General features: G+C 37.5%; 8 protein-coding genes and 1 long non-coding RNA gene across 18 annotated transcripts; 3 read left to right on the plus strand and 6 right to left on the minus strand.

Annotated features, from left to right (window-relative positions):
* The first annotated feature begins 16488 nt into the window (after positions 1-16488).
* LOC113658368 lies at positions 16489-23517 on the plus strand. Of its 3 annotated transcripts, none has more exons than XR_003444373.2 (3): positions 16502-17275; positions 20923-21048; positions 21917-23517. It is a non-coding gene; the product is annotated as an uncharacterized LOC113658368 (long non-coding RNA). The 3 variants fall into 3 exon arrangements; XR_003444372.2 differs by having other exon boundaries at positions 16505-17275; positions 20923-21058; XR_003444374.2 differs by lacking the exon at positions 20923-21048 and having other exon boundaries at positions 16489-17275.
* Positions 23518-27824: 4307 nt separating this feature from the next.
* Positions 27825-37256, plus strand: ttll10 (tubulin tyrosine ligase-like family, member 10). 2 transcript variants are annotated; one of them, XM_027170381.2, is made up of 12 exons: positions 27825-27978; positions 28785-29158; positions 29869-30043; positions 30472-30590; positions 30690-30810; positions 32233-32318; positions 32551-32737; positions 32823-32994; positions 33108-33248; positions 33470-33586; positions 35102-35195; positions 35295-37256. In XM_027170381.2, exons 2-12 carry the CDS (start codon positions 28873-28875, stop codon positions 35462-35464), a joined length of 1668 nt encoding a protein of 555 aa, XP_027026182.2. In that variant the 5' UTR covers positions 27825-27978; positions 28785-28872; the 3' UTR covers positions 35465-37256. The 2 variants fall into 2 exon arrangements, with proteins under 2 accessions (XP_027026182.2, XP_047663127.1); XM_047807171.1 differs by having other exon boundaries at positions 32236-32318.
* A 325-nt stretch (positions 37257-37581) lies between these two features.
* On the plus strand, positions 37582-53172 carry LOC113658156. Its single transcript, XM_027170382.2, has 12 exons — positions 37582-38001; positions 42673-42787; positions 42876-42926; positions 43494-43637; positions 43841-43927; positions 48146-48227; positions 48337-48473; positions 49995-50141; positions 50231-50317; positions 50707-50782; positions 52258-52334; positions 52419-53172. Exons 1-12 carry the CDS (start codon positions 37913-37915, stop codon positions 52485-52487), a joined length of 1161 nt encoding a protein of 386 aa, XP_027026183.1. The 5' UTR covers positions 37582-37912; the 3' UTR covers positions 52488-53172.
* A 536-nt stretch (positions 53173-53708) lies between these two features.
* Positions 53709-71911, minus strand: arhgef19 (Rho guanine nucleotide exchange factor (GEF) 19). 3 transcript variants are annotated; one of them, XM_047807169.1, is made up of 16 exons: positions 71322-71911; positions 59872-60431; positions 59103-59651; positions 58780-58912; positions 58602-58708; positions 58274-58515; positions 58027-58187; positions 57722-57874; positions 57325-57454; positions 57104-57178; positions 56879-56968; positions 56622-56785; positions 56194-56352; positions 55308-55381; positions 55110-55214; positions 53709-55002 (listed from the first exon to the last, which is right to left on the minus strand). In XM_047807169.1, the coding sequence occupies exons 2-16, from the start codon at positions 60413-60415 to the stop codon at positions 54845-54847; spliced, it is 2844 nt and encodes a 947-aa protein (XP_047663125.1). In that variant the 5' UTR covers positions 60416-60431; positions 71322-71911; the 3' UTR covers positions 53709-54844. The 3 variants fall into 3 exon arrangements, with proteins under 3 accessions (XP_047663125.1, XP_047663124.1, XP_027026180.2); XM_047807168.1 differs by having other exon boundaries at positions 59872-60520; positions 71322-71910; XM_027170379.2 differs by having other exon boundaries at positions 58602-58681; positions 59872-60520; positions 71322-71908.
* Positions 71912-73800: 1889 nt separating this feature from the next.
* On the minus strand, positions 73801-93984 carry ano11 (anoctamin 11). Its single transcript, XM_027170328.2, has 23 exons — positions 93578-93984; positions 92965-93079; positions 89578-89771; positions 89383-89490; positions 89103-89239; positions 88947-89004; positions 86619-86729; positions 85652-85817; positions 85445-85535; positions 84059-84155; positions 83829-83972; positions 83538-83675; positions 83338-83436; positions 83116-83218; positions 82723-82834; positions 81414-81468; positions 81188-81285; positions 79691-79827; positions 79296-79501; positions 79067-79203; positions 78799-78889; positions 78532-78663; positions 73801-73919 (listed from the first exon to the last, which is right to left on the minus strand). The coding sequence occupies exons 1-23, from the start codon at positions 93707-93709 to the stop codon at positions 73896-73898; spliced, it is 2685 nt and encodes an 894-aa protein (XP_027026129.1). The 5' UTR covers positions 93710-93984; the 3' UTR covers positions 73801-73895.
* A 1768-nt stretch (positions 93985-95752) lies between these two features.
* plekhm2 (pleckstrin homology domain containing, family M (with RUN domain) member 2) lies at positions 95753-109692 on the minus strand. 3 transcript variants are annotated; one of them, XM_047807238.1, is made up of 20 exons: positions 108941-109692; positions 107341-107447; positions 107141-107250; positions 106905-107004; positions 105709-105796; positions 104931-105096; positions 104520-104579; positions 102661-102925; positions 101062-101838; positions 100879-100948; positions 100405-100495; positions 100238-100302; positions 100045-100133; positions 99623-99755; positions 99296-99486; positions 99137-99202; positions 98875-99034; positions 98313-98492; positions 98073-98189; positions 95753-97436 (listed from the first exon to the last, which is right to left on the minus strand). In XM_047807238.1, exons 1-20 carry the CDS (start codon positions 108998-109000, stop codon positions 97299-97301), a joined length of 3033 nt encoding a protein of 1010 aa, XP_047663194.1. In that variant the 5' UTR covers positions 109001-109692; the 3' UTR covers positions 95753-97298. The 3 variants fall into 3 exon arrangements, with proteins under 3 accessions (XP_047663194.1, XP_027026377.1, XP_047663195.1); XM_027170576.2 differs by having other exon boundaries at positions 102661-102928; positions 108941-109691; XM_047807239.1 differs by lacking the exon at positions 104520-104579 and having other exon boundaries at positions 102661-102928; positions 108941-109691.
* A 2211-nt stretch (positions 109693-111903) lies between these two features.
* ddost (dolichyl-diphosphooligosaccharide--protein glycosyltransferase subunit (non-catalytic)) lies at positions 111904-118658 on the minus strand. Its single transcript, XM_027170741.2, has 11 exons — positions 118396-118658; positions 117506-117616; positions 117324-117410; positions 117116-117219; positions 116530-116624; positions 115866-115959; positions 113889-114037; positions 113295-113442; positions 112713-112833; positions 112519-112625; positions 111904-112433 (listed from the first exon to the last, which is right to left on the minus strand). Exons 1-11 carry the CDS (start codon positions 118628-118630, stop codon positions 112284-112286), a joined length of 1401 nt encoding a protein of 466 aa, XP_027026542.1. The 5' UTR covers positions 118631-118658; the 3' UTR covers positions 111904-112283.
* A 5019-nt stretch (positions 118659-123677) lies between these two features.
* On the minus strand, positions 123678-133419 carry zbtb17 (zinc finger and BTB domain containing 17). 3 transcript variants are annotated; one of them, XM_047806866.1, is made up of 16 exons: positions 133008-133419; positions 131761-131784; positions 131212-131457; positions 130842-131003; positions 130417-130740; positions 130229-130318; positions 129897-130144; positions 127929-128071; positions 127382-127682; positions 127210-127297; positions 126757-126873; positions 126546-126666; positions 126195-126325; positions 125738-126010; positions 125529-125618; positions 123678-124574 (listed from the first exon to the last, which is right to left on the minus strand). In XM_047806866.1, exons 3-16 carry the CDS (start codon positions 131414-131416, stop codon positions 124225-124227), a joined length of 2643 nt encoding a protein of 880 aa, XP_047662822.1. In that variant the 5' UTR covers positions 131417-131457; positions 131761-131784; positions 133008-133419; the 3' UTR covers positions 123678-124224. The 3 variants fall into 3 exon arrangements, with proteins under 3 accessions (XP_047662822.1, XP_027026375.2, XP_047662823.1); XM_027170574.2 differs by lacking the exon at positions 131761-131784 and having other exon boundaries at positions 133007-133419; XM_047806867.1 differs by lacking the exons at positions 131761-131784; positions 133008-133419 and adding an exon at positions 131721-131739.
* Positions 133420-135095: 1676 nt separating this feature from the next.
* hspb7 (heat shock protein family, member 7 (cardiovascular)) lies at positions 135096-137383 on the minus strand. The gene is made up of 3 exons (XM_027170314.2): positions 136967-137383; positions 136168-136301; positions 135096-135719 (listed from the first exon to the last, which is right to left on the minus strand). Exons 1-3 carry the CDS (start codon positions 137130-137132, stop codon positions 135540-135542), a joined length of 480 nt encoding a protein of 159 aa, XP_027026115.2. The 5' UTR covers positions 137133-137383; the 3' UTR covers positions 135096-135539.
* Between the last annotated feature and the right edge of the window lie 2617 nt (positions 137384-140000).

Consider the following 140000-nt stretch of genomic DNA (forward strand, 5'->3'; position numbering starts at 1 on the left):
GGCTTGATGATGCATTATTACAGTTTATAAAATGCTTACACATACTGTAGTCTGTACTAACTAAGCATACTGTATGTGCTTGGTGTTACAGGTTGTTCTTGTTTACAGAAAATGCTTGTTTAGATAGATAGATAGATAGATAGATAGATAGATAGATAGATAGATAGATAGATAGATAGATAGATAGATAGATAGATAGATAGATAGATTTTTATTATTAAGGGAAAACAAATTCCAAACCCACATAGCCCTGTGTGAAAAAGTGTTTGCCCCCTAAAACTAATAACTGGTTGGGCCGCCCTTAGCAGCAAGAAATGTAATCAAGAGTTTGCGATAACTTGCAATGAGCCTGTTACAGCGCTGTGGAGGAATTTTTGTCCAATCATTTTTGCAGAATTGTTGTAATTCAGCTACATTGGAGGGTTTTCGAGCATGAAATGCCTTTTTAAGGTTATGCCACAGCATCTCAATAGGATTCAGGTCAGGCCACTCCAAAGTCTTTATTTTGTTTTTCTTCAGCCATTCAGAGGTGGACTTGCTGGTGTGTTTGGATCATTGTCCTGCTGTGGAACCCAAGTTCGCTTCAGCTTGAGGTCACAAACAGCATAATTCATGGTTCAATTTATCACAGCAGGTCTTCCAGGTCCTGAAGAAGCAAAACAGCCCCTGACCATCACACTACCACCACCATACTGTATTTTACTTTTGGTATGATGTGCTTTTTCTGAAATGCAGTGTTACTTTTATGCCAGCTGTAATGGGACACTCACCTTCCAATAAGTTCAACTTTTGTCTCATCAGTCCACAGAGTATTTTCCCAAAAGTCCCAAAAGGGATCATCAAGATTTCTGGCAAATCTGAGACGAGCCTTTATGTTCGTTTTGCTCAGCTGCGGTTTTTGTCTTGGAACTCTGCCATGCAGGCCTTTTTTGCCCCGTCTCTTTCTTATGGTGGAGTCATAAACACTGACCTTAACTGAGGCAAGTGAGGCCTGCAGTTCTTTGGATGTCTTTTCTGACATCTTGGATGAGTTGACACTGCGCTATTGGTGTAATTTTGGTCAGCCAGCCACTCCTGGGAAGGTTCATCACTGTACCATGTTTTGGCCATTCGTGGATAATAACTCTCATTGTGGTTTGCTGAGACCCAAAGCTTTAGAAATGACTTTATAACCTTTTCCAGACTGATAGATCTCAATTACTTTCTTTTTCATTTGTTCCTGAATTTCTTTCTGTGTAGATTTTGAGGATCTTTTGGTCTACTTCACTTTGTCAGTCAGGTCTTATTTACTGTAAGTGAAAATAAACCTTCATTTAAAAACTGCATGTTGTGTTTACTTGCAAAAAAAATAAAAAATCAGGAAGGCAGCCAACACTTATTCACACCACTGTAGATAGATAGATAGATACTTTATTGATTCCAGAAGAAATTCAAGCTGTTTTTTTTTTTTTGATACAGTATTAACTGATTAATTACATGTTAAATATCACTGAGAGGAATGTGAATGGAATGCTACAAAAGTAAAACCATTTATAAATTCATAAATGTATGAATGAAGATGTGACTTGGTATAAAATGGCACCAGGGTGAAGATGAAGACCTTTAACATCGTGTTTAAACAAAAATCAGACCAAATCAATCTGATATTTGAACATAAATAATCAGGTAAGTTTTACTTTCTGCCTCAATTTTAAGTGTGAACTGCGTGCAAATAATAAAAGCATATAGACTCCACGTGATAGTACACTGACTTTTGGACCCAGCTGTATGCATTAAGGTAAAGCCAGTATGAGGTGTGTCTTATACCTGTGTGCACACCTTTAATTGAGGTGATCTTGTAAGGGCCATCTGTCCTCCTGTGCTGTTGCAGATGGGTCTTGTTAACTCAGTCCACTAATAACAGCCCTGTAAATGAGCTGGAGCAGAGAGAGCCATTGGGGGAAACACACAAGCTCAGTGCAATCTGTGGTGGGCTTAAGCTTTCCGTTCCTTTGTTAACTGAACAAAGTACTAAAACATTTAATTATAAAATTTAGCCTTATTACTGATCTAGAAAGATAGATAGATAGATAGATAGATAGATAGATAGATAGATAGATAGATAGATAGATAGATAGATAGATAGATAGATAGATAGATAGACACATACAGTACAAGCAAACAAGTCTACATACATAGACAAATGTTCTTACATGAAATTTTAGCTCAACTGTAATAAATTTATAGAAAATATAAAATAAATTACCAAAGATTTCACTCATAAATTGTGAATATTCCAAGTATGAAAAATAGGCATAAATATGCAATTCATGAGAAAACTAATTATGTGAACATGAAAGAATCATGTGAAAAATAAGGTAGTAAAACACACACACACACACACACACACACACACACACACACACACACACACACACACACACACACACACACACACACACACACACACACACACACACACACACACATGCATGCACACACACATACACACACACACATAGTAAATTTTATAAATGGCAGAAAACATATGTGATATGTCTAAAAAATTATAAATACATCAGCAACGTTAATTTAACAACATGAACAGCTTCTTGCTTTATTTAGAGTTCTCAAGCTTTTACCTTTTACCTGCGTCTAATTAGTATTGTAAATGCATGTGAAATGTATATGACCCTTAATTTAATAAGCAGAGTTACTAATATTTGTATTTTATATTTAAAGGAACACTTATAAGTCAATATACGTATATGTGGAAATCTACCTGGCACACAAACAGAAAATGGCTCAGTATTTAAGAACAATACTTTCTCATCATTAAGGAGGAAGTGATGGCAAAAATGGCAGTTATTAAGGAGTAAGAAGTGACAAAATATGAAATAGGGAAGTGTTTTAAATTCTAGATTTTGTTGTTGTTGAGATGTTTTGCTGTTAGCCTCAGACTTTTGGACTACGGACTACTGTATACACCTTGTCTTTATTGGGGGATGTTTTTATCCAAGCCTCACTTTGCATGTTGGTTTGGTTTCACATGGAGAGTTAAAGCAGCAGCAGATGGGCACAGAGCGTCCTTGTCTCACGCCTCATGGGGCCAATGCAAATCTATTTGAATAGAAAAATGAAAATGAGAACTCTCTCATTCTGCTTTCAACAATTTTTCCATTTTTTTCTTTTTTAAAACTCAATGGTTATATTACATTTACACACATTATTGTAGTAGATACTTTAAAACTGGGTATTTATATTATAACCTCCCATTTCCTGTTTAACAATGCTGTTCAGTAATTCATTTATTTTCTGCATTGAGGTGAGTCAATAAGCTGTGCTTTGCTAGTATTTGGCATTGGAAATATAGTTGAGCCTTTCCCTTTCATCTCAAGAATCACACAGTAGTGATTTGCTTGTGATGCAAATATTAACCGAAACATATGATGAGACTAATGAGCTAGGAAGCATGACATAGACGTGGCCTGAGGCCTATTTGAATTTTAGCAAGCGAGAGGGCAACACACCCATGTTACCTCCAGTTTAGGGGGATGAGACCTGGACAAGGACGTCACCTGCTGATATCCGACTTTTCGGTTTGCTTTGTTTGCGATGTTTTTGGAAGGCGGGCTGTGAGCAGGCCATCTTTGCAATGCTAATTGTTATTTTCAAAGAGCTTTGGATATCAAATGCACACTGGTGGCCAGTTGGCTGGCTGGTTAAGTCACTACTGGTTTAGTCTGTAGTTGTGGAAATGGTGAAAAATGAAGCTTGTTTGATCTTATGGGTTTTCTTTGTCAGGCCAAAATTAACGGACAGATTTTGAAAAGCAGTTGTTTGATACTAATTACAAAAGGGCCTTAGAGGCTACTTCTAAGGAGACAAATCCTGTTTATGAAACTAATGACAGAGTTATAGAGTGGAGTCTACCACAGCATGTCTCTCTATCCTTTGAAGTGTGTACGCATATGTGTGTGTGTCTACGATCATATCTGTGTGTACATTTGCTCCAGTTTTTCTGTGCCTCGGGATAACCATTGTGTCTCGGCCCCAGATGAATAGGCCCTAAGCCTTGTGCAGTCAGCAGCTGTTTCCTTTGAACATGCAGAGACAAAAAAGACCCTAAATCTGCAGCCTTCTTTCATCTGTGCATTTGATACCAGTCTTCCTCATTTTCCTCTTCTTTCGAGTGTTTCTATTGACACCTGAAATCTACAGACCCACAGGACTATTCTGCGTCACAGGATTTCCGTTTGACATAATAAGCCTTTGATAAGTTTTCAGTTTAAGGATTTTGTTAGAACCTGTTAGATAAATGGGCTTATTTGGCACTAGTATATTTCACAAATCCACAAAATAGGTCATAATAGCTATTATTCACAAAAAAAAAAAAAAAAACACAAAAAACACAAAAAACCTCAAGAGCTGTGATTGCAAAAATATTCCCCACTGCTGGTGTTAAACCCCCAATTTAATACGGCTGCAATCTGTTGTCATCATAAGTCACATAATTAGCTGAATGGAGCCCAACTGTGTGCAATTAAAGTGTCACATGCTCTCGTAATATATGAGACTTAATAACAAACTGAGATTCTGGAAAATATAAATCAGGGTTTATTTGTTATTTATTAAGCAATTGTGTTGAAATAAATTTGAAATCTGAACATACTGCACCATTAAAAAAATGACTAAAATCGGAAAATAATATGGTCTAGAGAAGGCTGTCCACCAAAATCACTGAATGGATAAAAAGTGCATTAATTATTGAGGTCAAGGGTAACTCTCAATATGATGCTACCACTACCATGTTTCACTCAGGGGCTGCTCTATGTAATGAAAAGAATTGTATTAGCATGTCAGAAAGTTACATTTGGATTTTTATCAGGCAAGAAAACACTTTTCTTACTGTTTGCTATGTTAATTCCCCAATGAGCTCATTTTTATAGCCTTGTGTCACTCTTCCATAAAGCCCAGATTTACGGAGTGTACTGACCATGGTTGTCATGAGAACATGGTTCTCATCAGAGGTACAGTATAAGACAAAAGAACAAAAAGTGTGTGTGTGTGTGTGTGTGTGTGTGTGTGTGTGTGTGTGTGTGTGTGTGTGTGTGTGTGTGTGTGTGTGTGTGTGTGTGTGTGTGTGTGTGTGAACACCTGGCACATTCCCAGTCAGTGAATGCAGTAGGATTTTGAATTGGAATCTTCCTGAGAATATAGAAATATCATTCCAAACAAAACCCGAGGTCAATAATGTTTCTTAGAGATCTATAGTGTAGCGCTAAGGCTAGTGCTAGTCTTTCACTTGTGTTTTGCACTCAATTATGAATGATCAATCAAAAATTCTTTCTCTAAGGTTATAAATTATTCATGTACTCTGAATATGCTTAAACAAATGCTAGCTAGCATCCAGGTCACTGGCTTTCGAAAAAGCATGATGATTAAAAATGTATTAAATATCCAATAAGAACAACATCTCATATGATAAACTATTAGCTTTTTTCTACATCTTATCTCACAAACAACGGAATGATAACTGATGAGAAAAAAATGATCCTTCTTTCTTTCCACAGTTGAACCAATGATCTTGTAGGTGTATGAAAAATGAGTTTCAAAACTAAAAATAGTAAATAGTAATAAAAAAGAAAAAGAAAAAAACACTTGTGGAGTTAATACGATAACCAGCAGAACACCCAGCAGCAGTCTGACACACACTCCCACTCAGCTAGGGCAATTAGATGAATTTTTTAGGGCAGGATTTCTTGGCCGCATACATCCAGGGGCCCAGTACAGTACCAGGCAAAGGTTTCCACCAAGCTATTCTTGCATAACCCTTGTTGATAACACTTGTGCATTTTTCAAACCAGCCTCCCCAGAAGGCCGACATCTTTTCCCGCCCGTTCTGACTTCACTCATACACAGAAAAACGTCTTTCATAGACTCCAAACTCAGCTTAGGTTTGGAAGGCATTTATCTCAAATGTGGCGAGTGGGCAAACCTATTTTAATATCAATCCTTTGGATTTTTATTCATTTGAACTCTGGTGAAGTTGGTCCAGTTGGGCTGGGCCTGTTCCTCCTGAGGTAGGTCACCTGAGGTTACACTTTGTAACATGTTGCATCACAATTTCCTTTATTTTTTAATCTTTTATTTCTATACCCTTTGACATTGTACTAAACTTTTGCTTTTTTAGTCAGACTGTCATATTAATCTAAAACCTTATCCTGTGATGAGACAATAGCAAAACATGTTTTAAATGGCTGCATTTCCAGTGCACTTATATTCCTGCTCCATAAAATAAGCAGTAAAGCATTAATGAGACTAATGGCAGTAAGCCATGCACAGTGGATGGTGCTTCATTACAAAGAGCTTTGTATGCTCTGAATTTCATGCTATATTGCTCGTTAGCTCAGGGCCTCTTTATTGGAGAGTTGATCTCTGTACAATGTTTACAGAGCAATAAAAGTCAGACTGCACTACGATGGCGCCTTTTTATTAACATCGTCATGTGTGTTAATGTGTAGCTCTCTCTCTGAAAGAAAGAAAAGGAGTGTGACCAACATACATCTCGGAGTGTCGAGGGTATTTGATTTCAGGCTGTTTGAATTTAGGGAAAAGGAATGAAATGTGCATATTATTTGCATATAGTAAAAATGGGGGTGCACACGAGAATTTGACTTTGGCAGTGTGTTGTATTTATGACATGGAAGATACTCAAAACAGTGTGTAGTGTATGACAAGGTTGGAGACCTTTGACCACTTATAGACTAGTAAATCTTAATTATCTGTTTTTTTATGCCACAAGTTCTCAGTGTATTTTATATGCACATGATACGCACGTTGAACTTAAGCCGCTCTGCAAATTCTTCTGAAATCTCGGTGTATCTATGGTCTCTTTCTGATACTGTAAATCACTTTTAATTGGGGTCTTTTTTTTCTTCTGTTATGAGAAACATGAATCTTCTGCGCTTAAATTCAAGGACGCTGATTTTTTTTATTTAAAAAAGACGAGAACATGAATTTGAACTATTTTTTAAGATGAAAAATCAAACTATCATTCAAGAAATAATACAAAGCAACAAATGAAACTATTATTATAGAAAATAATTTAAAGCGTTTTTTAAACAGAATACACGAAATAGGTTGAAAAGATAAAAAATAAATACAAAATATGTTTTTATATATACAATAAAAGGTCAAGGTGAAGATATAATATAGCACTGTGTATTTTTTTAAATATGTGTTTACTGTAGTTTTTATCACACCAGTTGATTAAGGTGATGTTAGTACTTTGTTGGATCACTAAAACCTTCAGTTACCACTGGGGTTTTGAACGAAATTATGAAGCTGAAATCAGTTATTCTGTCTCTTCAGTTTATGAGCTATTTTCTATATTATGCTTACAAGCTTATCGCAGTGTTGGCTATTAGCTATCATCCAGTTTTTTAGCTTTGGAAGTATGTTGAATTATAACAGTCTGACACTGTGTCACTGATGCACTGAATTCTTGCACAAAAAATGCACAAAAAATCAGTACACTGATGCACTGAATTTCTTTCTTTCTGTCTTTCTTTCTGTCTTTCTTTCTTTCTTTCTTTCTTTCTTTCTTTCTTTCTTTCTTTCTTTCTTTCTTTCTTTCTTTTTTTATAAATACTCTCACAAGTAGAAAATATTGTTTTAAGAAGTAGAAGTAGAAGTTTTAAAAAGACTTAGCTTTATCCTTAAATCCAGCAGACTCCCACTAGCCTTAATTTCCATACTGCCAGCATGCAAATTATTTTCTTCAACGCTTTGCTTAAAGGCACATTTTTAAGGGCTACAAGAATCCTTCATAAGTCCTTCATCAACCTACATAAAGATTTATGTATATGCAAGATTTATGTATATGTACGATAGTACATCGGACAAACCTATCATGCCATCGACTGGGCTTTAATAAAACAAAAATGAAATGTATGACTTTATATACATAAAAAGAGAAAGTTAAAAATAAAAATGATGCATGACAACAATTGCAATCAATCACATAAAATAAAATCACCAAAAAAAGAATTTCGTTTAATCAAGTTTAATTCCCCTGAATTTTTAGAGCTTAAATATATTGTAAGAAGATGCTGAAGTTCATCAACTTGATGTAGCTGAGGCCAGAGTTTGAAACACAGCTATGCTGACATTCAAGCTAACTCCAAACATTTTATTCAATTAGCATATCTAATTGATTTACACCTAGATGTAATTTAGATGTAAGCAAAATGTAGCCAATAATATTAGCTGACAGCAATTAATCAGCTTTTATTTACATCATATTTTTATTATGTTATTAACTGTTTATTGACTGAACTTAAAACTAATTCTTGGTTAGTTTTCCACAAACTTTTCAAAATACTGACATTTGTTCATTCCTCCTGTCAGAACTGGTGTAATCCAGTCAGATTTATGGTCCTCCTCACTTATACTGTACATGCAGTCCAACAATTTTCTCCAGGATTCAGCCCAAGGCTTTATAAAGATCTCTCTACTAATTTTACTTTGTTGCCTTGGTTTTAACTTTCTAGTTATGTTGTGATATTTTGCATTAGGATCTCTAAGTAATCCGTGTTCCTAATGAATGCCATCGATTGTGTTGTCTAAAAGTCACTGCACAGTATGTTGCTGCCACCCCCGTGCTTCACATCCAGGATGGTGTTTTTGCAATTAATTGCCTTACCCACTGATCATTATGGGCAAACTGGAAAACCTTTGTTTAATCTAACCAGAGAACACTCATCCTAAGCACTAGCATCACCTGTAAACGCCAGTTTTCTGACTGACTGAGACGGACATTGTTAATTCACAACACTCTTTCAGACATGCAGCAATGCCAGTTGTTATGATAGACTTATGTATGGTCCTTAAAGAAAAATGTTATATCCATCCATCAATACCACACACACACACACACACACACACACACACACACACACACACACACACACACACACACACACACACACACACACACACACACACACACACACACACACAATGCTCTCATAAACTGAATTACACTGACCTGCTCTGTAAGAAATGAAGAGATCTCACATACACCACTAGCTTTAACACGTTTCCAGAGCTTACCACCAGCACAGCAGTTTGGCCTCCTGAGACGTTTTCTTGTGCTTGCTGAAAACACAAGTCATGACAGGATTAAGGCAATTTGTGATTTCTTACCTTGCTCTAATTAGCACAGGTGCCAGTCAATGTCCATGTAATGTACTAGCATTTTGACAGTGTGGCTGAAATGGAAACAGATTAGAGATTGGTGTCTGTTAAGAAGAAATTTTGGAACAATAACAAAAAAAAAAAGACTTGTTTAGTAGCTGGTGGTGTACTGATTAAATGTAATACAATTTTAAATGCAACAGTGAGACATCCAAAACAACCATGTGCATCCCATGTGTTTGTTGTGTATCTATGGCAATGAATACTTAGATTATAATAGATTCTAATGACTAATAAAGTGAAAAAAATATATATTTACTGTAGAGTAATGAATAGCCCACTTTTGTTATGTTAAAATATCCCTGCCCAGAAATACACTTTGGCCATCATTTGTAAATATCTTTACATTTCGTATTAGATTCTCAGTTCAGAATAAGGTGACTTACTACTCAGTGAACAAGTGCTTTGGTATCAGTTCCATAGTAACTGCTCCAGAGGGATCTGAGGATCAGTCTCTCTCCCTGTGATCGCAGTTCCCTGTGGGAAAGTTGCATCACACACATCTTGCATCATTATCTGGACTTGCTTCTGTTCCTCCATCTGTGTCCTCTGTGTGTAAGCTCATGGTCTGAATAGGTGAAGAATAATACGCTATTTTGTCGGAATGAATACTGAAGCACAGACTCACTTTTGTTATATAAAAGATGAAACAGATTAATAGATTAGGATAGTATAATTCTGTAACTTGCAAAACTTCATGTGGATTATAAACTGCAGGGTACAAATTACTGACAGTCTTAAAACTGTGCAACAGATTCTCAGATTTGGACACTGGCTTGATGCCACTGTAGAACGTTCATCTTTTTGTTCTAAAAACATTTGTATTGTTTTTTTCTTGTGTTTAAGAAATCTGGCTTGCATAAAAGGTGTAGTGAAGCATGTAGGAGTGGAGATGAGTGAGGTATTTGCACCACACATAGAGCTTTGAAATGTGCCCAAATAAAAATACACACACACACTCACTCACTCACACACTCACTTGCACACACACACACACACACACACACACACACACACACACACACACACACACACACACACACACACACACACACATGACAGTTAAAATTAGGTGGTTTTTGTTTAGAATATAGGAGCTGCTTTAATCATTTCAAATCAAGGCTTATTAAAAGTGATTTATGTCATCTTTAAGACAATATCCTTTATTCTTTTAGTATTTTTTTTTAGTTTTTCACTGTAAGATGCATTAGTTATTTATCATTTGTTATATAGTCAAATTTGTCTGAATCAATTCCTGGGGGATGAATACTTTTGCAAGACATTGTATATCTAGCATAGTATAGTATAGTATAGAATATGGTATAGTATATAATCATTGGTTTATGCTGTAAGACAACTATGCTAATGATGTGATGAATGCTTTTGTTAATTGATAAAGACAGCAGGTGTGTTTATGCAATATAAGATTATGATGTGTTGTCCTCTGAAAAATACACATAGCTTAACAATGCCACACATGCCCTGAAACCCAACCATGCAGACATGCCAAATAGCAGAGAACAATAATAGGAGAGAACTCTGGGTCAACAACTTGTTTTCTAAATAAACTCTTTAGTCCTTGATTTCGCTTTCTATATTGTGTGTCTAACAGAGCCAGCCCAGGTGTGTTTGATAGTGAGCAGCTTGAGATTAAGGGTTGCTTTATTTCACAATGCATTACACTGAGTCAACAACCGAGTAATGGACTGTCTGTTAATTTGAATGGAATCACCTACATTTTCAATTTACTGGTGGCCATCATGGCTGTACAGTATGAGCTGCTTAGCTGTATAGTGATTGCGATCAGCTTAACAGAGGATGCATTATTGCATGTGTTATTGTTGTCCGAATATAATTAGGGTCACAATGATCTCACGAACCAGACGGCACAGCTGATGTCCAGATGTCTGACATTTCAAACATTTCATTTTATTCTAGTGAACAATCGTGTATCTATGCAATTATGCACAAAATAGTTTCTTAAACATGTGCTAAAAGTTAATGCCTGACAGCTGATATAAAGTATAAGTATATTATTTTGAGATAAGTATAAGTATATTATTTTATTCTTTTTTTGTCGTGTCAGTGGCTCCTGTCAGATGAAACTTTGGTGTAAACAAACTTTTAGTATTAAACAAAATGCAAAAGTTTCCTTTCCCTCTACAAATGAAATATTATATATTCAGATTATAAGATATACACCAACTTCTAAAATACACATTATATCCTGTATTATTATTATTATTATTATTATTATTATTATTATTATTATTATTATTATTATTATTATTATTATTATTATTCTTTTCTGCTACAAGTATAGAATATAGTAAAAGGTTGGGATGCAGTGCTGATGCTAGTTAAAATAAATTAATATTATGTTTCAGAGACCCCAAAAGAGAGGCACTGCCCTGTGCATACATGGCCATCTACTGCCAGTTTGAATAGAATTTAGATATAGATATATAGTTTTATTTAGAGGCTTCTTTTTAATTATTTCCAAGAATTTTGCCCAATCTGCAGTATGGTCTATATATCACACCTTTGACTGCAGCACACTACATCCTCAACCAGCACGCGCACGCACGCACGCACGCACGCACGCACGCACGCACGCACGCACGCACGCACGCACGCACGCACGCACACACACACACACACACACACACACACACACACACACACACACACACACACACACACACACACACACACACACACACACACATTCTCCATAGATTTGCCTACTGCAGTTTGTATCTACGCATTTTTCAAAATTTTCTTAATGGAATTCATGTGTTTTCTTGTCCCTGTTTGAGACGATGTATTATTGTGATCCATGAAAATTAAAAAAATAAAATAAAATAAAATACAAACATTCATACAAGCATGCACAACCTCAACCTTCTACATACATGGGAAAATGAAACCAAAACCAAAACATAAAAACATAAAAAACCTTTAAAAAAAATCTTAGTGCAGCAATAACGCTAAAAAAAAGTAATATAATAAAATATTTAACTTTGTACTCATGAATAAATCTGTGTTTAATTTGTTAGGTAACCTGTTGTGGAGAAAAGGAACTTCAGTAATTGCTATGTCTGACTCCTCTCTCTTCTATGGCAACTACGTTCCAGTGGGACCTTTGGACTCACTAACACACACCCATGCACAGACAGAAACACACACTACCCTGACAGACTCTGGGGGCCAATTACTTGATGATGGTGAGAGGTGGTAATTTGGAGCTGAGCTGTGATTGCAGGTACACTTATGCAGCACCAAAGCAGTTACATGACAAAGGCAAAGTGTAGCAATTATATTATTGGGAGAAAAGCTATAAAATATGTTTTAAAAAGACATGGATTTTAAACACATGAGCCTTTAAGAAATTAGATGCTACACTAAGGCACTGATTAGAGATCTTTGGTACTGTATATCATCAGAACATGTGTGTGTTTTATATATATATATATATATATATATATATATATATATATATATATATATATATATATATATATATATATATATATAACACATATATATATTAATGCAGACCTAAGCATGTGTGAAAATGTTCGTCTTACAGTACGACAAGCTCTTTTCTCATCCTATCAGTGCTAAGCTCTGAATTTCTGCAAGGACAATGCAGATCTCTGTAATTAGCCAGGATACACCTCAACTCAAGAAACAAAAGCAAAGCAGGTGGAATGACAGACACCTGTGAAGGCTAAAAAAACAGATGTAGGTGAACATATGTGAAGATCTTACAGACCTTACTCCTGGTCCTTTTTAAAAGGTGTTAGTAGGTCAAGAGGTTATCTTATCTAAATGTTAATGACAATACTGCAGTCAACTCAATGTTTTTTCCACCGTAGTGTGAAGTATATAGTACATCTCACAAACCTATCATGACATCCACTGGGTTTTAATAAAAATTTTATTAAAGATTTAATAAAAAATGTTTTTTGAGCCCATAACTTTGATTAAGACAGAAATAAAGAGCTTGGGTTAAGGCAAAATTTTACACTGTGTAATGAAATGAATGAAACTTTATATACATGTAAAGAGAAAGTTTAAAATAAAATCTATGCATAACAACAATAGCCATCTATCACATAAAGCAAAATCACCAAGAAAAGAAAACTAGATGTTTAATCATGACCTTTTCAGACATGTATGGCATCAGATATAGTTATAACAAATTAAATTCAAAATTAAGCATGGAAATGGCTTTCAGGTAGGAAAATATTACAACACGAATGATCCATAAGCCGTTTCAAGGACATTAATACTATAGTGAATAATGAACATCTGTAAAACCTAAAACACTAATGGAATGAAATCTTTTGCAATGTTCTAATGGAATGAAATCTTTTGCAATGGACATATACACACTCACTTTATTAGGAACACATACACCTCCACACATCCAATCAGCCAATCATGGGGCAGCAGATACAAACTCAGGTAATAAGCTTCACTTAACATACATATTAAACATCACAATAAGGGAAACTGTGATCTCAGTGAGTTTGATCATGGTATTGTTAATGGCATCATATAGGCTGGTTTAAATATTTAGAAAAAGTACAGATTCTGCAGATACAGAAGTCTCTAGACAGACTGGGGGAAAATACACAGGGTGGGTGAGCAGATGTACTGTGGGTGGAAGTGATTTGATGAGGGAGGCCAGAGTTCAAGTTGACAGCAAGGCTATGGTTAAAAAGAAACAATAAAAAACTAGTTATCACTTTTGTGAACAGAAAAATGTCTTAGAAGCATAATATTTTGAATGTCAAGAACAAGAATTTGTGGTTACATTGAGTACATGCTCAGCAAATTCTGCACAGAAAATCTCACTTAGTCTATTGAATCTTAATCTTTGCTGCAACATGCAGATGAAAGACACACAATATAGTCTCTTGGACCCACGCTTCCTTGTATCAAAAGTCGGTGGTGGTATAATCAGGTGGGGAATGTTTTCTTGGGCTCTTTAGTACAATCAAGCATCATCTGAATGACATGGTACTGTATAGCTGACCATGTACATTCAATTATGGCCACAATATTTGTCTTTTAATAGGTTATAATACTCAGGATTATAATGTCCCATGTCATAAAATAAAATACAAATAATTTCCTGCTGGTTCGATGAACATGACAGTGTATTACAATGGGCTCTTCAGTCACCATGTCTGTATCCAATAGAATCAGAATCAGAATCAGAATCTTACAAGAACGTTTCTAACAACTATGTAAGATTGAAATTAAGGGGGGTTTTAATAATTTAATAATTTAAATATATTGGTATGATTTTCCTGTTAAAGTGGCTGGTGAGTGTATGTAACAAAAAAAACATGAATTTTGTGAAAAGCTATATTTAAGACATGCAAATAATGAGATAAATGCTTTCCTGCACAACATGTGTGTATTTAATGAAAATAATATGAAACACAGCGTACCAGAATGCATTTATATTGTTCATATTCATTCATTTGAATCCTCTTTCAAAGAGGATCATTGTCTCTGCCTTTCGCTGCATGTAATTATGATGGTGTGTATTGAAAGCTTGGACAGTGAGTAGAATGTAGGTGCTGTCTGAGAGGATTACAGAGCTCTGATTGCAGCATTCTTGGTCAACGTCGGCATCTTCACTCCGAGGCCTTGACCTATTGGAAATGCAATGGGCTGGTGATGAATGTCCTTTTGCGCTGGGCTTGCGTGACAGCCATGGCTGATACCTATCTCTACCCAAATGAGGTTTGGTTGTGCTCCACCGCTTCACTCCAAACCCTCATTTGGAATGCAAATAAGCAAATGCTAAACAAAGCACACCTTTCAGCAAGGCCAATTTCCTGGCCTCTTTCAGTGGCAGTAAAAGTAGGGGCCTCCACTCCTGGACAGCGAAGGAGAAGAGTTTCATCCAGTTGCCCAGCTAATGGAAACGACTCTTTGTCTGCTGTAGTGCCTCTGATGAACATTTTCCTGCTTCAGTGATCAGGATGCACAGCATGCTAGGCCTCATGATTCCCCAGAGTGAATGGCTAACTAGAGGGCAAATTATGTAGACCCCCGAATCAGTACTCCAGACTCCATTTTTCTTGAACACACAATTTTGCTGTGTATTTATGGGGCAAATTGAACCAGTCTAAGGGCGATCTTCCCCTAATTAACCTCAGTAACTTTCTTCATAATCTACAGGTAAGGGAATAAATGAAAAGATGTGCCTCAACAGTATTCTAAACACAAAATTTTAATACTTTGTTCATTTAATTTCTTCGCATCAATTCTTTTTTGTTTTCATATAATCAATCAATTCTCAGTCATAAAAGTTATAACCCACAATATATTAGTCAATTCCTGTGACAATTCTGTGCTGGTAAAGGCTTATAGTTAAGTAGGATGAGTTGCATAGATGCACTTTGTGTCATCGCATGAGGCCATTGTGCCTTACAACTCTGAGTATCAGGTAGTCATGGGAAAAACCTCAACCTACAGTATTGTTCTTGCATAATATTCATTCACAATCGGAGATGGCTGAGAAGTCACCTAGCCGTTAACTTCTTTATGTTCATTAAATGGTAAGGCCAAAAGCCATACAGGCCACTCTCTGGCATTGCCATTATAAGAGGCTAATCATTTGGCCATAATTTCAAAATCAATAAATTTTAAAAAGGACAATTTCAAAAAGTGTGGCATGATATTTCCAGGTTTTATAAAGCATAAAATTCTTTCACATAGTTTTTGCCTAAATTAGTCTAAATTATAGTTTAATATGTATAAACTATTCACTTACAGAATGTGTTCAAGAAATAAATCAAAGTTCTGATTACCCATTGTTTTTGAACAGGTAAAAAGGGTAATGCTGCTTTATGCGACGAGACAGCAATATAAAATATAAGGCAAAATCGAAAGAAAATGACTTTTGAAAAGCCACATCCGAGTCAACTATCTGTTAATGTAATGAGCAAATGCCACTGTCCATTGCTAAGCACAAAAAAATGCAACTCACTTGTTGCTCGCTGGTTCTGACAGTGTACAGGTTCTTCTGCTCTCTTTGAACTGATTATAACTCTTAAACATAAGATCAATATGAAAGCCTTAACCACATTGCTTAAACTACTCCAGACAATTACAGCAAGAATTGCAGCCCAGTTTGGCAGCCTGAAGCAGACAGGGATTAAAGGGGATGCCTTCAGGCTCTCCTACACCCAAAAGATAATAAGTCCTGTTTCCTGACTAGACTTGTGTTACCCGCTTTTCAGTTTACCTGCTGTCAGTATTATGGTATAGATTACGTACAGTAATAGATGAGTTGGGTGTAAGTATACTTAGACAAAAAGGGGTTAAGGGCATTTTGTTCAATATCTCTCAATGAGTCAGGTGAAAGACAGGCCAGTGTCTGCAAACATTTACAACGGCAGTCTATTTGGCATAAGGTTTGTGCTTCATTTAGTATGCAATAGTTTCGTTGGACCACAGAAGTCAGTTTCTAAATCCCATCTGAGCCACACACGCAAAGTTGAGCTGACGTCATAAACGTTTGCAAAGCACCTTGGGCTGAGGCAGGTGGAGGCCATCCTCCTCAAGGGTAGGATTGGCTAATAGCAGGGCCAGAGACACACCTGTGAGTGTTACTGCTAAAGGGGATTGGCTATAGCCCGAAAATTACACCTGTGGGGGTGGGGGAAGCTACTATATGTAAACCAAGCCGTTTACAAATTCAGTCTCTCCGACCATGAGCTTAAACAGGTCACAACGCCTCCTGTAACTTTGACATCTTCAAGAGACATAGGCTTCAGCATTGACGTTAACTTTGCTCTAGTTGCATCTACCTTCTAGATGGGATGCAGTCGGTTCCCAAATTAAGATGGTCTCCTTCCACCTGAAAGTGAGGCATTCTGCAGCGAACAGGGCGTCGAACGTCGAGAAGAGGGAAGAGGAAGACGAGTCTCCAAGGCGGCACTACTGACTTACCGACAACGGTATCTGGTTTCGAGTTCACGGGACCACTCTAAGGAAGAAACGGGTAACTTTTTTTAACTTCAAATAAGTAATTTCCTTGTTCCTGGTGCTATCCTTAGATCTCGCTTTGTGCTTTGTAGTAAACTTAATAACTTTCGTTCTCTAGACGTTGAGCGCATTAATAGGTTGGTTTTCAGACAAAGAGTCTACAGAAGAATTGTTGTTAGCTTGTTAAGGGAGGACTTTTTAGGTTGAATAGGGTCATATCATAATCTGTATCAGATTCCAGCCTATTTAAATTGAAAGAAAAAGAGAACACAATAGACACAAACACTCATTCCTTGACTGGATAGACCAGTTTGGGCAGGTAGAGGCAAACCGCCAGACTTGTCAATGGGGATAAAACGAGGGCTTTAGCTGCTTTCTTCTGCCTGATAGCATGCCTTTAGAAGAAAACACTGAGATGACTGTAAAACATGGGAACGTATCTGAAATTGCCTTTTGGAATCATTAACCATTATATAATAGGTTCAATGATTTACACAGAGCCTTTGGAAATGATTTGCTGTGTTAAAGAGAATGAATTAAAACTATCATTTTAATTCATTACTTACTTTAAGACTATTAAAAACTCAAAATCGTTGTATTTAGATTTGGTAGATGTTGAACGTGAACATCCGAGCTTTGCTTTTGCTTCGGCTTTTCTATCCAGACTCTAATGGCTGGGAGTTAGGCTTGCCTTTACATGTCTCTTTGGCATATTTTAGATGAGACACAACAAAAATTTCTTTTCTTTTTCAACTTCTAGTCTACAGTAATAAATCATTAATGAAAGTTGGGATCTGGTTGCTGTAGTGATTCTCTTTTAAACTCTGTTTTAGTTTAATTTTGTATTTCTGAGTTGTTTATCATCTTGCTGAAGAACCAGGCGGAATATTACAGATATCTTTGTTTTTCGGAGGGAACTGCATATCGGAGAGGTGGTCTGGAGCAATGAGAAAATGTCGGCCAGGCAACACAATGGATGCATAGTGAGGTGGAGGATTTTGATTGGTGGGAGGAGGAATATGACTCGGTTTCATTCTTTCATCTGAATGAGTCATTTGTCACAGTTTTATAACATAGGAAATGCTTTAGCAGAATCCTGTTTCCTACAGAGGAATAAAGCTGGGCAACACAAGCTCTCAGTGGTGATAAAACATAATGATTGTTTTGGTTAAGATCATACTAGATGCTGAGTCCAAAGAAAATGCAGGAGCTGGGCAGTGACTGGGCTGTGTGTGTTTGTTTCTTCATGAGGGTAGGGAGAGGAAAATGGAGTGTTAATTACTATGTACAGGTGAGAGGTCAGAGAGGTTCGGCACACTGGCTTTGTTTGCTTAAGGACAGCCATTTTAATGTGTGTGACTAAGCAGTCTGCTTCAGTTCATTTTAAGTTCATGTGTGGAATGTATTATCGTGATGAAGATTCAGTCAGCCATTTTGGATTCTTCTGGATAGACGTTTGCTTTTCGCATCGTTTAGCTTTTGTCTTCTTTCTTTGCTCGTTTAAAATCGTAAAACCTATGAACGTACCACGGTCACATATATTTTGAGATTTTGTTGACTTCCTCTTTTGAACTACATTCCTCATTTAGTGCAACATGTCCTGATAAACAGGTTTTTTTCATGCAAATGCTTTACCCTTTTCTTCCTGCCAGCCAGAAAGTGAGATGATGGAAGATTCCTATGAAAATGTGAATGGTTCAGAGAGATTCAAAACAAACCATCACAATGGTTGAGTCATTTTAAAAATTAAACACTATAGAGAAAGCAAGACTGTGGTAGCATAATAGAGTTAAAGGTTAATTCACTAGTGTTTCATTGCTGGGTATCACAATGCTCGGAATGAAGTGAAAAAAAATAAATAAATAAATAAAAACGACACCAGTCATTAAAACTTGAAAAACAATTAGAGCTGGCACTGTTAGACCGGTCTTTAAATACGCATCTGGGTTTCCCTTCTACACACAGACAACAAATTATTGATTAAGTTCAGCCTGGTTTACTCTTCAGCTTGTTCGTTTCACTACGGAGTCACATTCCAGTCAGGAGATACCCGATTACACTTCATTCGTGTAGGCAGTGGGAAAAAGTTCAAGCTGCACCTGACTGCAACTCAACCACCTGCCCTGAGTCGAGGAAAACACATTGCTAAAGGTTAAGGGTAAAGATAAGTGTAAAGATGTCTTGTTGTGTTTACCTCACTCTGCTGACTTTAATGCTTATTCTCATTCAGTTTCTCACTCTTTCTCTCACTCTATCTCTCTCTCTCTCTCTCTCTCTCTCTCTCTCTCTCTCTCTCGCCCTCTTTTTTCTTTCTCAGAAGGCCTGCAGCACTGGTTTATAATGCTGATGATTAACTAAATAGAGGCTGCAGTCTGGGAGAGCAGGTCTGCTTGGGGTTTTCATTTCATGGGTCCTGACTGAGCGAGAGGAAGCCGAAGCCTTCTCAGGCGCTTAGTAGAAATTTGAGATTTTTTTTTCTTTCTGTCCCCCCTACTCCCTTTTTTGTCACATTCTTTACCTGAGTCTCTTTCATGACGGTAAGGTTACAAGTTCTCTCCCCCTCTCTCTTGCTCTCTTTCTCTCCTTTTCTCTTCTCTCCCTTGTGTACATGATTTTTTCTCTTCAATTCGCCTCTTTCAGCTTTCACTCCTACTCTCTCTCCTCATTTTAATTCTTGCATTTTATTCCCCTTGCACCTTTTTTTTTTTCACATGTAATGTCGACTTGATGAAAACTGTTAGTTGATTGGTAAAGTTATTTATATACTTATGAACATATTTGAGGTCTACTTTACTTATGTGTAAAGCCTTATGGAGCAAAAAAAAACAACAAATTTTCATATTATTGAACATAGTAAATGTAGTGTGTTTTTGTATATATTCTGAAAAGCTGTAAAATTACTAAAAGGGAAAGACTTTAGAGATCAGATATACACTGCATGGCTGTAAAGTTCAGACGTTATTCAGTAAACAAAAGGTGTATGTGAAATGACCTTCCACACACAGAACTTGGCCACAGGTCTGTCGGGTACAGCATTCCTCCACGCTGTTGTCACAGCCCACAGTGAAACAGAAAGCCTAGCCTAGCCTAGGGTTAGCCTTAGCCTTTCCAACAGTCAGCAGCCCTTGTGAAGGAAGTGCCTTTGTCTCCCACAGACGATGAAGCAACACCCAGTGAGGCCTTTGTCAGAGTATAGTGTAGTGTGATGCTGTCTTTGCTCCATGTAAGCTCACACAGCGTCCACACTTTGTCGAATCAGACCCGTTGGAACAGGTTTGGACAATTATTAACTGTCTCAGTGGCCCACTCTCTGCTTCAGCTGTGTGGCTTTAGCACCAAGAACAAAGTAGTCTTCTGCCTGTCCTATTCTAGCTTTACCTGTTTTCATAGGCAGCCGTTCTGTTGGCATATATCCCCCTCAATGCCTCTGCAGTGCCTCAGGGCAACAGGTTTACTGTGTGTGTGTTATCAGGCTCAGCTCATCAGAGCTAGAGTTTTACTCATTTATGATGGCTACTATCAGATCTGATGCAACACCAGGGTAACAAATGCAGAACAGCAGGCTCCTAACAGCAACGGTTATGAATGCCATCAGAAACCTTTTTTTGGCTTTTTCACTTACTGCCTTTTAACGCCTGCACTTCTCCTCATTCTTATTCCAAGCATTATTTGGACAGTCTTCGCCATCTTACGAGGCAGCATTGGATATCATCACTCTCTCTAATACTGCCTGGTAATGATGATGATGGCTCTCCGCTGACTCCAGAAGAAACCACAGCTCACACCAAGGTGGTTATCAGTGAGTTTGATGTGTTTTATCCTCCAATCCAAAGCCACTTGATGTTGACCAATGGCACTTAGCACCCATCTTACCTGACAGTGCTGGACTGTGTATCTATTTTCTAACACTGTCTGGTAACGATGTTTGTTGGGTGACCCAATGACTGCCAAGGATTCTCTCACCACTTTATTATAGGTAAAGCACTTATCATGTCAAGTAAACAGTATTCATTTTTTTATTTAATTTTATCTAACAAAAATTTCAAGGTCTCTTCTCAGGAACTTAGCATGTTGTGTCAGGTTGGTTTGTTGCCATTGCTAGTCAGGCACCCAAAACAAAAGAGAGAGAAAACAAACACCTGGCACTGTTCTGTCCATACGATGCCCGCTGTGTTTCATAGCACGCTTTAATTCCAGTTTAGAGCAGGTGAGGGTTTTTTATTATGTTGCCAACACACACACACACAGGTTTTTCAGGAATCTTAGCCTTTATGATTCCGTGTAACATTTATACGATAATAATTCTTGGAAGATTTTCAGACATGTTTCAGAACTTTTTCAACATGTTGCCTTTGGGATAATGTAAGAAATACTAGATGAGGATTTATAGCATGGATTGTATATTGGATATTTTGGAGTGAAATATTATTACTATTCATTAAATCATTAAAGGTTAAACCTACAAGGTCAGACCAGGAAAAGGTCTTAATACTTCACATGGCTGGATGAGTGGCATTGTTTAATGTTCAGTTGGGAAGATATAATCAGCAGAGAGAGAACTTAGGGGTGGGGATGGGAAGGGATGGCTGAGGGGGAGTCCACGCTGCATGACTTTGTTTTATTCACTTCCCCGTCCTTCTTTTTTCCGTCTGCTCAGCCCCACCCAGCTTTAGTTAAAGAATACTGGTCCGTTGGCTGTTAAACCAGACGTGCTGAAAGCTGTTTCCTCATCCCCTCCCCCTGGGTTCTGGGTGCCTTTTGTGATGGCAGCTAAGCTCTGATTGGACAAGCTCGTTTTACCTGCGTGGCACATCCTGCAACTGACATATGAGCTCACCTGTACATGATAAAAATAGAGTTAGCGACAACCTACACTCTGCTGCTCCTCTTCCCATTGCCAGGTTCTGCTTATATATCTTTCTAAATACTGTAGATCACATCTATCCTGACAGTATACGACATTTAAAGACATTTATTACATTGCCTGAGCAGAGCAAACACATCATACTAAAGAGATCAGACCTTGGGAAAGTACCACTGTAAAACTGACATCTATAGCCTATATTAACTATTTAAATGTCTATGCTTTATATCAGGAAACAACACATACACAATGTCCAACTTTTTTTACAACATACTATTTGGTTAAGGTGGAAGACTCAAATATTAAACCACGCCCATGGGGGACGTTTTCATTTATGTGAGTCATGTTTGTTATTCATGGCCTTTTTTTTTTATAAGTGCGTGTTACAAAGTCATGTCATTTACCTACATAAAGCGGCAGTACTTCAGGCTTTTCATCTCTCCTTTTGTTCTCCTGTTTTCACCTCTGTTCTTTCAGACTTCATTGTAAATATAATTTTGGATGACTACAGCAGATGGCTTTATTGCTCTTCAGTCACAGGATCCAACTTTTCTTTCATTTCTGTTTTATATCTATTTAAAGCCTGCTGATTGGCGTCTTACCAGACATGGTTAGATCTGATTATTTGTGTCTAATACTGTCTGGTAATGCCGTCGATTACATGGCATCAGCATCCAAATGACAGAAGAAAGGAAAGATGCTCCTAGGAGGTTATTTTCATTCCTTCTGTTTATGCCATACGATGTCTTGGTGTTCTTTTTTTTTTAAATTAACAATATTATTATTAAGGAAGTGATAAGAATGAATCACTTATAGAACGGTCTGAATCATTTTGCCAGATTAGTCAGGACTTTCAATTACGACAGACTGAGATGTTGGTTTAATCTGTACGAGGAACTATGAACCTAACACTGGAAGACTGCTGCCATTTAAAATTCTCTTCCATGTGTCATGAGTCAGAGTTTCTCTCCTCCGCTTCATGAGAGCTGTGAGTCATGTTTGTCTTCCATCATCCCGTCTTCATATATGTGTCGAGAGTTGCGTACCTTTCAAAATATAATTACATAAAGTGTATAGCCTTCATATTATGCAACATTTGGATAAATATGAACGTTGTGGTTGTTGCGGCATAGAAGAAGCATGTTCTCATTGTGTTGCCATGGTAACTGAATTCCACATAGTACACTGAGTACCAACCCTCCCCACCCACAAAAAAAAGACAGCTCAATATGATGACTACATGATGATATATTGTATGATGATATACAACGCAAATGACTGTCTTCTCTGCGATTACTGGATTCATTGGTTTAATTTTGGATGCATGGATTTGTATTGTGCAAAAAAATAAATAAATAAATAAACAAATAAATATAATAGATGTAAAATCAAAATGTCTGTAGCATTTCTTTAATTCCACTCAAGTCACTCGAGTCAACATTACGTGTGGGCAGGTAAGCTATATGTTAAAAGGTGTGAGCAAATCTTGGCCTGTTCACCTGCTCATTGTGTACAGAGCAGAATGCCTGGCTCTAATGGAGAACAGATCTGGTTACATGTGAACAGAGCTCCCTTTTTAAGAACCTCAATTAACCCGCGAGCTCTCCCGCTCTGCCAAAAGCTCATTGTGTTTAAACCCAACCACACAGCCAACCGTGCATCTACCTGACACAGACACAAGGGCATCCAGAGCTGTATAGAAAACTGCAGATGCACCTGCTTAAGCATTTACATGACACGACATGATGTGTTTATACATGTTTATATTATTTTCAGTGACATACAGTAGAAAGTGTTTTTAGTTATCTGTTCACACATACTGTACTGTATTGTAATTCAGACCAAAGTGTATTTAAATGCTTGTTGAAGTAAAAATAAAATATAAAAAGTCAAATAAAACAAAAATAAAATGATTTTGGTGTTTTTCTTTTGTGTGTGAGATCCATTAAATAAAGCTTAATAACAAAAAATACAATTTGAAATACATTTTAAGGGTTATTTTTTCTAGCTATTGATAAGATTTCTAAATTCAAAATGTTCAATTTCCCGGTTGTTTTTTTTAAACCATATATCAAGCCAAGGATTTTGTTCTCTTGTGCATAAAACTATCATAGTAATGACTTAATAATCAAGGATTAAATTGACTCTTTTTAATCATACATGACTGATATTTTAATGAACAAATAAAGACTCATTTTAAATTTTAAACTATTGATATTTTTATATATATCTATTTAATATCTATATATAAACATAAAAAAATCTATATTTTTTTAAATTTGTTTTAAGAGAATATAATAAGGAATAAACTGTGATTGTTGTATTCATTTCATGCAAACCTGATCAAAAACTCAAACAGGCTTGTGTTAAGTGAGGGCAGTACAGTAGCCTAACATTTTGTGACATCACAGTAGAAAGCCATGGAGTAATCCAACATTGGTCTGTGCACACTTACTGCAGTCCTACTAAATTCCTCACTCTACTGGGTGAGGTCAAACTAGGTTTGTAAATGAAATGGAAAAGTCAAGATTATCATGTGGGCTGTGTTTGGTAAGACGGTTGTGACATACCTGTTTGAAGATTATGTACTTACACACACAGGGAACTCCCTGGATTGTTTAAAAGCGTTTAAAAAGTGTGCAGTATATTAATTCAAGTGTCACGGTACAATCTTTAGCAGAGAAGTATATTCTTCATAACAGGTTATGGCTAATCGGGTTAGTGATCCTGTCCTAGGAAGTCATACAAAATGGAACTTTTTAAGAAGAAACAATAACAAGGGCCTAAATAGTCAATCCTCCAATTCAGCAATACTCCAAGTAGTTGTTCACTACATGTACGGGCTTAGTGTTTACTTAGTGTTTACTAGTATATGAGAATCAGAAGTATAATTTTCACCTTCATCTAGGTCATCTCTCTCTCTCTCTCTCTCTCTCTCTCTCTCTCTCTCTCTCTCTCTCTCTCTCTCTCTCTCTCTCTCTCTCTCTCTCTCTGACACACACAAACAGATGGTGGGCCAGGATACATGGCTGTAAAACAAGCCCGTTCTCTATGTACACCTCCATTGGCAAGGTTGTTAAAAAAATAGAAAGAAAAGACGAAAGAAAACACACACACACACACACACACACACACACACACACACACACACACACACACACACACACACACACACACACACACACACACACACACACACACACACACACACACACACACACACACACACACACACACACACACACACACAAACACAAAAATTCATCACCCTGTCTTGGTTAAGAAATAAAAGAGATTTGAATTTTGATCTGGTCAGAGTATTCACGTTCCGATTAATGAATAATGTAAGAAATGAAGTAAACAAATCAATCTCCTCTTATTCCTTTCTCTGAAAACTAAACCAGTAACATTTAATTATTTTTATTTTTATTTTGGAATAATCTCTTTAGAAAGCACCAGAAATCCTATAGTAACTCCAGCAAAATAAAATGTACTAAAGAATATACTACACATGCTAGATAAACTTGTTCTATAGAACTATGTCATCATTAACAACACCAAAACAGGTTAGGGTGTGTGTGTTGTGTGTGTGTGTGTGTGTGTGTGTGTGTGTGTGTGTAGGCTGACAAGGAGAATGGGATTACAGTAACCGTCAGTTGGTTCTGGGTGTGTTCTTTTGACTCGACTGTTACACTGAGCAGTAATTACTGAATTCTACAGTGACAGATGACATATGATTGAATCGTTTATTAGATTCCTGAAACATGCTGAGAATGTTTCAGATTTGGTGCATATAGAAAACTAAGTATTTGTTAAAACAAAGCCATAGAAACATGTACAGCATTTGCCCTTCTCTAAAGCGACTTACATTTTATACACCTGAGCAATTGAGGGTTAATGTTTATCCTTTATTATTATTATTATTATTATTATTATTATTATTATTATTATTATTATTATTATTATTATTATTATTATGCACTTCCTTTAATGCGTTAATCCCTGGCTTATTATTCAGTTATTCCTATACCTTTTATGGGGGTATAAATGGGAATCAGGGCCTGTATTCATAAAGATTATAAGAATGATCTTAGAGAGCTCCTAAACGATCTTACAAATCTCTAATATAGATTAGAATAATCTATATTATTTTAGATTATATTCTATTACATTCAATCATCTATAGCACTGTACATAAAAGCACTGTAAAATGTTTTTATTTTTCAATTTATTTACATTTTTTTTTGCCTATTTGTATTTACATGTGTATTTTTTTATTCTTATCTTTTTTTTATTGTCTGTGTGTTGTTGTCTCTGTGTACTGGAAGCATATGACAAACAAATTTCTTGTAAGCGCAAGCACAGTTGTCAATAAACCTCTTTCTGATTCTGATTATAGAATAATCTAGAATAATATAGAATTATAAAATAAAAATAATAATAAGATTTTATAGGATTCTTAGTTTAAGAGTGATTTAGGGCCAATCTTAAAGCAACTCTGAGCAAGTAATATATGGCATTTCCGTGCTGTGTCTGAGATGTTACCTCTGATATGATTGGTTACAAAAATAATCCTTTCACAATCTAATCTGTGTCATTTTATTAACTCACTATCATTATTAAATATTGTATACAGTACATTTCTTCTCCCTCTTCACCTTTAGGCCATTTTCTTCTCTGCTACAGAATCTCTTTAACCTCTTAAAAGTCCTCCTCACTACTAACACTACTAACACTTTTGAACTAATGAGCTCTTTTAAGGGTTAAGATGCTTTACTAGGACCTTCTTAATTTTAAGCGTAAACGCCCAGATTTCTAAGAATTTTCTTAGAATTTCGTCAATAGGAGAACTGAGAATTTAATTATATGTTCTATAATTGTATAGTTTTAGATTTACTACTTTAGAATTCTACTAAGAAAAACTGAGATAACCTCTGTTTTATATACACACCCTAAAAGTCCATGCTTTTTATGTTCTCTATTGTCCATTGGATTTATTTTTTCTGTTTACTCTGCATGACATTGCCCCTGTTAATTTTATTGTTCTGGGGCAGCAACAGCTTAGCATCATGGATAAACGTTTAGTTTAAACTTTGATCAAGGACTCACTCAAACTGAAATAGCTCCATTCGTGTCAGTGATTGACAACTACCACATTATTGTTTGACACTTGAGAAGGAGGCTGGCGGGTCTACAACTTTATCGCCGAAAACAAAGAAAATAATTTAGCATCCCTGAACGCGAAGTCACTTTTATTGCCAGCCGGAAGGTAACTTTAATGGTACCACCCAGTGTGTAACCAGGAAAATTACAGTGTGATGCCTTTATTCCTCCCATTTCTTAGAAGAAGCCTCATGATCTTAACTGCACAAAATGTCCAGTTAAGATCATGATGAATGGCTGAAGAACAGAAGAGAAATGTTTTTGTTAATAACCGACATTGGATCTGGTTGCCTTGTGGTAAATGTTGTCTAATTGCATACAATAGACTGAACCCAAACACAAATCCGTTATGATTGACGCAGCATTCTCATATTACTGATGTGTTAAAACTGGAGGCGCTGCTGACAGTTAATACTGAATGTGTTTAAACCTAGGGGTTGGTATGGAGAGGATAAGCCATCGTTTCCTTCAGAATTCTTCTATTGTTCTATAATCCCATTCTAAATGACATAACAGTTACTAGGAAACCAAGTTCCTAAGCAACATAGAAGTTGTTTACTCTGCTTCTGGTTAGTTTGTTTAGCAGACTCAGTGGGCTGCCTCAGTGCTTTTGGTGTTTGAGACAACTGTAAAAACAGCAAGCCTCAGCAAGCATTTCACCTCACTTTAGATCCACTGATTCTTTTACTGAGGTAAAAAAAAAATTGACATTTTTTGTTATTATTGTTACTATAGACATTCTGTCTAGCAAAGTGACTACACATAGTACTTAGTATTTAAGGCAAGACACTACAAGTACAAATGACCGTTTTGGTCATGTCAATCACTCAAGAAATAAAAATGTAAACAATGCAGCAGTTAGATATGAATGTTAATAGGAGGAAGGCTTTAGCTCCACCTACTTATGCATAATTACTCCATGTCTTTGTTTCCATTATCATAAGCTTTTTTTTTACTAACCTAAAATGGATATTTTTAAAATGAATTAAAAAAAAAAATCTCGGTTTCTAGATGATTTGCGTCTATGATTTATGTTATGATGATTTAAATATGATGATTTAAATATGATAATACTAAAAAAAAAGATATTACAGAGGAATGCTGGAAAGAATTGGATTAATGCTAGATTTTATACTGATTTTTTTTTTTTTAAATAGTGCATGGTTAATTCTTAAACAATAAAGAAATTATATTCTAACAAACTGTTTTTAAAGAGTGTCTTCACAATATATTTATATTAATTGTTTTTTTTTATTCTATTTATGTAGTGTTTTGACATTTAATGTGACCAACTCTATAATCCCAGGTGTCTGTGTTTCAGCGATGATCTTTAAATTCTTTACAGTTATTGTACGATTCCTTGTTTTATTAGTTTGGTATATTAGTTATTACTTTGTTTATACAATAGATGTTATTGCAAAGCTGAAGAATAACTGAAACTTATTCACTTTTACACTTATTCAACATGTTTTGTTTGCAACAACCACACACGCTGCAGGTGGGCCGGTCTTTATAAGCCAGCGGATGGAAAATACATTTTCTGCTTCAGTAATCTAGGTCAGCAGTGGGCAGTGATCGTAATAGTGATGTCAGCTGGGAGCAGGGTAGAGGTTGTTCAGAGTGCTGAGGAGCTGCAGCGTGAGGATCATGTCAGCACAGACCCTCCAATAGCCACAGAGGAGTGGCAGGGGGAAGCTGATGATGAAGAGAAGGGACACCTGCCAGCCGTTCTGGGAAAGACAGTGACACAGGAGCCTGTGGGCAAAGATAAACAGCACAAGAGGACGGAGATGGAGAAGTCTCTCGGGAGAAGGCTGGATGCTCAAGGGACGAACAGAGAACAGGTGATCCAGGCAGATGGCGCTGCAGCAGGTGTGTGGATGCGTGTGCGTGTAAAGGAGAGAGGGGAAACACTGTCATTAACTCAGGTCTTTCTACTAGCTTGTCTGGGCCATATGATAATTAGTCTCATGAGATTTGCAATGTCTTACCTGGGAACATGTTTGATATGGAGAAAAGTAAGATTTCTCAGGTTAAAGCAGAATAGATTATAATTATAATAGAACATTATCCATTATTATGGTGTGACAGACTCATAATTTAATAATTGACTTTTTAATAATTGAATTGTCCAAAGTTTGTTTGTGTATTCTGTTTAGAAACTTTGAAATGATCAAATAAAATCAATCAAATCAAATTTTATTTGTCACATACACATACATACAGGATACGACATGCAGTGAAATGATCATGACTCGAATGAACCACTCCCTTCCCTTCATCCTTTATCCAACATACTGTGAAAATAGGCCTATCTAAAAATCTATTTTGTATTAAAATGCTAGTTAAAAGGCAAGCATATCTGAGATGTTTGATGACACGCCTTGATTATGGTTTTAACTGATAACACAGAACTCTTTTACTTTTCACAAAACTCTTTTCTTTCACATTTCAGAACAAAGCACATACTACCATAGCAGGCTAGATTGCAGTTTATTGTTTTCTCTTAAAAACTCCAGCTTACGAAACTTTGAGAAATCATACCTTATTACAATTTTTCCCCCCCATGTGCAACTGGCCAGACTCTGACTGCTTGGTTGAGCACACTCGGAGTGGGTGTGTGAGTAGGAGAGCACAAGTAAAACACCAGAGACAAGCTGTACAGGTGCACAAACTTCAGAGGAGAAACAAGAGCCCAGAAGAGTCAAAAAGACCTGGACCCTTCTTCTATTTTGGAGGAGGAAATGGGGAATCTATGTGAGTCTTAAGGAGTCTGATAGCCTAAAGGGAAAAAGCTTATGCATTAAGTACAAGTCTAGTATATCATTATTAGTGTCGTCCTTTTCCACCAAAATCACTAGCTGAAATCACAGATAGCAAACTTGTTTCTAATGACAAACACTATGGCAGCCATAAACAGTCCTACAACAACACCTAATGCATGCCATTACACATACGTCATGACATAAATCTTTTTGTGTTGTTTTAACATCAGCTCTGCTTCATTAAGAAACAGCATAATGAATTAGAAAATTAGATTAGAAAACTTTCTTTATGAAATGTTATTCATCACTGATGTATTCCTTATTCATGGCTAATTAAATGAGAGATCTCACCATTTGTTTAAAGAACCTGAATAATTTAAATAAAACTGTTTAAATCTATATATTTGTTATTTTATGTAGAGTTGTTCCATACTGTGAGAGCAATGGCTGGCAGCGTATTTACGACAAAAGCAGACTGGATTATGGAATGAAATGGTGTGAAGTGAAATCTACCCAAACTTACTACCACTTCAGAGAAGGTGATTAACCAACAGTGCATTTTTATTTATTTATTTTTTTTGCATCAATTAATTTCAGTTGGGAATTTCTATTTTTCTGATTTGTCTTTTTAACTAAAGGAGAACAGTTGGTGTACCAGATCCCAAACAACAGAATCTTGACCACAAAAATAGGTCTTCTGAACAGTCTCAGAGAGTATGACAGAGTCATCAGCAAGATCAACCATGGAAAAGGACAGAGGTCAATTATTTGACTATACCAGAATATAAAATATCATTATAATGAAAATAATTTAGACAAACTGTAAAAAAATGGACAACTGAATGTAATTTATAGCACCATGATATGTAGTGGGTAATTTGACTAGGAATATAAAAGTCATTTTCTGTCAACAAGGTTACAACCAACAGCTCTAGACATAGACTAATCAGACATAACATTAAATCCACTGACAGATCAAGTGAAAGGGGGGCATGGTGGCTTAGTGGTTAGCACGTTTGCCTTACACCTCCAGGGTTGGGGTTCGATTCCCGCCTCTGCCTCCGCCTCCGCCTTGTGTGTGGAGTTTGCATGTTCTCCCCGTGCCTCAGGGGTTTCCTCCGGGTACTCCTGTTTCCTCCCCCGGTCCAAAGACATGCATGGTAGGTTGATTGGCATCTCTGGAAAATTATCCGTAGTGTGTGAGTGTGTGAGTGAATGAGAGTGTGTGTGTGCCCTGCGATAGGTTGGCACTCCGTCCAGGGTGTATCCTGCCTCGATGCCCGATGACACCTGAGATAGGCACAGGCTCCCCGTGATAGTTCGGATAAGCGGTAGAAAATGAGTGTGAGTGACAGATCAAGTGAATATTATAATGACGTGGGGACTGAAGGTTAATCCATCTGGTCTGATAACACAGACGATTTTCTGTAGAACAAATTTAATTCTGGTTCTGATAGAAAAGATATCAGAACACAGTGTATCACAGCTTGCTGCATATGGGGCTGGGTTTTGGTGACAAAAGGGGGTCTTACACTGGAGCATTGAGCACTTGGTTTCAATGTTATGTCTAATTGGTGTATGTATAATAAAGTACTGTAATATCTTTTACAAAATAAAATAACACATAATGCAGCACATTTGCTCATTTGGGTGACGCTTTTTAAGATAGCGACTTACAGCTGATGCAGAACCCAACTGAGCTGAAGGTTAAGGGTCTTTCTCAAAGACCCAGACATGGCAGAATTGCTGAGATTTGAGCTGTAATTCAAAGTCTTAACCACTCAGCCACCGCAATTAACACAGCAAGCTTGCATAGCTTCAACCAGTTCTGCCACTGAATTCACATGAATTTAAAGATTTTTCTAAGCAAGAGAAAAATGAACCTTCAGCTAAGTTGTATCTTGCATCAATTGTAAGATGTAATCTCAAAAATCATCAAATAAATAAGCTCGGTAAAATATGTTTACAGTTGTGTTGTATAAAACATTATACTTGGCAAATTTTTTGGCAGTAAATTATTATAAAACTTATTGTCAATGCTTTAGAGCATAGATATAAGCAACAAAACTGATCAAATACATGTATATGTAAGTAAAGTATATGTATAGTGTAAAAGTATTATGTTGGACAGTTTTTTACTGTTGGAAGGTCTTTAAATTTAACTGTATGATTTTCTTGCAGAAGACTGGAGATGGGCGAGTTTATTCCAGACACGTTCCGTATGGATGTAAAAGTCGAGAGGGAAACTTTCTTTTCCCAGCAAGATGGTATACTGTAACTGTGATCAGTAGTTACACGTTCATTTTATTTTCTTAAACATGTCTGTAGCACCTCGGGAAACCCATCCTCTGGTGAAATATTGATATTTCCTTCTATATTTTATTCTATTCTTATTCTACTGTGAGCTTTCCTGGATTGAAAATGATTCTCTTTTGCAAGCATTCTGGTTAACCCCCAAATGAACATTTGTGAATGTTTCATGTTCTGTTCCTGATGCAGGATTCTGTGATGACAAAAGCAACATATGGATCTGCAAGCCAACCGGACTGAACCAGGGTCGAGGCATCTTCCTTCTTCACACACCGGAGGATATTGCAGCCTTCAGAGCCAGGATGCAGGTGTTAGCAGGAAGCAAAACAAATAAGGAGACTGCTTTGAGTATGTCACAAGCAATGATTGCTCAACGGTGTGTATTAAAAAGGTCTAAAACCTTCGTAACTATAGTCATTTTTTACATCTGTATTGACATTAAAGCATCTGCATTTTTGAAGGTACATCCAAAACCCTTTGCTCCTAAAAGGAAAAAAATTTGATGTAAGATCGTACTTACTTATCGCCTGCACCTCACCGTACATGGTGTTCTTTCGTCATGGTTACGTTCGGCTGACCTGTGACCTTTATGACCCCAAGTCCAACAACCTCACCGCACACTTGACCAACCAAGTAAGTCTTCATTTATTCAAATTACCTCTAATAAAATTTCCACAGACACAGGTTGCTGCAAATTCTCTCTGTTTTGAGTTCTGATCATATCACTGCCTGTGATTTGAACGCAGTATATGCAGAAGCGAAATCCTCTGTACAGCATACTGAAGGAGGAGACGGTCTGGTCCATGGAGCGCTTCAACAGCTACATTAACGACAGGTTTATGGTGCCGAAGTCTTTGCAGAGAGATTGGGTCTTAAATGTTTTCACAGTGAGTTCTAGTAAAGTTTGGCTCATGATGTTAACAACTCTCAATTCATAAACTAAACTAAAACTCATTTTAGGTCAATACAAATGAACTGAATAGATAAACTAACATCTAATGAGTGTATCTGAATCTGAATAAGATTTATACATTCAGTTATGTCAGTGGAAGGTCCTCAAGGGCATTAAAACAAACATGTATGTACATATATGTGTGTGTATCCACAGAAAAGAATGCAGCAGATTATGACTCACTGCTTTCTGGCTGTCAAATCAAAGCTGGAGTGTAAACTGGGATACTTCGATCTGATTGGCTGCGACTTTTTGATTGACGAAGACTTCAAGGTGAGATTAAAACACTAAAATATACAGAAGACAGAGACATGGAAATTAGTTATAGGGTCTCACACAAAATAAATGAATTCATTATTAATAACTGCAACTAATTTATAATTCTTTTAATAAAGTTGAGTGTAAATATTTCATACGACAAACCAAACAAAAAAAATTTCTACTACCTTTACATTGAAAACTATGTTTACTGAAGTTAACAAAATGTTCATTAAACTCACTAAATAAGAACACTAAACAAAGTTCTAAAACGCTGCTAATGTTGCCAAATAACTACTGCTTTTTCTACAGTATATTCTCACTTATAAAGCAGAATGGTTCTCTTATGTGCGACCCGCTGGCATGAAGTGTGCAAAATTAACAGGAAACCGTAGTATTAAAAGTGATATGGCAATCTTTTCAGTTCCCTCAATGGTTATGTTTTTCAGTTTTCTAACATCAGAATAAATCTCAGACATCTAAATGCACTGAATCCCAGTCCCACCCTTTGGTGTATTTTAAAATTTACCCGTGCCAAGTAGTTGCCAAGCAACGCGTGTTCCTGCAGCAGTAAACATGTGGTCCCCAGGCCAAAGATACTCACTCACTGGATTATTATGCATTCACATGTGTGCAAAGAAAAGGATTTAAGCATGTATTCACAGCAGGTGATGTTCTACAGATGTTAGGAGGTATTAAAGGGAAAACCAATAACGTGTTGGCCTTTACAAACCACCAGTGCAGCTTCAGTGCATTGATTCTACAAGTCTCTGGAACTGTACTGAAGAAATAAACAGCTTTTTCCAAAAAGATATTCCTGTATCTGGTGTATTAACAATGATGGTAGAGCACATTTTGCTTCATGCTTTCAATTATGTAGCGATCTGATGGTCCTCATACAGTACCACTAGTGTATGAGGGTATGCACTAGCCTGTGCATTAGGGAAGGGGGGAAAGTGTTTAATGTCCTCACAAAATAACAGAGCGACATTTCCATTGACTAAAGCCTTAACATGCCCGGAAAGCAAAACAATTTAATCTCCACTTCTCTATGCAATATTATCATACCTGAGATTATCAGAGGTTGTGTATGACTTGTGTATGACTTGATGATATGTTGCTTGTGATCTGATTGCCTAACTAAAATATGCACAATGACATTTTAAACAAGAAGTAACTGCAGAAAATATGTTCCATTTGTGTTTGGACCGTCCATCAAATCAGGAAGTAAGAATTTATATTACCAATTAACAATATCTATCTTACAGTTACACCACGAATCCACATTGCTTTGCTTTCATCTGATCTTTTTTCATCTAGTGGGTTTATATTTTATTATCTGTTCTATATAAATGAAATAAAATTGTGGCTAGTGAGGAAAGGATGCCATCTAATGGTTAAACTTTCATACTTATAAGAATACTTAGAATTTCTACAAATCATATGTTACATTAACTGGTAAAAAAAGAATTTGTAAAGTATTATTGCATGCATCGCTACACCCTGCGGTATGTATGTTATTCTGTGCAGGTCTGGTTACTAGAGATGAACTGTAATCCAGCTCTTCACACTAACTGCGAAGTGCTCAAAGACGTGGTGCCCAAAACAGTCACGGAAACTTTGGGTGAGAAGCCAGCAGGTGTAATAATGTATATTTATATCAGCTGTCAAACTCAGCTAGCCTTTATGAGCTGCACAGTATAGCAGTCTTTCTGTTTTTCAGACCTGACCCTGGAGATCTTCAATAAATGCTGCTCTGGCCTAAAGCTTTTGCCCCTGAGCAGTCAGAAAGATTTTGTTCTACTGCATTGTGATGACACTGAGGCTGTGTTAGTCACCAGACAGAGAAGCAGAAGAGCTCTCAGAACAACATGTTCCAAACAACAATCTTGACACTGGCACTCGATATCTAATGCATGTCCATCTCCCTCTTTGGTTATTTTGTACAACCCCCAGGTGCTTTCACTCATACCAGCCAACATGTACTAAGGCCAAAGCAAAATTTAGATAATGAACAAGCTACCTCATTCACTTTATCCAGTCATCCCGAGTCCTCCTCACACACCGATCATGGTGAGGTTTTAGAAACAGGCCAGAATACTCCGAGTACAAAATCTGCAGTGTCATTCCCACAAACATAGACTGCACCTAGCAGCAACCTGAAGTGACCTCTGTGACCTTGGACCTCAGCAAGCCAGATTGTGAAGGCAAAAAGACTGTAATTATTTCTCTGACTATATACATGCTGAATGATGACTCACATCACTGGAAAACTCATGACTGACTCTGGCCATGCAGAGCAAATGGATACTCAGAAAGAGGGTTGGAATCAAATTGGAGATGCATGAAAACATGAGCATAAATGCTAACACTTTACTTCTGAATTCATGACACTATTTACGCTTGTTAAGGCGTTGCTGTCAACTGATATAAACTTGTAAATGGTGGCTCAGTGTTTTTGCACAGTTTGCCTCACAGCTCTGGGGTTGGAGTTATGAATCCCATTTCCATCCTGTGAGTGCAAAAGTTGTATGTTCTCTCTTTGATTCGTTGAAAGACATGCATTGTAGACCGAGTGGCATCTCTACATTGTCTGTAGTGTGTGAATGAGTGTGTGAGTGTGACACCCTGTACAGAGCATCCCGGATCCCTGCGACATCGTGTAGAATAAACAACACGGAATAGATGAACCTTCAGCTAAGTTGCATCTTGCATCAATTGTAAGATGTAATCTCAAAAATCATCAAATAAATAAGCTCGGTAAAATATGTTTATGCAGATGATGCCTACTGGAATAAGTCTTTAAAAATGTGAATGTAGATCTATACCAATAGTCAGGTTTTTAGTGTGTATGCAGTCTTAGAAACACCACACACCCCCCCCCCCCAAATTACTTAGGAAAGACAAAGTCATCCTCCATTGCTTCTATTTTTGGGTTGCCAGATCTTGACATAAAGCCCATCAAAATCATTCCAATGCACAAACACTGGTCTTATTACAGGAGCTTGTGACTATGACTAACCCTATGTTCATGCTAAAAAGCAACAAGTTGCTCAACAGTTTGTCTCTCATATGCATGTAATGGCCAGTACTTTTGTTTCTTATGGGTGTAAAATGCCCAGATTTTATTTTTACATTTTTTTTTGTGTGTGTTTATGGTGGTAGCTATATTTAGCTAGTTAAACACACATTAAATAATGCACAGTGTATTTTTTTTTATTATTATTTATATATTTATAGATTAGCAAAGTTAGCTAAACATACTGGCTATGAATACTCACTAGATACACCAACAATTTCAGTTACTTCATTCCCGTTTTGTTTAGCATATATGTATTTGACAGGAAAATGTAAAACCACAGTTATAGGTTTTTCTTCCATATTTGCATATGAAACAGTAAATGGGAACTCATTTCAGGTAGGAAGTAAAGTTGTGTGTGGGGAACTAAAGAAATGTTAAACCACAAACATAGGATTGGTCCCAGGAATCATCCAGTCCAACGGCTTGGCTTGCCACTGTCTGTGAAACATGCGTGTACGGAGAAAATGATTATTCACTTTGTCACTGGTGAGTGTGAATGTGGGGTAGAAGATTAAACAGTTCATCAGTTTCGATGGTGTGAAAACAAATGTATTACAAGTCTAAATAATCAATAAAGCAAGCTGACAGTGTGATGAATAACCACATGTTGCCACTAACTCGCTTTATTCTAAGTGACAAAAAAAACAAAACAGCAATAACACCACATACTGCCAAGCACACACTAGTAAACACACCTCGTCATTTAGCTGTGGTTAATGTTGTTGTGACTACAGATGTCTGTGTTCTCCAACATGTAATCATTTGATCTTGGTATTACTTGAGCAGCGCTACTGTACTGTACTGTATATCTCCTCCACATGTCACACTGGATTTAAATAATAGTTACATTAGTAGAGGTAGAACAGGGTGGAACAGAGGCAGAAGCTAGACGGCTTATGCTGAAACTGCCGTTCACTTGATGAGGAAGTTGTCTTGCCCACAGCTGCGTCACTGACAGGAAGAAAGCATGCACCACATGGTTCTGCCCTATACATCTATCTGCTTGCTACTCTTTAGAATTTGTCGAGATTCATTTTCTTCATTTTTGTTTCTGCATAGAAAGACTTTGAGGCAAGACCAATCCTAAACCCTTATCTATCGCTATTTTAAAAGCTGCTTTCCCCTCCTTTTCCTTTGGCGGGTTTGAGACAGGTTGTTGGGGTGTTTGGGGCACAAGGGCAGATGGCGCTTGGTGTGTAGTGCAGTGGAAAAGCCACTGTGTGCAGAGGAGTGGAGTGAAAACAACTGATTCAGCAGTCATGGGATGTTGCAGTGTGACCCCGGTAACCAAAGGAATCGATGATGTGGGTCCAGACGAGATCGAGCTTCTGGAGATTGATGGAGCTGGGTAAGAGAGTGAATTTCCATCAGTACAACAATTGTTTTTACCCAGACATGTCAGATTGTGCATCATACAATACTTCCTGCTCTGCAAAGGCATTTTAAAGCCAGCAAGGTTTTAAAATAGTGAAATCTGTCTAGACTGTCTAGACTAGACAGCTGTCCATGTATCAGACTAATAACGACTAACTATAATCAAAATTATACGTTTAAAAACTGACTAAGGAATATTTGATTGATGTTTCTTGAATTAAATATGTTTTGTACTGTATGTTAAAGACTTAGTAGAAGTAGTAGTAGTTATAAACACTAGCGGAATGATAAAATGTTACTGTATTTACATTTTCTTTTTAAATCACCATTTGCTTTCTGATTAAACTTCCAATTTCACTAGTTATTATTTAGTTTGTCAGAGGATGTCAAATTTGCAAGTAATGAATTTAAACAGGTAAAGTCAGAGATATGCTTTTGCCATTTCAGATATACCTACTACTGTTGAGTTTATTAAGAACTGTTAAGAATTATTAAGATTTGTTTTGGATTGAAACCAACCAGGTTGTTTTGGGAAGCACCAGTATTTTGAAGTTTCTAACCCCAACCTAGTTAAAATAGAACACATTATTAATACATATAAATGATGTTCCTTTCATTTAGGCAGTACACTCTTAAAAAGTTTCTAATATTCAAGGAGAAAACCAAATTAAAACTTTAATTATTACTAATAATTATAAAATATATATATATATATATAAAGATTTTTGATGTTTTATTAGCTAATTAAGATTCATAGTCTCTTTAAAGGGTTCTACCCTTTCGTGAACTTTTAAGGTTCACCTAGAAGGATGCCTAAATATATGTGTGTGTGTGTGTGTGTGTGTGTGTGTGTGTGTGTGTGTGTGTGTGTGTGTGTGTGTGTGTGTGTGTGTGTGTGTGTGTGTGTGTGTGTGGGTGTGGGTTGGTGGGTGGGTCGGTGGTATCAGCTACACTGCTGGTATGAATCATGCTGTTGCAATCTAATTAGAGCCATTTCTGTAACTTATGAAGCTGCACTAATATAGTGCAACTAACTGAAAGAGTTAAGCATTTGTGAGCAGTCTAGTGTGTTACACAGGGTTGGGTGCATCAATCCTCTCATTAGGAAACTGCAGGGATTAAGCTGGGAGATAATCAGAGGCTTACACAATGCATGTGTTCAAACTGTTAGAGTGATAGGGATCAACCGCAGGAGCACCCTAAGCAAAAATCCCACACCCTTCACAGAAGGATGCCCCAGGAACTGTAACACAAAACCACTTAGTACGTGTGCTGAACATTTTAAACCACTAGATAACAGGGGATGCATTAATACTCCATAACTAGGAATGGTTGCTTACAACCAGAGATACTGAGCCTGTGGGGGTCAGATGGTCACTATTTACCCCTCATTGCCCTCTTACAATAATCAGCTTATGTTTACAGACCTGTCTGTTGGGGCAAAGCAGATGCACAGAGGAAGTAGCTCAGCATGAGACAGCTAATTAGTAAACGTGACCTTAAATCATTAGTAGTCAAGTCTCTGGTCTGGTTTACATTTACAACATTTTGGCAGTTGCCTTTATCCAGAGAAACTTACATTTTATCTCATTTTTATTCAAATGAGCAGTAGTCCAACATTTATACAACTGAGCGTTTTTATACATTTTTATACAACTGAGCTATCACTTCCCTACATAGGTAGAAATAAATAAGTAAAAATAAATAAGTAGTAGGTTTAAATATGTTTTCTTAAGTAGAAGAATGTATTTGATACTCCATGGTGGTTGATAACTTTTATAGTGACAAATATCACATCATATACATGTTAAACTAATGAAATTGGCAGGTGTGTGTGTGTGTGGGGGGGGGGTGTTTGAGTAAATAAAGAATCAGAGCGCACTTCTTTTCCATTAATTATTTATCCTGATGAGGGTGGCGGGCAATTCAGGGTCAGTCCAAGAAACACTGAGCCATGGATGGGGATGTCAGCCACACACACACACACACACACACACACACACACACACACACACACACACACACACACACACACACACACACACACACACACACACACACACACACATACTTTGGATCCTAGAGGCAAGTGAGAGTCATTGATATGTTGGAAAATTGGGGAAAGATGGTGGAATAAACTCATCCAGACACAGGGAGAACACAGCACAGACAATGACATTGTTGACAAGACGGCACATTCAAAACAAAAGAACAAGAGAACCAAATGAACATGGTCTTGTATATTGGTAAAACAAAACAAAAAAATCTATGAAAATAAATAGACAAATTCAGTGCTAAAATGCATTCACACACTATATGTTATAAAACAACCCTTAACAGCACTAATATCCCCCAATGGAAAGTAAAAAACAGGAAAAAAATAACCCAGACCTTCCAACCCTACTCATACTATTAATAGATCTTATACACGTCTATGCAGGCACCATTTCAGGGGTTATATTTGAGGACAGAGATGACTCAAGTGAACATGCACAAGCATCCAAATTGTTTATTTAGGACCGTGATGATGCACAACATTAAGGTTCCATGACATGAAATAGTACATTAATTTACATGCATTTATTCTAATTAAACTCGAATTAAATGTTAAATAAATTACGAACACTTGCATTATCGATATTTATTTAAAAGCAATACAAACATTAAATAATTTAGACAACAATTAATTGATGCATATTTATTGAAATTCATTAGTCCTGTTCGAATAATTACATTCTGTACGTTCAATTATTAACATTTAGAAACATTAACATTTAATTTATGATATTACCAGGCTTATATTTAATGATTGACAGAATGAGCACATGCTATTTTAGTTCATTATATAATTAAATAATAAAAACTTAAATAAAATATGCCTATTAATGCTTCAGTTATTTACATTTATGGCCTTTGGTGCCCTAAGATGCCCTTATTCAGAGCAACTTACTTTTTTTTTTATCTCAATTTATCATCTTAAGACCCGAGCTAATGTTTCCTAGATGTTTGGGATTAGTTTGACTTAAGTATAAAATCTAAGCATTGACTTTAAACAGGAAATAGTTTTTGAAAAAGCGTCCTCATATGGGGACATTGGGTCTATTTTACTTCATAACACAAAGTTTGTAGAGTATGCTGTGTGTAACAAAGTATGAAACAATGCCTGAGATTGTCTGAAACAATATTGCAAATACTGCAACACAACTAAAAGCCCTGTGATTACTCTATAGTCCAAACAGTCTATCACGTTCTGTCCAGTGTGAAATGCTGCAAAACAGTTGCGTTTAGTTTGCAAACATAGGAAAAAATTACATGTCACACTTCGCACAGGAAATTTGCCAGAGCAAGCTTTTTCTCTGTAACGCATTGGACTGTTCGTGCAGATTTCATCTTGAGCCTTAAATTTAACCGTCTGAAGTAAATGTAGCAGAATTCCAACGCTCACTACATGCATCTTTGCTAGGCCCTGGCGAATGCCAATATCAACACATTTACTTTGCTGATGTTTGCGCATAGGTCCTATGGATCTCTGCTCACTGTGACTGTCCTCTCCTTCACCATGTCTACTAGCCCTGGCCCACCAACACTATCATCATGTTTACTACGCTGATGTTTGCACACAGTTCTCTGGATCTCTGCTCAATTTCAGTTTTAACGCTGCTATACTGAGTTGATTCTTATGAATCAGGTCAGCATAGCAGCGTTAAAACTGAAATTGATCCAGAGAAGCATCTAATATTGTTACTATTGATAAAACTTGTCAAATTTATAAGCCATGTTATTAAGCATAAATAAACAAGCTTTCCCCATAGACATTGATGATGTTTTGTACTTGTTTCACCTTTATTTCTGACTCCACTGTGGAACGTGTTGACTGAGATCTGACACCATCTTGTATTTAACTAATAAGTGTATTGTGCTTTTGCTACCACTAGGTGGCAATAGGGTTAGGGTCTCTTATACACCTGAGCAATTTTGTGTTAAGACCCTTGCTCGGAGCCGAGCGACACAGTGGTGGCAGCTTGGTGGACATAGGATTCAAACTCACAACCTTACGATCAACAGTCCAATGCCTTAAGTACAAAGCTACCACATCCCTGTTTTACTATTAATAATAGCTAAGGAAATATGAATCTAAATTATTTAGGTTTTTAATAGCAATGCTAGTATTTTTTTTTTTTTTATTTTAGTTGAAGTACACTTAAGCTGTGAACAGTATTAGGTGCTATATTTATGGTCTTATCCTGTGCTACTTATATGTTATTTTGAAGACTCTATTAGTAAATATGTTGATACTGGTTCAATAGGTTACAGACTAAAAATACTATCAGTCTAAACCTCTGTTGGGAGGTCAGGCAGCAAGATATTTATTTTTATTTGTTTTTTAAATACAAGTGCTACTATAAGTACTACAAGTGAAATTGGGGGGTTGTGTTAGCCTATTGGTTAAAGTGTTGGCCTACTGATAAGAAGGTCATGAGTTTGAGTCCCAGGTCCACCAAAGTGCCACTGCTGGGCCCCTGAACAAGGCCCTTAACCCTCAATTGCTCAGTTATATAAATTAAAATAAAAATGTAAGTCACTCTGGATAAGGGTGTCTGCTAAATGCCAGAAATGTAAATTCCACCATTATTTGCTGTTTTAGGCTATGGACTTTAGGAGAAAGCAAGCTGCAGTTTTCATTAAAGAATGAGACAGAAGAAACCCCACCTCATTCTCCACCTGCCAGGAATCTTACAACGTCTGAACGCTTATATGAGGTATATATATTCCTATAGTCGCTTTCAGAATGATTATATATTTATAAAATACTGTGATTATAATACTATGTTTCTCATTTTTCTTAAGGCCTCAGATCCAATTCCTACGAAGGAGTCTGCTCAGAAAAGGATCTCACAGGTATGTCTACAAATTACATTCATTCAACGTGCCTGGTATACACATCCATCCTGTTCAATATTAAGTGATCACTATATCAAAAGCTTCAGAATATAAGTAGATGAATGGACTGTAAATGTGTTACACAACAGCACTGTTAAAGTCTCAAATCTGATTGGTCAGAAGATGTTGATTAATTTTTAATAACAGCATTGCTGTGAGAAGTTCAGTTGCAAGGTTAATATTATTGAGCTCATACTAATGTTTTTTTTTTCTTAACTCCATGTACACAGAGATGATTATAAGGAAATTTAAAAACCATTTGTAATTAGAGGTGTGAGGCAAAGGTGCTAACCACTAAGCCACCGTGACCCCCCCCCCCCCCCCCCCGGTATAATAATAATAAAAAAAAAAAACTTCAGGTCATGATGTTAGTGGAAAATAATCCATTTTGCAGTATTGCACCACACTGTCATTGGTTATAATCCTATAACAGTACAGCTCCACTGTCTTTTATTCCAACTTATATCTACTAAAGAATCAGGTAATAATAATAATAATTAAGATGTGTTTCTTTTCATTTGTAAGGTGGTACTTTGGGGCCAAACTAAAGAGGAACTCCACCAAAAGCTGTATACGTGTCCGGTGCGAGACTGGGAGGGACGAGATCTCCATGCTTATGGAGACATCATTTACTCTTCTCTAGTGCTTTTACATAACGGCTACACAAAGGTAACCGTGTCGTTTCTGATGGTTAATACATTTGGAGAAGTTAATTAAAGAAATGTGATATTTTGAGTTATAACAGAGGTTGATGCATTCAAGTATTGGAAATATTCAATCTAAGACAAATCTTGCATGATGGCTATTAGCCTTGTGGTTTCTATGATCTATGAAATGAGTCGCTAATAATAATTGATCTTATCTTTCCACAGGTTCTGACTGAAAGATATCTAGTTCTTTTTTCTTTTCATTTATTAATCCTTGCCCTGGACAACTCAGCGCATGAGTTTATCTATGAGGTAGGTTCTGTAAAAACCCATTTTTCTTTCTGACATCCTGTTGCTTCTGTCATTATCAAAACAAGTCCCCTATTTTGAACTTCACCAAGGTAACTCACCATGTCTTCCTGTTTGCTATTTTTATTGAACAACTAGGCTGTCATGTATATATATCACTTTTAAACTCTCTCAAGTCTCATAATACTTTAATTCCCAACACATAAAATAATCCACAGTGTCTCAAAGCAATTTCTTTTAAGAAGCGTTTTACATCTAAGAGTGACATGTTAAATAATACAATAGATCTACAAGTGAACTGGCATGGAACATGTATAAACTTTCTTCCTTATGTTATTTCAGGGACTTATTCCTTTCTCTGGTCATGTCTGACTTACTCGTTATAGATTAAATTTTATATTCAAATTTCTGTAAAGCTGATTTGAGACAATGTCTATTGATAAGCACTATCTAAATCAAACTGGAATAAAATCAAATTGGTTCTTTATTGAGACAAATCTAAATAGAAAATCAGGGGCAGAATCAGTGCTATCAATCCCCCTTTAAACAGTTAGATTCAACAGCCGCTGTCCTCTTTAAGAGCTATCAAGTGGCACAAAGTGAAAAGTAATGATCTTCAGTCAAACAATTCAGGAAGAATAGGTCTATCACACATGAAAACCATTATTGAGTTGGACATTATAATGTTATTTTCATAGTAGCCCTTGGAATGACTTCTTTTCTAGAAAGCAGTCTCGCAGCTCGAATACATCTTTTGTCCTTAATAAAGTCACACACACACACACACACACACACATATATAATATAATAACATATGAAAATACAGTGAAAATTTTGTTGTAGTTAAGATATTTTAAAGCAAATCAGTCAGTGCATTATGGCTACAGATACCTAGAACGTAAAGTATCTACTGGGATTTACCAGTATTTAAAAGTCATTTTCTATGCGTTTAACCAGAAAGGAGTTTGCAATAAAAGACATCTTGACCAATATGAACTGCACATCTCCAAAAATATGTGATAGTAGGAAGTCGAATTTTTATGTATTTATTTATTTTACATTTTTTAAGTACAAATTCAGAATCTAAAAAGAATTTAGCAAATAATTACAGGCACAAAGTGCCTGCAATCCACAAGACTTTTATGCATTTTCTATTTCAGATATTACTCATTAACCTACAATACCACAAAAACACTTAATCAGATTTTGGCTGAGAAACTGAACATAGAAAAAAGATCATGAGCTCAGGAGGTATAACTGTATAACTGTATAACTGTAAAGTCAAGGTTACTGTACTAATTGCCTGATAAATTGTAAAGACTTGCACCAATCACATGCTACATTAAACCATACTTTGTGCACATGTAATATGCCATATGTACATTGCCAATCAAAAGAACTTGGAAAATTCATGACAAGGTAACACAAGATAATAAATAACACAAAATTCTCCAAATCTCAAAGTATTAAGTGGAACTTGACTTGGAGGGTGGAGGTGTTCAGTGGGGTTAATTTATTTGATAATGGTTACCATTGTTGTTGATGATAACACTACGTAGCCTTCAGGAACCACTCTATATTAAGTCATTAAAGTTTCTTTGTATTCTAAAGTTTTGCTGTACCATTAATGTCAAATAAATGTCAGCTTTTTCCCATCAACAAAGATTCACACTCACTTAGCACTTTAGTAGGAACCACAGTACACCGATGCATTCATGCGTTATCTAATCAGCTAATCATGTAGTGGCAGAGCAGTGCATAAGTTTGTGCAGTTATGTTATGGGTCTGCAGCTTAATGTTTGCATCAGCCATCAGAATGGGGGAAACGTGATCTTGGCGATTTTGACCGTGGCATGATTGTTAGCGTCAAACAGCCTGGTTTAAGTTTTTCTATAACTGCTGATCCCCTGGGATTCTCACACACAGTAGACTGTTGAGTTTTCTAAGAATAGTACAATATAGAAAAATCATACAGTTAGCAGCAATTATGTGGATGGAAACACCTTGTTGATGAGAGATGTCAAGGGAGAATGGACAGGCCAGTTTTAGCTGAAAGAAAGGCTATAGTATATCAAATAAACAACTTTGTACAATTGTGTTTAGCAAAAAAGCATCCCAGAATCCACAACACATTGAAACGTGTGGCAGATGCGCTACAACAGCAGAAGAGCATGTTGGGTTCCACTTCTATAAGCTAAGAACAGAAAGGCTACAGTGGGAACAGACAAATGTAACCTGGTCTGATGAATCTTGATTTCTTCTGAGACTCACACGTGGTAAGGGTAAAAATTTGGTAACAACTTCATGCATCCATGGACCCAACCTCTCAACAGGTCAGGCCGAAAGAGGTGGTGTAATGATATGGGTTATATTTTCTAACACAATTTGGGCCTGGTAATACCAATTCATGGCAACAATTAAGCCATCTTCTAGTGGCTGTTTCTAGTACAATAATGCACCAATCGAAGCGAAAGTAGTCTCGACTGGTTTCATGAACATGACAATGAGATCAGTGTTCTTCATTAGTCTTTAAAGTTAAGGCCTTTGACTCTAGTAGAACAAGTTTGGGATGTGGTAGAATGGGGGCTTGCAGAAAGAATTTGAAATTATGTGATGAAATCATGTCAGCATGGCCCAGAATCTGAAGAATTGTTTTTAAACATCTTGTGGAATCCATATGCCATGAATAATTGAGCCTGTTTTGAGAGCAGAGCGTTCCTAAGTGCCCAGTGAGTTTAATATTATAGCAATCTTACAGAGTAGCCATCATCCAGTTAGCTAGTTAATAAAATATATGATGAATAATAGACATTACTGATCACATGATTGGATATAAAACGTAACTATTAGCGACTGATTGTAACATGCAGTATATTACTGAGTCAATATTTGAGTCAGTTAGGTCTTTCACCACTGCTGTGCTATTCAGGAACCGATTTTATGAACACAACCACTTCTGGTTGATCAGCTGACTTGAGATTTGAATAGTCTAAATATTTTTAAGAGTGAATGTGTTCGGGTAACAGGGTTGTTCTGAGAGACTAATATGTACATTTTTCATCACCTATAAGAGATGGCTCATGAAAAAGTAAATATGAGATGTTAAATGGATTTACACAATAAAGCAAAAGTAAACTTTTTTTTTTAATAATTAACATTTTTCAATTACATTTCAGGGTAATTAAATAAAGTGTGGTAGATAAGTTACTTTTCTTCACAAGAAACATGCTCAATATTGTTAATAAATAGGATTTTTGTTAATAAATATTATTTATTTCGAACTTACGTAGCATTTATAATTGATAAATAGTGCATATTACCGTATGTGTATTCATGGGCGTAAATCCTGGGGGGAACGGAGGGGACATGTCCCCCCCATCAGAGGGTTGTTCCCCCCAAAAAAATTATTTAAAAAATATTGCACTCTATATTGTGAAAAATGTATGTATGTATACCTAAATAACTGTGTAAGTAGAAAAAAACAAACGCATGAAATGCATTAAAAAATTCTGATTAGCGATGTAATTTTCCATGAATCTGCTATATCAGCGATTAACATCTTACTTATCTAGTTAACGTTAGCTTGTTCACAATAGCTTGTTGCATACAGTAGTGCATGGCAACTAACACGCCAAAGCCGTTTTGTTGTTTTTATACATAGAGCAGTTACTGTAAAGTGATTATTTAATAATTGATTTTGTTACAAAACATTACTTATTTTATATATATTTTTCACAATAACAGCCATGTTTATATTTTATTGTAAATATTGTATGTTGATGGCTTAACTGTAAACAACACAAACAATGCAATAAATAGTTTTGAAGAAAAATCTGCTTTGTCGTTGAACCTGAGAAAACTTTGAAAATAACCATAATGACGCAGTCTCCATGCTACAATAATAATGATAAAAGCAAAGTTTTTCACTGTGGGGACATATTTTTATAAGTACAATTTGACTGTATTATTTGTGTCATGGCTCACGAGAAATTTTATATTTATCAAAGCCCCCCCCCCCCCCCCTACTGGTACATGAAATTTACGCCCATGTGTGTATTACATGAAATGTGAATGATACAAATAGGAGATTTCTGTTTGTGTGCACTCTCCATTGCACACTGTGCTAATTTGTTGTTATATTCTATTGTGGTATTGTTCTCAATTTATGTAATTGTAGTTAAATTACAAATTGCTGTCACTCTGGCTATACTGTGTGCACAGGGCATACTTCCTCTGTCAGCAATTGAGGTGAAAGTGATTTCTAAGCAGGACCCCTTTGCTCCACACATGTTCGAGATCAGCGGTTAGAAAGTCTTCCTGTTTTTAAAGCATTGTCACAGAATGCAAGTTAATAGCTATATTTATAGACTGGGTAATGGATTGACATTTTGTTTTGTTGTTGTCCTGCACAGGACCCATGGTGGACTCTAAGATTTTTAAGTGTGCCAGTGGAAGTGAAATAAATCTCTGGATGGAGAACATCGAGGATAGGAGATGCAAGTCCCTCAGTCAGCAGCTCAGCCCTTGTCACTGTGCTCTCTCCTACCTGGTACACCACACACCCCCCACACCCACAACCACACACACACACACACACACACACACACACACACACACACACACACACACACACACACACACACACACACACACAAACACAAACACACAAACACACAAAAACACAAACACACAAACACACAAAAACACAAACAAACAAAAAAGACATGTCAGAACTGTGGAAGGACATAAATCCCCTAAAACTCTTGTGATTAATATTCTACTTGCTGGCTGTGGAATAAAAAAAAATCATACATGTAATAAGATAAGATAAGATAAGATAAGATAAGATAAGATAAGATAAGATAAGATAAGATAAGATAAGATAAGATAAGATATACCTTTAATTGTCCCACAATGGGGAAATTTCACTGTTACAGCAGTAATTAAATGCAATAATGTAAATGTAATAATATTTGAATGTAGTGCCAAAACAAATAGAAACACATTTGTATGTGAAATGTAAAAGTTATGAACAGAAATAGTGCAGAATTATTGGTCCATTATTAAATGTAGTCTGAAAAAGTATCAACTTATATTTCTCAGTCAAATGAAGGTTGGTAAAAACTTAGAGAAGGCCACAGGATCTCAACTTTCAGTCTTATAGTGTTTTACTGTGTTATACTGCGTCTCATTGCGTGAGGTTTGCTAAACCACATTTCCTACTGCAAACTTATATTTGTAGAGATGTACATTTGATACGGTAGCATTGCTAAGTATATTTTAGAGAGTGGATTTGAGAAGTGAAATTGTTTCTATGAAAATTTTTATATATAGCATTTTATAGAGATGTAAAAAAGCAGTGCAAAATACTTCAAAGTACAAAGAAGTAAACTATTATAGTTTTAAATGTTGTAATAAGGGTGTAAAATGTATACTTTTTTTTTCATTATTTTTAATTATTGCCCATATTTAATGATTTAAAGGTTTTAAAGTAATTACATTATTTTAGCTTTAACAAACATGTGAAAAACATTAGACATTGCTGGAGATGTCTGTAGGTGGTTCAGTGGTAAAGTGTGTGACCTGTGCTCTGGATGTTTGTTTGATTCCTACCAATACATACAGCACAAATTACACTCAGGAAACAAAAGCGAATTTTCATACACTTTTGCAAGATGGGCATTTTAATTTTAATGTAATTTGCTTTAATAAATAAGGTGATAAATATAATTTCTGTGTATTATTTTGATGGTTAAATAAAAATCTGCTCACAAACCTGCATACCAGGGTATGTATGGTTAATGGTAATGTAAATGTATAAGCAGATAGATGTAATAATTGTAACATGGGTTATTAATAAGATGGTCTGGAACAGATTATAGATATTACTATTGCTTTCTACATGTAGATGAAGTATTTGAGAAAACTTACTCAAATGTGCCATCATGAGGACAAAATGCCACACATCAGGCTACTACATACTCTCAGATGCAAGTTGCTCTTTATTATGTTTATTAAAAAATAAAAAATATAAAAAAAAAACCAAGAGGATGTGTATTTTTTCCCTCAGTTGCCATGTGATGAGGGCTGGAAGAGGGAGGAGCTGAAGCGTTATTTGCTGAGGTCTCCCATATTGCAATGGGAGGGATCCCCTATCCAGCACATGGGCCAGCCATCCTACCTCTCTATAGTACACATCAGCAATACACAGAGACTGGTGAGTGAGAGAAATGAGAGAAAAACACATCACTCCTTTTATAGTTTAATTACATACTCCTCCATCAAAGTGAGCGTTTGCTTTTGCAGGAGTCTCAGGAGCGTATCTTTGTGCTCTTTCCTCTGGATCTCCTTATCCTGTCTGTTGACAGTCAGCGGCTCTGGGTTAAATATGAGGTGAGAGAATATGAGGCGTTACATTTAGGAAAAAAATACATTGCATTTGTAATACATTGAATTACGTTCTTTCATGATTATGCGAAAGCGTTAACATTTCTTTCTTGAATTGACTTGTTTCTGGAAAGATAGCCTTAATAAGATTAAAAAGTAAACAAAAAACATTTCCATCATTATTTTTTCATCCGAATATTTTTATGATTTCTTAAAGTTGTGATTTAAAATATGCAATAGGCAGAGTCATCTTTTTGAGTTTTGGTCGCCTGTCAGAACTCAGCCACAATGATTTGTGAGAGTTCATTTCTGGACCACCAAACATTTTGGTCAGCATTATATTTTGTCTAACAATGTATTTGTAACTGGTAACTGATTATAGGTTCATATTACAGGGTTGCCTGCCAAGGAAGAGTATCAGGGCTTTGGAGAAATCTGCCCGGCATGGCAGACTTCAATTCGAGCTTACAGGTAATTCTGTAAGTTGGCATTAGAACAATAGCTATGATGGCTTGTGGACTGCATCTGTCACAAACAGTTTTGTTCTCCATCAGTGAACAGAATACAATGAATTTCAACAAAGTAGACTTTATGTTAAAACTAGAATGAATTTCCTGATTACACTATTTCCTAATTGCCCCTTTTTTTGACTATAGAGTACACAGTTATAGAATGGAAATAATTTTATAATCCCACTGGTGTCACCTAGATCAGCAGTTCCCAAACTGGGGTGGGGGTCGGGGGGTCGCGAGATGATTTCCAGAAACTTTATTTATTTATTTATTTATTTATTTATTTATTTATTTATTTATTTATTTATTATATATATATATATATATATATATATATATATATATATATATATATATATATATATATATATATATATATGTTAAAAAAAGGTTGTAATGATGTCCCTTTTGGATCATTTTCATAAGTATTTCCCTGAAGGAGACGCTCCCGACCAATATGACTGGATAAGGTCAACATTCAATGTAACCACGGCAAATCAGGTGTCAGATACAGAAGATGCGCTTGTAGAACTTTCAACCGATCGAACCCTGAGAACGAAATTTGACAGCAAGACGTGGATGAGTTCTGAGTTTCTGTCGCGCTGGGGGGGTCGCGGTCTGAAAAGTTTGGGAACCCCTGACCTAGATGACGATTGGTTCCCTTTTTAGTTTGGTACCTCTCAAGGTTCCTAAATCTTCTCAGGGAGTTCTTCAATTCCACCATCTGCTCAATAGGAATACATTTATACCTTTAAAAGATATACACAGTTTGAATATATTTCTGCAAAGCTGCTTTGTCCATTGATGAAAACAGCAAAGAAATACAATGAAATTGAAGTCTAATGTTCATCATTTTTTTAGAAAACACTTTATAATGTCAGTAACCCTTAAAGTCACTCTTCCGCTAAGCTTTTCATGACCTTCATAAACTCTACACACTACCGTAACAATTGCTTTTGTATATTTTGTGCTCATGTTGAGCCAAGTGTCAGATTTCTGTTGACAACAATGTTATTATATTGTTATGACTTTCTTATTGATGGTCATGCCAGCTTTGTAGCTCACTATACTGCTGGAATGTAAGAAGCACATCATGCTGATGATGTGACATAGCTTAGCTGTGAGATTAACTGGAGAAATAAACAGTGTATCCGGCAATTCGGATGCTCAAAAGATTCACAAAAGTGCTCTGCAGTGTGTCCTTCCTGTACTCTGTATATGGTAGCAACTTTGATATGAAAATAACCTGAAAGGTTTTGTAGTTAGGAGAATATATTTACTTTATTTTTGACTTTATTTATTTATTTGTTTGTTTGTTTGTTTGTTTGTTTGTTTTTTCCTCATGGAAATATTTTACATTTGAAATAGGAAATTATAACACAGAAAATAAATGTTGAATGATTTTGTATTGTTTTGTTGTGGTTGTTTTTTAAGGAGAACTGATGGAATCTCTATTAGTCTCATGCACATACCCAGAAGACTACCAGAGTTGGATTTTCCAATTACAACAGGTAAAACACAAAAAAGATAAATCCCAAGTCGTATCAACTCGCAAAGCTCAATTTTGATTTTGATGTGTTATGTTTTTCTTTCAGCCTGAAAAGTCACAAGCTTTTCCTAATCACACAACTCCACCTCTCATACCGAAGAAACGCAGAAGTTGAGGCCAAAAAGTGAAGGCATGCACCAGTTATTGCACAGGTTCCCAGAGGTTACTACTGGAATTTTGGAGTAATATCAGTCTTGCAAATTTTATGATTTTTCTGCTCTAACATACCTAATTCAAATAAGTATGTAATCACCTGACCTTATCTGGAACTGTTAAAGCAGGCAAACATGCATAGGGCAAGTGGTGCTCCAAGACCTGGTCTGGGAACCGTTAGTGGACTAAAAATTAAAAAAACAACAACAGCAAAAACATTATTTCTTGAAACTGCCTTCAAACAGAATTATGTTCTGTTCATCTGCTGTGCCGTGCATATTTTCTGATTCGCACGCAGCAGCATGTACAGATGTTTTTCATTTTAGCGTAATTCAAATGTTTGGATTTAAATTAGACATATCATTAGACCAGTGAATTCTTGCAAAATGCATGTATATGCTTTCACTGAACAAAGCCACAAACCTGCCTGCTTTCCTCTAAAATAAAATGCTTCTCTGAGGCATAATAAATTACTTTAATTAGATGCACATTCTTGAGCTGCTGCAGTAGATCTTTCTTATCTTATTAAGCTCAGCTCTTATTCCGTAGCCGTCACTACGCCGATTTAGAACTGTCGCAAACTCAGAGAAACGAAGTCTAACGTTCTTTGGTATTGCTGTCACAATAAAGCTATTCAGTTTACCTCATACTGTACCTTGTCTCATTCATGCCTGTGGGCCAGAGATATGAGCTGATCTGGAATAGGATAGCCTCAAGTGAAAGTGAGAAAGTCCTCTTTATGAGGTGAACATTAGAGTAAATGCAAGCACAGACTGGATACAAGCTGTGGAATCAAACCCCACCTTTTTTTTTTTTTTTTAAGTAATGTATCTGATCGTTAAGGAAAGTAAATGATATATAGTTGACTCACTTTCATCCACTTTATTCTGGTGAGGATCACTGTGGACCTGGAGACTGTCGCACTATCCCAGAAAGGCCAGAGATGAAGAAAATACATCCTGGATGGGAAACCTGTCCATCACAGGCACCATGCACACACATTCACACACTCATTTATATCTAGGTGCAATTTATCTTAGCCAGTCCACCCACCTACAGGTTTTGGGACATTGAGGATAACTGGAAAATCACATCACACAGAACTCCACACAGACCATAACTCAAGCTGTGGAGAGGTTCCAATGCTACTGTGCCTAAAATATAGTTCAAAACAAAACAAATATTTGTTAGAGATAGTTGCATTTATTTTAGGGATGAAACATTTACAGAGATGCAAGAGACAGGAATAGCTATCTAATGCTCTTTATAGACCATGCTCAGCATAATTATTTAGTGTCTTTCCTCCAAAACAGAAATTATAAAAATATCCACATAAACACCTGCCTGTTGAAAGGCTTACCGTCATAAATAATGGTTAAAAGTAAAAGGGGACAAAAACAAATAGAGACAAATCATTTTCAGCAGCAAATTATACATTTGGTTTCAAAAGTTCAATAAGAAAGCAAAACTCCAGTGAACAGATGAGTCATAAATGAAGTAGAAATGTTCGGTAACTTTGGCATGAGGAGGTTATTTAATATCCCAGTATTATTCTGAGGCACCGTGGACACATTTGTATAAAATTGAAATACTTGGATTGTATTAAATCCATTTTAAGCTCAATAAATAAGCCTTTATTTGTTATCGTGTTAACTGTGTGATGACAGCACTCTATGTAGTTATTGTGTGCATGTGCATTTAAAGAAATGGTCCAAGAATCAAATGGTACAGAGCATGTTTTTTGTGAGCGACCTCAAATACACTTTATTATATGCTTCCTGACAGGGTAGCGGTTATCTAGGAAAATAAAACACTCCAAAACTCTAGTGCCACCTATTGGAAATCATTTGATTTGGTTTATAGATTTAAAATATATAAATGCATGCATATTCTGCTACTTTATGAGATCTTTATCTATGTACCAGTTGGATCGCAAAGAATGTCATCTGAGGTGAATGTGAATGCTAATTTAGCCTCATGGCTCCAGGGCAGAACGGAAAAAGCGGAATTTAACACCAAACTTTTTTGTCCGCTTAGCTACAGTTGAGGCGTATGGAAGTGGAAGCAAATAAATTTTATTTCCCCAAACCATTCCTTAAAAAAATGCTACATATCTACAAATGCTAATAGCAACAAAGTACAAGAAGGAAACGATAAAGTTGATACTGTTAAAATTTTCAATGTGCAACTAAATTATTGCAAATATGTGCCTACCATTGTGGAAATCAAAGCTTATTCTGGACACCCACTTGTCTTTTTTTAATCTTTAAAAACATAAATCAAGGATTTAAATAAAAGGATGCACTATATTACAGCCCCTCAGTGAGGCTCACCCTCTAGTTTCTGGGTGACACACTTGATGCGAATATTTTCACGAAGGTTTCGAAGACGAGCACTGCGACTCGTAATTTCCTCCACATACGTTTTGGGGAACCAGCCCCTTTCACCGTCAGACAACCGGATCCCCTCCACCCACCCTGAGAAGAAAGAAACAATTAAAATCCAGTAGGCAAAATCCTCCAATTCCATGAAACCACAGCAGAATAACATTAAGCTAATTAACTAACAAAAAATAGTGTATTACCATCACTTGTAATCGTTTTAGCTTGAAGGATATCCGCCTTCTCTAGTGTGAGTTCATCGTGTTCCTGGGCCTGGTAGCTCTTAATGCACTGAACCTGAGATAGATCTGTGCAAACATAACACAGATCTGAAATTGTAATATCAATAATAAAGCATTTTTTTTCTCATTTGTAAAAGTGTAAAAGTAAGAGGTTCTTACCCTCATTTTCACTACTGTTTACTACAGTTGGATCAGGAGGAATCATAGCTGTGATCCATCGCTGTTTGCCACTCCTGTTCAGAAAGGAAAGGATATAAAAACAGCAATAATTACAGCCAGGACAAATTTAAAACATCAAACCTGCTAAAAAAAAATATCCAGGATCTAACAATGTCTATTTTTCTTTTCTTAGACAAATGATCTGCCATTAGTTTTAAAGTGAGGCACTTTTTTAACCAGTCAGCATGTTACAATAAGCTACAGAGATTAGAGACAAACTTTCAGTTAAATGGTATGGAAACTGGAGGAAAAACTGCACGATTACAGAAGCGGTCGATAATTTATTATCAGTTCAAATAAAATCAGAAGCTATAAAGTGGGAAAAGGCAACTTGGTTCTATGAGAAAATAAGATTGAAATGGGAAATCGTTAGAATTTTAATCAGTTCCTTTAGGATTTCAGGATTTCACAGTGATCACAGATTTTAACACAAAATCAAAAAAACTCTGGCAATATTTAGAGAAGCTTGCAATGGATGAACGACTTAACCTGAAATTGTTATGTGAGAAAGAAAAAAAATTGTATGTTCAATGAAGATTTGAAATTTATATCTTGAAAATTTAATTTCTTACTTATACATCAACATTGTTTTGTTTGTTTGATTGTTTGTTGCTTGGTTGGTTTTCTAATGACTAATTTGCATATTTGTATGTTTTTTATTTGTCTCTGTTCTTATCTACTAAAAAAATTGTGAAAGATGTGAAATTCTGGATATTTTTTTTACACAAGTTCTACTATATAAAACAAGCAGATAATAAGTTTAGCTCACAGTACTGCATGGCATGAGTAACACTTGGTTGTGAGTTTGGTGGAATATAAGCCTTACTCTGTTTGTGACTTGAGCAGGATCTGATATTTGAGCTGCTGGCCTTCACACAGCTGCAGAAGGAATATAAAGCCTGAGATGCCCTGAAGCTTCTGACTCAAGTCCTTCACCTTCAGCTCGGCAATCTTAGCATGCACAAACACCATGAATTTCCATGTGCTACAAGGGAGCAGAAATAACAGCACTGTGTAACCATCCTGAACTTTAAACTATACTGTGTGTCAGACTGATGGCTAGCTGGTTGACAGTCAGCACTTACAGTAATGAGTGGCTTAGTGAGAATAATGACTTTTGCTAACTGTCCAATTGTGGGGAGGGGAAAAAAACAGACGAAAAAGCAGATGTAAACAGACAAAAACCAGGTGTTAATCTCTTTTGTTAACTTTCCCATGCTCTCCCCCGCTGCCACATTTCCATTATACACTCACTCTTTTCTTCGGGACAATAGGAGGCAGTCATTAAATAGGTGCAGGTACACTGGCCGCGTAGGCAGTTTCAATTTTGATCCGGATATGCTCATAGTTTGCGTGTCCACTTCTAGCAGCTCACCATGTTTTACTAACCAACGAGACTGAGAGATGAGAGGGAAAATCTTAAAGAGAGAGAGAGACACACACACAAAATAATTAGCTTTGAAAAAGTACCAAAATTACCCATGTCATTTATGACAGTATTTCCTGTTTACCTTTCCCTCAAAGTGTATTCTCTTGTTGAGATGAATTAGTTCCTCCATCCTCTTCATGGATTGCACACTGGAGTTACATTCTTTTATAATCTGTATCAGAACACAAGAAGAGATTTATTCAGAGTAAACACTAAGACTGTTATTTGAATTATTATTTCTCTATATCAAAATGCATCCATGGATACATGGGTTTGTATGTAAAGAAGCAAATTATAAGACTCGTACCTTTTTCAGTTCATTAAACGCCTTGGTGGCCGTGTCCTCGTCTCGTGAACCGGGCATTGTTCTCTTTAGAATGTTCTGTAACAAGGTTAAATCAGTCCTATGTTTTGGTCTGTAGAAGTGATTTGGTAAAATTGTAAATGGAATATCTACCATTCTGTTAAAATACCCTGGATTTAATAATGAGGAATGATCAAAAGTTGGTCAGTAGATGTGCTGCCCACCTCGACCAGCATTTTGAGCCGTGTGATCCTTTGAAATGGCAGAATGAGGAATGATGTTAGAGGGAGACGCTGGCATATTGGGTCCTCTTCCAAACGGGCAAGGATTCCAGGGAAGCGAGGATTCTCTTGTCTGTGAAAAAAAGAAAAAACATAACTTCCTGGTTGTGAACATCAAGGTGAGCATCAGTTAAATCACGCTTTGCTCTACTTAAGTGTTCTAGCTAAAGTCTTCTTTCACAAACCATTAACTTTCTATCCCTCTGCAAGGCATTTTACCCAAAGATCAGCTCAAGCTTATGTCAACTCCTCCAAATATATATATATATATATATATATATATATATATATATATATATATATATATATATATATATATATATAAAGTAAATCTGCTTACAGAAGTCGTTGGTACGTCTGCTCCTGGTAGGCCTGGTTAGTAACGTAAGGAAGGTAGACCCTCCGTAATGCCGGGCAGTGGTCCAGGACAATGTCACACACATCAAAGCGCAAGATGTCTGCTTCTAATCGGTGCTCAAGATCCTGTAAAAATCTAGTGGAAAAATCAATAGAAAAGAATAAGAAGAATACAGAAACTCAAAGTCAAAGAGAGAGAAAGAGAATAAGTGACAGATGTAAAGAAATGAAAAAAATATTTTACAAAATTACAAAATAAATATTACAAAATTTATCCTGTCTACATACTTCTCACTGACGTCCTTGACATCAGGCAATTTTGAAAAAAGCCACTGTTTCTCTTGAGCCCCCAAGCACTCATTTAGCTCTGAAGACATCATGAAGTGGTCAACTGCTATGGTCAAGCTGCGTATGTAAGAAGCTTCACTTGTCACCAGCTCAAACTTAGCCTGAATTGAGAGATGGATAGTAGTATGTACCGAGTTAAATTAAGTCAAGAGGTGCATAGATTAGCTGAGTGCAGCCCTGGAATTACCTCTTGCAGTTTGCGCTCCTCATTGCTGAAATTGTCCAGCTGTCCACTGCTGCGCACATCAGGAATGTCCTGCCAGAGGGAGAAGGCAGAACCTCGTGATGAACGAAAGGAGCTGGATGGAGAGAGATTGCTGGGGGATGCACTGTCTCCAGCCCGGTCATCTTCCATTCCAGGCTCAGCTCCCTGTTGCCTCTGGATCTCACGATTAATTGCCACATCACTGTACTCCTGATACAGGACCACTGACATAGAAAAAAGGGAGGATGAAGGAAATGTGTACTGAAAACTATCACAAAAACCTTTTAACACTCCATAAGGCCACACTTACAACTAGGCAGAAAGCGTGACAAGCGTTTGGTACTTCGAAGTGGGGTGTGTGCATCCTCATCGATTGAATCTTTTCTCATACTGTGCAGATGAGAATGAAAAAAACAACTAAATTGTTGAATGATTTTAGTCTGCTGGTTGAGATACTCAGAAGAATGATGGCTGAGGAGGACGATCACCTGAGCTTGGAGCTCCTTCTGTAATGTGGCAGAGTGCTGTCAGCAGAGGGCAGTGGTGGTGCAAATCCCACTGGGCTGTGGGGTGTGCTGTCACTTGAGCTCACGGAAAGGCGCTGCCTAGCGTTGGGTTTGTCTACAAACAAAGAATTTGGTTGAGGAGTGAGTTACAGTACATCCATGTGTCAGAATGACAACAGAAAGTGTCTCTGACCAAAAGAGAACAGACCCATATTGTATGTTCTCTACTATATTAAATGTTGTACAAAGTCTTTCTGAAAGATTTTAGATTAGATGGAAAATATAAGAATTTTGAAAGCACTTACAGTCTGATCCAGAGTTTGCAGACTGATGACGATCCCGGGAGGCCACACGAGCAGACAGAGACTTTCCCAGCCTTAGGGTGAAAGAGTTTTTCCTCTGTGAAAGCTGTAGGCGTGATATGAGCTCGGAGGCTGAGAATCGTCTGCGTTCATGGTCCGAGGATCGGGATCCGGGTAGGGGCATGGGGTGGGATTGCACATGAGACAGAGAGCACCCACCTAAAAGGGATGACCCTTGTAGAGACCCACCATCCCCTAAGTCCACTTCTTCTATCCCTCCCTCGCTTGCCATATCCCCCAATGTTGCATCCTCGGCCAGGGTTTCTGAAGCCAGTGGTGATGGGGTAGCAGTGGATGGTAGAGGGAGGTCTTCATCTAAATCTAACAGAGAGCTGGAGCTCTGGGCTGTGGGCACAGTGGAGCCCACTAATCCCAACTCGCCCTCTATAAAGGACTCAAACGATCCAGGGAACAGGTAGTCACATTCAAGCACTGGACTATTTAGAGAGTCATCACTTACACTATCAGGTGAGTACACCCTCATCTTCCGCCCTGTCACATGACAGACAAGGTGCAGTATTGGTAACTAAACAACAGAAGCTCTTAGTATTTGGAATTCATAGTATTGACAATTAAACACTGCTATACTTATTATAGGCATTTTATTCCATAAATATGACTAAAGCATTAAACCATTAAAGCATTTCATTTAATCTACAGTTTCTTTATAAGACAATGTGTCATGAAACGTCTTAATTACAGTGTCACTTACGTATAGACTTCTCCTTTGAAGATCCCTGTGATGTTCGTCTCTGTAGACAAAACTGATCATGGCTCTGTTTCTCTGAGCTTGCTGAAGAGCAGGGAGAGCTGGGCTGCTGAAAGTCCACAGAATCCCTGTTCCTGGACACAAACATTGGTGACAGGGGAAGGAACAGATCTTTGGTAGTACACTGCGGTAAGATCTTTTCAGAGTCTGTCTTAAGTGTATCCACACAGGGTGCACTGATGTCATCCTGAACATCTTCCACATCATGTCTATCCCGGCTAAGGTTTATATGGTCTATGCTTGCATGTGTCTCTCCATTTTGGCAGAAGTTTGTTGAAGATCCTTTATGAGGTGAGCCAGAGAAGCATGGTGACGAACTGCATCTTCCCAATGATGATGAGGAACAAAAGCCATTTGTTTTAGGCTGCGGAAGGTCAATGAAAGCCAGGGTCTCCTGTTGACACACAGCAATGTGCTGGCGGAGGAGTGGCCTGTTCTCCTGAGAGTTGTTCAGAGCCTGGGACTCTGGTGAACCAGGGATCCACATGGCAAGGCTCTCCCCTCTGCAACAGAATGTGTGGAGGTGAGGCTGAAAGTCAGGAAGAGGAGAGAATCCATAGCCAGGGAGCATGGCTTAGATAGCACATGGGAGCTGTGAGGGAAGTTTGAAATATAGACAGAAAATCAGTCATTTTTAGGTCCAATATTTAAAAACAGCACATGGTGATAAAACATCCTGGGAAGTGTTTCCTCAGCTTCTGCTATAGATTGACTGAAATGTTCAGCGATTAAATGTCTCACCCTTGAGGAATCAAGAACCATGATGGTTCTTTGGAAAGTTCTTTATTTTATATATGGGTGTTCAATGCAAAATTAGAAAATCTTATATGTAGAACTCCAGAGAACCATGGAAAATATTTTAAGAGTCTATATGACCATCAACCTGCTTTTTCATACACAGAAGAGTGTATTTATCTGTATAATTTCCCCTTGCCAGAGCAGGCTTGGACAAACTAAAGCCCATCTCCTCCATCTGTCAGTGAACATCCTGGTGTTACTGGGTAAAGCTAACTTTAGAGAAGACTGTTCTCCTCCCCCTATGCTTGGTTGGGCTCTGTCAGAGCTTCGGCACTGTGTCTTCCTCTGTTAATTAAAGAGTGTGGTTTCTCAGCTCTCAGCCCCTGTACTTATCCCCCTCCCTTTGCTTCTGCCACGTTCATCCCAGACAGTGTTACTCCTGCATTGCCACTGCAGCACCAGCTTACAACCAAGGGACACTATCCAGAAGTCCACAGTCCAGGGTGCTATTACTGAACAAATTGAAGGGTGTGTCAGAATCATCTCATTATTAGAAGATCTGTTACTTACCCTTCTTTTACTCCAAAAACATCCCTTGATTTGTACAAACTCGGTCATGGGAGCATGTGCACTTATTACCACTTGTGTCCTGGCTAAAGGTAACCTGGCTATTACTGGATGTGTCACTGTAATTGACCCCGATCATCCTTGGGATTTTGTTCATCCAAGTTCATTTGAAATCTTTGGACAATGGTATTGAGAAGAATATTGAGTGAGAAGCTCACTATGTTTATTGACTGTTGTGTATACAGTACATACACAACTAAAAATCAAATAATTATACATTGTGATATTGACTGTGAAAAAATCCAACTGATGTGTATTTTTAAACATTATGTACATAAACAGAATGAATGTTGTGAACTGGGCCTTAAGCTGAAGAGAAAAAAGGACATATCTCTGCTCCTACACACAAAGAAACTAGAAGCATATTGTATTCCTCTTCTCGTCTCTAGCTTTGTTTCTACCAGGAATGAAATCTTAGTTGTGCTGCTCAGAGAAACTGAAGCGAATATTCTCTGGAACAAATCTGGCATGACAAGCATAAAATATAGTCCACTTGCTTCAAACACATTTATGGGCAATTAAAAACCCATCTCCACTACCAGAGAAACACATTAAAATCACACATACACAATACACATAACACTGAGCACATACTGCACAAATGGTTACCTGTTCCCTGTGCCAAACAAAGGATCTCTTTATTCTCAGATGGAGAGGGCTGTTAGGTGCACAGGAGATTTGAGAGGGTGTGGGAACAGATTGGGACACACACACACACACACACACACACACACACACACACACACACACACACACACACACACACACACACACACACACACACACACACACACACACACACACACACACACACACACACATAAGCTGAGCACAATTTAAAAAGAGTAGAGATTTGATCAGTAAACTAAACCCTCTCAACTACACAGATTACTAGAGTACAAAGGTTCCTCATGCCTGAGTACACTTAAGATATGATTTCCCAAAGTTTAATCATTCTTTAATTATTAAACTTGACAATCACTGAGCTTGCATATAGTGAGATGCAATAAAATGAAATCATATCATACCGAATCTTACAATTTTACGTAATGGTTTAATGTTAACCTTAACCTTCACAGCAAAAAGAATTCTATTACACATTACAACCAACATTACAGCCCATTAGCTGACACCGTTTCCATACAATCAGTTTAATTTCATGTGTCATTTATGGTTTTCAATAATAATAAAAAAAGAAAACAACATATAATTTGCCTTTCTATGAAGGTGTTATTTGCGTAGGTTTCTTTGGTGCTCTCATTTTCCCTGTAATTTCACTAGGCTCCTTTAAGTCACTGTGTCTGCGTGCTAAATGAATAGACATGGCAGGCCTTTTATGATGGCTGTGATTAAAAAAGAGAATTCTTTTCTCTGACATGGTGCATAAGCGCACACAGACAGTTAAGGCTTGTGTGATCTCTGAGCGGTGCATACCGTTGGTTTCTATGCAATTTTCAATCAACTAATGAGTGTTTGCTCATTGCCATGCTGGCACTTAAAACTATGCATTATCCACAACACTTTGTGGAGTTTTCATTGGAGACATTGTATAGCTATGGAGATGACATATAAATATATTTAATAGTAACACTTTGCAATAATAATGCAGTAAGTATGCAAAGGTTTGCTTTGTTAGTACTAAATAGAGGATAGTTTACCACTTTACTAAAGGAACATGCAAGAATATTGAATGTGATCAAATATGTCTAATATTTCCAAATGTAAAAATGATAAATTTACACATTACACATTTCAGGTGTCAGATTTTCAGTTTATTTTTCACCTTTTAAGAAATTGTAATGATTTGTCATCTTAAGACACTAAGCCTGGAATTTGAAAACAAAATAGGTGTAATAATCATATAATGTTCTTATTGTAATATTATGATAGGAAAAATGGATGCATTTGACTATATTCAAAATATAATCACCTTCTAAGTGTTAGTATGAACACGTTATTCCTGTTAATGTGCACGTTCTTAGTTTGAGAGCGTGCACATTAATGTTAAGTGTACAGTAAGCACAGGTTTTTAACCCATACCACTTGGGGGAAAAAAACATACCCTGTAGGGAAACAGTAATGAATAATGTAATCTTCTAACGGGAAGTCTAAAAAAAAAAATAATTGAAGAGTGTGATGGTTGTAATAATTGCAAGCTAAGCTTCCTGTAAAATATTAGTGTAGGAGATAAATAGTGTAGATAGACAAAGCAAAAGAATAATTCATTAACCATGGTTTACCATCAATAGGCAGTTCTGTGTAAAACAAGCCTAAACATCTGATCCATAATGTAAGCGATTACTTTTGTATAATTGGTGAGCAAACATAAACTAGGTTTAATTGATTAATCATGTTTCTGTTTTGTCTTGTTTTATTTTCTTCAAAAGTTGGTCTCCAAGTCTATTCTGTAACTTTAGACACTATTATATTTTTAGGCCACTTTATTTTTAGGATGCTTTGGTATGGCTCTTCACGAATTAGAATCCTAAATCCTTCTTGTATTTATTTATTAGTAATAAATAAATGCATTGCATTGTTTATTTCACATTGTTATTAGTCCGATCGTTCATAATTTTCTCTTGCATAGTTAGCGGGTCCCTAAGAAACATTATTGTATTGTATAAGTGTTCCCAATTTCATTTGTCTTTAGTCTATAAAGGGGCTGCACATATGCAGGCTAAGAAGGAAACTAACAAACTTACAAACTAAAATGGGCACATAAACCACTTCCAGGACTTTAATCCTTGGTTAAGTCTCCAAACTTCCTGCCTCCTATTTTGCTCTTTATAAGGGATTTTCCCTCATTGTGAGCGTCTATGAGTTGCAGGGTCTAACAGTGTGGTGACACAGGCTTCTGTTTGTGTGTTATATTGCACAGGTCCAAGCTCACACAGCTCCTCTAATTGGCCAGGGTCTGGGTGGTCAGTGAGCTCGAAGCAATCTTCTCCACTTGCACAGAGCACATTGCTCAGGATGAGCTGTCTCTATACACACTTCTGCATAATTAATAGTGGTTAATGAATGATACCGTATGTCTTATTATTAAAGGGTAAATATGTTTCAGACTGATTGAATCGATATTTTCATGTCAGGAGAAAGCTAAAAGCTAATACTTGGTGATTATAATTGAAATTCTTGGTCCAAGGTCAATATTACATGCACTCCTAATGTGTCTAACACATGTCTAGATAAATAAAGAAAGACCTTTATCTATGATAACAGTAGAGAAGTGCATTTTAGTTGTTACAGGTATGGACTTTACCTCAGACAGGGTGAGCAGGAGCAGCTGGGAGTTTAGCTTGCTATGTTTACATTGTAGATGGAGTCAGAATCTCCCCTAGTGCCTGAGGCCTTCCTCTACTTATTCAACCATGACAGTCACAGAATTCCTGGCTTAACCCCTTATAAAGCATCATCCTCACACAACCATGTAACACTTGAGAGATGGTGAGAGACAGATTCTGCCCAAAGGAGACAGTCCGGTTCTTGAAACATGCCTTGGTGTTCCCATGTCCATGCCAGCCACTTCTGACCATTGCTGACCCAATGACCTCATCGTAAAACAAACTCAGACGGTCCTCTGGGCCACAATGACACGTAAACACAAAGACTGCTCTGGTTGCTTTCTTTGAGAAATGCATCAGTACACCCTGTGCTGGGAATTCCCTGTCAGATTGGACTGGATTTTTAGACAGCATGTGAAGTGCAGTTTAAAAAAACTAATTAACAAATGAGCAGGTAAATAGTTTAGTGAAAGTCAATGTGACCTAAGGCATGTGTGGGCATTGTTTTTCTACTTCACTGCTTTGACTGTGTTTAGATTGGCACCTTTAGCACCCAGGAAAGGAACGCTATGCCACTGCACATGGCACAATGCCACATTTCAGACCATCTGGGATGTCAAAATAAAAAAATTCTGCTCACCATGTATTTGAAATTGAGACATCATGATAATGTTTTAATGGAAAAAAACATCTTTATAGTGCCAAATTGAACTTTTTTAAGTAAAATCTCAGAATGTGAGTACCGCTATGAGACTTAGAGGACAACATAGAACGGCACAAAATTTAGAAAACATGGGATGGCTACACAAATGGTATTAGCAATAGCAAAATATACTTACAGACACAAAAATATCCTTATTGCCTCATGTTTACTTTCAAAAATGCAATACCATTTTTCTGTAGGAATCCAAATCAATCTGACTGATAATATAATTGATAAGCAGAACATAGTCATGTCTTTATCATTATGAGGATCTTCAGCATGTAATCTGACAGGGAGAGCATTTTACTGCAAAGTGTTATAGAATTCAGTAATATCATATAATGGAAATGGGGTGATACATTTCTGTATGAATATCTTGTGATGAGAATCTATTTAATAGAAAACACAGGAAAATACATTTTGTGATATAGTCATTGCCAAAAGTGTTAAATTTTATCCAGTGATTAAAGGCTGTGCAGTGGTCATAACATGTTCCTGTTTTGTTTTTGTTTTTTTTGTTTTTTTTGCTTTTTTTGTTTTTTTGTTTGATCGCTCACTAATTTTTGTATTTTCACAACTATGCAGGTGTAGTTTTTTTGCTCACATTTAAGACCTTAAGCATCCCAGATTAGCAGTTTTGTTTCTCCTAAAGCATTCAGCTGCATATTGAGTAAAGCCTAATTAATGCAAACATGTCCATACAGCAAGCCTTTAATTAACCAAAGGTGATTTATTAACACTGTGGTTAAAATAAGCTATTTGAAGCCAGGTGGTCCAAAACTTAAGGTGAATTACATTTTGAACAGTACGGTCCCAAAAGTCTTTAAGTTGCACCTATGAAAAAATGTTTTTACTACTTCACTTATTTTACTTCCTCCTAATTGCATTATTGGCATCTTTACTGTAGATAAGAGCCTTCCTGCAGCTTCCTGCAGATGTTAAGGTTGCTCAGATAATGACTCTTTTCTCATGAATTAATTTGTGCTCAATGTCCTTTTTTATGATTATTATTATTCTTATTGCTACCAACACTGCTAGTGAACTGAGCCAAAAGTTTTCCCTCCCCCTGCAGGTAATTATCAGGACAGAGGCAGGTAAGAACATGCCACACACGGCTATTTGTTTTGAAATCTGATCGGCTTGTTGAAACTACCTTGAGATTGACCGTCCCATAAGCTCTTCTTCAGATGTATAAAGTGTGTCTACATTCATTAAAGCTGATCCAAGCGTTAAGATAAGTACATACATGTTACGGATTGAAATGAGAAAATTAAAAGCAGAAGGTTGTGACAACTTTGACCTATTCTATAAGTTCTGTGTTGGTAACTGTTTGATTGTCATTTAAAAAACTAAATAGTGTCTCCTTGGCTTTTCATGTTTACACCTGGACCGGTGCGTGACACTTGCAGGTCTTTCAAAAGCCTCCTGAAAGCCAACTATACAATAACGGCTTTGCTGAGCTAGCTGCATGTTCTCTGTGCAGAGTCATTCCCGAGGTAAGTGCTTGAGCGAGGCTTGCACGGTATCATATTAGATGTGATGGGACTTGGCCAAATGGGAGCCTGAAACAGCCTGCAGGCTGCAGAGCTAGACAGGTGTGAGCCAGGGATGGGCCTTTTACACATACCTGCAGGCTTATTGAGGATCACTTTTCAAAGACAAACCCACACACATAGAGACACGAACAAAAACTCACATGAAATTCACTCAAATAGTGGTCAGTACAGGAGGGGGACAAAAAATGCTTGTTTTTCTTCCTGCCTTTGTGTGTGTGTGTGTGTGTGTGTGTGTGTGTGTGTGTGTGTGTGTGTGTGTGTGTGTGTGTGTGTGTGTGTGTGTGTGTGTGTGTGTGTGTGTGACAGAGAGAGAGAGAGAAAGAGAGAGAGAGATTGTATGTGAAACTGTGTGTGTGTGTGTGTGTGTGTGTGTGTGTGTGTGTGTGTGTGTGTGTGTGTGTGTGTGTGTGTGTGTGTGTGTGTATAGAGAGAGAGAGAGAGAGAGAGAGAGAGAGAGAGAGAGTGTGTGTGTGTGTGAAAAGAGAGAGAGAGAGAGAGAGAGAGAGAGAGTGTGTGTGTGTGTGTGTGTGTGTGTGAGAGAGAGAGAGAGAGAGAGAGAGAGAGAGAGAGTGTGTGTGTGTGTGTGTGTGTGTGTGTGTGTGTGTGTGTGTGTGTGTGTGTGTGTGTGTGTGTGTGTGTGTGTGTGTGTGTGTGTAAAAGAAACACATCATTTGCAGCAATGAAGCATGAGATTGGCTGCATTTGCTTTAATGAGTGGTTGAATAGCAATAAAGTCTCAGCTCTGGGTCAAGACGTCTTTTTTGCATGAGCAATCCTGCCATGTGTTTAGTTTCACATAAGAGAACTAGTAGACTTTATTTATTTATTTATTTATTTATTTATTTATTTATTTATTTATTTATTTATTTAACTCAAACTATAATCTATATAAAATCGACTTGCGATGAGATCAAAGTGTTAATGGAGGGGAGGTGGAGGGGTTATCCATATCAGTTATCGGTGTCAACATCAGAGACATCAAAACTTCTGCGCAATTGTGAATCATTCCAGATTTATGATGCTAGGCTTATCTGTGTTTCTATTAAGAAAGTGTTTAGGCATTTTTTTAATGTTCAATAAATGTTGGCCCATCTGCAGAACAATAGATATAGAAAAACAAGTTATAGTAAGAAATTAAGTTCATTTCCATGACCGGTCTCCGAAACCCCAACACCCCCCGACCCACCCCTGCTACCAACAAAGGTCTCAGACATGCAGACACTTTCTGCATTCCCCAAATAACTAAGCTCTTGTCATTCCACTCAAATTGCCCAGCAAGCTGCGGTGGGAGATGAACACAGAGCCTTGTGTGCCTCAGCTCATGCAACAGAACAACAGGCTCCGTTTTGTGTGGCTACATCCTGGTCTCTGGTGCCACAGCAACTCGCCCCAGGTGAGGTTTCAGAAGGTCAAACCCTCCAACCCCCAACGGCTCTGCTCCTCTTCCTTCACCATCTACTCATTCTGCAGGTGAGCTCTGGCAGCCTGTGTATGCTATTAACAATAAGCCTGGCAAACAGAGTTGAGTGAAATGGCATTAGCAACAAAGCCAGATACCCCTGAGGGCCCCTTTTAGCCCCGCTGACCCAAAAATCATGGACTGACAGAGGGGGAGGGAAGAAGGGTGGAGGCTCCATAAGAAAGCCACAGCGTCCTTTTTTAAGCAAACCTGCAGCCCAAGTACATGTAGGTGCAGATCCTGAGCTGGGTTGCTTCCTCTGACTGACAGGTGATGGTGCAGGTGCTCCAAAGTGAGTCCACAAGGGGAGGAGATAAAGGAAGAGGAGGGAGGAGATGGAGGGGTAGAGGGAGAACAGGGAGGTAAATTAAACTGTAAATCAGACAGGACTTGCCAAACAGACATGCTGCATTAAAAGCAAATTCCTACAGTCACAATAACTGCCACGGGATGTACAGTGGCTCATGGTGGAGATACAAAATTAAACCAAATAGTTAAGCCAAGAATGAAAGTAAATCGATCAGTAACGTCTAAAGTACTTCTGTATTTCTTCACTGGAAATATAACGTAGGATGTAACCGGTCTACATCACTGAAAGTGTTTTTGAGTGATCTTGACGTAAATCAAGTTTGACATATTGAGTTTGCTTTATTAGTTCAGCACTAGAGCTGTAAGGCCAATATAGTAGCTTACAATTAATGGACGTTTTTGTTCTCTTAAGAGATGTTGAATGGATCAGTCTGCCATCAATCAATTGGACTTGGTGTCTAAAGTTTCCATTTAGTTCTGTAATGGAGCTATGAGACTGAAATACTGTGAAATTCTCAACTTTTGTGTACCACTTAAAATATTTGATATAAAAAAAGACTAGTTTGGTGTCTGTAGCTGGCTTCTTTAGGTTTGTACAAGTGCTATAAGGATGTAGAGTAGATAACAAGTAAAGGAAGTCACTCAAAATTTGAGTGATTTGGAGTGATTAGCTAAAACGTCTTTTTATGTTAATGTTAATTCAGCAAGACTTTTAGTGCTTATAATATTACCATATTTTTGTATTCAAGCACACGGAGTAAAAACCACTGAGTTGCATCTGTTTATTACATGACAACACTAAATATGAAACAACATAACATTATTTCTGTAACATTAAAATAAGATAATGTTTTTTTTACAATCTGGAATACATTAATAAACTTTCTATGCCGTAGGATGTAGCTGTCTGCAAAAAAAGCCTCGCCTGATAAATTAAATACTTTATGGCTGAACTACCCATCTAAGTTAATGAAGGGCTACATGAGGGTATGTGTTGCGTGTTAACAAAGTCATATCTGAACTTCATGCTTTTTGGAAGACACCTGTCCATTATGCACGGTTGTCTTCCCACATTTGCTGCTGGGATGATGATTTGGGTTTGTAGAGTACATTACTGTATGCCAGACAAACACGTGGGGGTGTGAGTAAATGGTGTAAGATGCTGACTCTGCTCTGAGTCACATACACAAACAGAAACTGGCAGAGCTGGACACAACAAGGTTGTGATAGACATTCCTTCAGTCTGGCTTCCCTTACAGTCTCTATAAAGGTTTTTATTTAAAAAAAAACAAAACAAAAAACACACCCTTTGGGATCCATCCCATATTTCTCAAAGTCATCTCAGGCAAAAAGTTGCCTTCTTGTTCCTTAACACCAGTCCAGGTCGCATAATGAGATCATCTCAGATGACCTCTTTATAGCTGGTTTTATCTGTCTGCAGTATTCTAATGATGGGGCAGTTTGAAAGACGGGTTCATTACACAATTCATCTGTTTTACATGGCCTATCTCGCCTGGGAGCCCAAAAGGCACCTGATATCATTCCATTCAGCAGGGACACAAACAGAGGTGCTGATACAGCCAGAAATACAACTGAGGTCTCTCTTACAGTAGCTATGATATGACAAAGCAGTAATCCAGACAATGAAAGTGGATGAATATGTTTTTACAGTATTGTGAACCGATACTGTTTGTGTTATACTACTTCCTGTTCTCTCTTGAACATAAGCCACAAATGAGTTATCTTCAAGCTGAAGTAAAAAGGCATTGAGCTGCACTCAAGGATTATTAAGGGAGTTGAAGTGGCACAGTTTTCACATAGCTGTAATTTACAGTGCGTCACTCGAAAATACTCGTCCGGTCTCCAGCAGCAGGAGCAGCACTTAAAGCTTTCCTTCAGGTCACTGAAATCACTTATTCAACATAGGCACATGGACAAAAACAGACCTGAAAGTAAACAAGTCTCTCAACTCGTCTGACAGATAATAAAATATAGCTCAGCTCAGCTCTTTGCTGATTCTCAAAATGTACTAATTCCTATAGACACAAGTTCTCTGAGACTCACTTGTCAGTCATCGAACAGTAGTTACACACTTCATATTATAGTGTATATTTGACTGTGACTGTGAGAACGGGCATCTAAAACATTAATAAAGCAAAGACTTTACCACTAAAGACAACCTTTAGTCATGCTTCCTTTAAAGCAATGGACACAAAGAGTAAGATCAAGCCTCTTCTGCCACGCAAACTATATTCATTTCTTTATTCAGCTCTCCTTTTTTGCGTGTCCTGGACATGCACTCACCTGCCTTCCACTGCTCCAGCTGCACACTCACTGTTCCAGCTCTGCACAGCACACCACATCACACATAGCCGACACATCATTAGCTATGCAAACACAACAAGGTTACAAGCTGTCTTGCTGGCGTCTGATTGCGTGTGCTAGCCGAGCTGAAGGGCAGTGTCTCTGCTTGCTACCCAAGCAACTTATACTGGACCTTAGCCCAAGCCTTGAGGGAAGCAAAGGTAATAATCTTAAACTGGAATCATTTAGAGATGTCTAAAGAGTCTAAAACTGCACTAGCACCAGAGGAGGAACATAATAGGTAAAATGTTGAGTATAATATTAACACAGAATATCACAGAACTATTATGAAATGCAATATGGAACATGAAACTGGTGGAAAAGACTTTTACAGACTGGTGTAACGGGTGTACCTGAAAGCCGTCAGTAACTCCCGGAATGGACTTTGGCCACCAACAGCGTGCAAATCCAGCACATTGAAGTATCCAGTTGAAGCAAAGTAGTGTCCATGACTGCCTTGTGTTCTCAGTTTGGTCGTTTTTCCCTCCTCTGCCACACACTACTACTGTCCTCTATACACACGCAACAGACGCTGGAAGCGAGTCAAGATCCTCCGTTCAAAATTCTCAACCTCTGCTCTGAATCTCAGTAGCACACATGCAAAGCTATAAAACATGAAAAACACAACTGCTGCCTGTTCAATCTAGTTAAAATGCAAAGCCTTCTTCCAGGTTTCTTCCCTCGTTTCGCTCCAAGCTCCCTCTCTCCCTCTCGAAAACCAAAAACAATTCAGGAAGGAAGAAGATTAGTCCTTGAGTGCAGTGTTTCTGGATTCCCTTTCTCTCAGACAGAGGGAGAGAGGAGTGAGTTGTCGTTGTGTTTGCGGAGAATCTTCCTGGTCTAAGAGTATGTGTGTGTGTGTGTGTGTGTGTGTGTGTGTGTGTGTGTGTGTGTGTGTGTGTGTGTGTGTGTGTGTGTGTGTGTGTGTGTGTGTGTGTGTGTGTGTGTGTGTTGATCTGGATTCCTGTGTGTCAGCAGTAGTGCTTTGCAAGTGTATGGAAGGCAGGTAGGGGGAGAAGGAGAGAAAGAGAGAGAGGGAGAGAAAGAGAGAAAGAGAGAGAGAGAGAGAGAGAGAGAGAGAGAGAGAGAGAGAGAGAGAGAGAGAGAGAAAGGAATAGAGGAGATATGTGTATGCATGCATGCGTTCAATCGTGCTTGTGTGTGTGTGTGTGTGTGTGTGTGTGTGTGTGTGTGTGTGTGTGTGTGCGCGTGTGTGTGTTCGTGTGTGTGTGCGTGTGTGTATAATTAAGTATCACTTGAGAAAAAGCGAGGTAGCTGAGAAGGCATGCTGAAACTCAAATCTCCTGAACTTAACTCTCGCTGTCCCACAATTACTCCATCACATCTATACAAATACGAGTACACAATTAAATCTACCCCATTATAAACACCACAGAGCCAAAGACATTCGTACTCAAACATCAGGCACTTTTTGTCTATTTTGTTGACCCTTTAATATGTTGTGGGTTTTCAAACCTATGCCACATTATATTGTGAGTGATAAATACCTGTGTGTAGAATATTATTAAACTAACTAGCGTGCATCTTTCTGCCAACACGTGCTTGTCTTTGTTTAGCTTCAGTTTGTGCACGAACGCATCGTGATGGCCGCTGTCCACGTTGCATACTTCAGAGCTTCAACATGTACTAACGCACTCTTCCTTCAGGCTGAACAGCACAAGAACGCACTGCAATCGCAACAATCAAAACGAAGCCTCAGCAGAAACAGGCAGAGCGAGAGAGCAAGAGGGAGCGAGAGAGAGAGAGAGCGAGAGAGAGAGAGAGAGAGAGAGAGAGAGAGAGAGAGAGAGTGTGTCAAAGAGCCTTGGGCCATGTAAATACTTTTATACTTTTGCTTTTTTTTACGGTGGAGTTGTGGGTCTGGGAAATCATTAACAGAACACCTGTCTGCTGCTGACTTCCAATAAATCTGATCAATATTATTCCATTTTGCTTCCTTTTCTTAATTCTGTATTAGTGCTTTCTTCGGGTTAAGATTGTAAACAGTAAAATTCACCAGGGCAGATGATACGCAGCTTGACTAATCGAGACGAGCTAGATCAATGATCAGGATTAAGAGAGCAGCAGATCACAAGGGAGAGCACAAGGTTAAAAAAAGTGAAATCAAAGCAGCATGCGTTCTCTCAAGAACGTGTTAACACCAGATTAACCTTCCTGCCAACTGGCATCTGATCCCCAGCCGTTTAAACACTTTTTAGCTCCCAAACTTGCTTGAACATATTTACCTTTAATGGCCTTTGCTCATTCCTTCACATCTAGGCACTGTTAAAAAATAAAAAAAAGTTCAGCCCATCCCAGATTTCACCCTTAACCATTGCGTGCAAGCAAAGGAACTGATACAGAATTAACATTCATCAATAATTTATTTGAAAAAAAAAATAAATAAATAATTGTGAATGAACATGAATGTGTTATTTTATTACATAGAAGCAATTCATATACCAGTACAGGATGAACTCCGGTTTAACTCCATTTCTATATGCTTGAAGGTAAACTTTGTCCTTGGTACAAATATATATCATAGAAAAAATCACCTCACTTTTCTTTTCTAATCACAGTTTGATGAAGGAGTGTATAATGGAATGTAGTTGTCTTAATGTCTATACTCGAGCCCCATTTTGAAAGCTTAATAGTTTGGATTAGATTTTTTTTATATTGATTTGTTTTGGCATTGCGAGTGCTCCTGACGGAAACGACTAAATGAAACAGGCATGCTCTCTCAGAAATGCGTACATACACAACCATCCACTAAAAACATACAATCACCAAAACATAACAGTCCAAAACATGTACCAAACTTTTTTTTTTTTGAAAGTCTGTTCCTGTGTGCTGATTGTTGATGGGGTCCAGCCCTTGCTTTATAAGTGCACCCTCTCCTGGAGACCCTCAGACCCTGCAGACTCGCCTCAAGTTGCCAGACGCGTTGCTTGCTTCATGGAGCACAACAGATGGCAGATGGACCGAAAAAGAGAGGGGAAAAAAGACAAACAGGAAAAGAGTGGAAACATGTGAAGGTGAAACTAAGTTAATACTGATCAGATGTTTGACACTGTAGTTCTGAGTACATGAGCACACAGTGAAGGAAAGGAGGAATTCAGTACAATAACATGTAATTAGAACTAAAGTGCTATGTGTTTTTAACAGCGATGACGACTGACAAAAACACAACAGCCAAAAATTCACCTAGAATATTAGTACATTTATAACAGAATTCTAAATTGGTTTAAATTTCTTTTCATTTTGGCTAATGGTTACCCCGGTGCTATTCGGTTTCCAGCCGAACCACTGGGAACACATCTATATCTAAAGACAGCAATGCAGCAGTGCATTTACTGTATATATTTTGTTAATATGCTAATCCAGCCATAAACGAAACAAGCTGAATCACTGCAGTAAAAAAAGTGCTTCAAATCTTGCTGTTATCCCTTATGTTTGAGATCATTTACATTTTTTTCCTCCTATCAAATGCTGGAAACGCTTTAGAAAAACAGCACTATGACAAATAACATTGGTCATGAATGAGTCATGAATTCATGCTTGAGTAATGACCACCTTAAATACATGCTCCTACATGGTAGTTAAAGTACTGATTAACACATGGGAGTAAATTAAATCAAACCTGCTCTATAAGAAAGAATACGAATTTCAATATTGCATTGGTTATTATTAAACTGTGGAAGTTGGTGGCTCAATCGGTTAACGATCTGGTTTGTTGATTGGAGGTTTGGGGTTCAAACCCCATCACTGTCAAGCTACCACTGTTGTCCCCTTGAGAATGTCCTTAACCCTCACAGCTCCAGGGGTGTTGTATCATGACTGACCCTGCGCTCTGACCCCAACCTCCAAACCTATTAGTGTGCCTTTCTATGTTCGATAAAGAGAACCAGTGTAAATTATGTAAGTAATCCAGTGCCATCCAAAGATCTTTGTGTTTGCAGCTACATAGTATATGGCAAATAATATAAATAATACATGTCCAAAATATTTCGAATGATTAGTTAATTCATTCATATTCTACCTTAAAGACTCAAATTCAACTTTTATTTGTCATGTACACAATCAGACACAGTAGAAAGTGTATTGAAATGTTTTTTTCAACTGTCTGTGTGCAAAAGGAATCGAGATACGGATTCAAAAATCTAAGACAGAATATTTAGGAAATAAAGAAAGGAAAGGAAATAAAGAAATTAGAAAACCGAGCATGTTGATTGAGTTTAGCCCCATCTGTTAATGAATACATTAATAAACATGTTCTAACATGGATTTAAGGTGGTTGTTACTCACATATGAATTCATAAACCTCTCCTCACCTCTTAGTTGAAGTTCATGATCAGTACATGCCTTAACTCATCATTAGTTCATATTTATGTAAGTATTAATTCAGGCATTAGAGCAGGATTTTTTATGTACTGTTACCATAACATGTTACCTACAGTAAATGTTATTGAACCTGTGTAAGAAATATCCTCCAAACAATATCAACTAAACAATGAACCAGAACTGTTAAACACATCACAGATATTTAAACATATTTTATGTGTTCCAGGCTGGAGTTGTCAGTTAAGAAAAACAAGGCTCTGCTATAGGCACAAAATCTTGGAAAAATACACCCTGGTACTCTGGAGACTTAATATTAATCGAAGAATGTGGCCCTAAAATCTCTAGAAAGCAACTGCTAAGTAGTATAAATGCAGTTTTAAAATAAACAGTCCAAATGAATAACAAAACAGGCCCAGGTTTATTTCTATGGTAAGTTAGGTTTCAGACTCACTGTGAATGGAGAAAAATCTACATGACATCTAGAAAACTGTTACTGTGTACTGCCGAATATTATTAATATTTATTAAGCTGTATGAATAATTAACTGCTTTAATATTATGAAGAAGTGGCGATAAGTTGAATTTATTAGCAGAATAAATACATTGATAATTACGGTAGAAGTGCATTCTGTTACATTAGCTGGTCAGTCTAGTTACGTGCAAAGGCAACAGATCACACATCTTCAAAACCAGATTCAGTTATTATTTGTTACACACTGATGTCCCAGTGCAACAGCACAATTTCTTTCAAGTTACAGAACACAGTAAAGTTAGGGTCTCCGTTGTTTGGGAATGCTTCAGAAAACTGCGTTGGGCGGCCAAACAAAACAAATACAAAACTAACAAGTAGCCAATGAGTAGAAAGGGGCGGGTCTTGTCAATATGCGGCAGAGAGAGTGTTCAGTGCGCATGAGTGACATTAGCAGAAAGCGGTTTTAACATTGATATGGAGGATAAAAACAAAGAAAGAAAGCTAAGAAAGGTTTACGATAAGGCAAGAAGTAGGACGTGTTAATATAGGACCCGTGTTTCCAGTGCTGGAGAGAACTGAAGGAGCGGGAAGTTGGCGCATATTCACAGATTCAAGTTTCCCAGGTCAATAACTCCTGAGCTAAACGCTGTTACTACACAAATAACACTTATTTTCTATCGTAGTAATGTAGAGAGGCAGCTACAACCGCGTTTTGATATTAGCAGCGTTTAGCTCAGGAGTTATTGACTCGGGAAACTCGAATCTGTGAATATGCGGCCAACTTTACTTAAGACGCCAAGGCCGCATTTATCCTTCTCGATAGGTGAGTAATGTCCTTTGCATGATTATGCTTGTGTGTCATTTTAGCTTGTTTGTTAATCTGCAATCGTATTGTTCTTCCCTTCAGCAATGTTAAAGACACATTTCTTTCCATTAGTTGCCTGGGTTGCGTATGAATGTGTGGGCGGAGATATCAATACAGGGGTGGGACCCGTTTGGGTTAGGGATGTGTTTGTTTTGGTGATTTCAAATGTCGGCATTGGCTTTTAAACAACGGAGTCCCCACCTTTAAGGACATGTCTTCAGTGTTCCAGTATAACAGTGGAGGTAAAAGTCCTAAAACTGATAAGAATCCCTCTCTCTTTCCACAAAGAAACTCTTGTGTGTTATTACCCTTCTGTACTGTACGAAAGATAATGAGTGAACTTTGTCCTTATTATTATTATTATGGGTTAGTACAAAGAAGGTGTATTTTTGTTCTAATGCTAGTTTGGAACTGATAGTGATAGGAACACTGATAGGAAACACTCTAGCACCACCATCGGGTCAAAATTGGAACTAATTTTTATGGTAATATCCATTGAATTGTGTCCAACGCTGAAAAGATAAGCATCCCTGGGTATCACTGAAAACTCAGCCTCATTATACAAACTAAACAATGATAAATGCTATTTGTAATAGTGAAGGTTTGTTATGAAAGGCAATAAAAGAAAATTAAAAAAGTGGGGGGAAAAATCTTTAAGTATTAGGATTCATACAGATTGTGATAAAAAAGGAAAAATGCTTATTCTTTCTTCTTATGCAAAAATAGAGCAGATAATATACAGCTACACAAAAGGACCCTTTAAACCTGAGAAAATGGAGCACCAGTATGTCTTAGAGAGAGAGAGAGAGAGAGAGAGAGAGAGAGAGAGAGAGAGAGAGAGAGAGAGAGAGAGAGAGAGAGAGAGAGAGAGAGAGAGAGAGAGAGAGAGAGAGATGTAAATGTAAATTTAAATGTAAAAGCTTCAGCGCTCCCTATGGTATCAACTGCTGCCTAATTAGATTTTCCCAGAATACACCTCAGCATCACAACACGGCTTTAATACAAACCATTTCCCCTTTACACCAAATCAGTTCCATGTTTAAGGTCACTGGTTTACTCATGTAACAAACCTGGACTCACACACACACACACACACACACACACACACACACACACACACACACACACACACACACACACACACACACACACACACACACACACCCCTATATAGATTTACAATCACACACATCTGTATAATATAAAATATAAAAAATCCTCATGCACCATTCTTTAATTCATTTAAATTTTATAATCAGTATAAAATTTGCTGTGGTATTAGAGAAATAAAAGACTTTTCACAATTCAGTACATTTTAAGACATTAATCGATACAAGGCATCAGACGACCACACCATTGATTATTTTCTTATACCAGCATTTCCCATTGCAAATTGCATATAAACATCATTTGTGTTAACTTAAAATATATTATTGCCTGTGAACCCATTTTAGGGAATAAAATCCTTTTAACAAATCTGGTCCTATTAGCTCACATCAGCTCGATGTTTAGTGATGGCTACACCTGAACATTGCTGTAAAGTAGTGAAGTGTTCAGTAAAAGTTTAAACTGTCAGAAAAACCATGTAGAGCTGTGTGATTTCTGTAGAACAACTAGCTTTAGCATTAGCTATGAATGCTAATATTACCTTTTCAAGCAGTCATAAAATAAACTTTAACATTTCTAGGAATTTAGATTTTATTATACATTTTAATACATTTTTGATCATCCCAAGTTGTTGCTAAAAATGCTAATACACAGCACGCCACTTTCAGATCTATGAATAACAGGCCAGAGGACGCTAGAAGACAGCGTGCGTTTAAAAAAGCACTGATAGTGTGTACACTATGTGTTTGCCCTGAGTCTAAAGTCTTTATTTTGCTCACCAACAGCGCCTCCTGGTTGTCAGCCAAAGCCTGCTTGGCCAGGTAGCGCTCACGCTTCACCTTCAGCTCCAGAGATTCCGGTACATCCGGAACCATCCAGTCAATCAGGCGCAGCACGAAGAACACCACATGCTAAACACGGAACATACCAGATTTTTAATTAATGAACAGCAATACAAAACTAGTAGTCTGTATTTTATTACTGTACTATAATATATTATAGTACATAGTATATATCATAGTTTGAATGGATTAGACAGTGCTTACCTCAAACGCAATGATGAAGCCAAGTCTGACGGCGAGAAGTTCCCAGTAAACTAGAGTGTACTTCCCGTTTTCATCTCGAAAAGCCTTGTACCTGAGTCAACACACAAGCGCAGTACAAACTCTGACAGATCATCGGTAGAATGGCTTCATTTTCAGGGAAAAAAACATCTTTTAGAACCAAATGAACTTGAGGCTAAATTTATATTATTATTAGTAGTAGTAGTAATAGTAATAATAGTAGTTGTAGTAGTATTACTACATAACTGACCTGCACATGTCATGGCGAGAGGAGTTGGGTGGAGCGTACGCCAGTGTGAAGTTCACATAACCATTTAAGTCATTATCAAACTTATACTGGTACAGCAGTCGAGGCAGAAAATCAGAAGTGAATGCAATCAGGAAAGCCTAGAAGACAATAAGTAATTTTTACTAACCTGGCAACCTAGAAAACAAGCCGTCAGAAATTGAAAATGCCCATGTGAGAGACTGACGCTCACATTCACAATGACAGAAATGTGAGAAAGGGCCTCAAGAATGATGAACCACACGCCAATATTCTGCGCTCTCTCAGCCACAGGCCGCCGGTATTCACACACAAACTTGTGTGCATCCAGTCTCACTTCAGCCCAGTTATTCAGCAGAGCAAAGAGTGGAGCGAGTGGGAACGCAGCCACAAAGATGGTGATAAAGCCAAACTGCAGCACTGTGCAAAATAGATAGCAGTTAAAAAAGAATTAAATCAGCTCCTTAAAAATTTGCACCACACATCACAAGTTACTGAGTCTGAAAATTCAATTTACAATCGATGCACAGTGTGTCCTGAACAATATCGGTCCGGCACATTTTAAAATCAGCACTGTGTTTATGGATCAGTAATCTTTAAGAGTCTTACCGATCTCAAGATACTCATCAAACAGGCCTTCACACTCGATCAGCTCATAGTCCTCTTCACAGCGCTGTGCCGCCCGGCCGCTCTGAGCCTTCTTCACCGAGGTCAGGGACTTTTTCTGTCTCCATGCCTTTACTTTACTGTTCACACACACACACACACACACACACACACACACACACACACACACACACACACACACACACACACACACACACACACACACACACACACACACACACACACACACACAGTGACATCCTCTCAATTCCTCTCATTTCTCTGTTAAATTTGTTAAATCTCTGTTAAAACTCCATCAGTTACTTCTTATAAAAACAGGGCAGAGCTGAAAAGCTGAATTTAAAATGTAGAATATTTCCTGGTTGACAAAAAATGTACAAAATGTGCATAAAGGTGGCAACATTGCTAACAGGAACAGAGAAAGAACACCATTTCACCACAAAGCATATATATATATAGGTGGATCAGCAAATAATAATGTGGAATAGAGTCAAAATTCCAGTGTAACAGCTGCTTCAGAAGCACTTTTTTTTTACAAAGCAAAATAAACCACAATCCAGCCCAGTTACTTTCTTCCTTTTCCTTCTTCTCATTTTTATGCATCGTTTCAGTTCACTGTGCAGTTTTCAGCTGGATATTGTATCACCATAGCGACGAGTGATGCATCACGTATCAATATTAAAAATGTAGTCACCTCTGTTTAGTTTATATAATTACTCTAATTACTGATATATACTTAGTATTATACTGTAGTATAATTACTATATCATTATATTTCTAAATCCTCTTTAAAACGATTTGAGTATTTTAGGCTCAGAAACACTTTTGAACATGACAGACCACAGCTTTAAATAGAAACTGTTCGTGAAGATGCATGATGCATTATTGAAAAGAACATTGAAAGCTCTGCTATAGCCCAGGACATCCTTTTATCTATGTGATAAATGTCATCTTTTTGGGAAATAATGTGCCTTGTTCATAAATGTCTGTTTTGGTGCATTCACTAACTTAGAAATCCCTTTCTCTTAAAAACATATATGTGCTTTCTCTCTCTCTCTCTCTCTCTCTCTCTCTCTCTCTCTCTCTCTCTCTCTCTCTCTCTCTCTCTCTCTCTCTCACACACACACACACACACACACACACACACACACACACACACACAGTATGTGATAAGGTCACATTGCTGAGTTCAGCAGTAGTAAAGTTACTGCCACATGGCAGAGAGCCACACTGCAACACTTCACACTGCTGACTCACTGACTTCAACAATCAGCACAATGCACAAAGGGAATTCGATACTCTAATACAATAAGCGAATTCTAATAGTTGTGATAGGTAATAATTATTACGATTATTATTATTAACACTAGGGAACAGCAGATAAGAGTTATAATAGGTACATAAATTGCACAAGACTCAAAAAGACACTCATAATAAAGAGATCAGAGTTCAAACAGCACCATATTGTCAGGAACGTACGGTAGGACGAATTCTTGAATGTTGTTGATGAGCTGTTTCCCCATCATGATGATGAAAAGCTGCTCAGCCAGCTCGATCAGACAGCCCCCTGGACCACACTGCAATCCGTCCACCCAAGAAGAACAAACCACACAATTAACCACACCACTCACAAATGCTAATGAGGTTTTAAGTAGATGTTTTTAGCACTAATGTACACGTGTGCTCATTAGTGTACAGAACTCACGTCCTCGTTCCTCATCCCAAATAACGTGCCATAGTGACCGGGATAACCGACAAATCTGTTTGGAGAGCAGAATCGATAGGGAAGATAAGAAGAGGCATTTAGAAAACCACTACTGTGCTACAGTGAGTGCAGAGGTTTGTAATGTCTTTAGGTACATATTCCTTCATTACAACAAAGAACATAAATGTTGTAATAGATCGATAACAGTAATAGTAATGGTGTAATAGTAATCTGAACACAGATTAGTACTCCTGGCAAAACTGACCATATATCTGTGTATTTAAATGCCTTAAATGCCAGATCTTTTAATGTTTTACAGTATGAAAGCTGTATTCAACTTTAATCGACTGTATTCAATTTAAGATTATACCATAGGCAGTGTTCAGGGTAATGTGTAAAGAGTATCTTTGCTAACTAGATGAATTAACATAAGCAAGCGAGCTAACAAACTGCTGAAACCCCAAAAACATCTAACCTTTAAGTTAGCTTGTCTGCTAACATTAGCTTTGTTTTTTATACTGGTGATCATTTCAGCATAGCATAGTAAATTTTTTAATTTAATTAAAAAATATATATATTTTTTACATGATTAGTTGTAATTGGAATTTATAAACATGTGAGAATTACTCAAGCAGTTTTTCCAGCAGTCGATTTACTTCATTTTTATTCCAGCAAATTATAACTAAGCACATATGATGCTTAAAAAATATAATGATAAATTAAAAATTTTAAATATATTATAGAATAAGCAATTTTACTTGGTGGAACATCATATTCTTTAAACCTCTGATATAAGAAATAAATTAGTTTATTGTTATTCTTTCTGTACCATAAGCCTAAAGTCTTATGAACCAGCACTGGCCTTTTTTTTTATTTCCTCAACTGTATATATATATATATATATATATATATATATATATATATATATATATATATATATATATATATATATATATATATATATATATATTGTAAATTATTTATAAATGTGAGCTGTTAAATCCTCCTCTCAAGCATGTGACGTGGTTCCCAGTGGGACGAACACAACTCCTGTTTATTATGTGTGAAGATTTCATCTCATGGCCTTATAGGGTTCCTGTTAAGGCATTAAACCCTGCCATGGACACTGAGTACTATTACTATAAATTTGAGCATACACAATTAATTCATAAACAATGAAGTGGTGCAACTTTTGTCCTTATATGAAAATTAGCAGGTTTTTCAACCAGTGTTATATGCATAAAAATAAAAAAAATAAATAAAAATGCTACTTTTAAGTAAAAAAATAAGTAAATGGTTATTATCATACCTTCCTTTGAAGAAGGCCACATAAAAAGGGGAGGAGTAGAAGTTAACAAACTGGAAGATGAACACCTTAAAAGTAAAAGCGTCTTCATACTGTGTCTGTGTCCTGTGCATTTCTGTACAAAAAAACAAATAAAGGAAAAAAACAAAGTCTGATTTTCAGTATTTAACTTGTTCGAATAAAACTGGACAATAAAACAATATTGTTCTGTACATTGAATATCTATAACAAATAATAATAATGTAATAACTACAATGTGCTGTCATATCTACAAGCTGGTGTGAAGTGTGATGAAGGCTCAGTCTTAATGGCTTATTGATTTTCATTCTTATTTTAAGGCCATTAAAGAACACTGCGCTGGTTTACAGGCTCGAGAGTCAACAGCAGAATGCGGACCCCATTTTGTGAGTCGTTCTGCTAGCGCTGTATACACCTGCCCCATCAGCAAGATCAGAGCCAGGTTCACCATACTGCTGGAGATGTTGGCAATGTTCCCAGCCTAGAGAGAAATACAGAAAAGATACACAGTTTAAGATAAGTTGCAGGCAGCAATATTGATTGTAGCAATAAACCATGCAGAGAGCTGGATCGTAATGAACTGTTTCTCCGAGTGCTTGCCTCAGTGCGCAGCATGGAACTCCCTGTCTTGTACATCATCACACTCACTATACTGCGGTAGATTATGACAGTCACTAAAAATATCATCACCACGCACAGCTGAGGGAAAGAAGAGGCAACCATGAGAAAATAAAAACAAGTAAAGATACAGACAAATCTTTAATCTTGGGAGATTGCTTCCCATCAGGCCCCAGGCTCACCATTATGACAATGACCATTGATCCGGTGAACATACGGGAGATCCGGGCATTTTCTGGGAAATAGGGCTCCTTTATTCCAGTCACAGGGTTTTCCTCCATCGCAGGGGCTGTGGCAGCAAACTCTGGCCGTGGAGGCTCCTAAAAATACAGACATTTCTATAATAATAATAATAATAATAATAATAATAATAATAATAATAATAATAATAATAATAATAATAATAATAATAATAATAATAATAAACTGCCACAATGCTCTCTAATCATTCTACACAGAATTCTTTGCCAGACCTCCTCTTCATGAAAGTCCATGCAATCCCAGTGATGAGCCAGAGTAGCGTTCTTGCGTTTCCAGTACTCCAGGAAGGTGACGGCCCAAAAGGACATGAACACACTACAGAACACTGTGCCAGGATGGTCAAACAGATAACCCACCTAAAAATGGTAATATTTCAATTCAAATATGTGGGAAAACCTTACAGCAAACCACAGTGACTTACAGAAAGCTGTAGGCTGTGTACCTTAGCCATGGGGCATATGTCTGATATATTCCAGGCTTCACAGGTGTCACAGAGAGGGCACATAAGGTACCGGCCCCCGCTTTCGCAGATTTCTTTCCTATGTGTAACATAAATAATACAAAGTTACACTTTACTTAAATTAACACTTAATTGTATTTGAAAATATGTTGTATATGCTGATGGTATTCTTAGTCTGTGATCCAGAAAACCAGTATCAGGATGTATTGGTATACTGGGAGGTGGTAGCCTAGTGGTTAAGATGTTGGACTACTGATCGGAAGGTCATGCGTTCAAGTCCCAGTTCCATCAAGCTACCACTGTTGGGCCCCTGAGCAAGGCCCTTAACACTCAATTGCTCAGGTGAATATAATGTAAGTCACTCTGGATAAGGGTGTCTGCCAAATGCCATAAAAGTAAATGTTTTTAACAATGCATTACATCCAAATTTTATGACGGACAAGGTGTATAACGGTACATGCCACTATGCACTGTTCTTAGCAATTCACAGAAAAACACATGTACACTTATAAAGGCTTATTCCATCAGATCTCAGATGTATTATTTTTTTGTAACTTCTGATAATTTTGACCAATAACAATATGATGACTATTCAATTAGATGTTTTTTTGTAGCTAGGTCAGAGTCACATAATGGTGATAACACTGTCATTACAGTTGTATTACATCCTCATAGGCTGTAATAAATAGTAATAATGTTACAAATAGTAAGCTCATTATTTATCTACTTAAGATGAAATAGAAATGCAAAAATACATATAAAAATTTGAAGAACTACCAAGAACTACCTCCATCCTTCCTTATGTAAACTGTGACTAAATAGAATAAATCTGTGAGGGGACATGAGAAAACGAATAAAAACAATAAATGTAATAAATCTCTGCATCTAAAAAAATTTGGATGAAGGTGGTGCATCACAGCGATGACCTAATCTGCTTTCTCTTAATCTTACATTATCTTGAGATATTAAACGCTAATGAGGCAAAATATGATCTGTTCTGCAAATAACATAAGTGTCTTACGGCTTGATAGAGTACATTAGTTTTAAGTATGGATCAATAGCACTTATATGGTGAACATATGAGACACTGTCAGTGACTATGCAGAAAGAAGAGTCAGACATCCATCTGTTTTCTGACTGAAGTTGATCTTCATGCATCGCTCACTGTCTTTGCAGTTTAGTGCTTTTGCTGCAAACACCCCCATCCCAGCAGCTGCTATACAGCACCATTGGCCAACTGTTTCCATAGAAACAGATTAAAGGCAAAAAAAGACACACACTGACATTACACTGTTTTGCTGCAGTAGTGTGTTTGATCACGTTTCAGAAAAGTTTTGTAAGAACATTGCATTTGTGTATGATACTGACGCTGGAGTGTTGGATCCCATAGTCATGATGCCTGAGACAAACACAACGGTCCCAACTATAGCTGCAGGAAGGAGCCACACTGTGTAAAAGCCTGTACAGACCAAAGAGAAAATCTGTATGATGTCACTCATGAATGATTTGTTTGCACTTAATATTACCATCTTAATCTCAATATCAAGATGCACCAAATGAGAAGTGCCTGCTCACCGAGCCATGCAAAATAAAGAGCTATTTTCTCCCCAAAGTATTCTCGTATATGATCCAAAGGCTGGTACTTGTACCATTTGGACCAGCGAGCCCAGTAGTTATACAGGACCTGCCTCCTGTTTAACTGATCAGGAGAAATCTCATCTCCTGGTAGCTCAAAGGGACCCTGAGAATAAAGAAGGAAGCACTTAATAATTTCTAGAACGTAAATAATATTTTAAAGTACTTTATGTGAAAACTACCAGGTTTGTACAGCAAATTATTGTAATAATTTTAATAATTATTTAATAATTCTTTTATTTTATTAAGTAATAATTTTACTTACAAATAATAGTTAGTGGCTATTTTGCATGGTAAATATGTATGTACAAAGTAACTCATGAGGAACAACACTTTGGCATATGACAGTACTGATGCTAGGATAACAGAATAATGTTGGTATATGTTAGTCATATATTATTAGTCATTGTTTATATTACACACTACTCAAACTCAGTAAAGATTTCCCGATCCTATCGTAAAGTGTAGGTCGGTACAGCCAACAAATGTGTAGCAGCTCTGATATTATCTAATATGTATTAATTATGTAGATATTCAACAATATTAAACATTCTACAACTTGAAACTAAATAGCTGATTAAATTCTATCAATTTCTGCCATACACATGGCATCTATTTACATAAGAATTGAATGTATTGTACAATAAAATGCTACCAGAAAATCATTTCCAGATGTACCACCTGGTTACCAAAGAGACAGTTAATAAAGTATACAGCTACAGCTCAGATAGTTAGCCAAATATGGATCATACAATCAATTTCCACCTTATTCACATTTGCTGTATGTACTGTGTATTAAACAATTCATTACTCAGTATTTGCAGTAATTAAAAATATTGTGAACAAGAAAACATTTCCACGTGTACACTAAATTAAACGCATTACTCCGGCAGTTCAAATCTCTTACATCATGTAGTGGAAATGCTGCTTTGAAGGCACCTTCATTTAACAGTCGAGCCACTCCAACCTCAGCATGCTTCCGTTTGCCATATACCGTCCTTGCTAAGACTTCATACACCTGCACAGGTAATTACATCCTAGTATGTGTTATGCTGAAAACGAGTTATATGACATGCCTTAAGATTCAACAACATTATTATCAAGTATAGGTACAACTAATAGGCATTAAGTCAGTTTAGCAAGTTTTTCTGAAATATGAGAGCATTTTAACCATATTTATAAAGTCTATACTGACATACTAGTATATGAGTGTCAGCATGTAATAGGGTCAGGTTTACACATGAGACACTTGATTCGATATTTATCAAAACCACTGAATCTGATACGATACGATATGATTTAATAGCCTCTGACTGATATGTTCCCAAACTGTGTTCAGAACCTGAGTAGGACTGTCAATAACACGTGCGTGATGATGATGTATAAAACGACTATTAAATATCAAAAATATCGGTAAATCACCTTACAAGCCTATTCAAATATTTACACCTCAATATTCTTTTTCAATAATCATCTGCAATAATATCCTTTTCAATCAAAGTATCAATCCAAAACATTGAATTGGATTTGGATACATTATATAATAATGATAGTTTAATTTCTCAATTTTGATTACCGTATTTTCTGGACTATAAGCCGCAACTTTTTCCCACGTAAACAATGACGCGGCTAATATATGGATTTTTCCAGCTTTGAATTTGTTGGTTTTTTTTTTTTTTTTAAAAAACAAAAAAACAAAAAAACTACATTCTGTGATGTGCTCTGTTTTTTGGCGACATGAAGCTTTCATTAGACCAATGAAATTGCCGAACGGGTTAAAGGTAGGGTCTCCGGTCTCCGATGTTTGAGAAATGCTTCCGAAAACTGAGTCGGGACCACAAACTAAAAATCAAAACAAACGTGTAACCAATGAGTAGAAAGGGGCGGGTCTTGTCAATATGCGGCAGAGAGAGTGTTCAGTGCGCATGTGTGACATTAGCAAAAAGCGGTTTCAACATTGACATGGAGGATAAAAACAGAAAGAAAGCGAAGAAAGGTTTACAATAAGGCAAGAAGTAGGACGTGTTAATATAGGATCAGCTTTCCAGCGCTGGAGAGAACTGAAGGAGCGGGAAGTTGGTGCATATTCACAGATTTGACTTTCCCGAGTCAATAACTCTTGAGCTAAACGCTGTTATTACACAAAACGCGGTTGTAGCTGCCTCTCTACATTACTATGATAGAAAAGAGGTGTTATTTGTGTAGTAACAGGGTTTAGCTCAGGAGTAATTGTCTCGGGAAACTCCAATCTGTGAATATGTGACCAACTTCCTGCTCCTTCAACTCCTCCTCAACAAGACCTTACCTTTAACTCTGACACCAAAGGAGATGACTTAAGTGGTTTCAGTGCACAGGAGGAAGAAGACAGTGACAAATGACTTTCTTTGGTAGGCTACTGTTTACTGCTATTTTTTTTATTTTTTGTTACAAGCCATGTTTCGTTAAAGCCTGTGTAAAGTTAATTTGTTTCAATGTACCACCTGCGGCTTATAGACATGTGCGGCTTATTTATGTTCAAAATAATATATTTTTTTTAAATTCAGTGGGTGAGGCTTATATTCAGGTGCGCTCAATAGTCCGGAAATTACGGTAGTCTGAAGGTGTTTATGTTTCTCAAGATGTTAGATTTGACTGCAAGGCAAATCAAAGTTTAATAGTAATACGCTTGTGTAATACATTAGAGTTTCTGTTGTAGCAACGTACACAGGGGCTTATGTGGTCGACCCTCATCAAAAACCAATTAAGATGTGAGTAATTGTTAATAATTACGGTCTCCTGGGACAGTGTTTGGCAACAGTCAACAGAGGTAATTATGTTCTTAAAGTTTTTTGACATAGCAAGACTATTAAATCGAGGGCTGTGCAGTTCCTGAGTAACATGAAAACTGCATGTTTGTCTTATTAAACACAATTATCAGTGTACAAAATAATGCAAGTAGCTATAGATAGATACAAAGCATGATGTGATTCTTTAATATATGAATAAAAATGTTAGTTCTGGTAAATTGCTGTGGGGTAAAATGAATAAAGTGCATTGGGATGTAACGGTCCTCCACTTTGACTAACTTGTCTTTGATTATTCTTCTATACAAGAACGAGCTCATTACTTTGCACCTAATAAAATAATTCTTAAAAGATTATAAACACGATAAATATATAAATATTTAAAGCCAAAATAAAAGACAATAATTTATTTGTCAGTACATGTTTTAAATCAGCACAGAATGTGCACTCACAATGCGGTGTCTCTGTGTGGTGGTGAAATAATTCTCATGATCCTCACAGCCCAGAAACCTTCAGAATAACGAATGACATCAGCCACAGTTAAAAAAAAACAACAAAAAAAAACAACCCAGATACATCAAAAAAAAAATTATTTAAACAGCCCTTACTTTTCCATCTTGGACTTGCGGAAGGCACATGTGTAATAATCCACTGGCCGGTTAGGCACCGAGTCAGCCATGATGTTTGGCACCCAGAGTTTTTGAAGAACCCGGGCCGAGGTGTTAAAATCCGGATGCGGCTGTGCCTGTGGGATAACAAATCATGTCGAATCTATGCTGTTTCCAATAACATTTATATCTGTGACCTTTAAGCATCCGAGGAGATTATGCACAACTGCTTTGTAAAAGAAAAAAGAAAAAATATGAAAAGGCAGCAGGACTAGCTGACCTGTAGTGGTGCTCTGAGGCTTAATTCCTCAGCATAGTACACCAGGACCTCCCAAGGAGCATTGAGCTTCAAATAGTGTACTGTCTTTTTTACACTGGATGATTCCTCCTGGTAATAGAAACAACAGCAAAACACAAAATTCAATCAAGTCCCTGTGTTACAGGTTCTAAAGAGAAACACGATGCAAATTTAAACCTTTTCTAAAAGAAGACCAGCAGTCTGTAGATTCTGAATGAATTTGTCCCTCCATCTGGCCAGCTGTGCTTTCCTCTTCTCGGATCTGCTCTCCTCTTGAATCACCTGCCCCTTATCCTCCTGGGGCTCTGCTGAGCCTTCACACTGAGCTCTCCTCTTCCTTCGGGACTTCACCTCCCACACCAGCACAAAATCTTAGACACCCGAACAGCAAGAGTTCATGAAAGGAAAACGTACAGACACAGGTTCAGAAAAGAAAAACAATCAGATGCAGGCTGTTGTGCTGACAAGTCTTTTTTGTTGTTTTGTTTTATTAAATTGTGGCTGTTGTGGGAAAGACTACTAAATCATTAGTGACAAAAGAAACTTGAATCATTGGCATTCCACAAAATTATAATTATTTTATAAATAACTGGCATTTGTCATCAAATTAATCAACAATCAAAAGTGATGGTGATGCTTAACCTAAGTTTCATATCATTCCACCGCATCAGGGATTATTTTCCTATAACTGCACACATATCATGTTTTATCACTTAAAATGTAGAACCTATCCAGATCCACTGAACTGTGAAACTGCAAAATCATAGTTTCTAAGGTATCTTTGAAATTACATTCCCCTCAAAATTCTTCTTGTTTTTTTCTATGCACTGAATACATTTGTGTTTGGGATCAAAAGATAACTATAAGATGTTAGATTGGTATTCAACTATCGTTCCTTAATCTTTACACCTAAATGTGTTCATCAACCTAGAACATGTGACAAAGAAATTGGTTTTATATGTGCAAAAGTATTGGAACAGTCTTTGGTGTAGTTTAAAGGACATTACACTTAATATTTGGTTGCATGACCCACTGACATCTCCAAAGTGAATAACTTTCTTCTTTTGTGGTGCTTGTCCAGTTTACTGCAACGTCTTACAATTTCTTCTTCAAGAGGAGGTGAAATCTGTTCATCTGAGAGAATGTACTTTTCTACTTTTCCCCTGATGAGGTGTTTTATAGTTTTGGTATTGTGTTTTTATATATTGTTTTGCTACATGATGAAGTTCCACTCAGTTCAATTAGATTAATTTCCCCATAAATTGGCAGCACAATCGTTTCTTCTAAATTCTTTCTTCTGCTACTATCGTGAATACATAATTATCAATAATGATTAATTATCCTGTTCCAGAAGCAGCCATGCCAAGCAAGCCACGACTCTACCTCCACTGTGTTTAATAGACGTAGTTATATGTTTTGGATCATACGTGGATTCTTTGCTCTAAGCTCCACCCTTTGGCTTTTCCATTTCCATTTACAGCATTTGGCAGAGGTCCTGATCCAGAGTTTTTTTTAAATACATACATACAACAAACAGGGAAGAAAGTGCTAGTTGAAGTGTTTCATGAATAAGTAGGTTTTCAACCGCCGTTTGAAAATAGCTAGTGACTTAGACCCTGTCCGGACCCCTAGGGAAAGTTCATTCCACCACCTTGGTGCCAGAACAGAAAAGAGTCTTGTAATATACTTACCTCTTACCTGGAGAGATGGTGGAGCAGTGCTGTCGAGCAGTGCTGGTAGCGCTGAGGGTGTGGGGTGCAATGCGAGGAGTGATGAGGGCTTTGAGGGTTGAGGGAGCTAGTCAGTTTTTGGCTTTGTAGGCCAGCATCAGCATTTTGAATCTGATGCGTGCAGCTATCGGAAGCCAGTGGAGGGATAGTTGCAGCGGGGTGGTATGCGAGAACTTAGGCAGGTTGAAAACAAGTTATGTAGCTGCATTTCGGATCATTTGCAGAGGACGATATTGTGTTCATAGGTTGCCTGGTCCAGTCTTGAGATGACAAGAGACTGGAAAAGTACCTGAGCAGCCTGTAGGGATAAAAATGGCTAAATCCTTTTAATGTTGTAGGGAAGGAACCGACATGAGCGTGTCACATTAGCAACATGAATGGAAAAGAACGATTGATTGTCCATGGTTACCCAAATGTTGCGAGCTGTGACTGAAGGGGTGATCAGATCCTTATGCAGGGATATTGCAAGATCATGACCTGGGGATGAATCCACGATGTAATGTCTATCAGACATGCTGAGATCCAAACAGAAGTAGTGGTATCTGAGGGTAGGAAGGAGAAGATAAGTTGTGTATCATCGGCATAGCAGTGGTAAGAGAACCCGTGTGATAAAATAACTCCACCATGAGAGTGAGTATAGAGAGAGAAAAGAAGAGGACCAAGTACTGAGCCCTGTGGGATACCAGTGGAGAGTCTGCGTGGAACAGATGTCACTCCTCTCCATGTTACCTGATATGAGATAGACAGGCAGTTGATTTTAGACAATGCGTTCAAGAATTTTTGAAAGAAAAGAGAGAAGTGATATCAGTCTGTAGTTACTGATATCTGATGGATCCAGAGCAGATTTCTTCAGGATGGGGATAACCTTTGCTCTCTTGAAGGTAGTTGGTACATGACCAGATGGATCCACTGATCATAGTGGTGATGAAGGGGAGAATTTCTTGCAAGCTGGTCTGGAGCATAGTGGAGGGGAGTGGATCCAATGGGAAGGAGGTAGGATTGCAAGACCGAATGAGTTGTAAAATTTTTTCTGCTGCTACAGTTGAGAAATGCGACAACAAAGAAGTAGGAAAATCCTGATTGTGAGATGTATGTGCAGTCGTGGGCAGAAGTGAAACTCCTGCAGATTTTCTCAATCTTCTTGTGGTAGAAAGAAGCAAAGTGTTCTGCAGTCAGGCACCATGAAGCAGGTGGAGTCAGGGGGTTGAGTAGAGAAGAGATGATGTTGTGTTTCTCTAACTTTAATAGAGGTTCATCATGTTTCCACAACTTCTATGGCTCATCTCTGTATTTGTTAGCAAATTCCAATATGGCCTTCTGATTCTAACGGCTGATGACTGATTTGCAACTTGTGGTGAGGCCTATATGCTTCTCTCACAGACTTCTTGGTGATGTGATGGTTTTTCTTCATAGCTCTTCACAGTGTTTGTCATCAGCTGCCTTTTTTTATTTGATTTCTTTCTTTTGATTTCCCCCTCTTTATTAAGCTTCATAATAATTAACTTTTCTCTAAAAGACAGGTCTTTTTTGTCAGGTTATCCATTCAAATAAAAAAATACTGCAGTTCGCAAAAGGTGAAACCTAGGGCTCAAACTAAGAGTAGATATTCAGGGTTATTACCGTAAACACAGTAACATGTAACACAGCTTGATGTAAAGATCAGGAAAAAAACCCTGAAATACTGATCTATCATCTTTTGATCTCTAACACAAATGTCTTCATTGAATAGCAAAAACAAAATAATTGGATGAACATTACAAATTGTATCTGAAAGGTTGATGACATTCCTTCCTATTGGATTAATGCAAATAAATAAATAAAGTATCATGTTTACCTATTTTGGTTCGGCCATCTCTGAAGTAGTTGCCTGAAGGCTGAGTTGGTGGAGCGGCTGTCTTCTCGCACTGGACGTAGATCGGATCATTGTTGTCGTCTAATGCAGCATTTAGCTGGTTTCATGTAACAGGCAGAGATGATGCATGAGCTTGATGATAACGTGGTTGTGTAATCAGCAAAAATTTCCCATTAATGATCCTGAAAAATCAAACGCTATAAAGCTTCTGTCTCACAAAAGCTCCTGAGTGACTTATTCAAGCATGAGTTTCGATGAAGCAGGAAATAATTAAGCAGACCATGTGACAAATATCTGAGGTAGGAAATGGGAGGATAACTGTCAAAGAATATCTATTAAAATTGAATCTAATGAACTGTACTGGCTGTATAATTAGCAAGAAAAATGCATCACTGTACACTTATCATTCTTACTATTTTAACGCAGCAAGCGAAACAGTGAATAGTTTAAAGAGTACAGTATAAGTGCAATTTGTGAAAAAACAAAAACATAAAACACATCACAGAGGATAATACTTAGAATTCTGTATTAGTAGATTAAATCAGTAGATTAACAACTTTAAACAATGTAAAAATGATTAATATATGTCACTTACATATCGAGGAGGAATGAAGCCCCCATTCTCCAAGCTTCCATAACATTCAGCTCCATGTGATTCTCCAGTGTGTTCCAGATCCAGCAGAACCTCACGGTCCTTGGACAGCTCTGAGCCCTTCCTCCTGAGCATCAAGTAACGTCAAACTCACCAGATCAGTAACAGAGGTGCAGGAACTCTGAAGCTCAGTGGGGCCCAAACGCACCAACTATAGTAGTGTATGGTGCTAGTTACATATTCCAGAGTAGGCACTTCTACATAAAACATTTCACTGAATTATTTGGGAAATCAAATTATTTACACATATCCTTTATGTGAAGAGCTAAGCGGAGAGCAGAGAAGAGTGCACACTAAGTGTGTTCAGTGAAAGAGGTAAGAAGAAGGAGGAGCACGAAGAGAGAGAGAGAGAGAGAGAGAGAGAGAGAGAGAGAGAGAGAGAGAGAGAGAGAGAGAGGAGGGGGAGAGGCTGCAGCAAGCTCTCTCATTCACTGCATCCCTCTGTCTCTGTAGCACTCCAGAGGGAGGTAGACAAAAGCAATGAACTACCGTATCTCTCCTACAAGAGTAGCACCACATCCTCTTATTAACAAGGACTTAAAATGTCCTAACCTGCAATACTACACCATAATCCTACTGCAGGCCATGATACTGAAATCCTGTACGTTTTTTTATTTTTATTAAAAGGGGAAACATATCTGCAAGTATGCAAATATGAAATTAGATTTTATTTTATACTAATCCTGCACTGTATATATTATATATTGTAGTATATACAGAATCAAAATCACTTTTGAAGAAAAAAAAACGAATTGATGCTGTGCAATGCAACTGGATTTCTATTTGTGCCATCATCCAACTGCACCTCAGTCTTTGTGCATTTTACATCTCCACGAGCATCCCAGTCCGCACATCCTGCTGTTTTACTGGGATCCATACGTTTCTACGTGTTGCATTTAATCTAATGCGCCACACACTTGCTCGCACCATGTCGTAATAACTCTCACTTGCCAGTGATGTTACTGCAGTGTTGCAGAGTAGTGGGAGGTGTCTTCAATGCTGACTGGTAATAGGGTGAAGAGCAAATACGCTCTACTGACCAACAGACAGCAGCAGAACTACAACGAATGGATGTGGTTTTTTTTAACAGTATATTTATCACTCTAGGTCAGGTTTATTAAGGAACTGAAAATGAAAATACCTATTTAAAAAAATGCAGTAATATGAGAATTTATTATTTATTTGTTTGTTTGTTTATTTTATCAGGATCAATTTTGTTATTTGTTTTATTTAAAAGACACTTGATTTTTTTTATATAAAAAATAAATAAATAAAATAATAATAATAAAAAAAATAATAATAATAATAAATAAGCCAGAAGATTCATTAAAAAAAAAGCACTCCTGGGTAATATTTCGTAGAATGATCATTAGCTGCATTTCTTTATCCTGAGTCCTGTGGTGGCTCAAAAATATGACATCTGGATGTTTATATCATGATTTTGGTTTTAATTTCAGTTTCCAGCTGCTCCTCATAAGCAATAATACATCATAAAGTAGATGTTATAAAAACAGCACCTAATTACAAGACTTATTAAGGAATAAAATCCGATGGGAGATCCTTGTTTTTTTCACCAAGGTTTTCCATTTTAGAATGTTGCTCATTGAGTTGGTGTCAGAATTGTCTTTAGAGAATTACAAATAGCTTCTGACTCAGTTTAATTAGTTATATCCACCTTGCACAAATGTCCAACAGCGAGTCTCCAACAGCCTTGCAATTTAATCAGAGACACAATGACTGCAACATGTCAATAAAAATATTGGAATATGCAACAACTGAATAATGCTGGACATCCCATTTTTGAAGTATTGGAACTGATCAAAACAACTTTTACAGATATATTTAAAGTATTCAGATATTAAAGAGTTGACTTTAATAAAAAAAAAAGTATGCATCCTAAACAGTTATGTGCTTACAAATTTGTTACAACAGTTTGGGAACAAACCACATATGGGAACAATCTTACGGTGTCCATAATTTTGGCCATATACTATAGATCTGGTAAATGATTATTGGGGGTGGGTGGGAATGGGGGAAGTAGTATAAGCTTAAGATCTATCAAATCTTCAACATATAACTGAACCAAGAACTTCTGGTTTTCATGAATGAGTCTGGAGATACATTTTGTTTTTGTTTATTTCCCATTTACAAAAAAAAAAAAAAAAAAAACATAGGTTAAAAGAAAATGTAAAAAAATCAAAATGAAACAAATCATGCAGCAGTTAGTGTATTTAAAATCAAGTATCAGGACAAACTGGGTTACTTTATTAACAATGCCAAAGCACACAAATAAAATAAGCAACTAAATACAAAGAGAATATGTACATATGCATTACAAACACATTAAAAAAGGGCTTTTATACAATTTAGACATTCCATCTGTAATCCATCATTGTCCTGCAATGTCTACATATACAGTTTACATTGAATTCAGACAACTTTCATGAAACCTGAGGTTCTATATCTTACTTCATCACACCAAGTCATAACAGCCAGGGAAACATCCTCAGATAATTTACACGCACAAACATACAGTTTGACAGTATTTCCAGAGTGTACCTCATTACAGTATGTATCAAATCATGGAATGGCGAATCGATTAGAAGAAAAAAAAAAAAAGTGTAATTAAATAATGCTGGAAACTGTACTCGAGTGTAATTGAGAAAAGAAAAAAAAACACCTTGCATGTAAAACTCAAGCAGGATATTTTTTTTTACATGAATTGAGCATACATGGATCTGTGTAGAAGTCAAGCAAACTCATCAGTGAAGTGATGGGATCTGCCAGACATAAAATCACATACGAGCCTTAAACACTGGTTGGCTAATGCAGCATAAATACAAATAAAATAATGTAAGGATTACATGGCTTTAACTTTAGGCCCTATAATGTGCCGGTGTACTGAAGTTGCTATTAATATCATCTTTTCTTCAGAATGTGTCTTGGAAAACAAAAAGTGGTTTTACATGAAACAGATGATTACATAATCAGCATTTCAGAAATCCATAAGCAAGAAGCTTCATCCAAGGTGATGGATTAATTGTCCCATAGCAATTACATTCATCACATTAGAAAAATCATTCTAGATAATTTTAGTAAAAGCAATGTAGAAAAACAACTAAAATTACTAATCATGTGCAATTTTGCAAGCTGGTACAAACAAGCACTCTTTCATTTTTAACCAGCTTCCTTTTTTCGTTCTTCTTGTGCGTTGATGAATATACAGAAATCTACCTTCAGCAGCCAGAAAATAAACACCTTAGATTTCATTAGCAACGAGTCAAAACAGTAAATCATTGACTGAAGTCCATCAAAGTACCTTTGCATACATAGTTTTAGTGAGGTATTTAATAAAAAGAGCTTTACAAGGAGGAAAGTAACGTTAACTAACTAAGCACCTTATATTTACACTTTACACAAACTGTACATTTGTGAAGTGTCCGGCTACACAAGGATGTCGATAATGAAAATTCAATCAGCTCAGTGTTTACAGTGCATTCCCATTCAATTGGCAATTTGTCTACTCTACACTACAACTGTAATATTTGTAGTATTTGTAGATGTGTCTATGTCCTCACACAGCCTGCTGTTCACACACACATTAATAGAAGGAAGATGAGTCACGCGCTTGCCCTCAGTCTATTCTGGTAGGACTGACCAGCTCTCAGCACCATGGCTCTCGATGGCACCTTCCTCTGTGTAGACTGTCACTCCTCTTCCAGGCGCTCCTCATCAGCTCCAGTGCCTCCCTGCACCTCTTCTGCACCAGCTCGTCCGATACTCCCTTTCGAGTCAGAGAAACCTGAGCAACAATTAAAAGGAGAAAAAAAACAATCTTTGTTAGAAAAGAAATTGTGCAAATACTATTTTGACAAAATTCAAACTGAATGACTTGCATATTAATGTGTAGAATTATGGTGACCTTCTGGATTGATTTTTCAATTTAATTTGAAGTTTAATTCTTTTCTTTTCAACTTTTCATCAACATGTTGGTCTATTTTCACACATGGTAACCATTTCCTGCGTTGCCCATAATGCCATTCGACTAATTGCACCAACAAGTTTCAAATCTACAACAATACTGCCATCAATGCCATTTCACAGACTGCTATCTAGCTGGGCAAAATCAGGTTCCATAACTTCATTAAAAAAAATATAAAACATTAAAAAGCAAATACAGCTTTAACCATAAACTAGTTCAATAGTCGCTAATGTTTCAATAGAGACAGAGTGTTTAATGTGTTTTAGGATGGAGGTTTCAAGATATATTGCCCACTATTTTTACAAATTATCTCACTACTAATATTTCAAGTTGCAGAAAATTGTCCACATCATATGTACCTATGGCATATTATGCAAGGGGATATCTTATGTGATGGGAAATATAAGTATAATAAAAAAAAAGTATACAAATAGAATAATTTCCTGAGACTAATACCTGGAATATAGATCTCCACACAGAATCGAGTTCTCCCAAGAGCCGATCCCTCTCCCCACAACCACTAAAATAAAGAACCCATGAAGGGAGGAACTGAGAGCGGTCGGCTGCAAATTCCTATATAAAAGACAAAATGGACAAGAAAATGTAAAGACATCGACTCAAAATAGTTCTGTATCAATACTTGGCTAAAAAACGACATGCATGAAGCGATGGTGTGCATGTCCTTTTCTCTCTTACAATAACACAATATTCCTTATCCTCCTCGAGGCAGATAGCCGTGACGTCACTGATATCAGCTGCACCAAGCGAACGGAAAAAACTGGTCTGGCAATCCTGATGACATGTCAACAACTTCATGTCGGTGAGAACAAGGCAGCATGGGATACAAGGTGTTGGTGCGACTCCCTGTGGAATCACCTGAGAGACAAAATATGTATGTGTTTGTGTGTGTGCGTGCATGTGTGTGCATATATACACACACACACACACACACACATACAGACAGACAGATTAGCAAAAAAAAAAAATGCACAACACACATACACAGACAGATTAGCAAACAAAGGTGCTTTTCTGCAGAAAGCAGTGTAATGGCTCAGAATTTAGCACAGGCGATTTGAGTACTGTAAATGAATAACCTACACTTATGTAAAAACAAAATGATCCAAATAAGCAGTAATTTAGACTACAAGAGGAATAAAAAAGAAGCAAAAGAATTAGTAATAGTATAATCTTTATTGGAATAAAACAGAAGTTAAAAAGGATAATGGTGGGCTCATCAATCCAAGTCTAAACTTACTCCTTTAGACACAGCCTGACAGATGAGCTGCATCCATTCTGCCATGTCTAGCTCATTTTCTGCACTCAGCTCCAGAGGAGAACTTGCTGTCAGGATCACCTGGAATGCATGTGGCCTCTCGTTGCTGTTTGAGCGCCTGCAGCCTCCACAGTGTTCACCCCTTCAAGTGTGCACACATACACAACCCACAGACAGGCACTATGGGACATGTGTCTGGCAAAAACCGTTAAGTAAAACTACTGACTCATATAAACATGCTTACCCCATGGTAATTGACATCAACGGGGTAACATCAGTCCTTTCAGCATACAGAAAAAGGATGCCACTGCTGTTCAGAACAACACCAAGCATGTGTAAAAACAGACATAGGTTCGAACCAGAACATGTGAATTTTATGTTAAATAGGCCCTTGTTGCTGTACCTGAGCACAAGGTAACAACTCTTCCACAGCTCCTTCCCCAGGTATGATGTCCCTGTTCGATATAAAAGGGCCCCCTCTTTGGTACTACTGGACTTCTCTAAACCTGACGGAGAGGTGAGACTGCCCAAACCCATGTCCATGGGATCTTCCCAATGAACGAGGGAATAGAGACGAATACTGACTTCTGATACCTGCAAACATACAGGAAAAAGCATGCCTGCTATTGGAATCGTGAAAAGTAAACACTAAACACGAACAAGATTAAAACATGAATTTGATTTATCTGAGAGAGAGAGAGAGAGAGATATGTATTTCTGCTCCACATACCTCACAGTGAGACTCTTGGCACACAAACTTAGTCAGAGCCAGCTTTTCCATAGTCGCATCAGTCAAAACAGCAGGGAAAGGCAGTTCGGTGCAGCCGTTAATCATTGAAGACTTCAGCATGTTGAGAAACCAGCTACGATGTGGAAAGAGAAGGAAATGAAAGAGAACAGGGAACTTTTCGTTTCAGTATACACCATCAGCTTTCACTTTACCTCAGTAGTGCTAAACTCTAGAGCCAAATGCACTGCTGTCCAGCACAGAGCTATTTCTTTGCTTTAAAACACAATGGTCGACTTGTCAGTAAATTACCAAGTGTGTTAGAGCAGAGGAAGCACCAGGCAGAAGCTGAGCAACAGCTTTATTTATAACAATAAGGCACTGAAATGAACAGATAAGAGAAACAAAGCATGATATAGACTTACATAGTGAGTGAACAATCTGCAGTATCCAGAAGAAACTGCCGCCTTCTGTTGGTGCAAACCAGATTGACTGTCTGCTGGTCTAAACCCACCTGAAGAACAAAACAAATTTGCGTTATAACTTTAGAAAGAAACACTGCAAGATATACTGCCTAGAATTTAGCACTCCCATATGAAATAGCAGACATTAACTCACAGAAATGTAATCTAGTTCACTGTAGGACACAGCTTCCTCTACATTGTATGGCTTGTCTGCTGCTCCTGCAATAGTAGCACACAATCATAAAGTAGCATACATGGGCTTCACATTAGGTGATTTATATGAACACAGCGATGATCTGCTATATTAGGTCACGGACGTACCTTTCCGCAACAGGTAAATATAATGGTCTGTTAGAAGCAGAAAGAGAGGCTGCAGGTCCCCCTCCATGTGGCCAGTACTCATTCTCACCATCTACAGAAAATGAGCCGAAATTGTACCAAACACTTAATATAGCGAATATGAGGGATTTGTTTCATTTGTCTTTCAACGGGATTCGTCCTAATGATAAAAGAAAATGCATTCACAGTCTGGTTGTTTGGACTGAAATCAGACTGATGTATCTTGCATAACAAACAAGCCTGAATGTTTTTTCTCATTTCCAGAGCTACGCAAAATGAAGGCGCATTGAGGTGACTAGTTGAGCTCTTCCAACTGTTACAGGCTACAAGAGATCAGTCTGTTGGGTGCTTGTTTTTGTAAATACTACTGGGTGGGAACATTACATTTAGTATTCGTATTAATGAACTTTCTGAATGCATCTTGGGTACATATAATCCTGCTATTTTTAGACATACCTTAAAGAGTTGCTCCTCGTTCTCCCGGAATACATGGATCATAAGAAGTAGCAGAAGATTATTATCGACCCTGGGGGAAAAATGAAAGAATAAACGGATATACTTTTAACTAATTTATTCTCTGTAGGATGAAGAAAAAGACAACAATTGGCATAAAACTATAGCTGCTGCTTTCCATCTTACCTAAATTCTGCAGGATGAAAACTCTCTGCTGGAACACATCCTTCTCCTGCTTCATTTCCATTAGATTTGATCTGAGCAGGACCATTTGACTGCTCCATCTCAACATCCCCCCTCTCTTTCTCTTCTATTTTGGAGGATGCAAACTCTTCTGCTGTCTCTCCTTCTCTCTCATCTTCATGGCCACCATAAAGAGTTTGCGACTTGCCATTCCCTGCAGAGTCATGGTGGCTACCACTCTTGGCAACAGCATCTGCACTGTGGGAGGTAAAGCAGTAGAAGTGTGCTGTAGATGCTGAGGCCATAATGCGTGACTGCCTGTCTGGGTCAGGAGGCTCTCCGCCTTCATCCTCCCGAAAGGGCTGATGCTGAAGTGCAGATGTGGGTGGATTAATGCCATTCTCTGCCTCCTCTTCCTCGTCTTCTTGTCCATCCCATCTCTTTCCATCCAGAGCCCCGTTTAATCTATCCATTACGTCTTTAAGTGGCTGGCCTACACTGTCCATGGACGTGTCTGTCATTTCAGGAAGCCTCAACAGTGCTTCGGGTTCCTGGTCTTCACTTTTCCTTGTGGCTGCTCGTGCTGAGCCGTCCAGGGCATCCAGAGAGTTAATGCTACCTTCAACACTTCCATCCGCTGGATTCATCCTTTCATTGTTGATCTGAAGGGATTCCTCCATTTCAACTTGTTCTGGAGACTGCATGCTATGTCCACTGCTGACAGAGTCAGTTGAGCCTCTTCCCCGGCGCTTCTTAACTGGTTTCCTTCTCCTGACCATCCTAATAGCAAAAGGTATTTTCTATAAGTCATTTAATATACAATTCATTTTCAGCATGTTCATCATTACCTTAAATTGCAAACATGTTGAACCATGAGAACATGAATTAAATATAACCAAATTTAAAATGTTTAATTTTTTTTCAAATAGGAATTAACAATTTATAAATTCTATAGATATTCTGGACGTTATCTGTATTGCACACTTCTGTATTAAGGCCCTGTTACACCATGCTGACTGTTGATCGACAGATGCTCTAGAGTTGTTGCCCAATACACAGCATTTCAAGGTGCATCTTGCACCAGTGTCACTGTAGGACCAGCAAGAAGGTTGACAAGCGAAGCAGATGTCTGATTTTGCAGTTTATCGTTATCCAAAGGAGAACTACAGTGGCAGCAGATGAAGCTTCTTATATTACACGAAAACAAAAAATTTTTTACAAAAAAAAAAAATCCACTACCACACAGTTGAGCCATTGCTTAATGTCTATTCATCTGCTTCTTATTACTCAACGTCTACTCGTCTGCTTTTTCTTACTAAATGCCCAAGCAGACGGTAAATCGCATTCTACTGCCCTTAAGAGCATATCAAAAATAATACAGTTATAGATACTAGTGACTTCTTCATTGTGTAGTATTTTGCTTTAGTTTTTAATTGTACTACGGTAAATACTGACTTTGTTATTTAGTATATTATCTTTTGATTTGGAACATTAGAAAAATAGAGTTTCCTTTAAATGCATGTTGGGCAATGCTAGGCAAACACAAAAGATCTCATTTTCCAGCATCGGTGTTCCCTTTCAGTCGGTAAAACTGACACGCACCTTATGACCTCCAGATCTGTGCTGGTGCTCTCTGTGTCATCCCCAGCAGGAATGTCATGGCGGCTGGCTGTGTGCACCGGTGTAACATCTGCTGAGGTGTTAGTGTCCGAGTCTTCATTAAAGGGGTTGTAGTGAAATGTGGGGCTACGTGACACAGACGTACACCGAACTGGAGCGACTGCTGTTTTGACAACAGTGTCTGTGATTACAGTTTGGGGGTCTGAGGCTGAAGAGCGAGGACCACTGACTGGGTCAGTTAGATCTCCTTCTAAGAAATAAAAGAAAAAACAAAACAAAAAAAAACACACTCTTTCAAAACAAGAAGAATCTATAAATTAAGCAAAAAAATTTGAAGCCGTAATAGAGCTTCTATTACTCCAGTAGCAATAGAATGAAAGTGCATTATGTTGGCACTGCTGCTGAAATCCAAGGACTAAAACATACAAACAACAAAAACACACACGGAGCACACCCTTCAAAATAGAAAGGTATAGGCCTGGATTCAACCATACTGAAAGCACACAAAAGGGTATATTAGGAAAGAAGTAGAAAATCTGATAGGATAGTATGCAAAGTATTGAGCTTTAGAGACTGCGGTACAGAGAATTTGCTGTACTTTTTGTTGCATTCATGCATATGCTACCTCCAAAGTGTGTATGTAATCATGGCAAATGTGTTCACAAATATATAATCAGATTTAAAGTAGCCATAAAAAGCACCAAATCTAATACAAGTATCAATGAACTATCCATGTTATTGTATAGTATTAAGTTCTGTACAGCTTTTGGACCAAATTTTGGAAAGATTTCAAAGGAAACGATCAAAGTTTTCAAGGAAGGCTAACATAAAATAGTTCATTTGATTTTTGCATGTTAAGAAATGAATCATGCTCCTTAAGAAAGAGGGTTCAACCCAGGCCACAGACATGCATAAATGCCACGCATATATCAGGCTGCTTAATACAGAAAAGACAAGCCAACACCAGGCAAGGTAGGTTTTAGCTTTAGTGGTTTAGCACAGAAGCCAGTTTAAGCATCCCAGATGATTTCTCTTCAATCAAAACTACCCCATCATCATATTCCGGGTTTCCTGCATAACTTTGCAGTTCGGGCGGCCCGCCTAAGCTGGGAAACCCTACCGCCTGAACCAGGCCGTCAATGCATCTTGGAGAATAGCACGGACGTGCTTCACACCGCGAGCGGGCACGTGCCGAAATGAGAGAAAGACGTGGTCCGTCACTGTCTGGAGGATAACTAGCCAGTTGATAAAACGCATGTTTCCGTGAGAACTGTAAGTGGACTTATGTTTTGGGTTTATTTAAGCCTGTTATTTTATTAGTCTATAGTTCTTGCAAATTTAAAGTATGTTAGCTGGTGATTGTTGTTTGAGTTCTTTACCTGCTAGCTAGTTTGCACGTGCCTGTTTTTAATAATTGTTAAACATAGTACAGAGTCTGTGGTCTATCTCACAAAGAAGCCCTGCCCACCCCTACGGCCTTAACTAACAAATTTTCTGCGGGAAACCCTGATATTAGTATGAATCCTACTTCAGTAATAATAATAATAATAATAATAATAATAATAATAATAATAATAATGCATTTTATTTCGTGGCACCTTTCAGAACACCCAAGCATTAAAGATCCACAACTTTAAAGTAACTAATGCTACTGATTTTTCGGAAAAAACGCTACTGTAAAATCCATCTTTATAGAAATTCTATAAACCATACAAAGCTACACAGACATGCGTCCTTAGCCAAGTATACTGGAAAATGGGCATGCAAGCTGGTGTGAGATTTTGATGTGGGAACTGGAAGAGAAGACGACATGATGGGTGTGGGAAATAACCATGTCCCACCTTCCCAGTCTGCACTTGGCATTGACTGCAACACAGGGAAGATGTCACCAAAATCATAATCTAAAAAAAGGAGGGATAAGATGCAACATTAGACAGAAAAAAATGACCAGGAAGAACAGGGAGTGAGATTAAAAATAAAAAATACATGTATATGAATAGAAAATAAAAGCATGAGATATAGACAAATGGAGCAATATCAGGTGATATAATGGATACTAGATGAGGTATTGGGAATTCTATAATTAATGAAATGTATGTCCATTATACATCTTCAGATCTTGAAAATGAAATATTTGTGAATAATACAGTATTACAAGAGCCTTAAAATAAAACTAAACAAAGTAGAATTGTAGAAAAGAAGAAAGACAAAGGGTCAGGGAGAAGGCCTGAACTAGCCATGAACTAGCTTACCTTCACTCGAGGGTGCGATGGCACTGTCATCCCACTCAAGATTAGTGGAGTTGAATGAGTGCAGAGATAAACTATCAGAACTGGGCAATCTCTCCTCAAAATCCAAAAGATTCTGTGGTTTGTAATAGTCTGGCATGTAAGGTGCCACATCCAGGTAAGGAACATCCTAGTGGTAGACAAAATTTTAAAAAAAATTGTGGGTTAAAATAATAGTAATAATAATAATTATATATATTATATATATATTATATATATTACACATACATACACACACATACACACACACACACACACGTATGAAGTACACTACTATAAATCACAGACTGTTGCAACACACAAAACAGCCGAGGTCCAATCTGGCTGTTAGTAAATCTTTTTTTTTTTTTTTTTAGGTGGATTAAAGTGTGAATGTATAACAGGAAACTTGTTTCGAAATGAACAACACATCAGCATGTGGGAACAGTGATGAAACCTAATTTGATCAAATAAACTGATAATAATAAACAAACATAAATATGCTGAAATAAATAAATAAACACTTATTGCCAAAACTGATATCATTCTCTTCTGATTGCTATCAGAAGAGAATGATAATCATGTACGTTTTTATTCTCGTAACTGATGCTTTTAACTAACGTGCCATACATTATGTTGAGTGAGCAAGTGTAAAGGCTAATAAATGTATCATTTGGACAAGATTGCTGTTTCTCTCATCAAAGTGAAAAATGTACTGAATAGCATAATTCAGCTGAGGGAAGAATAAAAAAAATGGACACACCAGTTCAAGGTCAAAGCGGATGAACTCCAGACCCGAAACGAGTGTAAGGAACAAAGTGAGATGGTCATGGCTGCAAACCAGGGCATTCCTAGAAAATAAAGACCACATCGCTAACTGTTTCTACAAAAAAGGAAAGCCAAATCTCTGGGAATATAAAAACTATGAACACAAAAACACACATAGGGCTCAAAAGTTGTAAGGCAAATGTAACCAAACAGATTCAGATCCTTGCATTGTTAACAGCTGATACATGTGAGTCAAACAAAGAGGTGTCATTCATACAGATGGAGGTGTGGCCTCTGTGTTAGTCAGTCACACAGATGGAGGTGTGGCCTCTGTGTTAGTCAGTCACACAGATGGAGGTGTGGCCTCTGTGTTAGTCAGTCACACAGATGGAGGTGTGGCCTCTGTGTTAGTCAGTCACACAGATGGAGGTGTGGCCTCTGTGTTAGTCAGTCACACAGATGGAGGTGTGGCCTCTGTGTTAGTCAGTCACACAGATGGAGGTGTGGCCTCTGTGTTAGTCAGTCACACAGATGGAGGTGTGGCCTCTGTGTTAGTCAGTCACACAGATGGAGGTGTGGCCTCTGTGTTAGTCAGTCACACAGATGGAGGTGTGGCCTCTGTGTTAGTCAGTCACACAGATGGAGGTGTGGCCTCTGTGTTAGTCAGTCACACAGATGGAGGTGTGGCCTCTGTGTTAGTCAGTCACACAGATGGAGGTGTGGCCTCTGTGTTAGTCAGTCACACAGATGGAGGTGTGGCCTCTGTGTTAGTCAGTCACACAGATGGAGGTGTGGCCTCTGTGTTAGTCAGTCACACAGATGGAGGTGTGGCCTCTGTGTTAGTCAGTCACACAGATGGAGGTGTGGCCTCTGTGTTAGTCAGTCACACAGATGGAGGTGTGGCCTCTGTGTTAGTCAGTCACACAGATGGAGGTGTGGCCTCTGTGTTAGTCAGTCACACAGATGGAGGTGTGGCCTCTGTGTTAGTCAGTCACACAGATGGAGGTGTGGCCTCTGCTAGTCAGACCTCCATATTGGATCAACAGTGCATTGAAACTGCAGTGTATTATAGTAGTATCAAATGTAATGTTGCCTATTCACATTTTATTATCTTGGAGGAAATAAGATTGTGTTAAATGTTAGTGATTTATATACAAATTACACTACAAAAATACTGGACATCACACTCACTTGAAGTAGTATTTATGCAAAAGTGTTTGATTCTCCTGGAAAAGACGAAGATAGCTTTCTAAAGAACTTTCACTGAGTGCCAGGTACAGCCATGCACGACCTTGAGAAACAAAAATGTTCCAGGTTATATTTCAGCAACAGAAATAAGCTTAAACTAAACATGAAATAAGCCTATAAATATCTACAAAAACAATTGAACCAATGCTGTTAGTAAATACAGTTTACAAATGTCTCACTTCTTCCAAGGTTGGTGGCTATGTGCTGAAGTTCATCAATCTGTCGAACGGCTTCCCGTCGTGTAAAATGTAAGACAATTACCCAGTAACCTGAAGATATATCCTGTAGCCTGCAATGCAGACAAAATATATGTATTTACGTTTATGTTAATGATCATGTATTTGGCAAACATATGCAAACCAATAAGACAAACACCTACCCATATAACAACGCGTGGTCTAGGTGCTCACATAACCGCTGGAGAACACGGTCATGGTTCCTGATGGCTGGTGTATCATCTTCACAAGCTGCAAAGTAACTCTGCAACTAGGAAGTTTAAAAATAAAAACAATATTTTGTAGTGACAATGTTTAACAAACGTATTGTTCATATTTTAAATCTTGATTATTATGCAATAACAATAATTCAGATCAAAATCAGATAGTGGGTCTTAAAAAAAAGGCAAGTTTAAAAAAAATTAATAAAAATGGTACACAAAAATTTATATTATTAATTATATTAATAATAGTCATAGACAGAATATTATTAATTATATTGCCTGATTATTAATAGGCAAAAATATAAAGTACATTGACTGAAAGGGGAAAAATATTTTTAAACAAAATAAACCTTACTGTATAGAAAATGAATGAATGAAATAATCTTCAAATATTAGACATATAAATAGGTCATTGGTCTAATTACACAACGACAACATCTATATCCAGCTTAACATGTTATTTCAAATATAAATTTGGTCTAAATTGCCATTAGATGTAAATCATGGGGTAAATGTGTGCGTGCCCTGTTAGGGTGTATTCATGATTCGTCCTGCTGTATATAGCTGGATATAGATGTCGTCATTGTGTAATTAGACCAATGACCTATTTATATGTCTAATATTTTAAGATTTTGGACACTTTAAGAACAATCTTTAAAAACGATTACACATTTATGTATACACATTATTTTGCCACTTATATATTCATATTTTATATAGTTTTTTTATATATTAGTTTATACTTTTTTATTTATCTATCTCCTTTTTTTTATCCTAAATTGCATTCCTTTTTTTCTATGCTCATATACCGGACAGTTGCAAAAAGCATTTCACTGCATGTCGTACCCTGTATATATGTGACAAATAAAATTTGATTTGATTTGATCTGTGTTCCCAGGATAGGCTTTGTTCACTGTAACCCAGACCACGATGAAAGGATAAATTAAAGGTCTGATCTAAATCATAGCTATAGTAATAGAAAGCACCTGATGATTACGTGACCTACAATCCTGTACAGGGATTGTTCACAGATTTGAAGAAATAAAAATAATAATAAAAAAGACAGAAGGACAATACATAATACAATACATAAAATTCTGGTTATATAAAAGTATAGAGATTAATAAAAAACAATGTATAGCAATGCCACAGAGCTCCTCTGACACAATTACAGCAGTTTTTAGTTTAATATTTTAACAGTTATGTCAATCCAAGTGAACGAGTTGGTATTTATAGCTATATATGTATAGATTGTCTGGGAACATCTTATAGACACATGGGCAAGAGATGGTGGTGTAAACACTACTATCATGCACTGAGCTCAATAACACAACAATAACACAATGAATATAGCAGCTCAATGTAGTAACTACCGTTGAATACACTTTATTTAATGACTCATGATGATTGAGCGGCTTATCAGAATCGACAGGCCCAAGTGTTTACAAATTCGGACGCAACAAACAGCAAAAAAACAAACCATTTAATTGCTTTCAGTAAATGACTGTGTCGTCTGACCGGTCGTGGGCAAGCTGCTTACCTTCTTTACAGACAGGGATATGTTTTCAAGAATCCTATCTTTGACTTTGAGTTGATCCATAGCGGCTGGCTCTGCTGCTGTACTCACCCGAGGATGTCAGCTGATGCAGGTTGAGGGAGTGTTAGCAAACACGCTACTAGCTAACACTATTGGTTACGATGTAATGTCAATAACGTAAAAGCGTGTGCACTCTGGCTCTGTGCCCTTCCGGCACTACAGGCTACTTTCACTGTCTTGACAGTCTCCTACATGTATAAAACTATCCGGAATAATTTTCCACAATTTAGTCTCATCTCTGACTAAAAAAAAAAAAAACAAGCTTAAACCTTACAAAGTTTTCTAAGCTAACTAGCTAGCTAAGTTAACGGCTTTATCAGTTATAGCGACCGGTTTGTTTGCTAACTAGCTGACAATTAGCTGACTTTAAAAGCTTTCCGTAGATAATTAGCCGCTTATCCAAAGTTTAATAACGATATAGTAAAGAAAAAAAAACCTGCTTAATAAATAATTAACTAAAGCTTTGCTACAACTTTTGTTTTCAAAGACAATAAAAATTTCCTCATTGAAAGAAGCCTCCTTGTGTTGTTTCTAAAGGAAGCACAATGTTCTGAAATATTGCTAATCGTTTAGCAGTTTTCTCCCACCGGCTTGTACAGCTTAAAAACTAGTTAGCGATTAGCACAGCTTCGGTGCTAGTTAGCTAACATAAATAGCAAAATATAAAACTATCACATGATCCCCAGCTGTCACTGCGTTTATAGCCTGACTTTTAATTTGAAATCACCAGATTATATACATTTATGTATATAAATATAATTTGTAATGAAACAGGGGCGTAGGATTAATTTGTTCTGTTCTGTTGTAGCTTTATTTATTTACTAAATTAATTACGTAAAGGTTGTGTTGACAAGCTACTGATAAATAATAAATATCGACGACGCACTATGATATGGGCTAAATGCAAAGTGTCAAAATAAAAGTATGATTTGCATTCTAAAAACTGATTGGTTGAGCCGCGTCGTGAATTTCACTTGCACCAGTGACCGCATCACAATAGTTACGTTCTGTATTAATGCGTCAGTATTTTTTTTTAAACCAGTGAAACGGTTGCACTACGCTAAAGCGCTATTTTTTTCCTGACGGAAGAATAGTTTATTTTGAATAAATAAACAATTTAATAAATAATTATTAGGTACTAGATTTAATCATATTGTTTAGTCGTAATCTATCAGTAGCACTACAATAGAGATTTAACCTAATAAGAGTGATATGGCAAAGTATTTCGCGCGCGCGCACACACACACACTTTGTTTTAATATCCTTTTGAGGACCTTAAATCAATATAATTATTAATGCAGCTAATTAATGCTATGCTTAACCTGAATTTAACCTTTTTATTCTTAGCAGCTTGTATTTATTTATAATTGTGAAGTCTGTTATACTCTGTACAGCTGGGATAATGCTGGATTACTTTTAAATGCCAAGCAGAAAACTGGTGGAAAAGCCACTTTCTCCAGATATGTCTGAAAAATATCACCCAAAATGGCAGTTCTCAGGAGATTCTACTCTGTTTAATAACCTGACATGGCTGCATGAATATAAATTCTGGGCTAGAAAGAAATCATCATAAGTCTTGCTTCTTTATACAATTCTGTGTATTTTATTTACAATCATTTATTTGAACCATCTGAAACAATCACCTTTGTATTATTTTACAAGTAAACCTAAATGATCGACAGGCTTTGGTGAGAGTTAGAAAAATACCAATCTGCAATATTAAATGTTATGCACTTGTAAGAATAATCCAACAATCAATTAACTGTGGTTAAAGTTTGTTGTCTGTTTGCCTGTATGGCTCAGAATTTAATTGTCAACATAAAATGATGAATTAAGATACGACCTCGGATCAATTCTGGTTAAAAAAAGATACATGTGAACCATTGTACCTTATCATCTGGCCCTTGTCCTTGACATCTATTTACACTACATGGTTGACGATCACATTAGAACGTCAAAATGACACACACACGTTCCTATTATTGTTTTTTTGCCGTTGTTTTCAATGCTGAATGATGAGTCTTGCTTGCAGTTGTGTATTATCCTATTTACACTCTAAGATTATATTTAATCATTAAGCTAGTAAATAATATTAACTCTTACTGCAGCTTTTTGTGATCATTATTTGTGCTTAATTTGTCAGTTGGTGGAACCTTTATTTGGGAACCTTCTTGTGCAGCCAAAACCAAAATGCAGCACACACACTCTTCTTCTTACCTTGTATACATCGGACCTTCTTTGTATCTGCCCAATAAATGGTGTCCAAGGAAAACTGTCCTCTTAAGCTTGTGAGAATCTCCCATCACATATTTTATATTAGATCTCTTTAGGTTAATGCATTTTTATTGAATTGTGTTTTTTTCCAGTCAACAAAGCCTGAACCCTGTGTAGCCTCAGATTTCTGTCATTTTCTCACAGGTGTTGACCCCAATGTGGTCTGCTGTTGTAGCTCATCAACCTTAAAATTCGACTCAATGCAGATGCAAAGAGTGATTATCTTAAATACTGCATACTTCCTATCACACCAAATCAGCCTGGCTATTCTCCTCTGACCTCACTCAACAGTTCTTAACAATGCATGTGTTCCTATTTAAGTAGCAAGCAAGTGTACAGTACACAACAAAAACTTGAAAAAAAATTCTTTTGGGAAAAAAAAGTTTGAAGTCATTTTATATTTGAGGTAAATCATTGCATCCTTTAAGCCATATGCACCCTATTTTTCAAGACATTGATATTGACTGAACTCAACTCATATCTTGCCTTTGATGCATCATATAAGCCGTGTTATTGTGAGAATATTACTTCAGGATCAAACCTTGTCCTGGACAATAATCTGAGCCCTTATATAGCTAAAAGAAAAAAGGAGCATCCACACAGTTCTAGAAAATTAGACAAGAATTGTAAAGTGGGGGGTTTTGGACCATTTATTAAACCTTGGTACAGAATTTTAACATCTTTCATTACAAATTTAAGCTTCATGAACAAAAAGATCAGTGCATTTATTAATCAAAACTGCGGTTAGGTGTACATTGTGGGACCCTTTTTTTTGCTTCATTTAAATAAAATGACAAACCAACTTGATTTCTTACAGAAAATAAAAGAAACTCGACTTGTACAAAAGAGCATTTAAAGTCAGGTTGATAATCTGTGTAAAGCTGTAGTGGCACATCAGACTCAGGGGTGGGGGGGAAACCCTACACAAGAGCAGTTCTGTTCTCAACCACTGAACAATAGGACTTGTTCAACCCAATCTGATTTCATTCTTAAACTGTAACTCCTCTCCTACTTAATCTGACTTCTCCTTCTCTTTCATGTGGAGGAAGACTATGCTGAAGACAAACAAGCCAGCCATCATGGAGAACACGCTGGCGTAGTAAGGGTAAGCAGAGGGAATATAGCGCTCGTACTGCGTGTGCTGAAGCGGGCGTACGGACACCTGTGACATGGGGTCAAACATTAACAGAAAATATGCCTTCAAATGTAAGAAAAGAAAATGCAGCATTAAAAACAAATGCACTTACCTGTGTGGAGGAGTAAAGGTGTGTGAAGCCCAGTCTGTTGTAATCGACTTTGAATTGAAACACTCCATACACATCTGGCAGCGTAAATCGGACACGGTATTTGCCACCTGCGCAGACAAAGCACGTGTACAATTTCATAGCATCTTCATTTTCATATTCAAGTCTTGAATCAACAATTTAAAGCAGGCCAATACCGTCTTTCTTGAGGTAGGTCCTGACAAAGGGGTCGATCCGGACAAACTCCAGCTGAATGTCGTCTCCGTCAAATGGCACCCATCGGCCCTCGGACAGCATCTCGATTACGATGCTGTATTCCTGTAAACGAGAATATAAATTAGGATATTATTGGTGCATCCGAAAGCGTATCACTATTCTATTCCTCCGTGTACTATCAATAGTGTTTACACTGTAAATGCCAAGAAGTACATGTTAAGCATCTAGATGATTCACTTATTATTTTTTTTTAATTAGTCCATAGTGTGATTTATTTTTCAACAATTTCAACAAAAAAAAAAATCACAACATACCACAAAACATGTAATTTGCCTTTGACTTGGAACAGCTTATACTTAAGTTCAGTAAAAATATGCTCCTTTTAAGAGGATACTATCCATCTAATAATCATACATTAGATGGTGGGGTACATAATCCACAGTAAGTGCACAGTGTGTAGTCATTTGGGATGGGCGTAGAGTGTCGGTAACTACTTTAATAAATAAATAAATAAATTATATGTGTAAAGAACGTATAAAACTGTAGTAGTAATAAAAACTCACCACCAGGTCAGTGATGGTGTAAGCTGCAGGCGGTGTACTTTCGCCCACTTTATGGTGACTTACAGCTCCAACCCTGAGGACACCTGCCTCCTTAAACACCCAGCGTGAGAGCGCCTCAGCCAGCTCCTGATTACCCGTCTGCGAGTATCTAAAGCAGTAAAAACATCACTTTAAGCACAATAAACACACCGACTTCACAGTGTCAGAATTTTAGGAATTTTGTCTTTTGCTGCTTTCAGCCCTTTTTTTTCCTTAAGCTCACCGATTTCAATTCTACTCCTTAAATACCAAAACCGTTTCTTATGAAGGTATTAATAAAACCGCTGCATTTTATTTATTATAATGTGTAATACAATAATATTCTTCTAAACTTCTAATATTCAGTATCATGTTGCAATTCAGTTGTGAATTTACTGTTCACAAAAACTACAAGGGACTGTAGATTTTTTTTTACACTCAAACTTCTCTCCACCTGAAAAAGTGACCGATAGGAAATGGACGTATGGACAGTCAAAGAAATGTAAAATATTAAAAAGATGGCATAATTACAAAAAATAAATAAAAACAATCAATAAATCAATCAATCCTTCAAACCTCTGGGATCCTGGGACGGCTTTCTGTACTGGGGAGTTGAAGAAGGCGTCGCTGAAGAAATGCAAGGATCCGCTGAAAACCACACGCGCATTGTTTCTTGCCTGCAGGCCAGCAATCAGGAGGGTGTTCTTCCCAACCGCATGAGGGTACTGAGATACGAGAAAGGAACATGAGAGAGAATAACCATGAAATGTACAGTCTATGCATCCCATACAGGGTGTATTCCGGCTTAATCTTATTGAAATAAAGCAGAGGAAAGAATTACTTAAGACAAATCTTGAACTGAAGTAATCAGTCCCATCAGGTAAACACAATCAGGACATGACATCTACACAACTGATCATTCATTTAGTCAATCATGTATGGGGTCAGAATTGTTTTGTTATTCTGAATAAATATACTATGATCCACAAATAAATATAAAGAGTTTCACAAGTATTTTTTTTAAAAAATCAACAAATGCACAATAAGCAAACCATAAATGTGTGTTACAAATTTCACAAAAAGAAATAAAATTCACAAATAAATGAAATAGGATTTGCAAATAAAATTTTTTTTATGTATTTATTTGTGAATGGATTCCTGCTCATTTGTGAATCGTGTTCTGTGCAATTGCTGATTCGAAACATTTCTAACGTCAAGACGTGCACAAGAATCCACAAATAGATGGACTCCGCCCACCGTCTACTCCAGCCAATCGGACAACGGTCTCATGGCGCTGACTAATCGTGGCACGGTCTACCTCCAACCAATCACGTTCTGATTTACTCACTCTTCACACGGTGGTTTATTTTTGGATCATAGTATATTTATTCAGAATAAGGAAACAATTCTGACCCCATAATCATGTAGCAGCAGCACAATGCACAGAGTAACCCAGATACATACTGTACACATGTTAATGGCTTCAGCTAATGCTCTTATCAGAAAGGGGGAAAATGTGATTGCAGTGACTTGGACCATGACATGGTGGAGGATTTTTACTGTCTATCAAGTTTACCTAGAATCTCGCAGGAAATAATATCCAGCGGGCGGTTGACCACTTTTACTTTTACAAATGTGGTGAGTGGAAAGGCATCACACAATACAAAACACTTCACGTATTGAGGCAGATGAGCTACAACAGCAGAATACATCAGGTTCCTCTGCTGTCAGGCAAGAACTACTCTGAGTGGACAAAGTATATACGCTATGTGACCAAAAGTTTGTGGACACCTGACAATCCCATTCCGGGTTTAATCCCACAGTTGTTGTGCTAATAATAGATCAATCGTTCATTCTTCCGGGAAGGCTTTCCACTAGATCATGGAGTGTGTGCATGGGGATCTGTGCTGATTCAGTCGAAAGCGCATCGGTGAGATCACTGATGTTCGGTAAGGAGTGGTTGACGTTTCAGGTCATAACAGAGATGTTCAGTTGGGTTGAGGTCAGGGTTCTGTGCAGGACACTCAAGTTCTTTTACACCCACACCAAACTCATCAAACCATGTCTTCATGGAGCCCATTTTCTGTGCAGGGGCATTGGTATGCTAGAACAGGTTTGGGTTTCTTAGCTGCAGTGAAGGGAAACGTTTTCTACAATTGTGCTTCCAACTAAGTTTGGGAAGAACCACATAGGGCTGTGATGGTTAGGTGATCGTAATGTCAACTAAACCTATATCCATCCATATCTTGACATGAAACATCCAACACTGACATCGGACAGTCCGATTTAACACAAGTTATAAGAACAAAACCTTGCTGTGTTGATAAAGTAAATGCAGAACTAACAAAACCCATCATCATCCTGTAGCAGTTAGAGCAGTGGACGGACAGGTGTATAAAAGAGCTGAGGAGGTGTGGATGAAATAACTGGTACCTGTGCAGTCAAGCTGAGGTGTAGGATTGTTTTTTATTGATCATAATACCTTCTCTGTGTCACTATCCTAAAGCACTCCCAAGTATTTTTCAGATCTGAAAGCTCCCACTGAACACTCACTTGTGTAACCGGACGATCGGGAAAGTAGGAGTAAGACGTGGAGGAGCCTGTGAGGATGTCCAGGACAAGAGGGTTATCAGGATCAGCCACCATTCTGGAAATAAAAGAAGAGAACTACAATAAATCCACAATCACCTGCATGTACATGAAATGCTATTTACCTTGAGCAGAACATCACACCCATATCCAAGATGAGAACACTTAGGTGGTACATATCAACAAATCCATGTAACCAGTGTTCACCTGAGTGACAGGTTGACATGGACAGCATGGACAAAAGGGACACAGCAATTGTAGCAAGCATCGTAGAGGTGCTTTGGTGTATCTGGGAACACACTAAAGATGCTAACAGGCTCTGTTCTTGGTCTGGCTTTGATGAAATGGAGAACGGTAGCCCGGTTCTGTTCGTAGCAAAGCACACTGAGCAGCAAGCTGCAATCCTGCTTTGCTCAAGAATTAGACAATTTCTACCTAGAGATATTTTTCATAGTCTCAGATATTTGCAAAACTGCCAGTACTCTGCACAAATTCTACTAGGGTACCACTGGACACATTAGGACAGATGTGTTTGTGTGTGTCTCTCTCTCACATACATACATACATACATACATCTGTTCCATCCATCCATCCATCTAAACAGTTAAACATGAGAAAGGTCACCCACCCAACACCTTTGAAGAGGATGGGGCTCTCAGTGGGCCTGCCAACAATAGTGGGGGCCTTAAGGAGGTTTTCAGGATCAGCAACAATCAGGGTATGCTGCAGAAACAAGTGTAAACTTAAGAACATTCAAACAACAAGGGGGAACAAATAATACATTGGTTAGCTATCCCACTGAAAATGTAAAAGCTATATGCTTAGATCACTGTGACGATCATCTGATCAATGACTATTAAATTACTGGATAACCTCTAGGTGGTGCTAATGTACCAGTGTCTCTGCAATCATCACTTCTGAATTTTGTTGTTTTTGCTCATCTTGTGGATTTTCACTGTGCTCCACACCAACAACCCTCAAGCTTCAGAAATGGTGAAAAAACAGTTTGTTTTTCATTTAAATCATGCTACTCATCCCGGCTATTTTCATGACAAGAAACAGGTTAATAGCTGATGCTCTTGATGTTCTCAGCCCTCTGATGTAAAGAAATATAGAAATTGAGATCTAATTTCATAGAACCTGTAATACAGATTAACTAAAGACGTATTTATGACATATTGTGAGCACATGTGGCAATGTTAAATTGCGCTCACCTCGCCAGGATCAGAGACATCGTAGTTATGATGATCAATGACTGCAGTTTTCTCCTCATCAAACTCAACACCACATTCACTGCCCAGCTCACGTATCGGGTCACCTGCCGGAAGAGGAAAACAGAATGCAGAATATAATAAAGCTCATAAATCATAATTATAACAGGCCCATTTCCATCCTCTGTCTGAAATGTTATGAAAGACTCACCAATCTCTGAGCTGGCTGCAACCAGAACATTGCCCCCACCATCAATGAAGGCTGTGATGGTCTCCAAATTGATGTTTCCTCCAAAGTCTTAAACATAGATATTAAGTATAGTCAAACTGAATAAAGTTATACACGGACACATGTACTGAGGAATTACTGCAGAGCTTTAAACTGAGCTTTACCTTCCACAGATGGGGCAAAAATGATGAGATGGTCATACAGGAACTGTCCATACTTGATCAGGGATAGACTGGGGTCATCAGCAGTCTTAAATGTGAGATCAAATCCACGATCTGAGGAAAAAAGCAGGTAAAGATTAACATGGGAATCAGCTTTGGTCTCAGAAAATTAACAGATCAGATTTTAGATGTGTTCATATATCCTGTGTTTAAGTTGGAAGCAAACTCTGGTGCAGTCCGACACCATCTGAGATGCGAGTCTCGGTACAGTGCAGGTTGAGCGCAGTAAGAAATTAATAATAAACATACTTAATCATTTATTTAGTGCCAACTACATGCTCTCTATCTTTGTATCATGTGTTTTCTTGAAAAACCTTTATATAAATTTTTCCAGCTAACAATTAACAAAAATTATGAGACAGGCTTAATAACAGACTTATGAGAATGAGTATATTATATACTTGGGTATATAAGCATATATTTATTATTTTTAATCCAAAGCACTGCCTTTTATTACCCCACTTATTGGCTTGGTTTAATTGTGAGCAGTATAAAGCCAAACTCAGCAATTGAGGGACTTCCATGGTCAAAGTTACAAAACTACACCTACTAAGGTATGTATCCTAATTTGTTTAACAAATGGCTTCCTGATAAGAAATATTGCAGTCATTTTTGCTTTTCTTCATGAACATTTTCCAAATTAAAATAAAGCAATAAAATAAATAAGTATAATTAAAAATAAAATAAATACATATAATAAAAAATAAATAAAAAAATCTACTCGACTAATATGTGCAAACACTCGACTTAAATGTAAATAACAAATAAATGAATGCATAACAATCCGACACCTTTAATATCTGGCTAAGACAAACAGAGCTGCTCTCTCTCACCTGCTAAACTGCGGAAGAACACTGAATGGGTGTCTCTGATGTTCGGGCTGTCTAACAAAACCAGGGTCTTTCCGTCTCCAGAAACCACTTGCAGCAGCAAAGCGGCGGAAAAAAGGAACATGACATTTCTTACAAGATCCCCTGAGTGTGACGGAGACATGCTGGCACTCCGTTTTCCGCGTCTTGATGCTACAACGCAGCCCGTGTCCCTCATTGCTGAACCACCCGCCGCCATTTTCCTCCTTTGGACAACGTCAGCGTTAACATGGGTGTAAACTTTGACCCACACCGTCAGCCAATCATGTAGCGCCTCATGGAGCGATACTACTGAGGGCCTGGAGCTGAGGTGAACACGCTGTAATATATAACGTGCCTTTACGTTTATTTCACACATAAATAAGCGATATTTATTTCTACAATGTCGAAAACAAAGAGATGATCAAACAAAGTCCCGGAAGTGCTGCTTAAATATACTACACAATAAACCCATTTTAATAATTACCAGTGGTGGAAAGAGTACTGAAAAATGAAAAATCATACTCAAGTAAAAGTACCTAAATACTACTCAAAGTCCATTTAAAAGTACTCAAGAGTAGTGAGTATTATGCTGTATGAATGTTATTCCACCTTATACCCTGCAAATTAAAAATATAGCTTACAGTATCATTCTCTTTAATGGATGTAGCAGCAAATAATAATAATGCTAATAATAATTATTATTATATATATATAATGATAATAATTATATATATATATATCCAACAGTTTGATTTTCGCTTGCTAGCACTGAAAGAGCAACAAAAATTAGAGGAAGAACTCTTGAATGGTGATATTTTGACTGGTTTAGCAGGCAAAGGTGACATGACATAATGACACAATTGCCCTTCTTCGTCTTCACTGCATAAAACTACTGATGTTACCACTGACACCGAAGTGTCAAAAGATGAACCGATTTTCATTGAAGCTTTGTATCGAAGCTTGATTCGTTCTGGCAAAATCACGTGATCAATGACACCCGAAGCTTCGTTTCACACACACCCACGTGACCGCTTCGTTCTCTGATTCAAAGGTTTAAATCGTGCGCGGCACGCGGCGCGCCCTCGTGTGTTGTATTGGAGTATTACTTGGAATCTATTACTGTATAGCGAGTTTAGGAGAGCTTATTGTTGCGAGTTGTCAATGGAGCCTGTTACAAAAAGATCACGTTCTGAAATGTGGGAACACTTTCATTTGATTTCGCCCAATAAGGTGGATATATGGTTTTGTTGTGAAGCCTATATTTATAACCTAAATCTCACTCATCATTGGGCAATTATACGATTCAATGTAACATTTCATGTCGTATATTTTGTCATATATATATATATTTAATAATAATAAATATAGCTGCAAGCAGCGATTCCGGGGTCAAGTCGATCAGATGCGCTCAGAACATGTCGCTGATGAACCATACCAAATTTCGTAGCGATAAGGCATTGCATTCGTAAAATACTGGACTTAACGTGAAAATCTCGTGGCCACTAGGTGGCGCTGTCACGAAAGGTTGCGAAATGTGTGTGTGTGTGTGTGTGTGTGTGTGTGTGTGTGTGTGTGTGTGTGTGTGTGTGTGTGTGTGTGTGTGTGTGTGTGTGTGTGTGTGTGTGTGTGTGTGTGTGTGTGTGTGTGTGACAAAACGCACCCAATTTGTTTTGGACTGGTGTTTAGAGGGTTTGAGCTAGACACACCAAAGTTGCTATAATAACTTCTAAGACTGGCCTCTACATGTGTGCCAAATTTCATAACTTTCCTACGTGCGGTTCTATGGGCTGCCATTGACTTCAATAGGAATAATAATAATAATAATAATAATAATAATAATAATAATAATAATATGAACACGAACGATAACAATAGGTGTCTACACCCCTTCGCTTGACCCCTAATAATAATAATACATCATCCATGTCCCTCATTCAGGAACACTTACAGTACAATGTCCATTTCACGAGCTCACACTTACAAATAAGACTGTGTGTCTATATAGTCATGCAATTAAGCACAAAGTATCCATCTAGCCTACAGTACAGTAGTCTGTAAGGCAGATTTATAATCGTGTAAAAGTGTGTCTGCACTTATGTACCTTCTTCAACATTCATGAGTTTGAACAGAGTTTCAAAATGTCCACATTCACCATACAAAAAGTTATCTTTATTACATTTTTGTTTGGAGTTACCACGCCTATGCAATGGAACATGATTTGGTCATGTATTTAATATATTGATTCATTTATTTATTTATTAATCTATCCTTAATTTGTCAATCCATTAATTTTTGCTTCTAAAATAAATACGTTGTTTGGTTGTGGAACATTCAGTGATAGCGCTTTCACCAGCAGAGGTCCTCATCGAGCTCTGATTTGAAAAGCTTCGAGTAATGAACCTTTTCCCGATACAATTGGGTTGAAAGCTTCACTTCGCCATCACTGCATAAAACTCCTTCAGGTGTGGCTAAGGATTCAGAAGTTGTGTATTTGAGGTGTTGCACGCTGAATCACCCACCACACTTCCTCCATCCTCCTCCATGATTAAACTAAATTAGCGCCAACCGCGGCACCAGGTGTATTGAAGTCTGTCTGAAGCAAGTTTTCTATGCGCAATTTGATTGGACGGGAATCAGGTGACTGATTATTCTCATTAACCAATCACCGTTGACAAGAAAAAATAAACGTGGTATCGACGGCAGTTTGAGGGAAAATAGCGCAGTAAAATAGCGATACAGCCCTAAAAATGTGCCCAAGTAAAAGTAAAAGTACACTGTTTTTAAATTACTTAATAAAGTACAATTCCTAAGAAAAACTACTCAATTACAGAAGTGAGAACATTTGTAATTCATTACGTCACATCACTGATAATTACACACAAACTACAGGACAGGACTGCAAAATGGCTTATAATTATCATCATTTTATTAATATCAACATTATTAATATGATAATTATTTGAAATATTTTATCATTATTTTATTAATGTTATTATTAATATTATCATCCTTATTTTAATATGATTATGATGATGATGATGATGATTATTATAGCAGTTTGTTTTCAAAATTGACCCAAAATTAAATTGAATTAATTAAAATTTCACAAAGTTTTTTATTATTTAAAGCAGGTATTATACCTTATTTGTTATGAATAATAATAATTATTATTATTATTAGTTGTAGTAGTAGCAAGTAATAGTCATGGCATTGGTTGCTACCTCAACATTCACGGTTCGAGCCTGAGATCAGGCTACTGCATGTGTGGGATTCTTCAGGGTTCTCGAAGTTCTTCCCACAATCTAGAAGCAATTGCCGGTAGTTGGATAGCTATGCTGTATTGTCCCTAGGTGTATGTGTGTGGATGTTGATCCATGAAGGATCCCATTTCCCTGGGATCCAGAATAAAGCACTTAATCCAAATAAATTGTTCTTTTCATTCGTCATCTTCTTAGTAATGCAATCTTTCAGTTTCTTTCTGTCACTATTTTACAGTTTATTAACAAAATAGGTTGTTATATAATGTTTATAATTACAGCAGCTCAGTCATTTACATCACCAAGGTGAAAAGATTGCAGTGAGCAAATGAGTTAAGTGTCACTGGGAGTATTTTTTGTTTGTTTCCCACCAAAATAAAACACTGGCTGCTTTACTTAGAGTAAGAGAAGAGTACAAAAAAAACTGTCAAAAGGGTTAAAGTTACCATAATCAATGGTGAAGTCAGAAATAAATAAGAAATGAAAGAAAGACACCAAGAGAACACCAACGAGTAGAAGAAAAAAAGTGAGATTCTCAAAAATCCAAATCAAACAGCAGGAAATCTTACAATAGAATTAATGAAGAAATAATGAAGAAATGATGTGAAACCTAACACAATTCATGTACAGTCATGTCGAAAAAAAAATTAGGACACCCCATGAAGGCCTGTGGTGGTGTTTTTTTTTAAATAGTTAAATATATGTGCAATTTATCTTAATTTTAACAATATTGGAAGATTCAACTTCTATAACTAAACAAATTAAACCAAAGAGAGTCCTTTATTTTTGGATGAACTATAAAATGTAATCCAATTTCTTGTGTGGAAAAAGTAAAGACACCCGCACGTTAATTTGTACTTAAAATGGATCAAATGACCTACAGGTGTAATCACATCAGGTGCAAAATATTAGAACATTGTTACAGAGCATTATAAAGGACTTTTGCCTTATTTAATCCTCAGGCATTTGGTTTAGTTTGCTCTTAGTTGTTGAAGTGAGAGGTCACACCATGGTGCGATCCAAAGACTGTTGATGCTTAGAAGTCTGGTAAGGAATCTAAAAAGATTTCAAAATAATTTGTAAATCAGCCATTCCACTGTCCAGAAAATCATTTACAGGTGAAGAACATTTAAAAAAAAAAAACTGCCAACATGGCCAGGTCAGGACATTTAATCAAATTCACCTCATGAGCAGACCGCAAGATGCTTAAAGAAGTCTCCAAAAACCCTAAAATATCATCACTGGACCCACAGCAAGCTCTTGCTATAGTTGATGTCAAAGTGCATGAACCTACAGAAAGAGATTGACAGCTTTAATTATCATGGGGTGTGTGGAAGGAGGAATCCTTTGGTGTCTAAGAAAAACACGAGGGCAAGATGAAGTTTGCCAAAGAACACAGAGATAAAAGCCAAGACTTCTGGAATAATGTGCTTTGAAACCTGGTGGTGGGTGTTATGGTTTGGGGATGTTTTGCAGCAGCAGGACCTGGCCAACTCACCATCATTGAATTCACTAAGAATTCTACATTGTATCAGAGGGTGCATGAGGAACATGTGAGACCATCTGTCAAAAAACTGAAGCTGAAGCGGAACAGGACCTTAAAAGACAACATAAACATTCCAGAGTAAATCCACCAAGGACTCGCTGAACAGTAAAAAGCCGAGAATTCTAGAATGGCCATGTCAAAGCCCAGATCTAAATCCTATCGGGGTGATTTGAAACATACCGTGTATGCAAGAAATCCCTCAAATATCACACATCTGTAGGAATCCTGCATTGAGAAGTGGGGGACAACTCAAGTTTATGTCAGAAACTGGTAGCTGGCTACAAGAAACGTGTCGCTGAGGTCATTTCAGCCAAAGGGGAAAATACGAGCTATTAGGGAAATAGGGTGTCCTAACATTTTGTTTATTTTCTTTTGTTTAACAAGTAAACAACTGAATATTTAATGGTGTGCCCTAATTTTTTCACACGACTGAATTGTTAGTCATTATTTCACCATGAAGATTGTCATTAAAAAGATGTACAAGATCTGTTTATTTCGTTAGCGCTGCTCTTTCAAGCCAGTAGCTGCTAGCATCATACCGATTTTTACATGGCTTCTAATTATTTTATATAGTACTTCTGAGCATTTAATAAAAAACCAAAAAAACAACAACCAAAAAACAAAACTGGAACGTATGAAACTGATAAGATTGTGACGGAACAGAGGCTACGATGTTATGCACAGTGTATATAACATTTAAAACTCCGTACATGGCTGAGAATGTAGATGCTGGTAAAGGAACCATATAAAGTGAAAGGTGCAGATTATAGACGCTTCGGTGTTGTGTGATAAGTATCAGAAAAAATGTGCAGTCAGGTTGGAAAACAAATGACTTCTTTTAAAAGAATTATTTACAGTCTAAGCATGAAATCATGTGCTTGTGCTATGCAACCAATTTTTAAAGACAAGCCCACACTGTAGCATGTGATTTACATAGTAATATTTCAAGTAATACCGAATATGTCCTGAACTATATTGATGTTTCTGGGATTTTCACTCAGTAAAGCATCACTGTGTCTCACTTTCACAAATCTGTACATCCTCTCCTTCAGTTACAGCCTGTGACTCCGCCTCCTCTTCCTCAGTCTGAGGTACATTATGCACCTCTTCATCCTGGGTGCCATCATTAGCCTCTTCCACTCCCTCCCTCCTGAAGAGGAGCTCTTCTCCCTGAATGACCTGCTCGGTGGTCTGCCATGTGGCGTCCGCCGCCTCGTACTGCTGGTAGAAGTCTGAGTCGGCCTGGAACATGACGAGAGCTTGGGCCGTGTGGATGCGCACGTGCTGGGCAAGAGAACTGGCATCCAGGAACTTCTCACCACAGGAGTCACATGCGTATAAGATCTGCGTGTTGGGATCTACAGAGGTTGGGAATGAAAATGGATCATGTGAACGGGTTTGACACATACGTATAAGGGGTGTATGAAATATGCTGTCATTCTGTACTGATGGTACTGAGACAAAACACTCAAAAGGAGAACGATGACCCGAGGATTAGGTAATAAAAAGTACTTAGGAACAGGAGGGCAGCAGAGTTTAGTTCTTAATTTGAAGCATGGAGTAAGAGTCATCTGCGTTGTCAACCAGTCTAAGATTAAAGGTGCAGTTTGTATTGTTTAAAAGTGCTTCTACAGTGCGCTACAGTAAATAATCTCATTTTAATCTCAAGGTTTTGTAAATACTAGAACTCATAATCCTAGCATTCAGATGATAATACGATTGCAACGTAGTTTCTATTCTTACTGACTTTTTTTCTGGCCCAGAAATGAGCATAATGTCAAAGCGACTCGGGTTTCATCAGAGTGTAGTTGACTGAGAGGATAGGTGAAGGATTGTCTGTTTATTTTACAGAAAATACAAATCACTTCACAGGAACCAAAAGGATCGATCCATTACAAACTGCTCCTTTAAGACAAACTGCTACAAAAAATATGTCTTTCTCTTAAAAGATTATTTCCAAGAAGTTAAAAATAATATATCGGGTGAAAATGCAATGAATAAAAGACAAATTGACCTAAAAATACTTAAATATGAAAAAAAAAAGCTTAAATATGAGTTCTATCATGTTCTATTATCATGACCTTCTTGACTCCAAGACCTGATCTGAAGAAAGTAATACACACGACATTATAAAATAACATACACTATTACACCTTTTCTCCTGAAAAATGAGGAAAAGTCTATTAAACACAAAACTCTACATGTCTTCTTTGTGTAAACTGATATTTTGTTCTAGGCGTGTACAGATATTTTGTACTCAAAGAAACAAGACTTTTGCCACATGGTCCTCTAATATATATGTTTTGTCTCACCGGCCTCCTGCACTTTCTCCACAGCCTTTGTGATCTCAGCTTTCAGAGCCTCCGTTTCATCCGCAGACACAGTTGTTGCTACAGGCACCACTGCAGAACAGAGTGAACACAAATGTTACGCATCATCTTTGCATACAAACAAATGAAACAATGACCTCGTCGTCGTGCTAATAAAGATCAGACACTTTATATCATGTGTACTCTCATACCAGTCAGCTGTGCGACAGTGTTAGCTGCCAATGCTTCTGTAGCTAAAGTCACAATGTCATCGGTGGTGACTGTAACGATATTGACTTCGTTCTCGTCAAGCTCGGACACGGAGGCGGTTGCGGGAAGCAGCTTGTCTTCCTCGTTGTCTTCATCAGTCAGTATCAGTCTCTTCATTCCTGCTTTGCCCTGGTGAACGGTTTTAACGTGGGAACGGAGGTTGTCCACACGGTTAAACCCACGGCCACACTTGTCACAAAGGTAAGGTTTTTCACCTGTGCTTGGAGTAACGGGGATAAATAAGCTTTCAGGAACAAAATATGTTTTTCCATCATTTTCTAGACAACGTAAGCGCTGCTAATCTTGCGTTTACCTTCAACTCAGATGTCGTGCTGAAATTCTGACAAATTAAATACTCCAAAGCTTAAAAAAAAAACGATTGTGCTCTTATTTGTGTACCTGTATGAATGATGATATGTTTAGAGAGGTCTCCGACATTGACAAACGCTTTGTTGCAGGTTTGGCATTTGTGGGGTCGTATGTTGTCGTGATGGCGGATGTGATTGGCCAGTTGGCTGGACTGCACAAACCTGTACAACATTACAATTAAACAGAATCAATAAATAATCCAAATGACTTTATACACAGTAGTACATAGTATGTTTAATAACATAATTTGTAATAAAGCACAGGCTTCTTATTTTTACACACATTATTTACAGACACACACGTACATATAGATAGATATTGTATGTGTGTGAGTGTGTGTGTGTGTGTGTGTGTGTGTGTGTGTGTGCGTGTTTCATTTACCTTTTGCCACAGCGGTCACACACATACGGCTTCTCTCCAGTGTGCTGTCGGACATGAGCAATCAGTGAACTGGCCTGTGTGAAGCCTTTTCCGCAGATCAGACAAAGACAAGGCTTTTCTCCTGCAGCAATCACACAAACACACACACACAATGTGCTCTACAGAACAGACACATGTAGATAGAAGCCCTGTAAAAGAGTGAGTGAAGTACCTGTGTGAATGCGCACATGTCTCTGCAGTGCACCCGGATCAGCAAATGCTCTTTGACAGTGCATACACACAAAGGGCTTCTCTCCACTGTGAACTCGCAAGTGCCTCTTCAGGTTCCCTGTACAAAGAAAGAACCATCAAGCACTCTAATACATGCACGCACACACACACACACTCACTTGCACAAATACAGTCATATATGCATGACTGCATACATCAGAAGATGAGGGTTCAAGCTCCAGCACTGCCAAGCTGCCACTGCTGGGCCCCTGAGCAAGGGCCTTAACCCTCACTGCTCCAGGGGCACTGTAACATCTGACCCCAACTTCCAAAGTTGGGATATGCCAAGAAACAATTTCACAGTGCTGTAACGTATATGTGACAAAATTAAGGGCGTCACACAGACGCACACACCCACACCACCTCTTCCACGTCTTTCTAGTAGACATCTCACCTGATGTAGTGAACTGCTTCCCACACTCTTTACACTTCAGAGGGCCGTCTGCGATGTGGATCTTCAGGTGTGCTTTCAGGTTTCCTAACTAAAGAAGGATTTTGTTAAACGATCATCGGTGAGTTTCATACAAATCTTTTTATTTTTATGTATCCTCTGCCCTGTATCTTACCTGATTGAATTTCTTGTCACATTGTGGGCATTTGTGGCCCTTGTTCGTGTCATGGATCTCCAGGTGGCGCATTTTGGCCGTGGGGTCGGAGAAAGCCCGCTCGCAGTAGTCACAGTGGTACGGCTTCTTGCCACTATGCACCAGCTGGTGGCGCTTCAGGTTACCCGAGGTGGTGAAGAGTTTGCCGCAGTCATCGCAGCTGTAGCGTGCCTCTCCGGTGTGCCGCTTCCTGTGTAGGTTGAGCAGGCTGATCTGCCGGTAGCTCTTCCCACATGTGGAACAACAGTATGGCTTTACAGGGCTAAAGGTGAAAAGAGGAAGTGATTATGGGTCAACTGTGGTTTTTATTCCCACTATTGTGGCAGTTGGATTTACTTCAGCTTCTGTGTAACATAAATATACATGACACGGCCAAGTAACTTTAACATACACTTAAGGAATTTTGTTTCTTTATAGTTTTGGCACAGATGGAAAAAAAACATCATTGACTCACTAATGTACTTATACCAGCCGTCACTATCTGGTTCCTTCTTTCCAATAAAAATACCTGTGGGTTTTTTCATGAGCTTTGCATGCGGCTGGGTCTGAGAACGCCTTGTTACAGTCCCTGCAGCTGAAGGGCTTTTCTCCTGTGTGGATGCGCATGTGTCGTTTAAAATTCCCAGTGTGGGTGAACTTCTTCCCACAGTCCTGCAAAAGCCATCAAGACCATGGAAAATTTGAGGATGGAAACAGTTTGCAGATAAACTAAATTCAGGCACAGAACACAAAATAAAAGCGAACACTACTGCCAAAATTCTGCATGTCTATGGAAAACAAACCTTAAACTGAACATACTGAAAAGAAGCTGGGCTGTTAGTCAGTGTTATAAAAAGACTTCATACTCAGTCCTCAACCTGATTTTTATCTACCACTGTACTGGATTGATGTGAACAGCCAGAATGTTTGTTGACGCCAAAACGCAAAATTCTAAGAGCAGCTGTTCTAAAGTCAATAAACGTTTATTCAAAAAAATAGTTTTTTTTCCACTCTAAATTCCATTTCAGGGACAGGCAGTTTTTTTTAGACGGAAGAATTTAGTTATAAAGCATAGTTTTGTGTGTGTGTTTGTCCCTTTCTGTCCTTAAAGCAGGGGTCTCCATTGTTTGAAAGCCAATGTTGACATTTGAAATCACCAAAACAAACACACCCCTAACCCAAATGGGTCCCACCCCTGTTTTGATAGCTCCGCCCCACACATACACCAGACAAGTATAACCCAAGTATAACCCAGACAAGTATTATGGCGGGAACCTGTTGGGGCAGCTGAACGAGGGTATATTTTTATCAAGAAATGAACTCAATGAGTAATACTATGATATTACAAATGTGTTTTTGTAGTACTGTGTGTTGTACCATGAAAGGTTTATCTCAGTTTCATGTGGAAGACGCTCAATTCTCTCCAGCGCTGGAAAGCTGATCCTATATTAACACGTCCTACTTCTTGCCTTATCGTAAGCTTTTCTTCACTTTCTTTCTTTGTTTTTATCCTCCGTGTCAATGTTAAAACCGCTTTCTGCTAATGTCACACATGCGCACTGAACACTCTCTCCGCCCAGATTGGTAAGCCCCGCCCCTTTTCTGCTAATAGGCTACACGTTAGTTTTGCTTTGTTTGGCGGCCCAACGCAGTTTTCTGAAGCATTTCTCACACAGCGGACACACCACATTTAAGACCACCTTGTCACCTGCACTAAAAGAGGAGTCTGTGTTCTTCAGCCACACATGCACTTATGCAGTCCACTACTGTTTCTAACTTGAGTGCCATCGATGCACTAATGTAACTGATCACTGAAGCTGAGTATTTCTCTAAGATGGTGGAATTACCACCAGTTGCAGCCTGCCCGCTAGGCTTTCACCTGCTTCTGCACCGGTCTGGGGCATGTAGTGAGTGGTACTGGGAATATAGGTTTGTGAATATAGGGAGCACTGATTTGCATGGTTTAAGTCTCCGGCGATGCTAAACAAGTCAGTCAGGGGGAGAATTCTCTAGTTTACTAATAAACAGTAGTTTGTCATATGCTTAACACAAAACCTCTAGGAAAGTGTGCAAAACCTGAAATATTTGACTGTATTGCCCAAGTGTGGAAAAAAGCTACATAAGAATTGCAGTCTGTCTTCTAATGTCTGTTTCAACCTAATGCTTACTGTTAGAATGTGATTGCACACACAAAAATGCACGTTGCATAAAGCATTTCACTGCATATCGTACCCTGTATGTATGTGACAAAAAATTTGATTTGATTTGATTTGATATGCACTTACACAGAAATCAATATGACGGCGAAGATCCACATAAACGGGGTTAAAAACCCATTTATAAGTGTTGATATGCTGAGGTTTTCTCTGAGGAGTCTTTATTAAACATTTATCAACTTTACAAGAAAGTTTTTTGGTACAAGTAGTGCAGAGCAATTAAATAAGAAGATATAATTTACTCTATAACGCATTGTATACACATGATAAGACTCCCTCACCTCACATTTGTGTGTGACGGACCCGTACGATCTGGACTCACTGCGATCAGCAATGACCCCAGATCTTAGACACTTTTCTTCTCCTTCATCTGTTTCTCCTTCTGCATCATCTACATCCATCTCTCCTTCATCCTCCTGCTCTGTATGCTCCTCCTCTTCGTCGGCCTCCTCTTCCTGTTTCAGTTCTTCTCTTTTATTTTCTTCAATCGTGGCTTTTGGCAAAGTTTCTTCGCTACTATCATCTGTCACTTAAGCAACAAAAGCACAAGGTGTTCACCAGAAGTGAAAATGTACATGGATGCAGTTATAGCATGACAGAGGTGAGTGTTTACCTGGTGTGGACACACAGTGAGCGATGGACTTTGATTTGCTTCTCCGTGTACTTACGCAGGACCTCCTAGTCACAGCTCTTTGTGATATTTCTAAAAGAAGAACAGAGAGTAGCAAAGGATTTCATATACAGTGAGTACTAAAGATCATCCTAGTTGAGGAAAGCATATGACAGAGAGGACAGACTGACTTGGTGTGTAATCAGCATCAGACAGGTCATCCTGATACGCCATGAGATCCTTTGTTGTGCTCTCCTCCTGCTCCTTGAGCTTAGAGTTCTGGCTGAGCTTGTTCGGTCTTCCTACCCTAACTCCTGCACTTTGACTTCCTGTGCTTTGTCTTTCAGTAGTGCTACACCTCGCCTGCTGCTCTTCTGATGTCACTGATGTTGAAGGAGCTTCGTCTGCCTCAGGACCACCGCTCTGAGACGAGACATGACTGTCCTGATGCTCTATTGAAGCGTCACTGTCTTCTTTATCCAGCTTCTGATGTTGCTCAGATGGACTTGATACGGCTTTGTGATATGAAGCAAAAAAGATAGGCCCTTATAATGTGTTTGAGTATTTTTTATATACTGTATATATATATACGCATGTAAACTTAAATTCTACTGACCATTGTTTATCACTGGTGGTCCTGTGAGTGACTTATAAGCAGAGCACGCATTGACAATTTCTTGCATTTGAAGAAAAGTGGCTACAGCCAGCACGTCCTCGACATTCTGAGGGTTCAGCGTAAGCTTAGCCGTGTACATAAATTCAAGGATTTGTCCAAGGCCTGCAAGGATCATAAAATAAAAATTGTAGCATAAGAAGAAAATGTACAGTTGCACGCAACAGTGTGAACAACTTCAGAACAAAAATATATAGTACACATACTTTATCCCAACAAGACATTAAGTTTCATACTCGTATATATTTCTCTTTTCAACTGTAAATTCATGCAGGATTTTCATGATAGATAGATTGCAACTGATTCTGCATACCTGAGGCATTACTGATATCCAAATGAACAACATCCTTCTGGTCAAGAAAGAGAGCTTGGAAGTAAGTGCTACATGCTGCCAGTACGGCCTTGTGTGCTTTGAAATCCACTCCATCCACGACAAACGTGCAGTCGCACAAGAGATCCTGCTGACGCTGATGGTTCAGCTGCTCTAAAACCTTCCCGCTGTGCCATGGAAAGTCCATGACTGCCACCTGGGATATGTCAGGCTCTTGCCTTGGATAATCTGTCATGAAGAAAAAAAAAAACACACACACACACACACACAACTATAAACACCTGTTCCCTCACCAGCCACTTTTTTCTCTCTCTCTCTCTCCAAGTTAAAAAAAATATTTTTATACATTGTGAAAACTTTTCTTGTATGTGCTTGTATGTTTATACTTTTACAACTTAATAAAACAATAACTGCTGCTTGAGCTAAAGCCTACAAGGTAATAAAAGACAGAATTATTAATAAGTCCAAATATCAAAATATAAATCTGTTGCCTGCATTTTTTTTTTACTGATTTCAGGTGGTGTATCAAACCTGTAGCAGAACAGCCTGGGGAGAGGAGGGGGAAAAGAAAAAACACGAAAATAAGAGTAATATTTTTACTCTTTATACCAAAAACAAAATAAATAAATACAAAAAATAATAAAAATGTACAAAGATTATGAAAATTGTTTTGGATAAAATATCCCCCAAACATAACCTAGCTGATTTCTTGGCTTTTAGGAATTGCAATTAATGAAATATTTTCATTCACACACACACACACACACACACACACACACACACACACACACACACACACACACGTTATACATACATACATACATACATACATACATACATACATACATATATATATATATATATATATATATATATATAGTTTTATTATATAATTATATATTATATATTAATTATATATTAAGTTTAATGTGCTGCTAATTAATTATATTAAGTTTAATATAATAATGTCTTGATAATTCCATTTTTTATACGTAACATTTGTATTGCATTAAGAACACAGGAGGGTCAACAGGGCAGACATGAGCTCTCTGTATAAACTGTGTTAACGTGAAAAACAGAAACAAACTCATAGTGGTCTCACTGTATGGCCCAGACCTTTGTATTCCTGTTTTGGATCTTTACAGCTAAAACATCAGTATCATAACCTCATTAACACCATTTAAACACAGTAAATACTTTAAGAAATAAATAAAATGATTCATAGTCATTGGCAGCATTAATGGTCTGAAGTCTAAACAAATGCTAGTGAAAATATTTACCATTAACAAGTTCACTGCATTAATTATTAATATTCCTGGTTAATTGACCTGACAATGCATTCAGTCGTGTATTTACACTGTATATTTGCCCATGCTGTTATATCATGTCCCAACAAAACTTTTTTTTGTTTTCAATCAAATCAGCTTCTGAGACATAAAATTAAACCAGATAGTTGACAATATTTTATTATATCAATATAACAGTGATAGTGAACACGAAGTAGAGGAAAACGTCGTGTTAACATCCCTAATGAAACTTGTTCTGGTAGACAATGTGTTCGGTTAACATGGCTTCAGGTGTCGTGCTGTAATAAACAGTAACTAAAGCTAGCAACACAGTTAGCTGCTAAACTCTTGTTTTTCGGTCGTATTTCACCCGAATTTTCTCCACGCGGCCTCATTTGATTTAAATATATGCGCCTCGCCATGCTATAAAACACTGAAGACGTGTGTTTGTTGTCTGAATGTGTGTAATACATGAAATTAAAGCTACATACACTTCAGCCACACAGGCCTACTTTATCCCTCCACTAGCAGGTTGACGATGTTGCGGATTGATTAGAAGTCCTCTGTTCTTGGGCTCCGGGATTAATTTAGCGTGCCTGGCCGCGGCTGGAGCAGTGAAACAAGATGGAGGTGACAGGAGACGGTCTGAAAGTGTCCTCAGCTTCTGTTGTGTTTTGCTTCAGGAATGACGCGTTGTTAACACCCGTATTCGGCTCATCGTCACACCGTTTAAATGTTCATTTTATAGCCATTGCTTTTACCTAAAAAAACCTGGACGTACTTGATCAATTTTACACACTCGAGCGATTGCGTCCGATCGAGTTATCCGGCGATCGATGTCGTTGCTCAGACTCGACGCTCCGCCATCTTCCGCTCTCTGATCGATTGATAGTGGCCGAGTGGGGTTCGTAGGGTTGTCTTTGCGCATGCGCAGAATTGCAGTTCTATCAGGTGGCCACATGAGTGCTGTTTACCAACAGATGTGTGTGTGTGTGTGTGTGTGTGTGTGTGTGTGTGTGTGTGTGTGTGTGTGTGTGTGTGTGTGTGTGTGTGTGTGTGTGTGTGTTTTTCTCTCATTATCCAGTTAACATATTAAATTAAAATATGCTGGGTTTTTTTTGTTCCATTTTTGGAAATGAATTTCACCCGTCGAGTATACGGTTCAATTCTAAATAGTATAATACAAATATATAAATTTAAATGCTATTATTTATATAATATATGATATAAAGAATACAAATATATAAATAATAGCATTTAAATTTATATATTTGTATTCTTTATATCATATATAAAAATCATTTACTCAACATGATCAGCTGATCAGAGGTTATTTTAAAATCCTGTTTAATAGCCATAGTTATGTAACCACAACAATATTCTGGGTCATTTTCATCTTTTCCCCACACAAAGATATATAAACACAAACCACATCATTAGACAAAATGAGAAAAAAATTTTTTTTTATAAATTCTAAAAAGATGTCTATTGGGATACAACATTTCAGTGTAAAGAACTAAACATTGATATCAGTCTTTTTTTTATTTTTTATATCATGTACTTTTCTTTTTAATCAATCGTATTAGTAAAACCCAGCCGTGGTTTTGTTCTCTTCTGACTTTTATCAATAGCCCCATGTTGATGCTCTAACGTGTGGCTGTGTTTATGATAGTATCAGTCCAATTTATATATCATGCTATGAAACGTATACAGTACACAGGGCTTTAAAAACTTATGACTTGAAGATATTTTATCTGTAAATTTCCGAAGAGACATAAAAACGTTAAAAGTTGAACCCTTGAGGTTCGATATTGAATCTCTGAAACCCTTCAAAGGTTCAGAAAGTTAACTATGTGAAAGTGTTGTCTATTTTGAAACCAAATTATACATTTGTAAATGGGAGTTAAATAATTTAGGCTAAAAAAACTAAATAACAAATAAAATCCTGGTGGTCTGACCTTTTAACATTTCACAAAGATCTTTATTATACATTGTTCACTATTTTGAAATTTAGATTACCATTCACTTATTATTATTATTATTATTATTATTATTATTATTATTATTATTATTATTATGCATTTCTTACACTAGAATTTAAAGTATTTAAGGTAATCAGTACTCTACAAAGGATACTGGTTATTTTACAGAGGTTATTTAATAGCGGACCTGTACATTTACTACTGAATTATAATAAGGCCTGCTTTTGTTATTTTCTGGCCTTATTTTAAACAATACTTTATTTTTGTCCAATATTATTTACAATATTTACTGTATTTACCAATAAAAACATTTAGGCTATTGATACTACAATGGAATCTGTATTCTGACCTTTAAATACATGTTTAAATTTTAGTTCTCTTTTTATAATGCTGTAAAAGTGGAAAAAACCCAGCAGCACATAAATAATAAATAGCACAAAGCCAAATAAATGACGCAAACAAAAAAAAAGAAAAGCATAAGCATAAAGGATGGCCTAGTTACAAAGACTGACTAATGACAGCAATTACTATTAATAGGCTAGTAAGTCACTGTTTGTTATTAGCTCTGACGGTAGACACATAACAAATCATTCACACACAGAATTGATGTGCTTTTAATTCCAAACAGTGGTGAGTTTGTATAGACCAGTTCGACTTATATATACATTTATTCATACACAGGCTTGTGCAGTCTTTACAATGAAATCCTACAATGTCTGTTATGACCTATAACTTAACAACAAATCGCATTATGATGAAAATCCCTGCATAATCTCAACATTTGGAAATTTCTACCATTTGCTTTTCTTACAACCTTTTTTTACTTGGATGAAATTGGACCAAATGCAAAAACATCACCCTCCATTGTTTATTCATATCCTTACAAATTTCTCATGAGATCAAGCTAGAAAATCCATGTAGTGTTTTATTGATAGTCCTACTGTGGAGAAGTATGTGGAATTAAAAAGGATTACATACGTATAAAGAAAAGAAGTGTAGCTCTTAAATGGAATCACAATAAAATTCTGAATGTTAAGAAGGTTTAAATTTTGATTTCCGTGCGAAACGTCTGGGCGTGTTCCAGTTTAGCGGGATGCCTTCGAGCTTTGATGGTGAGTGTCCCTTCAGGCCCCAAGGAAGACGTCACTGAAGTAGGGTCCACGTCCTCCGGTAGTTGGCATTTATGGGTAAATGTGTTCATCACAGTGCCGTCTGTTGCAAGCTGTACAACAAAATGCAGACATAATGAATGATTTCAAACTTTGTGCAGAATTGAGACATAAAGTTTTCTGCTTGAAGCTTCTGCACTTGTGCTGTTGTAAATGGTCCCAAACGGAGACCCTAAAGATGCAGACTTTCTCAAAACTTTTATTTAATTAGATCATCTTCCCTGGATACTGTTCTTAAATGCTGTCCTGTGTTTATCCCCAGACTCTAATTCACAATATTCATATACTGCATGTCTTGAATCTTCTGCATCTGTGCACTGTAATGATTTATAATCCCACTGTCGATTCATCCAGATGATTCCCTTTTGCATCTGTTATATGATCTCAGAGAGTTGTGGAATCTCAATCTACAGATTTCTGTAAAGCTGCTTATGTGACAACATTTGTTGTTAACATGCAATACAAATAGAACAGAATCGAACTGAATTGAATTTGCGTCACCTTTTCTGCATGAACTTCAATCTGGTTGTTGGAGGTGGTAACGATCACGTCCTCCGGGGAGAAATCACAGACGTCTACAGTGAACTGGTAGGTGTCACCAAGAGTTTTAATATTTCCCGGTGTCCCAGCCAGACCTAAAAAAATTCACACATTTAATATAATAATTCAGTGCAGATCTTAGTGAAGACAGGGCTAAAGCTAGGGCTTATTTTTCCAATGGATTTAAATGAAATTTACTGATGATATTTAATATAAAGATGCCTTTCTTATTTTATAATTTGTTTAAGCACCAAATGAAGTGTAAATAAAAATCCCTTTGCATAAATGTTCCTCATTTGTGAGTTTGACAGCATAAATCCCAAACTATCCTTTTTGTGTCTTTGTAACTAAGCAACGCATGACCAACTGTTTGGGGGAAATCACGTCCTTGGCCCTGGTCCACAAACCTCTGACACCTATCCTGTCCTCCAATGCCACTTGACCCTGTTGAAGGACATTCTGGCCTAACAGTCATCCACAGAAATATACTACAGCACTCATTTCATAACTTTAGCATACTAATTATACTATCTTACATAAAAATACACATGACCTGATTTCGATACTTTATTGATAAGGATATATTCATATTTGTTTCTGAATCAATACAGGTTTGAAATTGGGATTAAATTCAAAAATAAATCTCTAATTTAAACAATTTCAAGAAGTGAAAAGAACCTGTGTATGGAAGCTGCGTATCCAACGTAGGGAAAGTGAATCTACATTAATCCAGAGTGAATGAGAGAGTAAGATAACTCACTTGGAAAGCCCATTGCATCCTTGGGACACATGAATGATCCAAAGTCCTCAGCAAATAGCCCCCTGCTTTTCTCCATGTATGGGGTTGATGAGGATGTAGATGAAGATGAGGACGTCTGGTGGAAACTGCGCTCCGATCGATAAGCAGAAGAGCTGCTCTCGCTCATTAGTGTTCGCAAGTTTCAGTGGGAGCAAATCGATATCCTCTTACAGAGCGAGGCTTGAGACCAGAATGGTCATAAAGGGAAATGCAGAAGTGGCTTTAGGCAGGTCTTGTCCAAACAATGTCTGAATTATTATAGCCAGTCCCTGTCTTGCTCTCCTTTACTGGTTATCTATTTTGTGCTGCTCTTTCTCACTAGTGGACCACGTTGGTTTGTGGGTATTCTCAGTCTGACTGGCTTTTATATTCAGGGTTTGAACTATGAGGCTTTTTTTTTTCTCTCCCTCTTGTCTGTGTATGTACACACAAGATGTGCAGGATGACTGTGTGCTATATTTATCTTGTGAGGCAGGGAAAAGAGAGGGGGTCTGTGGTCGGAAAAGTTTTGGGCGGTGAGGGCTCGAGGTTAAGAAAGGGTCCCTGACAAAGGGTCACTTGTTGGCATTTGAAACACTAACATACTGAAATAGCAGTTTATCTCGTGCCTCTTAGCTTTTCTGTTTTTTTGTTTTTGTTTTGTTGTTTTTTTGTTGTTGTTTTTATTTTATTTTTTTTACTCCTTTTTGTCATCATGTCAGGTGGCATATGCAAAGATTTGACCACAGAAAGGATATTTAAAGGTCTGTGTTATATTACTAAAGCACTATGTAGGACCAAACATCACTCCATATACAAATCATGACACCAGTAAAACATGTACGGAATGCAGAGAGACTACAGAGAATAAATGACGTCAAGTAAAGGGATTAGTTAACATTTGTTTTAGGGAACACAATCTTTTATGTATGTATGTATGTATGTATGTATGTATGTATGTATGTATGTATGTATGTATGTATGTATGTATGTATGTATGTATATATACAGGGGGCAACTCATTTCTCAAGAACATATGTCAAGAAAACTAATTTGTTTTGGAATTAAAGAGCACATAGCAGAATAACATCAAGATACAAGTAATGATGTTGACAGAAATATACCAATTATGTCTTCTGTCATTGTTTTGACCTGATACAATGTCACTTTTATTATTTTCTCTAGCACACAACTCAAGTAGCTTAGTTCAGTTTCTTGTCTCTGTCTGAGTAAACTTTAAAGTCCTTCACTAATCGGCTAAATCCAGCCCAGCAACTCACCACTTCTCCTAAAGCATGCGTCACCAAAGCAGCACTGTGGATACACAAGTGTTTCTATTCTGGTGAGAGAGCGAGAGTAAGTGAGAAAGAGTAAGAGAGAGAGTGAGAGAGAGAGAGAGCGAGAGAGAGAGCAAGAGAGAGAGAGAGAGAGAGTTTGCAGCTGTTTACATTTTAATCACACTCGGCACGGGCTGTGCTGGATCATGGAGTGAGTCTAGATCCCCTCATCCCCACCTCCACAATGACATTGAATGACCTTGTGGGTCACTTGTTTTTTAATACGGATAAAAGTATAAGACCACATTATGAACATATAGTAAAGACAAACAAACATGTACAGTGGACAGAAAAAAAGCTTGTTGTATAAATGAAGCAGACACCAGCAGAGGTATTTTCCTCTCCATGTGCCTGTGTTTTTCTCAGTTGCTTCATGTTACCTAATCTATCATTAGCTTTGTCCCGTGTTGCCTCTGACTATGTCATTAGTGGTCAGTTGAGAGAAACCCAGGAACAGCAGTATGTAACACACAACACAGCAGCAATTATAGTTAAGAGAGGGATTTCTGTTAAGTGCCAAATAAAGAATCTGTACTGGCAAACAAATAATTTGAAAGCATAAAACATGAAAACATAAAAAACAAATCCACATGTGAAAATGAGCTCTTGAAAATAAATGAGCTATGCCTTAAAAAAAAAAAAAAAACAAGCAAAAAAATGCACAAAAAAGTCTGCATATGAAAAATGACTGGAACATAAAATTTGAAGTGTTTAAAAACCACATGTGTAAAATCCACATATCCTTTCAACACACTTCCTAGTGTTTTGATTTCAGAGTATACAGTTGTCAAAGATTAATGATATATAATCCCACTATCCGGTGCCACGCAGAAGATGACGAGTTCCTTTTGGTGTCTGCATCCTCTCAAAGTTTCTTCCTCACGTCATTTCAAGGAGTTTCATAATTACTCTTGTATCTGGATCGCTTAAGAATCTAATTCTAAATCTAGACACACTTACACACACTCACAGACCCATATTCACACACTACACGTTCATAACTTTTATTAGAAATTTTAGGCCAATTTAGAGTAAGCAATCCACATACCTGCGTGTTTTAAGACACAGGAAGGAATCTGGAGAACCCAAAGGAAACCCACGTAGGGTTTGTAGGTCTTATCAGGGTTTGTGCTGTATTATCAAACGTCAAATCACTGAATTAAGAAATGAAATTGTCGATGTCTTGGTTTTCCATATTAAACAATGAATTAAGAATTCCTACAGTGACTTTCTATAAATTTGACTCAACCTTTACATCAAGACAAACAAAAGCAGATGGATAACGAAATAGGTTTTAAGAAAGAAAATGAAAAGAATTGCAGCAGCTTATCAGTCATGGAGTGGAAAGAGGATATGGTATTCCATGCACACGAGCCACTTCATCCGTCCACCAATCAGCCTAGCGCAGATTGGTTCTGCCATGGGGACAGAGATTTTCACTACTGATTTAATTTAAATCAACTGCAATTTCAACTCTGCTCTCTTGTTCAGTCATTCAGCTGTCTGGGCTTTTCAGTTGTCCTGCTATTTACGGGCTACAAAAGAAGACAGAATGACTAATACAGGTAAACTGTGCATTTATTCCAGCACTTGCAGACAACTCAAGACTCAAAAGATGAAAAAACAAACAAACAAAACAGTCTCCTGAAGCTGTGACTAATTTGCATAATTTGACACAA

This window comes from Tachysurus fulvidraco, chromosome 23 (genome assembly GCF_022655615.1).
Source record: "Tachysurus fulvidraco isolate hzauxx_2018 chromosome 23, HZAU_PFXX_2.0, whole genome shotgun sequence".
NCBI classification, from domain to species: Eukaryota; Metazoa; Chordata; class Actinopteri; order Siluriformes; family Bagridae; genus Tachysurus; species Tachysurus fulvidraco.

Excerpts from the sequence above, each read along its gene's own strand:
- ttll10 (XM_027170381.2), top strand. The coding sequence starts at position 28,873 with ATGTCAGCTGGGAGCAGGGTAGAGGTTGTTCAGAGTGCTGAGGAGCTG. Across the intron at positions 30,044-30,471 it reads GGAGGAAATGGGGAATCTAT|AGTTGTTCCATACTGTGAGA; the intron begins GTGAGTCTTAAG and ends TATTTTATGTAG. Across the intron at positions 30,591-30,689 it reads TTACTACCACTTCAGAGAAG|GAGAACAGTTGGTGTACCAG; the intron begins GTGATTAACCAA and ends TTTTAACTAAAG.
- ddost (XM_027170741.2), bottom strand. The coding sequence starts at position 118,630 with ATGGCGGCGGGTGGTTCAGCAATGAGGGACACGGGCTGCGTTGTAGCA. Across the intron at positions 117,617-118,395 it reads GTTCTTCCGCAGTTTAGCAG|ATCGTGGATTTGATCTCACA; the intron begins GTGAGAGAGAGC and ends TTTTTTCCTCAG. Across the intron at positions 117,411-117,505 it reads TTTTGCCCCATCTGTGGAAG|ACTTTGGAGGAAACATCAAT; the intron begins GTAAAGCTCAGT and ends TCTATGTTTAAG.
- arhgef19 (XM_047807168.1), bottom strand. The coding sequence starts at position 60,499 with ATGCTCCCTGGCTATGGATTCTCTCCTCTTCCTGACTTTCAGCCTCAC. Across the intron at positions 59,652-59,871 it reads TTCAAAGGAGAAGTCTATAC|GGCGGAAGATGAGGGTGTAC; the intron begins GTAAGTGACACT and ends GTCATGTGACAG. Across the intron at positions 56,786-56,878 it reads GAATACACTTTGAGGGAAAG|ATTTTCCCTCTCATCTCTCA; the intron begins GTAAACAGGAAA and ends TCTCTCTTTAAG.
- plekhm2 (XM_027170576.2), bottom strand. The coding sequence starts at position 109,000 with ATGGATCAACTCAAAGTCAAAGATAGGATTCTTGAAAACATATCCCTG. Across the intron at positions 100,303-100,404 it reads TATTTACCTGTTGCGGAAAG|GAGCAGCAGACAAGCCATAC; the intron begins GTACGTCCGTGA and ends CTACTATTGCAG. Across the intron at positions 99,203-99,295 it reads AGTTGTTACCTTGTGCTCAG|CAGTGGCATCCTTTTTCTGT; the intron begins GTACAGCAACAA and ends TGTTCTGAACAG.
- zbtb17 (XM_047806866.1), bottom strand. The coding sequence starts at position 131,416 with ATGGACTTTCCATGGCACAGCGGGAAGGTTTTAGAGCAGCTGAACCAT. Across the intron at positions 127,298-127,381 it reads GTGACAAGAAATTCAATCAG|TTAGGAAACCTGAAAGCACA; the intron begins GTAAGATACAGG and ends ATCCTTCTTTAG. Across the intron at positions 126,011-126,194 it reads ACATATCATCATTCATACAG|GTGAAAAACCTTACCTTTGT; the intron begins GTACACAAATAA and ends CTCCAAGCACAG.
- hspb7 (XM_027170314.2), bottom strand. The coding sequence starts at position 137,132 with ATGAGCGAGAGCAGCTCTTCTGCTTATCGATCGGAGCGCAGTTTCCAC. Across the intron at positions 136,302-136,966 it reads GGATGCAATGGGCTTTCCAA|GTCTGGCTGGGACACCGGGA; the intron begins GTGAGTTATCTT and ends GAATTTTTTTAG. Across the intron at positions 135,720-136,167 it reads TTGAAGTTCATGCAGAAAAG|CTTGCAACAGACGGCACTGT; the intron begins GTGACGCAAATT and ends TTTGTTGTACAG.
- LOC113658156 (XM_027170382.2), top strand. The coding sequence starts at position 37,913 with ATGGGATGTTGCAGTGTGACCCCGGTAACCAAAGGAATCGATGATGTG. Across the intron at positions 42,927-43,493 it reads CTCAGAAAAGGATCTCACAG|GTGGTACTTTGGGGCCAAAC; the intron begins GTATGTCTACAA and ends TTCATTTGTAAG. Across the intron at positions 50,142-50,230 it reads TCAGCAATACACAGAGACTG|GAGTCTCAGGAGCGTATCTT; the intron begins GTGAGTGAGAGA and ends TTGCTTTTGCAG.
- ano11 (XM_027170328.2), bottom strand. The coding sequence starts at position 93,709 with ATGCTCAGGAGGAAGGGCTCAGAGCTGTCCAAGGACCGTGAGGTTCTG. Across the intron at positions 85,536-85,651 it reads TCTTTATTTTGCATGGCTCG|GCTTTTACACAGTGTGGCTC; the intron begins GTGAGCAGGCAC and ends TGGTCTGTACAG. Across the intron at positions 82,835-83,115 it reads AGAACGACTCACAAAATGGG|AAATGCACAGGACACAGACA; the intron begins GTCCGCATTCTG and ends TTTTTTGTACAG.